Source organism: Cornus florida, unplaced genomic scaffold (genome assembly GCF_030987335.1).
Source record: "Cornus florida cultivar Cherokee Brave unplaced genomic scaffold, ASM3098733v1 CherokeeBrave_3.0.0_Hap2_Chr05, whole genome shotgun sequence".
In the NCBI taxonomy this organism is placed as follows: domain Eukaryota; kingdom Viridiplantae; phylum Streptophyta; class Magnoliopsida; order Cornales; family Cornaceae; genus Cornus; species Cornus florida.
In genome coordinates, this window is record NW_026775575.1 from 95,880,932 (window position 1) to 95,988,212 (window position 107,281).

Below are 107,281 nucleotides of genomic sequence, written 5' to 3' on the forward strand. Positions count from 1 at the left end.
TGGGGATTATACTGGACATAGTTAAGACTCTTAGGAATAGTTTAAAACCAAATAGAAAGGGTTGGAAGTGGCTGGTGTTGAAGAAAAAGGTCGCAGAAAGTGCAGACGCAAGAGACGGCTCTTAAAGAGGGAGAGAGCCGGCTCCAGGAGGAGGGAGCCGACTCCCACCCCCCCCCCCATTGTAGAGCCAGCTCTAGGAGAAGTAGAGCTAGCTCTACCTACCTAGAGAAGGCTTCAAGAATTTGGAGCCTGCTCTTTTGTTTTCTGGAGCCTACTCTACAAGTTTTAGAGCAGGCTCTCCTACGAAAGTTGTTTTCTGAAGTTTTCTGGGCAGTGTTTGGAAGGGTTAATGTTTCCTAAACTGCTTTGTGAGTGTACTGGGGTTCCTAAGTGAAGTTTTAAGGGTTATTAAAATCTCTTACTGCGTGTTTTATGTCCTACACAAAAGAATGGAACAGTATAAAAGTAAACAATTTAACATACGGTTAATGGATGGGAGGAACTGAATTGTTTAATTTAATTTTAACAATTTGTTGGATTATAGCATGAATATAAATCTTGTTTAAAATGCATGATTTTTATATTTGACTTTTGACTATCTCTTATCTGTGAAAACGTATTTGCAATAGCTCTGTCATGTGTGTTTTTCTCGTCTCTATTTCGGCATAAAACATCTCACTGTTTTAAGTTTGTTTTGAAGCTCACTGAAACAAACCAAGGTCTGAATTAATACTAGATGTAATTTAAGATCTTTAAGATCAATTTAGAGGAAGAACAGTAAGGCCGGATGTTGCCAGAGCTGAAACAGAAGACGTGTAGTAAGGAAAAGAGAAGGCTCTAGAATTAGAAAAAGAAGGCTCTATGAAAAGGAGAAGGTTCTAGAATTAGAAAGAGAAGGCTCTATGAAAAGGAGAAGGCTCTAGATTTAGAAAGATAAGGCTCCATGTCAAAAGAGAGGGCTCTTTGTTTTAAAAGAGAAGGCTCTCTTTTCAATTTTGATATTCTGTGTTTTTTTGTTACGAGCTGTTGTTACTGTTGGAGCATGGGAATTATTCTGATTATTCTGGGACTTTACAGAGTGATTAAGAATTAATGTAGGGTGTTAATAGGACCTTTAATTGTTTAAATTTTACCTCTGAATTAACGGAACAAACTGTATAAAATCTACGCATCTTGTATACGGTTAACGGATGAAAGAAAATTTAAATTGCCTAAGCTTAATTTCTGCAATCCAGTGGAATCTAAAATATTTATAACACTTATTTTAAATGCATGTAGGGTCATCTATGTATTTGTTTTGATCTATTCATGTTTTGGGACGCTAATTGTCGAAATATTAAACATTTTCTGCAATTACTTGGATTACCATTGGATTGAAATTATTAGAATAATGAAACATTTTCTGCAATTATTTGGATAATGGTTTGGACTATAAATTACTAAATTATGATTTATATATTGTAATTTACATGGATATGGAGGATTGTATGCACCGGTATGGGACGGTGGCATACTAGGGACCGTTTAGCTTCAAAATTGCTAAGACCTAACCTATCGGATTAACGGAATGGATTGTAAACTGTTGAATCCTAAATTTGTGTTTAAGTCAAATCAACTGACTAAGTTGAGTGACTTCCTAAATTGGTTGGTTGTAGTTAAGTCATATCAGCTGAATAAGTTGAGTGACTATCTAGACTGCATTTTGTATGTCTCCTCAATGAATAATTGAATGACATACTCTGGTTTTGGACAGACTTTAGATATATGACTATGGTACCACGAGATGAGCTTGAGTCTCAGACTCGTTGGTTAGGGTGTGTATATGCAGTAGATGCGTAGCTGGATATAGTAGGTAGGTGTACCCTGATAGATCTAGGTACTCATGCCCACCTTTGGGTGCGTTTTCGCATGATGCCTTCTATTCAGGTTGAGACTCCTATTGTAGTCCAGCAAATGTCCTTAGTGTGGATATATATATACTTATGGACTAAATAGATATTGTGAGGTATCGAGGGTGCATCTGCGTATCGAGTCTCTGTATGGATTGCAGTTAGATTAGAACTTGTTCATGGGCTGGACCCACTATTATTTTTTAGGTAACGGACGTTTCCAGGTTATAGAGCTTGTTCGTGCTGAGCAGAGACGGTTACTCATTCTTCCAACGATGTAGGAGTTTTCTTCATGGTTTAGCATTGGAATTCTTCAGTTGTTATTTTCAAGTGTTGGAGTTTATTAGGGGTCCACCAGATGGATTCCCGAGTTGTATTAAAAATGGAAAAGTTGGATGTATCAGAATAATTCTTTATTAATAAAATTTTATTCTGAGGTTTCAGTTTTTGGATTATCATTCGAGTTTCTTTTCAGCAATTTTATTTATTCCTGTTTATCTTAATTGTATTATGTGTTCATTTATTGCTAATTGGTTTGATATCCTTGGGTAATCGGGCGTGGGCTTGGCCAACCTGCATCCGGAAATCTGGGGGTATCACAGTTGGTATCAGAGCACTCCAGGTTCTAGTGTCCTTAGGAGTGTCTTTAGTTATAGGACTTCCACGTTGCGTCTCTTAAAACTTAGAGCCATATTAGGATTCGTTGTACTCTTTTTACGGTTCGTTAGGAGGAGCTGATGTCAATTATATTCTGTAGATATAGAATGGTTGACACTAGGAGGAGGATGGGGTCCAAGGCGAAAGCAATAAAGACCCTAAGGAGTAAAGGAGTATGTAGTCGAGTTCTTTGCCAGAAATAGAACTTGGGATTGAAGGTTTAGTTATGGGATTAGCATTACTTAGAAAGTATAAGCCAAGAAAGAATTAAGGAGTAGCTGTTAGGTTAATGCATATCAGGACCAACACAACTTCAGTTGTTCTCGAAAAGGAGACAAGCGAAGAGTAGGAGTCCGAAGAGGATCCGAAGGGAAGAGATTTCAGCGTCTCCAAGAAAGAGGATACTGAATCTTGAAGATGAAGGATCGCACGAGGGTGATTTCATTCACTAGTGGTATAGTGAATGATACTGGTAGAGTTAGTGTGAACTAATCTACATATAGTTAAAGTTTCGTATCATCTCTCTGGGAGTTATTTGGGAAGTACTCTTCTAGAGGGTCAGAATTTGATAGAGTTCTTGTCTGAACGAAGACGTGATTTTATATCATATTCCGGAGCATATGGGGATTAGGTTGTGACACTTTGGTTGCTTTATAAAGCCGTGATGGATGGTTTGCATTTCACGTATAAGGAGGATGAGGGTTAAGCCTTTGGGTATTTGCTTAGGCAAATGATTGTGCAATTAAGCCATGTTTAATGGATAGGTTTCAAGGTTGGACGATTACCAACAAAACTATGGAACGAACTTTTGTGAACTTGAGTTCAAAGGAGGTTTTCTTCTCTGGAATGGAGGATGTCCTAAGTTGAATTATATTTTGAATTATAATGTGTGTATCTACGTGTTTCATTTGTGTTATTATGTGTTTCATTTTGTTATTATGTGTTTAATTTTGTGATTACGTGTTTGATTTTTGTTACTTAGTCTGAATTGGGAGTATGGATTGGTTGGGGACACAACTAGGTGATCAGCCAACTATTATTGTGATGACATGGGTAATAGCGCTATGTACGCTAGGATTTGTTAGTATATGGTCATAGGATTAGGTAGAAATATAAACTCCTAACCAATCTATTGGACTTGGATGTGCCTCAATATGGTATGCTACTTGGGAAGGGATAGTTAACTACCAATACGCGTCAAATAATCTACAATGATTAGTTTGATATGCTCTATGCTAAGTAGGGATTAGTTTTTACAACCCTATAGGAATAGTGGTTGTTAATGTTTTGGGGATTCATAGAGGTTGTGGTAGTTAAAGATCACTGTAATGCCACTATGGTTCGGACGGAGGATTTTGTGCTGGTAGGTACTTGTTATTTTGAGGGGTTGTTGGAGTTGTACTTGGAGGAGGAACCACAGGTTCTACACTGTATAAAATGTGAATTTTTTTTTTTTTAGGGTCATCATTCGTAATAATTAGCTGTTGCTACGACATTGATGACTATATGGAGGAAGGAAAAGTTTCATATTCGTCTGAAGCGAGACAAGGAGTCAAGTTAACACTTACGTATATTAAAGAAATAAGGTGTATCAAGGACGAGAAGGAGAGACCAAACGCCTATATAAAGAAGCGGTGTACGGTGTGTGTGAAAAAGTTATAGTAAGTTGACTTTCAATGAATGAAATTACCGGTTAATTTTATTACCAGTAAGTTTGGATGAGGGGTTGCTAACTTTTACAAAGGGTCAAGATTTTGGTTGGGATATTGGTTAGTTTCTATATTACATCAGCTTAATTCTTGTTTATTTTCAGACTAGTGGGACATCAGTTCATCTGAATAGAGGGGAATACAAGACGACTTAGATGCATCAAAGTGGTGATTCACACTTTGCATTAAGTTCTGTCTGGTGGAAGGGAATAGGGAAGTGAATGTTCTCAACAACTGCTAGAATATTCATATCTTTCTATTCTTTGTTGAGTTCGCAGTTCAAGGTTAGCCTGTATAATAATGACACAGGCTATTATCACGGAAATTACGGAAGTCAACTGCAAATATTGGGGTTAATCTTTGTGGAGTTGTTACCTTACTCAACTAGAGCTTAAGGTACTACTGGAGGATTAGTAATTGTTATTAGTGTTGTCAGAATGCATTATGATTTAACATCGGCACTTCTTTTCAATGCACTCGGACGATTATAAGGTACATCAGGACGTCGAATGTCTGGTCAAGTGAACCGGATGATGTAGGACATGTTTAATTTGTCTATCTGGATAGGTTGGTTTTAAATTAATGTGATGTGTATGAGGTGCATGGTGGGACTATGGGTGAGTTAGTTCTTTGTTAAGTTTAAAATCGGTATATGGTTGAACTAAAGCATGGTTGATTTGCTAAAGTCTAACTCAATAGGCTTAAGATGGCATGGTTTATTTGCCAAAGGCATGGTTAAATTGTCGGTATGGTTGATTTGTCAAGTATAACTAAATATACTTAAGGCGGCATGGGTGATTTGCCACAGACATGGTTGAATTGTCGGCATGGTTGATTTGCAAAGGTTTCACACAAGATACAAAAAGGGGACATGGTTTATTTGCCAAAGTATAAATAACTATACTTAGGGAGGCATGGGTTAGTTGCCCAGTTAGGAATAAAAATTTATTTATACTGATAGAACTGAATCCACACGAGAACGAAATTGAATTTTAAAAGCAAATAATTCAAAGTTTTGTGAATTCCGAGGATAGAATTCCGTTTGTTAGGGGGGGAGAATGTAATATCCCTAATTTTAAAAGGATATTCATGGTATTTATTTTATTATTTATTTGCATCTTGTTTGATTTATTTGTATTTATTTGCATTAATAGTTATTATTTGATTTATTTGATAATTATTTGGATTAATTTTGTAGTTTAGTTTTCGGTGAATTAACAATTTTAAATAATTAATTTTGTAGCAGACTTAGTTGGTAACATATATAGTTTCATGGGCTGACTAGGATTGGAATTAGGGCATAGTCTTTAATTATTCATGGACTAGGGTTATTGATTTACACCTATAAATATAAGCTATACGGTGGTTTAGGGTTTTAGTAAAATAAGCAAACTTCTGAAGGAAACAGAGAACGTGAGATACAGAGTGAGGTTGGAGAGAAACAGAGTAAGTTTGCGAGGTTTCCGACTGAGGCTTCAAGGTCAGACCTAGGAGAAGGGAAAAACAGAAGTAAGAGAAGGCTAGACAGTAACTCAGTGTTGCCGGAACAGTGGACACGACGCCGGGATTTCATAACTGAAATCACAAGCAAGTTCTTTTCTTCCTCCTTCCCTTTGGCTTGTGTTTTGTGCACCTAGGTAGCCTCTAGGGTTTAATTAATCATGAACTGGGTTTTACAGTTATATTAGATGTTATATTGATGCTCTGTATGTGTTGAAATTTGTTTAAATATAGTTCTTGCATGTCTGATTTAAATTGTGTTCATAAAGCATGTTTAGTTTGTAGAACTTGTAATCTCTGTATTGGATTTCAACTGCTGTAGACACACCATGGGGATTGTACTGGACACAGTTAAGACTCTTAGGAATACTTTAAAACCAGATAGAAAGGGTTGGAAGTGGCCGGCGTTGAAGAAGAAGGTCGCAGAAAGCGCAGACACAAGAGACGGCTCTCAGAGAGGGAGAGAGCCAGCTCTAGGAGGAGGGAGCCGGCTCCCCCCCCCTCCCCATTGTAGAGCCGGCTCTAGGAGAGGTAGAGCTGACTCTACCTACCTAAAGAAGGCTCCAAGAATTTGGAGCTTGCTCTTTTGTTTTCTGGAGCCTGCTCTACAAGTTTTAGAGCAGGCTCTCCCACGAGAGTTGTTTTCTGAAGTTTTCTGGGCAGTGTTTGGATGGTTTAGTGTTTCCTAAACTATTTTGTGAGTGTACTGGGGTTCCTAAATGAAGTTTTAAGAGTTATTAAAATCTCTTATTGCATGGTTTATGTCTTACGCAAAAGAATGGAATAGTATAAAAGTAAACAATTTATCATATGGTTAATGGATGGGAAGAACTGAATTGTTTAATTTAATTTTAACAATTTGTTGGATTATAGCATGAATATAAATCTTGTTTAAAATGCATGTTTTTTATATTTGACTTTGATCATCTCTTATCTGTGAAAACGTATTTGCAATAGCTCTGTCATGTGTGTTTTTCTCGTCTCTATTTCGGCATAAAACATCTCACTGTTTTAAGTTTGTTTTGAAACTCACTGAAACAAACCAAGGTTTGAATTAATACTAAATGTAATTTAAGATCTTTAAGATCAATTTAGAGGAAGAACAATAAGGTTGGATGTTGCCGAAGATGAAGCAGAAGACGTGTAGTAAGGAAAAGAGAAGGCTCTAGAATTAGAAAGAGAAGGCTCTATGAAAAGGAGAAGGCTCTAGAATTAGAAAGAGAAGGCTCTATGAAAAGGAAAAGGCTCTGGATTTAGAAAGAGAAGGCACCATGTGAAAAGAGAGGGCTCTTTGTTTTAAAAGAGAAGGCTCTCTTTTTAATTTTGATATTCTGTGTTTTTTTGTTACGAGTTGTTGTTACTGTTGGAGCATGGGAATTATTCTGATTATTCTGGGAATTTACAGAGTGATTAAGAATTAATGTAGGGTGTTAATAGGACCTTTAATTGGTTAAAATTTTCCTCTGAATTAACAGAACAAACCGTATAAAATCTACGCATCTTGTATACGGTTAACGGATGGAAGAAAATTTAAATTACCTAAGCTTAATTTTGGCAATCCAGTGGGATTTAATATGTTTATAACACTTATTTCAAATGCATGATAGGGTCATCTATGTATTTGTTTTGATCTATTCATGTTTTGGGACTCTAATTGTCGAAATATTAAACCTTTTCTGCAATTACTTGGATTACTGTTGGATTGAAATTGCTAGAATAATGAAACATTTTTTGCAATTATTTGGATAATGGTTTGGACTGTAAATTACTAAATTATAATTTATATATTGTAATTTACATGGATATGGAGAATTGTATGCACCAGTATGGGACGGTGGTATACTAGGGACAGTTTAGCTTCCAAATTGCTAAGACCTAACCTATCGGATTAACGGAATGGATTGTAAACTATTGAATCCTAAATTTGTGTTTAAGTTAGATCAACTAACTAAGTTGAGTGACTTCCTGGATTGGTTGGTTGTAGTTAAGTCATATCTGTTGGCCTAAGGATTTTGTCTAAAGGTCAATCTTATGTTTGGATGATTACAAACCATTAATGATGTTTAAGAACTAATATTTTCATTGAGTGAAGTATAGATGATTAATATCCAATACTCAGTGATAAGCTAAAAGATCAATTCAAGCATTTCAAGTACTCAGGCTATGGATTCAATGAAGCGTCAAAGTGGCAGGAAATCAAAGAAAATCTCGGGCTTCAAATATCACTCAAGCACTTCAAAGGAAGACAGCAAGTCTTTATCAAGCCTAGTTCAAGAAATGAAGAAAAGGGTAGATAGGATGGTGAGAGCTTTAGACTTAATGTTAAAGTTTATTTGAATATATTTTGAAGCTCAAGACTTTAGGTTCATGCATACTCTTTCTAAATTCAGTTTTTTAAAATACCTAAAATCTATTCCTAAACCTTATATATGCAAGCTACATATCAATAGGAAGTGCACAAGACTCGGTTAATTTTATTTTTAGTCTTGCACAGCATTGGAGCCGACTCCACTCAAGGTAGAGCCTGCTCTTTTCACTCTAGTAGCTTAAATTGGCTCGTAGAACAAATTTTCTTGGAAAGTGCCGCCTCCCAAATATTTGATCATGATCTACTAATATTGGAGCCTCCTCTACTTAATATTGGAGCCTCCTCTACTTAATATTGGAGCCTCCTCCACTTTTACAAAGAGCCGGCTCCTTTAAGAAGATCTGAAATTCTAACGGCAATTTCTGCATTTAATTCCTCCAACCACTTCTAACAGATATATTGAGTAACGGATTTCTTTAAATTCAGAGGGCTTCTCTGCTGAACATACACCACTTGAAAGAACATTCAATAAGAGTATTCAAGAGCATTTAATAGCCCCAAAAATTCTTTCTCTAAGCTTTTATTCATCTATCTTTACATTCTCTCATCCTAGAACTTGAGCTTCATTAATATTCTAATTAACTCTAGTTGTGAGCTTACATTTGTACATCTATTGAGAGAGATTCAATCTTGTATTTCATTTACAAACTTTGCTATAATCTTGTAAGGGTTGGTGTGACCCAAAAGAAGCCTAGGAGAAAGGTATTCTCCTAGCAAGGAAGAAGAAGCAAGGTTTTGCTTCAAATTGAAGGTTTGCTCTCCACCATTAAGGAGAAGCTCTAGTGAATTTGGGAAGTCTCAAGGGAAACCTTGAGCCGAGGAGTAGGAGTTTCCGAACCTCGCTAAATCACCGGGTCATAGTTTGCAATCTCTCATCTCTATCTCTCTTATACTTGTGCCATATACTGCTTGAATGTTTCAATTCCTCTGTGCTTAACAGTTTGCTAGATTTAATATTTTATAAATTGCAAAAATTGGCCATTGACTCTATTCACCCCCCCTCTAGAGTCAATTAGTGACTAACAATTGGTATCAGAGCCTAATCTCTAGAAAAAGATTTAACCATCTCAGAGAACGACCATGGTCAATACAAATTTTCATCAAGAAGGTCAATCTAATAATAGACCTCCTTGGTTTGATGGAAATAACTATAACTATTGGAAGATCAAAATGAGAGCATTCCTAAGAGGTGTGGATATAGATGTCTGGAAAGCCACAGAAAAAGGAGACCATGTTCCAACCAAAATAGTAAATGGTGAAACTGTTCCAACACCTGATATTGAATGGACCTTCAATGACCATAGGCTTGTACAATGTAATGTCAAGGCTATCACTAATCTCTATTGTGCCTTAAGCAAAGACGAATTCAATAGAATTTCGGATTGCGAGACGGCCAAAGAAATTTGGGATAAACTTTAAGTTACCTATGTAGGGACTAGTCATGTTAAGGAATCCAAAATGAATATGCTTGTCCATAAATATGAACTTTTCACCATGAGCAACAGAGAAACTATTAGTGAAATGTATTCTCGTTTTACTAACATTATGAATCCTTTGAAGGCTCTTGGAAGATCATATACATCATCCGACAATGTGAGAAAAATTCTTAGGTCTTTGCCTAAAAATTGGGAAGCCAAGAAGACCGCCATCCAAGAGGCCAAAGATCTCAATACACTCCCCATAGATGAACTCATTGGTTCATTAATGGCCTATGAGTTAGAGATGAATGATAGAGATGAAGACAAAGAAGCTCAAAAGAAGGATATAGCTCTTCAAGCTACTACCAAAGAAGTCACAATTGATAAAGCTTCCAATGATGATGAAGAAGAAGAAGTTGCTCTCATTACCAAGACCGTAAGAAGAGTCCTTCAAATGAAAAAGTTCCAAAAGAGTAACAACTTCAAAAGAAATGGTTCATCAAGTGAGCAAGGAAAAAGATAAGCACCTACATGTTTTCATTGTGGAAAACCGGGGCATTTCAAATCCGATTGCTATGCCTACAAAAATGAAAAGGAAAGGAAAAAGAAAGGCAAAGCCATGCGAGCTACATGGGAAGATGATGATTCAAATGGATCCAAAAGTGACGATGAACTCAATGAATTGGTCAATCTTTGTCTCATGGCCGCTGAAGATGAGGTAAATTCTAATCATGACTCATTTGATTTAGAAACTTCATATGATGATTTAGTTGATGCACATAACTATTTGTTAGATGCTTTTAAAGAATTACATGAAGAATTAGGCAAAATGGTTCAAAAGTGTGCTAGCTTTAGAAGAGAAAAGCGTATCATCTCTCAAAACCTTGAAAAAACTCAACTTGAAAATGAAACCTTGAAAAAGGAAAAAGAATTAGCTAAAGAAGCGGCCTTAATTGAGTTAATTTCTGAAAATGAATCATTGAAAGTCATTATTGAGGATCAAGTTGAAACCTTAGCCAAATTTATAAAAGATAGAGAGAATTTAGGCATCATTCTTGGAAAGCAACGAAATGCTTATGCTAAGGATGGGCTTGGATTTGATCCTCACAATAAAGACTCTTGTTTATTGAAAAAGAGAAAACCCTTGAACAATTACTTTGTTAAAAATTCCTCCTTTAGTCCAACATGCAATTATTGTAAAAAGGTAGGACACAAGATCAATCACTGTCCTATTAGGCCATGTAGGACAAAAGAAGTTTGGGTTGTTAAAGGGTCTTATGTGCTTCTTCCTAACTCTCATGGACCCAAAAGAATGTGGGTACCAAAAGAAGATTACTCAAATTCATTTTGTAGGTTTGCGTGAAGTCTTCATATTCATCCAAGGACAAATGGTTCCTTGATAGTGGATGCTCAAGGCATATGACGGGAGATCAATCAAAATTTCTCTCCATCAAACCTCACAAAGGAAGAAATGTTACATTCGGCGACAATTCAAAAGGCAAGGTTATTGGCATTGGAACTATTGGTATCTCCTCTTCCTTATCTATTGATGACGTTTTACTTGTTAAAGGCTTGAAACACAACTTATTTAGTATTAGCCAACTATGTGATAAAGGATATGATGTTTTATTTAAATCGGATAAATGCATTGTCAAAAAGGATAATAATGAAGTTTTTCATGCTCTAAGAAATGGTAATGTGTACACTTTGCTTTTGTGTGAATTACATGATCAAGATGTCAAGTGCCTTGTATCCTCAAATGAAAATTGTTGGTTGTGGCATAGAAGGCTAGGCCATGCTAGTATGGATTTGATTTCAAAACTATCTAGAAATAAATTAGTCAAAGGCCTCCCAAAGACTAATTTTTCTAAAGATAAATCTTGTAGCGCATGCCAAATAGGCAAGCAAATCAAGACGTCATTTAAAAGGAAAAAGGACATAACAACTTCAAGACCTCTTGAATTAATTCATATGGACTTATTCGGTCCGGAGAGAATTGTTAGTCTTGGTGGAAAACTCTATGCATTTGTCATTGTTGATGATTACTCTAGATTCTCTTGGGTATTTTTCCTTACACATAAAAATGAGGCTCATGCAATCTTTGCTAAATTTTGTAAGAGAGTCGAGAACGAGAAAGAGTATAAGATTAAGTCCATTAGAAGTGATAGAGGAAGAGAGTTTGATAACCAAGATGTAGAAAGATTTTGTGATGAAAATGGATACAATCATAATCTTTCGGCTCCTAGAACTCCTCAACAAAATGGAGTTGTTGAAAGGAAAAATAGGTCTCTCCAAGAAATGGCTAGGACTATGTTAAATGAACATAAATCTCCTAGAACTCTTTGGGCCGAAGCCGTTAGTACCTCATGCTATGTCATAAACAGGGTCATCATTAGAAAACTTCTTAATAAAACTACTTATGAAATTTGGAACAAAAGAAAGCCAAATATTGGATACTTTAAAGTTTTTGGGTGTAAATGGTTCGTGTTGAATGACAAAGATAGTCTAGGAAAATTTGAACCTAAATCAGATGAAGGTATTTTTCTAAGATATTCATCTCGTAGTAAAGCATTTAGAGTGTTCAACAAAAGAACACTAGTGGTTGTGGAATCCATACACATTGTATTTGATGAATCACCATTACCCCCTCTTAGGTGCTCATTGGATGATAATGATGATGTGATTGAGATTGAAAAGAACATTGAAAATCTTGATTTAAATGGTTCGTCTATTGAAGATCACTCCAAAGATGTTCCAAAAGATTGTCACTCTCATGAAGATACTCTTCCTAAGGCTTGGAAGCAAGTGTCTAATCATCCAATAAATCAAATTATTGGCGATCCATCTAAAGGAGTAAGCACTAGATCTCAAACAAGTAATGTTTGCAACTATGTAGCTTTTGTTTCCCAACTTGAACCAAAAATATTCTTGAAGCCGAAAATGATGAATCTTGGCTCTTGGCCATGCAAGAAGAACTTAATCAATTTGAAAGAAATGAAGTTAAGCATTTGGTTCCAAGACCTAAAGATAAAACTGTCATTGGCACAAAGTGGGTGTTTAGAAATAAAAAGGATGAATCGGGAACAATTGTGAGAAATAAGGCAAGACTTGTTGCTCAAGGTTATAATCAAGAAGAAGGAATTGACTATGAGGAAACCTTTACCCCCGTAGCTCGACTTGAAGCTATAAGAATGCTCCTTGCATTTGCATCTCATAAAAACTTCAAGTTATATCAAATGGATGTAAAAAGTGCTTTCTTAAATGGCTTCATTGAAGAAGAAGTGTATGTTGAACAACCACCTGGCTTTGAAAGCTATAATTGTCCAAACCATGTTTTCAAATTGACAAAAGCATTGTATGGTTTGAAACAAGCTCCAAGAGCTTGGTATGAAAGACTTAGTGGTTTTCTGCTTGCTAAAGGGTTCAGTCGAGGAAAAATTGACAACACTCTTTTCACTAAAACCATAGATTGCAACTTGTTGGTCATTCAAATTTATGTTGATGATATTATCTTTGGATCAACCGATAGTGTTCTATATGAAAAGTTTGCCTCTAGTATGCAAAATGAATTTGAAATGAGCATGATGGGTGAACTAACCTTCTTCCTAGGGTTGCAAATCAAGCAAACACTTGATGGCATTTTTGTTTGCCAATCTAAGTATGTTAACGATTTGCTAAAGAAATTTGGCTTAGAGGAAGTCAAACATGCCAATACTCCAATGAGCTCATTTGTGAAACTTGACAAAGATGAAAAGGGCACCAATGTAGATATTAAAAAATATAGAGGTATGATTAGGAGTCTCTTATATTTAACCGTAAGTAGACCGGATATCATGTTTAGTGTATGCTTATGTGCTCGTTTTCAATCCTGTCCTAAAGAATCTCATCTATGTGCCGTTAAACGGATCTTTCGTTATTTAAGTTATACTACATTCCTGGGACTTTGGTATCCTAAACATACATCATTTGATCTTGTTGGTTACTCGGATACTGATTTTGGAGGATGCAAAGTTGATAGAAAAAGTACTAGCGGGACTTGTCACTTCATTGGACAATCATTAGTATCTTGGTCTTGCAAGAAACAAAATTCCGTAGCTCTATCAACGGCGGAAGCCGAGTATATTGCAGCCGGTAGTTGTTGCGCTCAAACACTTTACATTAAGCAACAACTTGAAGATTTTGATCTATACTTTGATCACATTCCTATTATGTGTGATAATACAAGTGCAATATGCATTTCTAAAAATCCTATTTAGCATTCAAGAACAAAGCATATTGAAATAAGGTACCATTTTCTTAGGGATCATGTTTCTAAGGGCGACATTAAACTTATATTTATAAATACGGAAAAACAATTGGCTGATATTTTCACTAAACCACTCCAAGAGGATAGATTTTGTCTGCTTAGAAGAGAAATTGGAATGATCACAGAGCAGAATGTCATGTAGTGAAGTAGCAGCAGCAGAGCCGGCTCTATCAAAATAAGAGCCGCCTCTATAGAGAATGAGAGCCGGATTAACTCACACAAGAGCCGGCTCCCCAACCTGCATACAAAATACTCAAAACTTCATGCTCTCGGTATCTCAAGAGCTGGCTCAACAAAAAGGTAGAGCCGCCTCTAGAAATAGGAAGAGCCGCCTCTAGAAATAGGTAGAGCCGGCTCCTATACTGCCTTCAAACATTAGCTCTCGGGATCTCACAAAAGCTCATAAGAGCTGGCTCCAAAACTACTTGAGCCGGCTCCAAAAAATTTAAGAGCCGGCTCCAAAACTACTTGAGCCGGCTCCAAAAAATATATAAGAGCCGGCTCCACAAACACTTGAGCCGGCTCCAATCCTGTATCCCCTCTTTTATTTTCGGCAGTAAGCAATCTGGGCATAAGAATTGCCTTCCAGAGAGCTTATTCCATAGGAGCACCATTCTTCAAGTTATTTCCTTCATGCACTGAATCCTTCATCTCCAAGAGCACTGAAGATTGTTGTTTGTATTCTTCAATCTCGGCACTTCACTATTGGGCATAACAAAACTACCTCTAGAAAGTATTTCAGCTACTGCCTCCTGAGAATATTTCAGCTAGGAAACTCCTTCATTTTCATTGGGGATCTTCGCATGTAAGTTTCCTTCATCAAATTCTCTTCAAATTTCTTATGTTCTAGCCTTTTAGATAAATCTTTAGTAATTAATTTATTTTAAATCCTCACTTTTAATTCTTCGTCCATGAAACCCTTGAAAACACTGTATCCATTTCACTCTCACAAATAATTTACTTGCTTATTCACTCTCTCAAATTTCTTTGAATTTGTTGATGCAATTTTACTATAATGACTAAACAAAAAGAATCAATTTATTTAGAACTATTTTTCATGAAACTAAGTTTGTAATTCTATCCAAATGGAAGCATCCGAATCATATGCTTTTAAGTTGAACTGTGAAATTTTTTTTTGGTTCTTGGAAGATTACATCACCTTCTATAATTCCATTTTGTTCAACAATCATCTCAAGAGGTTTCAAGTATGCATTTTCTTTGCTCTCAAAATTATGACTGGATATGCAACTTAATTTAGGCTTTTTTATTGGTTCAATTTATTTTCAAACTGACTCTAAATATTCAGTCAAATTAATTTGGTTTTGGAATTCTTATTGTGTTTTCATTAGGTTTCTACTCTGAGTATCCATGGCTTCATCCTCACGTAGAAAGAATCCTCCTCGTAGCCAAACTAGGAATACTCAACTTACCCATGATCATGGATCCGGCCCTAGTGAACCAAATCCTCCTCCAAGACCAATTCAAATCTCTGCAACAATGTTGTATAGAAATCCTACATACAAGAAGTTATATGATAAAGATTTTCTTCTTAGGAAAGTGGCCAAAGGAAAAGTTTTATCACACACAATTTGTGACGACCTCAACCTCAACACCTATAAACTCTTTGATGCTATTGGTCTTCGTTCATTTGTTGGGATGAACAACAAGTATTATCCCAGACTTGTGCAATTATTCTACACCCACCTTGAGAAAATGCCCGGTGTAGAGAAATTCCAATGCTATGTGGCTGGAATGGATTTCCATCTTGATGTTAGCAGCATTGCCAGAATTTTTCATCTTATGGATGGTATTAAATTCTACTCACCCCAAAGATGGTTTAATGGGAAAGGTTTTGACAAACTGGAAGCAATTCGTCAAATGAGCTATGATTCCTACTCCAAATTGCACCAATCGTGATCTTTTATTGGATATTCTCAAAGGCACTTGTCAAAACCAAGCCACTTTTGAAAAACAACAAACTCAACTTGACGAAATGCACATGGCAATCGCTCATCTTAATGAGGATTTTACAGAATTTCGAAACAAATATGGACCTTCCTCTCCTTAGATCAGTATCCCTCTGCTTCAAACTTTTTTTTTGTGTGCACTTATTTACTATATTTGCTTTGGAGAAGCATTTTTTTTGCTATGCTTTATTTACTTATGTCATTTACTTTTAAAGTCCTTATCATAAACTATACTTTTGTCTAACATATGGTAGTTGTGTCCTAACTCTCCTTATGTATTAACTTCTGTCATCTGTAAAATGTCATATTTGCTATTTATTTGCCCTTGATAGATGAAATTTTTTTTGAGGTGACAAAGGGGGAGACAGATGTGTTATGTGTTACTATGCTATGTGTCTATTCTGTTGTAATATCTTGATAGATGCATATTGATAGGGGGAGACCTCTAAAAAGGTCTATCAAATTTAAATACTTTCAAATTGTCCAAAATAACTGTTGTAGAATCAAGCATGATATGATTTTCAAGATATGCTCATTGATAGGGGGAGCATTCTTTTAAATGCAACTCCACTTTGTCAATAAACACATCAATGTTTTGTCATCATCAAAAAGGGGGAGATTGTTGGCCTAAGGATTTGTCTAAAGGTCAATCTTATGTTTTGATGATTACAAACCATTAATGATGTTTAAGAACTAATATTTTCATTGAGTGAAGTATAGATGATTAATATCCAATCCTCAGTGATAAGCTAAAAGATCAATTCAAGCATTTCAAGTACTCAGGCTATGGATTCAACGAAGCGTTAAAGTGGCAAAAAATCAAAGAAAATCTCGGGCTTCAAATATCACTCAAGCACTTCAAAGGAAGACAGCAAGTCTTCATCAAGCCTAGTTCAAGAAATGAAGAAAAGGGTAGATAGGATGGTGAGAGCTTTAGACTTAATGTTAAAGTTTATTTGAATATATTTTGAAGCTCAAGACTTTAGGTTCATGCATACTCTTTCTAAATTCAGTTTTTTAAAATACCTAAAATCTATTCCTAAACCTTATATATGCAAGCTACATATCAATAGGAAGTGCACAGGACTCGGTTAATTTTATTTTTAGTCTTGCACAGCATTGGAGCCGGCTCCACTCAAGGTAGAGCCTGCTCTTTTCACTCTAGTAGCTTAAATTGGCTCGTAGAACAAATTTTTCTTGGAAAGAGCTGCCTCCCAAATATTGGAGCCTACTCTACTAATATTGGAGCCTCCTCTACTTAATATTGGAGCCTCCTCTACTCAATATTGGAGCCTTCTCCACTTTTACAAAGAGCCGGCTCCTTTAAGAAAATCTGAAATTCTAACTGCAATTTCTGCATTTAATTCCTCCAACCACTTCTAACAGATATATTGAGTTACGGATTTCTTTAAATTCAGAGGGCTTCTCTGCTGAACATACACCACTTGAAAGAACATTCAATAAGAGTATTCAAGAGCATTTAATAGCCCCAAAAATTCTTTCTCTGAGCTTTCATTCATTTATCTCTACATTCTCTCATCCTAGAACTTGAGCTTCATTAATATTCTAATTAACTCTAGTTGGGAGCTTACATTTGTACATCTATTAAGAGAGATTCAATCTTGTATTTCATTTACAAACTTTGCTATAATCTTGCAAGGGTTAGTGTGACCCAAAAGAAGCCTAGGAGAATGGTGTTCTCCTAACAAGGAAGAAGAAGCAAGGTTTTGCTTCAAATTGAAGGTTTGCTCTCCACCATTAAGGAGAAGCTCTAGTGAATTTGGGAAGTCTCAAGGGGGACCTTGAGCCGAGGAGTAGGAGTTTCCGAACCTCGCTAAATCGTCGGGTCATAGTTTGCAATCTCTCATCTCTATCTCTCTTATACTTGTGCCATATACTGCTTGAATGTTTCAATTCCTCTGTGCTTAACAGTTTGTTAGATTTAATATTTTATAAATTGCAAAAATTGGCCATTGACTCTATTCACCCCCCCTCTAGAGTTAATTAGTGACTAACAATATCAGCTGAATAAGTTGAGTGACTATCTGGATTGCATTTTGTATGTCTCCTCAATGAATAATTGAATGACATACTCTGGTTTGGGACAGACTTTAGATATATGACTATGGTACCACGGGATGAGCTTGAGTCTCAGACTCGTTGGTTAAGGTGCATATATGCAGTGGATGCGTAGCTGGATATAGTAAGCAAGTGTACCCTGATAAGTCTAAGTACTCATGCCCACCTTTGGGTACGTTTTCGCATGATGCCTTCTATTCAGGTTAAGGCCCCTATTGTAGTCCAGTGAATGTCCTTAGTATGGATTGATCGGTTGGTCAATCATACATCAACCTTCGCAATAGCACGAATCATTGTAAAATAGGGCTATTGGTCGGGTAAGTCGAACCACAGGGACTACGCTAGTCTAATACAACCTAAATGTCTAGAATCATTCTTAGAATGATGAAGGGTGTATAGAGGTTTTGTTGGATGTCACTTAAGCTAGGAAATTAAAAGTGCATAAAACAGTAAATTGCAAGAATTTAAGGGAGTGAGTACAAGTAAAGAAGGCTAGGGAAATGAATCCACCTCCATCCCTATACACATGCTAGGTTAAGATTAATTTAAGGGGAAAACAACATATATGATAGTCATGATACATAACAATACTAGGTTGCTATAATATCCTTAAGAAGTTCATTTAATTAGAAAGGCAAGAATAAACCATCAAAGGTTCACATGATCAACTACCTAAACTAAAATGTAGCTTAGAACATGCTTACTAAGCCAAGGATTATCAAGCCCTAATTTAAATGGTGAATGCACATAAAGCTAAGAATCAAGTATAGCCCATCAAAGGGAAACCCTAAGCCATGAACTATCTAGGTTCTCCAACTCCATGCCATTAAAACCATTCCATGATCTAACTTCCATTGTCACCATGGAAGTGCAAGCAATATGATTAAGAAAGGCAACCATCCAAGACAAGATGAGTAACTCACAATAATCATTTAAAACATTCAACATTCATTACAACAAAAGTGAGGCTCTTGACCATGGAAAGACTATCAGAAATACATTGTAATCCCCAAAAATAAACTATACTAACACATGCTTACAAGGGAGGGGTTTCATCACCTCCCTAGATGAGGTTTAGTTACCCATTGGTGAGCTAGAAGAAGGAAGAAGCATCATCCTCATCTCCATTTTTGTGCTCCTACTGTAGCACTCAAGAACACCCTCTCCTTCTCTCTTCTCTCTCCTTTCTCTTGCTCAAGATAAAGCTTAATGATATATGTGGCCTTTGGGTAGCCTTTTATGCTCCAACCATACCCTCTCTCCTCCAAGGGACACCTCCAACCACTTCATAAAGAGGGAAGATGGCATTAAGGAATCCAATGTGCAAGTGGGCTGAAATGATCCATTTCCGAAGGGCATTCTGCTTGATTTTCGAGCGCACGCTTGGTGACTTCGAGCACTCTAACTTAGTGCAATGTGCAACATGCTCCTCTTGCTCAGTGCTGACCTATTTTGGGAAAACTGCTATAACTTTGTGCCCCGAACTCCGAATGACGATCTGTTTGAAGCTTTGGAGAGCTGATTCAGTGCTTTAAAAACTTCATGTTTTGATGAAGACCCAAATCTCCAGTCTGGTTGGTCGAAAATGGGGAGAAAGGCAGTACATCAGTGCTGCCAGGCAGTTCTGCGCACCTCTGTTGTGAAGATCATAACTCTCTGCTCCGAACTCCGAATGATGAACCACTTGAAGATTTGGAAAGCTGATTCAGAGCTCTAAATCTTTCATGTTATGAGGGAAGTCCAGTTCTCGAGTTTGGAAGGTCAAAATGGCAAGCAAAGACCAGGCTCTACTGCTGCCAGAATTCAGCATTGGCACCCTTTTGTTGCTCAAGACTCCACAAGGCCTTATTCTTGTTCCATTTTGGCCAATGAACCTGAAAATGCATAAAAACATAGAATTGGAGTTAATCTACATAAAATAATTAATAACTGGACTTTGTTAATGTAATTTAGGGCGCTTGAATATACATTATTCGGCGCTCATCACACCCCCAAACTTACATTTTGCTAGTCCCTTAGCAAAACTACAATGAAAAACATAAAGAAAAGACAACCATGGGCATGCTACTACAAAAAATATCCTCCATGGTAAAATGAGATAGATACATAGCTCAAATACAACTTGAAACAGACAAAAACTAGAGATGGGGTCATTGGGAAAACTACCTTGCATATATGAAGCATTGAGACAAAAATTGGCTAAATACATTTCCACATACATGCATCAACATCAAAGTCTATATAAATAACTCAATTATCATCTCTTGAATGGAAATCAACTCTAGCTTCAGTGAAAGTGAATTGGATTCTCAACATGCGGCTTTTACTTTCTTTTCCAATTCCAAGGTACAAGTTTTCAAGTCAATGAATTCCCTTTTACATGAAGTCCCTAAGGCATGATTTTATTTTCAAGACAACTTTTGTTGCTTGTTAACAATTTATTTCAACACATAAGCGAAACATAGAATGGTTGTGCAATGCTGAAGTCCCTTAAGCTTTCTAACCAACCCTTGTAGCAAGCGTTAGGCCAACAACTCCCAAACCAGATGGCTTTAGGGTGCTAAGTGTAGAGACACTCCTAGGGCTTAATAGCTCGAGCTGGAAAGGCTACGAACTCCAACGAACCATGTTTATTACTAGTTTAATTTTTTTTTGAATGACCGTGCAATGTTTAAGTCCCTTAAGCTTTCTAACCAACCCTTGTAGCAAGCGTTAGGCCAACAACTCCCAAACCAGATGGCTTTAGGGTGCTAAGTGTAGAGACACTCCTAGGGCTTAATAGCTCGAGCTGGAAAGGCTACGAACGTCAACTGGTCATTATTATTATTATTATTATTTTTTTTTATTTTTATTTTATTTTTATTTTTTTATTATTATTTTTTTTTGAATAAACATGCCAAAGGTATCCATCTATCAGGTTCATCAAATCAGATTAACTAGGCCAAGGTCAAGGTCAATCAAGTTGCATGCCTCACAGTTAAGTTTCCAATGTGCATCTGTGCATTGTGAAGCTTATAAGAGTGTAAATCCAGCAAGAATCTAATTGAGGCATTTATACAGACTACATTGTATTTACATGATCATTTCAACTCAAATTTTTCTTTATTTTCAAAATTTTTCAATTGCTTCTATACACAAGGTATTAAACATATGTTTCATCTCCGACAAGTGTCAAGTTATACTATCATTGCTTAGCAAAAATTATAGAACCAAAAATATGCCAAGAATGCTTGATGCACCCCCAAACTTAAACGACACAGTGTCCTCAATGTGGACATGGATGCAAGTGAGAGACAAAAATGACAACGAGTATAAAAGGAACAACAATACCCGGGGGAGGGAATGGCATTTGGAGACAAAAACCCCCAAACTTGAACCGGACTGCGCAACCTGGAAAGCAATATGAAGAACCAAAAGAAACAACCACAAACATATTAATAGCACAAGCATAAAGACAGAAAACGAATGTATCGAAAGTTAACAGAACATAAAGAACTTGCATTGCAAAAAGAGTTTACATGATGACAAAAAGAACTGTACAGGGATCATGTCGACCAGAGTAACCTATACATAGCAAATTCTTACAGTTTAAAAGGAAAACAAAATATACAAGAGAAATAGGTACAGATGAAACAAAAGAGAAGGTCCACACGCGCAACAAGCTACTGGCCAGAAGGTAAACGGGCGAGGATGGAATGGAGGAGAGATTGAGTCTTACGCCGTTCAGCGGAAGCCAAACGACGGTCCTCAGCGGCGACACGGCGGTCTTCAGCAGCAAGACGACGATCTTCCTCAGCACGTGAAGAAGACTCACACAGAGCCTGAGTGCACGCGGACAAAGAATGCTCAAAACGATCTAGTCGCGCATGAATACCGGCAATGGAAGCCCGGATGAAAGCCTGGTCCTGGTGAGAGTCGACCGAAGGCTCTATCCTCGCAGTGGCTGCGGCGGTGGAAACTGCCTCAGAAGGAGGAGGAGGTGGAACGTGGATGAACAGGGGGGCAGGAGGCGGAGGGGTACTAGAATGGCTCAGAACATTGATCCACCGGCGCTGGGTAAAAATTTTGATTTTGTCGCCTCTTGGTTCGTGGGGAGGAACAACGAAACCCTTGTGCTGAAGGAGTCGAGTGATGAAAAACGGCAAAGGCAATTTCCGATTTTCAACTCGCGGAGCCCGTGCATTATGAGCATCATGCCAAAACTTCATAAAGGTGGACCAAATGAGCTCTAGGATGGAGAACCATTGGCCTTGGTCCATGGCATATAAGGCTTGCAGAAAGAGGCCCCGACGCTCGGTGCTGTGCACCAAAGGGCAAACATTGTGCTTGAAGACAGTGTCAATGAACCATAGGCGTTCCGGAAGATTGGTTTTGCGGATAAAAGACTGGGGCCGAGTAGGATCGTCAATAGGGCAAATGGCAGCAGCAATCTGCGCCACAGTTAATGTATCCGGCTCCTCATATAAAGGGAGATTCTTACGATTGACAATGTCATCGGGGCACTCAATGGGGCAACCAGAAACCTGAATGATGTCGGTCATAGTGAAAGCATAGGCGGTGCCGTCAATGGATGTAGTGAGAGAAATGGGTGGCTCTTCAGGGCACTGGAGATTCTGGTAGAAGAGGCGCACTACACGGGGGTAGGCAACCCTGGCAAGGGGTGCGCAAATGTGTTGCAGACGCCGGTTAGTCAATTCGGCGACAGCCCACGAAGTTGTGGGTAGAATGTCAAAGGCATCCGTGAGCGGAAATGAGAGTTCGTAGTTGAGTTGTTTGCGATCCCAAGGATCACGTGGTCGCTCACGAGTGACAGCACGGGCACCTGAAGAGGGTCGAGGAGGGCGAGAAGGACCGGCACGAGACATTTAGAGAGGTGGACTTGGTTGAGGAATTTCAGCGAACACCTGGCGTGCACCACAAAAAGGAGAAGAGGAAAGTGAGTGGGATGGAGGAGCAAACCCAAAATTTTTAACAAGGAAACAAGCACTAGCATTGACAAAGCAACAACAAATCATCAACAAAACCAAACTCCAACATTACTAGCCCATCCTCCGTGTAAAACACCATGAATGAACAAAGGAAAAGAAAAACTAAGGAAGAGGACACAAACCTGAATGTCAGGGTATCCGAGAGCAAGAAGGAAGGCAGGAAGAGGGAGGTGAGAGGATGGGGTGGTGAGGTATGGAGGTGGGTTGGTTATGCAAGTGGATGCTGAAGGTGGTGGGTGGAGGAGTTGGCTGCGAGGATGATGGGTGTTGGATGTTCATGCAAGCAAGGTGTGGTGCATGCTGGTGGTTGTGCACTTGGTTGTGAGTGGGAGGGAGAGAAAAGCTGGTGTGGTGTGTGAGAGGGTCGAGCAGGTGGTTGGGGAAGGTAGAGAGAGAGAGAGGTGAAAAGTGGGTGCAATAAGGGTGGGGAAGTTGGAGCCAAGAGAGGGGGAGGAAAGTGAGGTGGTAGCTTCGGGGTTTAAAAGAGGGAGAGTGAGAGCTTGGTTCGAGCACTCGAAGGCCCACTTCGAGTGCTCGAAATGGGGGCAGAGAGTTTGGTGAGGGGCTCGGGTGTGTGAAGGGGAGTTCGAGCACTCGAGGCTGGGTCTTTGAGTGCTCGAAGTTTGAGCAGTGTGAGGGTTTGAGGTTGGTTGTGAAGGTTGGTTGGGATGGTTGGTAGGAGGGTGGTGAGGGGAGTGGTGAGGGGTGGAGGGGTGGCATGCATGCATGGGCCTGCATGCATGCATGGCCGAGAGGGTGGATGCAGGAAGGTGGAGGGTGTGTTGTTGAGAGAGAGAGAATGTGGGTTTGAGAGGTGGCATGCATGCATGGACGTGCATGCATGCATGCATGGTGGGGATGATGTTGGTTTGGGAAGAGAGAGAGAGGAAGGTTGGTGTGCATGGTGTGAGATAGAGTTGAGGGTTTGCATGCAGGGTGTGGTTTGCATGGGATGGCTGCGAGGGCTTGGGATTGAGTGAGCTGAAAGCTGAACAATGGTTGGTGGGTTTTGAATGGTGGTGAGTTGAGGGAGCTTGAAGTTGCCGAGAGAGAGAGAATGTGGGTTTGAGAGGTGGCATGCATGCATGGACGTGCATGCATGCATGCATGGTGGGGATGATGTTGGTTAGGGTGGGAAGGGTGGTTGTGCATGGTGTTGCACATGCATGGGGGTAAGCTGAGAGGATGAGGGTGTGGGAGGGGGGATGAGGTGAGAGGGGTGGCATGCACGCATGGGCGTGCATGCAAGCAGGCAGGGTGGTGGAGGTTGAGAGGTTTGCTGAGTGGGATGGAGTCTTCGAGCACTCGCAAGGGGGAGGGCGAGTGCTCTGCATGGAGACAGCAGGCTCGAGTGGGTTGTATGGGGATTTCGAGCACTCGGAAGAGGAAGCTCGAGTGCTCGAAATGAGAGCAGTGAGTTGGCCAAGCAAATGGTGAAGCTTCGAGCACTCGAAGCTTGGGCTACGAGTGCTCGATTCTGAGGCAGTAGCATGCAGCTGCGGAAGATGGGCTAAAAAGCTTAGAGCACTCCAACTGGGAGCTAGAATGCTCTAAATGAAGGCAGCAGGCTCATGATTTGTGGTGCTTGAACCTTGAATGGAGCTTGAATGCTGTTGCATGGCCATGCATGAGCTTGCATGGATGGAAACAATTGCATGGAAAAAATTTTTCTGGAAATTTTGCATGGAAATGTTTTTCTTTACTGATGCATGCATGAATTTAAATTGCATGGAAAAATTTACAACTTTTACAACATCACACAAAGCTTGAATGCAATTTCTGAAGAAAATTTTTTTTAAACGTTGCAAATTCATTCCATTCCAATGCATGGATGAAATTTTTTTTTTTTTTTTTTTTTTTTTTTTTTTTTTTTTTACTTTGCACTGCACACAATGCATGGATGAGTTTAAGAAAATTTTCAAGCTTTTGGCAACATGATGCAAAAGGGATAGAATTCTCAAAAATGAAAATTTCAAACTTAAAACATTTCAACATGATGCAAAAGGGATAGAATTCTCAAAAATGAAAATTTTAAGCATAGAGAATTTTTGAAAATTTGCATGTCAGTCCTAAATTCAAGGCATGCATGGAAAATTTGAAACTTGACACATTATTCCAATCCAATGCATGGATGGATTTTTAGAAAAAGTTGGAAAACTTTTCAACTTCTTTCTAATGCATGGATCAAATTGGAAATTTTTTCAAAATGTAACACCTCTCCAATGCATGGATAGAAAATTTGTGGAAAAATTGTCAAATTGCTCAACATTTCTAATGCCTGGATGAAAATTTTTCAAACTTTGCATTTCATCTCCAATGCCTGGAAAGTTTTGAGAAAATTTTCAAACCTTGCAGCTTCTCTCTAATGCATGAAATTTTTTTGAGGAACCATGATTCAACAATGCATTGAAAAGGAGAGGTTGTGCACATGAGTTGCATGCCAAAGGTCCTATGAAATTGCTCAAAAGCGATAGAAATTTCCGGGAATGAAAATTAGAGCTAAGAAGGTCTAAGAGGCCAGTCTAAAATTGCGAAACACAACTGAAGACCATTTTAGAAAAATCAAATTTTTGGCTTATCGAAACCATTTCCCAGAAAATTTCAAGGCACGAGCAATTTAAGAAGGTAGAGAAGCTTGGAACATCGAAAGAATTTATTCCCTTGCTTTGCTAAATTTAATGTCGATAGCTAGACGAAGTTAGAGCAGGCACTATTCCTCATAAATGGGATCCGTCAAGGGGACTTCCTCAACTTTTCGGGTTAGAATTGTGCTGTCAATGCAAGGCTTAAGCCTTTGGCCATTTACCTTGAAGAGTGATCCACTTGCAGGATCATGAAGTTCGATTGCTCCATGAGGAAAGACGGTAGTGACAATGTATGGACCATCCCATCTTGACCGGAGTTTACCGGGAAAGAGTTTCAAGCGGGAATTGAAAAGCCAGACCTTTTGTCCCGGGGCAAAAGACTTTTTGACGATGTGTTTGTCATGGAAAGCTTTAGTCTTTGCCTTGTAAATTTTTGCATTTTCATACGCGTCATTACGCAATTCCTCAAGTTCATTCAATTGCAACGCACGATTAGAGCCGGCTTGTTTGAGATCAAAATTGAACCTTTTTACGGCCCAATAAGCACGGTGCTCTAATTCCACCGGGAGATGACATGCTTTGCCAAAGACAAGTCGATATGGTGACATGCCAATGGGTGTCTTATAAGCTGTCCGGTAAGCCCAAAGTGCATCGTTTAGCCGTAATGACCAATCTTTGCGATCCGGTCTAACCGTTTTTTCTAGAATGTGCTTAATCTCCCGGTTAGAAATCTCTACTTGACCACTCGTTTGAGGGTGGTAAGGTGTAGCAACCTTATGAATGACTGAATACTTAGCAAGGACGGATTTGAGATAACGATTTCGGAAATGAGATCCGCCATCACTAATGATTGCTCGGGGTGTACCAAAACGACTAAAGATGTGAGATTGAATGAAATGGATCACGACTTTATGATCATCGGTTTTGGTAGCCGCGGCTTCAACCCATTTAGACACATAATCCACCGCTACAAGGATGTACTCATAGCCATAAGAAGATGGAAATGGTCCCATGAAGTCAATCCCCCACACATCAAAAATTTCAACAATTAAAATGTTGGTGAGGGGCATCATGTCTCTTCGGGACATGGATCCAAGTTTTTGACATCGTTCACACGATTTGCAAAAATTGTATGCATCCCGGAACAAGGTAGACCAAAAGAATCCGCTTTGAAGGATTTTGTTAGCGGTCTTTTTGGCACTGAAATGGCCTCCACAAGCAAGAGTATGGCAAAAATTTAAAATGCTTGTGGCCTCGGTTTTAGGAATACATCGCCGGATGATTTGGTCCGGGCAATACTTGAATAATTCCGGATCTTCCCAAAAGAAATGCTTGACTTGGGAGAAAAACCGGTCCCTCTCTTGTTTGGACCAATGAGCTGGAATTTTGCCAACCGCAAGATAATTGACAATATCCGCAAACCACGGAAGAGTAGAATGTGAAACTTGAAGAAGTTGCTCATCCGGAAAGGAATCACGGATGGCTGCAAATTCCGAAGATTTCTCAATAAGTAAACGAGAGAGATGATCGGCGACAACATTGTCGGTCCCTTTTTTGTCCCGGATGTCAATGTCAAACTCTTGAAGTAAGAGGATCCATCGAATTAAGCGGGGTTTTGTCTCTTTTTTCGCTAACAAATGCCTAAGGGCGGCATGATCTGAAAAGACGATGACCTTGGAGCCAAGAAGATAGGAGCGAAATTTATCCAAGGCGTACACCACAGCTAGCAATTCTTTTTCAGTGGTGGTGTAGTTCAATTGGGCATCACAGAGAGTTTTGCTAGCATAATAAATGACATGCGGAAGTTTATCCACACGTTGGCCCAAAACCGCCCCTAATGCATAATCGGATGCATCACACATGATCTCAAAGGGAAGAGACCAATTAGGGGGTTTCATGATCGGGGCAGAGGAGAGGAGAATGCGAAGTTTGATGAAAGCTTCCATGCAAGCGTCATCAAAATTGAACGGAACATCCTTGGCTAAGAGATTACACAAGGGCCGTGAGATTTTGCTAAAATCTTTGATGAAGCGACGATAGAATCCGGCATGGCCAAGAAAAGAACGGATTTGACGGACGGAATTCGGAGGAGGAAGATTAGAGATTAACTCAACTTTTGCCTTGTCTACCTCGATTCCCCGCTTAGAAATGACATGTCCTAAAACAATGCCTTCTTGGACCATAAAGTGGCTTTTCTCCCAACTTAGAATGAGATTCGTCTCTTTGCATCTTTGGAGCACAAGAGATAAATTTTTGAGACACGAGTCAAAGGAGGAGCCAAATACGGAAAAGTCATCCATGAAAACTTCCAAGAACCTTTCAACCATATCGGAGAATATGGACATCATGCACCTTTGGAACGTTGCCGGTGCATTGCATAGACCAAAAGGCATGCGTCGATAGGCAAAAGTACCAAAGGGACATGTGAATGTTGTTTTCTCTTGATCTTGGGGGGCGATGGCCACTTGGTTATAGCCGGAATAACCATCAAGAAAACAATAGAAGCTTTGGCCGGCTAACCTTTCTAGGATTTGATCAATAAATGGGAGCGGGAAATGATCCTTCCTAGTTGATGAGTTGAGTTTACAATAGTCAATGCACACACGCCACCCGGTGGTGGTTCGTTGTGGCACGAGCTCGCCCGCTGAATTTTCAACAACGGTGAGCCCGGATTTCTTGGGGACAACTTGTGTGGGGCTCACCCACTTGCTATCAGAGATAGGATAGATGATTCCCGCATCTAGCAATTTGATCACCTCTTTCATGACCACTTCCTTCATGTTTGGATTTAACCGGCGCTGGACCTCTCTAGTAGGCTTTGCGTCATCCTCCATCTGAATGCGGTGCATACAAATGGAGGGGTCAATTCCTTTCAAATCTGCCACTGTCCAACCAATAGCTTCTTTATGCTCTTGGAGCACTGCTAAAAGGTTGGTCTCTTGGTCTTTTTGAAGGTCCGAGGCAATAATGACCGGAAGGGTTTGCTTTGGACCAAGGAACACATACTTGAGATGGACCGGGAGCGGCTTAAGCTCAAGTTGTGGCGGAGATAACAATGATGGGACCGGAGGAGTGGTGGAAAGTTGGGGAAGTGGTTCTTTTGGAATTTTCCAAGGAGGTACATCCATGATAGCATTAATATCAAGCAAGGAATTGACTTCTTGAATGGCTTGATCAACATCAAAGTTTGAGAAGTCAAAATGAGACATGCAAGTTTCAAGGGGATCTTTGCTTAGGATGAAGGGGAGAGATTCTTCGACCACTTCATCAATGACATCCACAAGAAAACAATCATCCTCATTGGAGGGATGTTGAGTTGCATGAAAGATGTGGAGTTTGACTTGCATGTTTCCAAAAGCAATGTCCATCACCCCGGTTCTGCAATTAATTGATGCATTAGCCGTAGCCAAAAATGGTCTACCAAGGATCACGGGAATGTGCTTTTTTGGGTCATGGACTGGTTCCGTATCAAGAACCACAAAATCTACCGGGAAGTAGAATTTGTCCACTTTGATGATGACGTCCTCAAGAATACCTCGTGGATGCTTGACCGATCTATCGGCAAGTTGCAAAACCACGGAAGTCGGCTTAAGATCGCCCAAACCAAGTTGTAGGTAGACCGAGTATGGAATTAAATTCACACTAGCTCCTAAGTCAAGGAGGGCCCTCTCGATTTTGCTGTCACCAATGACGCACGAGATTGTGGGGGCACCCGGATCCTTATACTTCGGGGGAGTGCTGTGCTGAATAATAGCACTAACATTTTCAGTCAACCTCACTTTTTTTGGCAAATGATTTTTAGAAGTGCGCTTTTGAGTGCACAAATCTTTGAGAAATTTTGCATAGGGAGGGATTTGCTTGATAGCATCCAACAGGGGCAAGTTAATCTTCACTTGCTTGAAGACTTCCCACATGTCTTGAATTTTACAATTCTTGTTCCCAAAGTGTGTCGACTCTTGAAGACGTTGAGGAAACGGAGCTTTTGGCTCATAAGTAGTTTCCACATTTGGGGAGACATGTGTGGGATATCCGTGAATGGTATTGGGACAAGAATTTGGATTAGAAGAGCTTGAATTTGGATTTTTCAACGGCGAAACTTCTTCACTTTTGTCTCCATCGACCTTGTTGTCCACCACTCTACCACTCCGAAGGGTGGTGATAGCTTGAACTTGTTCATGAGTCGGCCCACTCGGAGGAGGGGTTTCGTCAATCACATGCATTCCTCTAGGATTTTCAAAAGGTTGAGAGGGAAGCTTGCCCTTGTCCTTTTGAAGCAATTGATTCACCGAGTTAGCTATTTGGCCCACTTGATTTTCGAGATTAGCTATGGATTAAGTATGAGAGTAGACCATTTGGAGAGTAGGCTGCAAGGATGTCAAGAGTTGCTTGTTGGCATCCATTATTTGCTTATTTAATGATTCCATCATTTGCTTGTTTGCAGCTACTATCTCGTCAGTTGGACACACAGGAAGTTGATTGGAGACATTTGGATTGTAAGGAGGACGGTAGCTTGAAGAGGCTTGGAAAGGTCTACCTTGATATTGAGAAGAGGGCTGATTTTGCCGCCCTTGGTTTTGGAATTGGGAATTCTGTGGGGCTTGTTGCCGCCATGAGAAATTCGGATGATCACGCCAACCCGGATTGTAGGTGTTGGAATATGGATTGTTCCCGGGCCGCGAGAACATGGCATTAGCTTGCTCTTGGTTGGGACTAGGAAATTGCTCCGTTGTGGGGCAATCTTCCGAGAGATGGAATGGACTAGTACATGAAGCACAAACTGAACTTGCCGAATTTTGAGACAATGAAGGAGGAAGATGTGGTGCCATCAATTGATAGAATTTATGAGCGATGGCATCCACTTGAGATGATTCCTCCCTTATTGACTTTGGTTGACAAGGGTTGGTGTTGCTTGGAGTGGTTGGGGTCGGAGCCCTACGAGAATTGTGTTGAAGTGAATTTTCACTCAAATTCTCAAGTAAGGTCCAAGCCTCATCCGCATTCTTGGACATGAACATCCCACCACAAGAAGAATCAACCATGAATCTATGGGTTTCGGTCAAGCCGGCATAGAAAGCTTGCACTAATTGCCATTTTGGGATCAAATGATGAGGACACTTCCGAAGAAGATCTTGTAACCTTTCCCAAGTCTCGTGGAGTTGTTCTCCATCAACTTGAGAAAAGCTTAGAATGGAACGCCTCATTTGGTTGGTTTTACTCACCGGATAATACTTCTTAAGAAATTCTTGTTGCAATTGACCCCAAGAAGTAATAGAGTTGGGAGCGAGGGAGTTCAACCAATATTTTGCCCTATCTTTTAGGGAGAATGGGAAGAGATGGAGATGAAGTGCATTGTCCGGAAAACCTCTCAACCGGATGGTTGAACAGATTTCAAGGAACTCATCAAGATGCTTGTATGGATCTTCATTATCAAAGCCATGAAATGATGGAAGCATTTGAATGGTACTAGACTTGATCTCATATTGAGCTGCATCGATGTTTGGCATCACTATGCAAGATGGAGAAGCATAGGTGGTAGGGATGAAATGATCTCTAAGAGTCATTGGCTCGATATTAGGAATTTCAGCCCTTTTATTCCCCGGATTTCCTACGTTATCCCCCATTATATTGAATTCAGTTTCAAGGTCCCTTGTAAGAGTGGGTTCCCTAAGGTTCCGTCTAAGAGTTCTTTCAAGAGAATTGATATCAATGGGCGAATCGATTGTGGGTAAGGAAAGTGACCTACGACCGAACATCAACAATAAAGCATATACTCAATCAAAGCAATTCATCAACCACAACTCCACATACGATGTTCCCTTTCTCCTCAATTATCAAGACGGAAAATGTAAATGGCCACGACAAGGACCGATGCTTTAACACAAAATTTAAACAGGATAAGAGCCTCAACAAGGGCTTCACAACTAAACTAAAACTAAATTTAACACATGCACAATATTCACAACTCGAAACTAGAAGTCACGAGACTTACCTGGGGTCCTCTAGACTTACAATTTGCTAGCATTCCCACGGCGAGCTTCGAGTCCCTAGAATCTTACAACACTTAAAACACAAAGGTGGTCAAAACACACAAGGAATATTCACAAGACACAATATTCACAATCAAACTAAATTTAACCCTAAACTTTGGTTGCTAAACCGTTTGCAGTCCCCGGCAACGGCGCCAAAAATTGATCGGTTGGTCAATCATACATCAACCTTCGCAATAGCACGAATCATTGTAAAATAGGGCTATTGGTCGGGTAAGTCGAACCACAGGGACTACGCTAGTCTAATACAACCTAAATGTCTAGAATCATTCTTAGAATGATGAAGGGTGTATAGAGGTTTTGTTGGATGTCACTTAAGCTAGGAAATTAAAAGTGCATAAAACAGTAAATTGCAAGAATTTAAGGGAGTGAGTACAAGTAAAGAAGGCTAGGGAAATGAATCCACCTCCATCCCTATACACATGCTAGGTTAAGATTAATTTAAGGGGAAAACAACATATATGATAGTCATGATACATAACAATACTAGGTTGCTATAATATCCTTAAGAAGTTCATTTAATTAGAAAGGCAAGAATAAACCATCAAAGGTTCACATGATCAACTACCTAAACTAAAATGTAGCTTAGAACATGCTTACTAAGCCAAGGATTATCAAGCCCTAATTTAAATGGTGAATGCACATAAAGCTAAGAATCAAGTATAGCCCATCAAAGGGAAACCCTAAGCCATGAACTATCTAGGTTCTCCAACTCCATGCCATTAAAACCATTCCATGATCTAACTTCCATTGTCACCATGGAAGTGCAAGCAATATGATTAAGAAAGGCAACCATCCAAGACAAGATGAGTAACTCACAATAATCATTTAAAACATTCAACATTCATTACAACAAAAGTGAGGCTCTTGACCATGGAAAGACTATCAGAAATACATTGTAATCCCCAAAAATAAACTATACTAACACATGCTTACAAGGGAGGGGTTTCATCACCTCCCTAGATGAGGTTTAGTTACCCATTGGTGAGCTAGAAGAAGGAAGAAGCATCATCCTCATCTCCATTTTCGTGCTCCTACTGTAGCACTCAAGAACACCCTCTCCTTCTCTCTTCTCTCTCCTTTCTCTTGCTCAAGATAAAGCTTAATGATATATGTGGCCTTTGGGTAGCCTTTTATGCTCCAACCATACCCTCTCTCCTCCAAGGGACACCTCCAACCACTTCATAAAGAGGGAAGATGGCATTGAGGAATCCAATGTGCAAGTGGGCTGAAATGATCCATTTCCGAAGGGCATTCTGCCTGATTTTCGAGCGCACGCTTGGTGACTTCGAGCACTCTAACTTAGTGCAATGTGCAACATGCTCCTCTTGCTCAGTGCTGACCTATTTTGGGAAAACTGCTATAACTTTGTGCCCCGAACTCCGAATGACGATCTGTTTGAAGCTTTGGAGAGCTGATTCAGTGCTTTAAAAACTTCATGTTTTGATGAAGACCCAAATCTCCAGTCTGGTTGGTCGAAAATGGGGAGAAAGGCAGTACATCAGTGCTGCCAGGCAGTTCTGCGCACCTCTGTTGTGAAGATCATAACTCTCTGCTCCGAACTCCGAATGATGAACCACTTGAAGATTTGGAAAGCTGATTCAGAGCTCTAAATCTTTCATGTTATGAGGGAAGTCCAGTTCTCGAGTTTGGAAGGTCAAAATGGCAAGCAAAGACCAGGCTCTACTGCTGCCAGAATTCAGCATTGGCACCCTTTTGTTGCTCAAGACTCCACAAGGCCTTATTCTTGTTCCATTTTGGCCAATGAACCTGAAAATGCATAAAAACATAGAATTGGAGTTAATCTACATAAAATAATTAATAACTGGACTTTGTTAATGTAATTTAGGGCGCTTGAATATACATTATTCGGCGCTCATCATGGATATATATATACTTATGAACTAAATAGATATTGTGAGGTATCTTGGGTGTATCTGCGTATCGGGTCTCTGTATGGATTGTAGTTAGATTAGAACTTGTTCGTGGACCTGACCCACTATTATGTTTCAGGTAACGAACGGTTCCAGGTTGTAGAGCTTGTTCGTGCTGAGCAGAGACGGTTACTCATTCTTCTGACGATATAGGAGTTTTCTTCATGGTTTAGCATTGGAGTTCTTCAGTTGTTATTTTCCAGTGTTGGAGTTTATTAGGGGTCCACCAGATGGATTCCCGAGTTGTACTAAAAATGGAAAAGTTGGATGTATCAGAATAATTCTTTATTTATAAAATTTTATTATGAGGTTTCAGTTTTTGGATTATCATTCGAGTTTCTTTTCAGTAATTTTATTTATTCCTGTTTATCTTAATTGTATTATGTGTTCATTTATTGCTAATTGGTTTGATATCCTCGGGTAATCGGGCGTGGGCTTGTCCAACCCGTATCCGGAAATCTGGGGGTATCGCAATTTCCCGGCCTCCAATAGGTGGGAGTTAAAGAATCAGTTTTTTGGCCATATCTAAGGCAATATGTCAGTGACAGAATACGAGAACAGGTTCACCTCATTCTCTCGCTTTGCTCTAGAGATGGTGAGTAATGAAGTTGATAAGGTTCTAAAGTTTATCTCCGGACTTGACTACGAGGCCGTTGTTAATAGCACAGGGCATTAGGGTTTATTTGAGGCAGTGGAAAGGGCATTAATGCTAGAGGCGGAGGCCAAAGATAAATATTCAAGATGGGAACAGTGGAAGCAAAAGAGGAATGCAGGGTCATTTTCAGAGGGACCTTCAGGGAAGAGGAACAGGGGTGGTTCATCTCAGTTTCAGGGGCAGCAGTTAGCACGATCCGCTCCTACCACTCCTATGCCAGCAGGGTCTGCTAGGAGTGGTGTCATTTGTTATCGTTGTAATCAGCCAGGTCACTACAAGTCAGAGTGTCCACAGACATTGGTTAATTCTGGGGCTTGTTTTGGTTATGGCCAACAGGGCCATAAGGTTACGAATTGTCCTAATCAAGGAGCAGGCACCGGTAGTGGCACAAAGTCACAACAGAGGCCGTCACAGTCGGCTACGATTTAGTCAGGTTTCAGACCACCACCATCACAGCCTGCCATGTCCTCTCAGGGTTCACGGCCAGTTAGGAGGGATACTCCTACTATGTCAGTGCAGAAGTTAGGTGTTTAGGTTGGCAGTTCTCAGGCATAGGCACCACAGGGACGTGTCTTTGCACTTGCACCGACTGATACATCTTTTGGATCGTCAGTTCTCCGAGGTATATTTCCAGTGTTTGGTTCTTGGGTCCGTGTTTTGTTTGACTCTGGTGCATCTCATTCTTTCATTTCATCATCATTTGCACTTGCATCGGGGTTAGAGGTCAGTTTCATGGATCGGGCGTTACGTGTTGATACGCCAGTTGGGGTTTCAGTGTCTTTGAGTCAAGTTGTATGATATTTGTTGCATTGTGATAGCCTAGCGGACCTTTGTGTTTGACCTCATCCTCTTGGAGATGACTAGCTTTGATGTCATTCTCAGGATGGATTGGTTAGTTTCCTTTCATGCCACGATAGACTGTTTTAGAGGTAGAGTCACAGTTTGCACTCCCGAGGGAGACTGTTTTTTTTCGTGGGAGATCGGAGTGATTCCCACATTTCATCATTTTATGGAGTTCATGGTGATTACTTCTTGGCTAGCCTTATAGCCGAAAAAGATAATGTTGTGGAAGGAGATTATCCTGCAGTTGTTCATGATTTCTTGGATGTGTTTCCGGAGGATTTAACAGAGTTGCCGCCACACTGAGAAGTGGAGTTCACTATTGATTTAATGCCAGGTACTGCGCTGATTTCTATGGCATTGTATTGTATGGCACCAGTTGAATTGGAAGAATTAAAGAGGCAGCTTAATGATTTGAGGATGAAAGGTTTCATCCGACCAAGTATGTTACCGTGGGGTGCACCGATTTTGTTTGCTAAGAAGAAATATGGTTCTTTGAGGTTTTGCATTGATTACCGGAAGTTGAATCGTGCCACCATCAAGAATAAGTATCCTTTGCCAAGGATAGATGATTTGTTTGATCAGTTGAGAGGAGCTAGTTATTTTTCGAAGATTGACTTAAGGTCAAGCTACTATTAGTTACGGGTTAGGGATGAGGATATCCCAAAGACAGCATTCCATACATAGTATGGACACTATGAGTTCCTTGTTATGCCTTTTGGCTTGACTAATACGCCAGCGGCATTCATGGACTTGATGAACCGCGTCTTTCACGATTACTTGGACCAGTTTGTGGTACTTTTGGTGGATGACATTCTCATGTATTCACAATCTCAGGAGGAGCACGAGGTTCATTTGAGTATTATTTTACAGATTTTGCGGGAGCATCGATTGTATGCCAAACATAAGAAATGTGAGTTTTGGCTACAGGAGGTGAAATGTTTGGGGCATGTTGTTTCAGAAGGTAGAGTGTCAGTAGATCCATCAAAGGTTGAAGTAGTTTTGAATTTGGAGCAACCCAAGAATGTTTTTGAGATTCGGAGTTTCCTTGGCCTAGCGGGTTACTATTGGAGATTTGTGAAAGATTTCTCCCGTTTGGCATCTCCTATGACCCGTTTGACCCAGAAAGGGATTAAGTTTGTGTGGAATGAAGCCTGTGAGTCATCTTTTCAGGAGTTGAAGACAAGATTGACTACAGCTCCAGTGTTGGTGATACTTGAGCGTGGCTTGGGTTATGTGATTTATTGTGACACTTCACGTGATGGTTTGGGATGTGTGTTGATGCAAGATGGTAGAGTAGTGGCTTATGGGTCTCGATAGTTAAAGACTCACAAGCTTAACTACCCTACTCATGATTTGGAGTTAGCGGCAATTGTATTTGCCTTAAAGTGTTGGAGACATTACTTGTATGGTGAGAGATTCGAGGTGCACTCGGATCATAAAAGTCTCAAGTATTTTTTCTCCTAAAAGGACTTGAACAACAGATAGAGAAGATAGGTTGAGTTCTTGGAAGATTACAATTTTGACTTGCAGTATCATCCGGGGAAGGCAAATGTGGTAGCAGATGCCTTAAGTCGGAAATCTCGTGGAACTTTGGCTAGTTTGGCCATCTGAAAATAGAAGATGGTTGAAGATCTGGCAGAAATGGGATTGCAGTGTTTTGATGACAATGTTGACAGTGAGCCAGCATTCTTATTTAGTCTTGTGGCTCAGTCTACTCTTGTTGTACAAGTGATTGAGTCATAGAGACAGGACCCGGATTTAGATGTCATTCACGCTTAGATCTCCATTGGTGAGACAGTGAAAGATTGGGCCTTGCATGCAGATGGGGGTCTATGGTTCAGAGGTTTATTGGTGGTTCCCATGGTTTGTCGTAAGGACGTCTTACGGGAGTTTCACACGTCCCACTTTGCAGTTCATCTAGGTGGTACCAAGATGTATCACAATTTGAGACGTCAGTATTGGTGGGACGGGATGAAAAAAGATGTTGCATAGTTTGTGGCTAAGTGCCTTACCTGTCAACAGGTGAAGGCCGAGCATCAGAGACCAACTGGTTTGTTGCAACCATTGCCTGTAGCGCAGTGGAAATGGGAACATATTGCTATGGATTTTATGACAGGTCTTCCAAGGTCATGGAGGGGCAATGAAGCCGTATGAGTCATCATTGACAGGTTGACCAAGACGGCTTACTTTTTTCCTATTAAGGCAACAGATGATACAGAGAAGCTTGGTGTACTTTATATGAAAGAGATTGTAAGGTTGCATGGAGTTCCAATAACTATTGTCTCAGATAGGGATGTTAAGTTCACTTTGAAGTTCTGGGAAGGACTTCAAGCAGTATTTGGTTCAGCGTTGCATCTTAGTACGGCATTCCATCCATAGACAGATGGCCAGTCGGAGCGTACTATCCAGATTTTGGAGGATATGCTACGGGCATGTGAACTTAATTTGGGAGGTAGTTAGGAGGATCACCTTTCGCTTATTGAGTTTGCCTATAACAACGGTTATCAGGTAAGCATTGAGATGGCTCCATTTGAGGCCTTGTATGGTAGACCATGTAAATCTCCAGTTTGTTGGACTGAGGTAGGCGAGACCGCCGCCTTAGGACCCGACATAGTACTTGAGACTACCAAGAAGATTAAGCTGATCAGACAGAGGTTACTTATAGCTCAGAGCCGACAGAAGAGTTATGCGGATAAGTGGAGACGGCCATTATCCTTTAAGGTAGGAGACCACATTTTTCTTAGGGTTTTTTCACGGAAGGGTTTGATGAGATTCGGGAAGAATGGTAAGTTGTCGCCACGATTCATTGGACCGTTTGAGATTTTGGATCGGGTAGGAGAGGTTGCCAACAGATTTGCTTTACCACCACAGATGGACAGAGTCCACAATGTCTTTCATGTATCGATACTATGGAAGTACGAGCCGAATCCATCTTACATTTTGAGTTGGGTTAATATAAACATTGATGAGGATGTTTCCTACGAGGAGGGATCAGTTCATATCTTTGACACACAACAGAAGGTGTTGAGAAATAAGACGATACCAATGGTGAAAGTTCTTTGGAGGCACCACGGAGTTGAGGAGGCTACTTGGGAGCTCGAACAGAAGGTTCTCTCCAAGTACCCAACGTTGTTTTTAAGTTGGGGATAATGTAATGTTTAAGTTTTTCTGTTATATATATTTATGTGTGTGTTAGGAGAAGTTTTTTTATTTTACCTGCGGGACCTACATGATATTATATCAATTGTGAAGGCTTTATAGCCATTACCTTCGCCAGACTTCTCATTTCTCACGGCCAACTCTCTCTCTTTCACTGGATTTCTTTTCTTCTTTTTTCTTTTACAACTTCAAATCTTGATTTCTCTTTCATCCCTTGGTAATTTTGAGTGCCATTTGAGGCAAAACGGAGAGCACGGCGAGCTCTACACGTGTGTACCAGCAATTCCAGTTTTGAGCAACCTAGGGAGTCCGAAAATCTTGACCCATTTTGAGGGTTTGAGATGAAAATTAGGGGTTTTGCAAAAAATAGAGATAGGGGTTCCTAATTCACTTTTTCTTGCTCCTTTGTGAATCATCTTATTTGATTTGTTGTCAAGCATGTTAATTTGTGTTAGTTTTTCCTTGAAATGATCATATTGTTGTAATGAGATATGTGTTTATGTGTTTTAATTGGAGTTACATGAAATATATGCTTATATGAATTTAATTCCATGCCTTCCTTGCTTACCATGCTAGAATTTTGTTGAAGGAAGTATGTTATTTTTTTTTAAACTTCTTGTGAAGCATGCTAAGTAATTAAATCTTAAAATTGGCGTGTGATGATAAATGTTGCTATGACCAAAAAGGCATGAAGCATCTATGTACTTCATTGGGAACGAGATGGGATCATGAATTTGATAAATAAATACATATATATTTTTAGGAAAGATTTTTGAAAATGATTTTGTGAAAAACCCGACCGCTTAGGAGTTGCCTAGGGACCGCGGCATTAGTGAGGCCTAGTGGGGACTAGGGAGACCGCCATAGTGTAGTTGAGTTACGTGGGCCCTAAATGACGCCATGGAGTTACCATGGGTCAGGGATAGTGGCCAATCCTCCTTTCGTGCCGCCATGGAGTTGTCACGGGACGGGTTCACTAATGGTTTGGAAATGATAATGGAAATGGTTTTGGGAAAATGGGGAGTGACATTGCATGGCACAGCATCTCAATGCATGGCATATTTATTTGTGGTATTGGATTAATGATGTGGTATCGTAGTTATACTTTTACTCCCGGCATGGTATGATCCCAATTTCCTTATTCCTATTCATTGTGTGGATTCACGGGGTCTCAAGAGGTGTGCCTTAGGCACTACCAACAGAGCAATTTCGCTAACCCCTATTATTTAACATTTTTCAGGGCTCGGAAAAGAAGTGGCGGATGACAATCCCCCGCAAGCTTGAAGAAGATTAGGAGTTGTATTTTGTTATCTTTTGTATTTTAGCCCTTTTTTTTTTTTGTATTTTCTCAAACTATGTAAAAGAGTATTTATTTTTGCAAATCATGACCCTATAACATAACTAAGATACTTGATTATTTTTGTTATAAACTGAGACCATGTAAATGCTTAAGTTGAAGGGGATGACGATGGTGGGCTAATTTGGGAAGGTTGTTGATGTTATGGTATTGGGGAATACATTATATTTCTTTTGTATTGTGTGTTGGGGCAGGTTGAATTGGTCTTGAAAGGCTGTTGTTTTTTTTTTTTTTTTTTTTCATTTGAACAGGTTGTTGTAGAACCATTTTTAGCAGAGATCATGCCAAAATTTTTTATTTTTATTTTCGGTATTCAGTTTAGGGTCGTTACAACTTCATCGTGGCTGTATATAATACAAATATATACACACACACACACACACACACACACACATAAATATATATATATATATATATATATATATATATATCCATAAATACGTGTCATCCCATAGTCCTTCTCTTCTACAAACCACGTCTCCTTGATTTGCTGCAACTTCATTGACTTAACTGAAATGGTTTGTAGAAGCCTCTTTAAAATAAGGAGAAATTCCAACCCACATCTTGCTTGGTCAACTTTAGCCTTATCATATTTTGGCCCTAAACAATAGTTTTTAATACATATGTAATTATTTTATTCAACCAAAATGAAATATAAACTTTTAAAATAGATCAATTTGTAATTTAGAACTCCTAACTCGACCAAAATATGATTTCCCAATAATAAAACTCGATTTTGTGGCATTGATACGTTCTATTTTGTGTCTTTTAACTTATCAAGTTGTAGATATTGCTTACAGTGCCTTGACAATTGCTTGAGTTTTCCAACATTACAATACACTCTTTATTCTACTTAATCATTCACCTAGATATAAAGTATTTTTTCTGTAGAAGTTGACATGGTTTGACAAGATCTTAGCTAAGTCAACTGTCAATTGCCAATATGACTAATCAAAGCGTCCTCTAAGTAGGTGAATTATGCATAATAAACCCAAACCCTAATAATATCTATAATATTTATATAAAGCATATTAGCAGAATAATAGAAATGCTTTTGCAGAAATAGAACTATTTTATAAATTTTCTGATGTATTATCCCAATTTAACTAAGATAAATGGCCTTATGGATCAAAAATGGTTTGCATTTCACAAATTAAAGAACAAACAAAACACAAATACATTGTGTTTTTTTTTATTTTTTTATTTTTTATTTTTTATCGAGCCTCTAATATTGTCATGGTGATTTCATTGACTGAACTTGTTGTATGCTTGCTTGACAAATAATAATCGATTTCAGGAAAAGTTCTTTCAGTGTAAAAACCAGGTTGTTTAGGCTGAAGCAATGCACCCTCGCTACCCAGCATCATAACCACAAATGACATGTTTGGCCTATCTTCTAGAGATTGTTGCACACATAATAAAGCAATATGGATCGATCGTAGAACTTGGGATAAACAGCATGAGTCTTCTCCTAGAGGTGCATCTATCAGTTCCAAGGACCTGCCTTCCTTGAAAAGTCTCCATGACTACAAGTAATTCACACCTCATCAGTAAAAGTGTCAGTTTTTAACATATAGATTACAAGTAATTCACGAATCATTAGTATGAGTGTTAGTTTTAACATATAGATATAAGATAAGATTCTAAACAGGAGACTTTCATGCCCAAGAAGGTTAAGGTGGTGTTTAGGATGAAAAAAACCTCTGTTCCTCTTTCCACTCACTATCTCCAGCACCAAAATTCCGAAACTAAATATATCTGATTTTATAGAAAAAATCCCATCTATTGCATACTCCGGGGACATGTAGCCGCTGCAGGGAATAGTGAACTAAGAAACAGATGTAGGCTATGTAGCAACAATAGGATGGTTTATATAAACATGTTTAAAGATTCTTACTGTGTTCCAACCACTCTTTTTGTAGTTGCTCCAGTCTCATTTTCTCCAAAACTTCTAGCCACACCAAAGTCCGATATTTTAGGGATCATGTTAACATCTAGCAAAATATTGCTAGCTTTGAGATCTCTATGGATGATTCTCAGTCGGGAATCTTGATGAAGATAAAGAAGTCCCCGGGCAATGCCATTGATAATTTCAAAGCGCTTAGGCCAATCAAGTAATTTGCTTCGGGTTTGATCTGTCAAAACTTTTCATATTAGTCTACACTGCTGCTAATTAAATGAATGCTTGTATAACTAGAAAACGGTTCCAAAATATCAAATCACAGAGTTTTTATGAGAGAAGTTCATGTAGCACATGTGACAAGCAACCAGCAAACTTTGATCCCCCACCCCAAACACACACACACACACAAAAAAAATAAAATAAAGAGGAAGGTGGAGGGGGTTGCTTGCTACATTTGCATTTCTCTGCATATAAGTGCTGCCACTTGAACTTGGTTGGAACAATTTATGGCGACACCATGTCAAAAAAACAATGCTGGATCAAATATAATTAACATAGTCAGATGCTTTTACTGAGTTAAATTTATCATGGTAAAGAGCCAAACCAAAAATAAATAAATCCAAGCTTTTGTTAGGCATGTATTCATAGATCAATATCGTTTCTTCTCCTTGAAAGCAGCAACCTAGAAGCTTCACAAGATTTCGATGTTGGAGCTTTGCTATAAAGATAATTTCATTCTTGAACTCATCAATTCCTTGTGTGGAATATTTTGACAGCCGCTTCACTGCTATTTCCTTTCCCTCTTCCAGCATACCCTGAAACACTTAAACATTTGTGTTTGGTAGAATATTATTTTAAAAAGAAAAGAAAAACTCATGTTTATATTGCTTCCTTTTTCTTTTTATCTTTTACTTACTGCCTTGTGTTGTATTTTCACTGATTTGATTATTGATTTGTTTCACAACGGATATATATACCCAAAAGAGTTTGCCTCACTCTACTAAAAATTTCTTCAATAAATCGTATTTCCTATAATTTTTTGCACAACATACTAACATCTAAAAGGATAGCAGGACCTACTACAAATCAAAGTGATTCTAATTTAGCAAAATCAAATATTTTCCCCTTCTTTTACTTTTTATTTTTCAAAAGAAGAGAAAAACAGATTTTGAATGGCTGGGAAAATTTAATAAAAATTAAAATGTTGAAACTTGTCTAATAGTATGTGATTCATCACTGAACATTCTGATCTTCCTATTAATTCTGACATAGCACAATGTCAAGAAATTGAGAACTAATAGAATAAATTTACAAATATATATGCATGAGGAAAGATACACACTCGCATAAAGAGTTTCTTTTGAAAAAAAGGGTCATTTGTTCTTCTGCAAAAATAGAACAACAAACATTTTGCTCCATTGCTAACTTGCCCTTTATCAGGTATATAAATACACCAAAAAGCCAAGCAAGTTTTATTTCGTGTGTGTGTGTGTTTAGGAAGGGGGATTGTTACAACTCTACAACTTCTTAGGAACCCAAAAAAACATAAAAATTGAAAGTAGACTTTTGTGCACACCGTATTAGCTGTAGCTCGTTGGTCATAATTTTTTAAATAGTTACCATTATACTGCTGATGTTCGTTTCAGACATTTTCATTCGGAAAAGTTCACCAGCTTTTAATATACTCTTTTTGAAGGCTTGCTGATTGTAATTTCAAATTCAGAATAATAGAGACATACAATTATTTTAGAGTATTTGCCTAGTATCAGTATCAATTGAGCCTCAGCTATATCGGACTTAGGAATTCATGCAAGTGTATCCAAATTATTACTTTCAGAAAAGTACAGCATCTTTTAATATCCCCTTTTTGAAGGCTTGCTGATTGTAATTTTAAGTTCAGAATTTTTTTCTTAAATGAGAGATGAAAACCTTGAAGATAAGTAATAATAGAGAAATACAGTGATTTTAGTGCATTTGCCTAGTATCAATATCAATTGAGCATAAGATATATCGGTCTTAGGAATTCATGTAAGTGTATCCATATTATTACCTTGTAAACAGGTCCAAATCCAACCTCTCCAAGTTTATTGTTGATTGAGAAGTTATTGGTAGCATCAGCTATTGTTGATAAGTCAAACATTGGTAACTCTAGATCTTCCTTGTGGCTTTCATTAGTGTGGCATTGTTCCAAGCCGCGATCCAAACTTTCTGTAAACAGGGGAAAAAGTGAAATTAGATGAAACCAACTTTAATTTTCAAAACAATTGCACACATTTCCTTCCAGAGAGATAAGAGCACATAAATAGAACAGTACCAGTAAACCAAACAAGCTACTTGACCATAAAATGACTAATTTAGTTACCTCTATTTAATTTTTGCTCTTGATGCTTCTTCCGTACATAAAAGGCAAAGGTTAGGCCCAGCAATAACACTCCTGCTAGTAACGCCAAGATGACTGTGACTTTCTTTCGCATCTTCCTATTGGATTTGGAGTCAACTTCGGAGACTGTCAAGTTCATCATCCAAAAAAAAAAAAAAATTAAGATTGAGTTTCCAAAAATAGTATAGGTTTCCAACCCATGAAAGTTTCTATTTTCTAAGATAAAGCCTCTTCAAATTCTCTTCTCTTTTACTTGGTAATTAGATTTAGAAATTTAAACATATTCACAAATATTTTGGAAATTGTTTGCTTGATACTATGACCAGTAGTTTCTAACATTATATGATTTCAGTCACTATATAAATATTGAAAAAAAAATCAATAAAATACAATTAAAACCAAGTGCAAGAGAATGTGTGTGAGAGCTTCCATGTGCCTCCTGATTTATGCCTCCTTTCTACAACTCTGCTTGCAAAGCTGTTGAAAATATTGGCAACTTTCTTTTTATTTCCACAACAGAATTTAAAAGCTACTTATCTACATGTTTGGGAATATATATCATACCTAACTCAGATGAGGCCATTCTTATATAAATATCTTGTCCAGTTTCAGTGAGCACCCTAATATTAATCAGGGCTTCAAACCAGAGAAAGCAGCCAGTTCCTCCTCCTCTTATGTCTATATTTGCATAAGCCATACAAGAACAGTTTTTCAAAGCATACTGTCTCACATTCCTTGAGGGTCATGCTTTTATTAAACCAGGAATTCTGCGTGTCAGGCAATTTAAGACCGGAATACTTGATAAATCCATTTGATGATTCATTGTGGCAATCCAAGGCTGTTTTTCGAACACACCCACTTGACCAATCTGCTGTGTCCCAATCTTTTGGGTACCTTGGAACAAATTTATCAAGACACCCACACACCGGGGAGTTAGCAATGCCGCAGATACCATAGGCCTGACATAGCCCATAAAAATGAGAGTTACCTGCTGGTGTATTCATGTAAACTGTCCATACCTGTGTTTTATAATTCCATGTCAAGCGCTGTAGTATTCCATTCTGATTCAAAACCCGCCGTGAGAAAACCGAGCTATTAATAAGCTCATATTCATAATACACTTCCTACTGATCAAAAACAAAATGGTATGTGTTCGGCTCCTAAAAACCGTGGACCTTTCCAAGTGTGGAAAGGAGGGTGAATGGGTGTCCCAAGAATTGTTGTCATTCCAAAGTGTGTATGCGAACAATTATCCAGTAGTAGATTGCAGGGATTAGACGACTGTACGAAGGACTGGAATTACCACCTTCGGAGGTTCTTTTTCTTTTGAAAAAGGACTTCTGGACTACTCTATGGCTAGTGGAATGGAAAGCGGTATTGAAGGTGTAGGACTTCAAAGTAAGGTGCTGGAAAGTAAAAAAAATAAGTGCGGGACTTGAATTAAACATATTGGAGGTGCATTACATGAATGTAAAGTAATTGAAGTGTTGTATTGCTGTGTGATTTGAACAAGATTTGCAAACTAGCTCTAAGTGCTCTATTTATAGAGATTTCCATGCTTGCAGCTTGGTAAATAGCAGCCTTAGAAACTTCCACTTGTATTGATTTCAAACTGCCAAGTGTCCCATGTTCTCTTGGCAGTTGTAACTTCTTCCTTCCATCTTCTTCAATCATATCTTCCACTCTGTCTTCCACGACTTCCTATTCCCTTTCTTCTGCCGTAAATACTTTCTTCTTCAAACATGATTTAATTAACCTCGTCACCCATATTCCCTGACAACTGCTTCAGTTAGTGGTAGCAGTTACATGAAATACCACCACTTTCAGCTGATGTACCCTTGTTTGGCCAAGTGTCCCATGATTTTTATAATCTCTTCCATCTATAGACTCCTTCTTTCCCTATACTACTCCATATATATCATGAATATATAAGGAAGTTACTTGCACACCCACATTACCTTTAACCTGGGTAACCTTCTTCTGTTGGACTTTCTATTTTAATCTTGGCTTTCATGGCATTGTAGCCCCTTCTTTATAGCGACTACTTCTGTAATGTTTAAGTTTTTCTTATATATATATTTATGTGTGTGTTAGGAGAAGTTTTTTTATTTTACCTACGGGACCCACATGATATTATATCAATTGTGAAGGCTTTATAGCCATTACCTTCATTAGACTTCTCATTTCTCACGGCCAGCTCTCTCTCTCTCTCTCACTGGATTTCTTTTCTTTTTTCTTTTTTCTTTTCTTCTTCTTTTTTTTTTTTTTTTTTTTTTTTTTTTTTTTTTTTAATGACTTTAAATCTTGATTTCTTTTTCATCCCTTGGTAATTTTGATTGCCGTTTGCGGCAAAACAGAGAGCACAGCGAGCTCTACACATGTGTACCAACAATTTCAGTTTCAAGCAACCTAGGGAGTCCGAAAATCTTGACCCATTTTGAGGGTTTGAGGTGAAAATTGGGAGTTTTGCATAAAATAGAGGTAGGGGTTCCTAATTCACTTTTTCTTGCTCCTTTGTGAATCATCTTATTTGATTTGTTGTCAAGCATGTTAAATTGTGTTAGTTTTTCCTTGAAATGATCATATTGTTGTAATGAGATGTGTGTCTATGTGTTTTAATTGGTGTTACATGAAATATATGCTTATATGAATTTAATTCCATGCCTTACTTGCTTACCATGCTAGAATTTTGTTGAAGGAAGTATGTTATTTTTTTTGAAACTTCTTGTGAAGCATGCTAAATAATTAAATCTTAAAATTGGCGTGTGATGATAAATGTTGCTATGATAAAAAAGGCATGATGCATCTATGTACTTCATTGGGAAAGAGATGGGAACATGAATTTGACAAAAAAAAATAATAATAATAAATAAATAAATAAAAATATATACATATATATTTTTGGGAAAGAATTTTGAAAATGATTTTGTAAAAAACCCGGCCACCCAGGAGTTGCCTAGGGACCGCGGCGTTAGTGAGGCCTAGAGGGGACTAGGGAGACCGCCCTAGTAAGGTTGAGTTACCTGGGCCTCCAATGACGCCATGGAATTGCCATGGGTTAGGGATAGTGTCCAATCCTCCTCTCGTGCCGCCATGGAGTTGCCATGGGACGGGTTCACTAACGGTTTGGAAATGATAATGGAAATGGTTTTGGGAAAATGGGGAGTGACATTGCATGGCACGGCATCTCAGTGCATGTCATATTTATTTGTGGTATTGGATTAATGATGTGGTATCGTAGTTATACTTTTACTCCCAGCATGGTATGATCCCAATTTCCTTATTCTTATTCATTGTGTGGATTCATAGGGTCTCAAGAGATGTGTCTTAGGCACTACCTACTGTGTAATTTTGCTCACCCCTATTATTTAACATTTTTCAGGGCTCGGAAAAAAAATGGTGGATGACAATCCCCCGCAAGCTTGAAGAAGATTAGAAGTTGTATTTTGTTATCTTTTGTATCTTAGCCCTTTTTTTTTGTATTGTCTCAAACTATGTAAAAGAGTATTTATTTTTGCAAATCATGACCCTGTAACATAACTAAGATACTTGATTATTTTTGTTGTAAACTAAGACCATGTAAATGCTTAAGTTGAAGGGGATGACGATGATGGGCTAATTTGGGAAGGTTGTTGATGTTGTTGTATTGGGGAATGCATTATATTTCTTTTGTATTGTGTGTTGGGGTAGGTTGGATAGGTCTTGAAAGGCTGTTGTTTTTTTTCTTCATTTGAACAGGTTGTTGTAGGACCATTTTTAGTAGAGGTCATGCCGAAATTTTTAAAATTTTTTATTTTTATTTTCGGTATTCAGTTTAAGGTTGTTACAAATTTGGTATCAGAGCGAAGGTTCAAAAACCATTAGGACGACGGGTAGAGGCCTACCTAGGGTTGTCTGTGAAGTCATTTGCATTGTAAATTCCTTATTTGCAAAAGTGTTTTGCTATGTGAAAAAACATGCTTAACTGTTTACTTGCTTACGTGCTTATGTGATTATATGCTTATATTAATTTGTTCATTACACAGTATTGCATGCTAAGTGTTAGTATAACATCCTTTTATGTTGAGTTGTTCACGATTGGACCTTAGTGTTATTGTTATTGAACCGTTATTTTTGTTTTATAGAACGATGTCACGGCGTGAATAACTAAGGGAAGTTGGCCTTTGGCTAACAAGGGGTAATGTTGGCGAGAGCTTGAGCTCCAATCCGGCGGAGACAGCTGATGAGGACACACTTCTTCGGGATTTGATTGCCCCAAGAGTTGTTCCTATAAGGAGGGATAATATGGAAGCACCTGTTGAAGAGGGTGAAAGTCCGGCGGAACTAGTATTGAATCGCTTATTGCAGAAGGTCTTGAGGGCCACCATTGCTACTCAACCGTAGCCAATACCGCAGCTGGTACCACAACCGGTAGTGCAAGTAGAGGAGACGCTAGCATAGAAGCGTCTCAAGATTATTAAAGGGTTTTCTCAGTTGATGCCAGTGATGTTTGAAGGCGGTGTAGATCCCATGGTATCGGATGACTACATAGAGCAAGTTGAAACTCAATTGACTTCTATGGATGTGATAGAGAATCACTTGAAAATCATCCTAGCTACTTACATGTTTTCAAAGGATGCCAAGTTTTGGTGGAAATCGATCACAAATCAATATAAGATTGAAAAGATGAGTTGAGATAGATTCATGGAGCTGTTCTATGAGAAGTATTTCCCTGCCTCCAATAGGTGGGAGTTAAAGAATCAGTTTATTGGCCATATCCAAGGCAATATGTCGGTGACGGAGTACGAGAACAGGTTCACCTCATTCTCTCGCTTTGCTCCATAGATAGTGAGTAATGAATGTTGATAAGGTTCGGAAGTTTATCTCCGGACTTGACTACAAGTTGATACCGTTGTTAATAGCACAGGGCATTAAGGTTTATTCTGAGGCAGTGGAAAGGGCATTAATGCCAGAGGCAGAGGCCAAAGATAAAGATGTAAGAAGGGGACAGTGGAAGTAAAAGAGGAATGCAAGGTCATTTTCAGAGGGACCTTCAGGGAAGAGGAACAGGGTTGGTTCATCTCAGTTTCAGGGGCAGTAGTTAGCACAATCTACTAATACCACTCCTATGCCAGCAGGGTCTGCCAGGAGTGGTGTCATTTGTTATCGTTGTAATCAGCCGGGTCACTATAAGTCAGAGTATCCACAAACATTGGTTAATTCTGGGGCTTGTTTTGGTTGTGACCAACAGGGCCATAAGGTTACGAATTGTCCTAATCAGGGAGTAGGCACCGGTAGTGGCACAAGGTCATAGCAGAGGCCGTCACAGTCGGCTACGGTTCAGTCAGGTTTCAGACCACCACCATCACAGCCTGCCATGTCCTCTCAGGGTTCACGGCCAGTTAGGAGGGATACTCCTACTATGTCAGTGCAGCAGTCAGGTGTTCAGGTTGGCAATTCTCAGGCACAAGCACTACAGGGATGTGTCTTTGCACTTGCACCGACTGATACATCTTTTGGATTGTCAGTTCTCCGAGGTATATTTCCAGTGTTTGGTTCTTGGGTCCATGTTTTGTTTGACTCTGGTGTATCTCATTCTTTCATTTCATCATCATTTGCACTTACATCAGGGTTAGAGGTCAGTTTCATGGATCAAGCGTTGTGTGTTGATACGCCAGTTGCGGTTTCAGTGTCTTTGAGTCGAGTTGTGTGGTATTGTTGCATTGTGATAGCCGGGTGGACCTTTGTGTTTGACCTTATCCTCCTAGAGATGACTAGCTTTGATGTCATTCTCAGGATGGATTGGTTAGCTTCCTTTCGTGCCACGATCGACTGTTTTAGAGGTAGATTCACTGTTTACACTCCCGAGGGAGACTGTTTCTTTTTCGTGGGAGATCGGAGTGATTCCTACATTTCATCATTTTATGGAGTTCGTGGTGATTACTTCTTTACTAGCCTTATAGCCGAAGAAGATAATGTTATGGAAGAGATTATCCTGGAATTGTTCATGATTTTCTGGATGTGTTTCCAGAGGATTTGACAGAGTTGCCTTCGCACCGAGAAGTGGAGTTCACTATTGATTTAATGCCAGGTACCGCACCGATTTCTATGGCACTGTATCGTATGGCACCAGTTAAATTGGAAGAATTAAAGAGGTGGCTTGATGATTTAAGGATGAAAGGTTTCATCCGACCGAATGTGTCACCGTGGGGCGCACCGGTCTTGTTTGCTAAGAAGAAAGATGGTTCTTTGAGGTTGTGCATTGATTATCGGAAGTTGAATCGTGCCACTATCAAGAATAAGTATCCTTTGCCAATGATAGATGATTTATTTGATTAATTGAGAGGAGCTAGTTATTTTTCGAAGATTGACTTGAGGTCAGGCTACTATTAGTTACGGGTTAGGGATAAGGATATCCCAAAGACAGCATTTCGTACACGGTATGGACACTATGAGTTCCTTGTTATACCTTTTGGCTTGACTAATGCGCCAGCGGTATTCATGAACTTGATGAACCGCGTCTTTCACGATTACTTGGACCAGTTTGTGGTACTTTTCGTGGATGGCATTCTCGTGTATTCATGATCTCGGGAGGAGCACGAGGTTCATTTGAGTATTGTTTTATAGATTTTGTGGGAGCATCGATTGTATGCCAAATATGAGAAATGTGAGTTTTGGCTACAGGAGGTGAAATTTTTGGGGCATGTTGTTTCAGAAGGTGGAGTGTTAGTAGATCCATCAAAGGTTGAAGTAGTTTTGAATTGGGAGCAACCCAAGAATGTTTTTGAGATTCGGAGTTTCCTTAGCCTAGTGGGTTACTATCGGAGATTTGTGAAGGATTTCTCCCGTTTGGCAGCTCCTATGACCCGGAAATGGATTAAGTTTGTGTGGAATGAAGCCTATGAGTCATCTTTTCAGGAGTTGAAGACAAGATTGACTATAGCTCCAGTGTTGGTGATACTTGAGCGTGGCTTGGGTTATGTGATTTTTTGTGACGCTTCATGTGATGGTTTGGGATATGTGTTGATGCAGGATGGTAGAGTAGTGGCTTATGGGTCTCGACAGTTGAAGACTCACGAGCTTAACTACCCTTACTCATGATTTGGAGTTAGCGACAGTTGTATTTGCCTTGAAGTGTTAAAGACATTACTTATATGGTGAGAGATTCGAGGTGTACTTGGATCATAAAAGTCTCAAGTACCTTTTCTCCCAAAAGGACTTGAACAACAGATAGAGAAGATGGGTTGAGTTCTTGGAAGATTACAATTTTGACTTACAGTATCATCCGGGCAAGGTAAATGTGGTACCAGATGCCTTAAGCCGAAAATCTCGTGGAACTTTGGCTAGTTTGGCCATCCGAAAATGGAAGATGGTTGAAGATCTGGCAGAAATGGGATTGCAGTGTTTTGATGATGATGTTGACAGTGAGCCAGCATTCTTGTTTAGTCTTGTGGCTCAGCCTACTCTTGTTGTATGAGTGATTGAGTCACAGAGACAGGACCCGGATTTAGATGCCATTCACGCTTTCATCTCCAATGGTGAGACAGTGAAAGATTGGGCCTTGCATGCAGATGGGGGTCTACGTTTCAGGGGTTTATTGGTGGTTCCCACGGTTTATCGTGAGGACGTCTTATGGGAGTTTTACACTTCCCGCTTTGCAGTTCATCCAGGTGGTACCAAAATGTATCACAATTTGAGACGTCAATATTGGTGGAACGGGATGAAAAAAGATGTTGCACAGTTTGTGGCTAAGTGCCTTACCTGTCAATAGGTGAAGGCCGAGCATCAGAGACCAGCTGGTTTGTTACAACCATTGCCTGTAGCGCAGTGGAAATGGGAACATATTGCTATGGATTTTGTGACAGGTATTCCAAGGTCACGGAAAGGCAATGAAGCCGTATGAGTCATCATTGATAGGCTAACCAAGACGGCTCACTTTTTGCCTATTAAGGCAACAGATGATGTAGAGAAGCTTGGTGTACTTTATGTGAAGGAGATTGTAAGGTTGCATGGAGTTCCAGTAACTATTGTCTCAGATAGGGATGTCAAGTTCACTTCGAAGTTCTGGGAAGGACTTCAAGCAGCGTTTGGCTCAGCGTTGCATCTTAGTATGGCATTCCATCCATAGACAGACGACCAGTCGTAGCGTACTATCCAGATTTTGGAGGATATGCTTCGGGCATGTGTACTTAATTTGGGAGGTAGTTGGGAGGATCACCTTCCGCTTATTGAGTTTGCCTACAACAACAGTTATCAGACGACTATTGAGATGGCTCCATTTGAGGCCTTGTATGGCAAACCATGTAGATCTCCAGTTTGTTGGACTGAGGTAGGTGAGACCGTCGCCTTAGGACCCGACATAGTACTTGAGACTACCGAGAAGATTAAACTGATCAGACAGAGGTTACTTACAGCTCAGAGCCGACAGAAGAGTTATGCGGATAAGCGAAGACGGCTGTAATCCTTTGAAGTGGGAGACCACGTTTTTCTTCGGGTTTCTCCACGGAAGGGTTTGATGAGATTCGGGAAGAGTGACAAGTTGTCGCCACGATTCATTGGACCGTTTGAGATTTTGGACCGTGTAGGAGAAGTCGCTTATAGATTTGCTTTACCACCACAGATGGATAGAGTCCACAATGTCTTTTATGTATCGATGCTACGGAAGTATGAGCCGGATCCGTCTTACATTTTGAGTTGGGTTGATGTAAACATTGGTGAGGATGTTTCCTACGAGAAGGGACCAGTTCATATCTTTGACACACAATAGATGGTGTTGAGAAATAAGATGATACCAATGGTGAAAGTTCTTTGGAGACACCACGAAGTTGAGGAGGCTTCTTGGGAGCTCGAACAGGAGGTTCGCTCTAAGTACCCAGCGTTGTTTTCTTCCTCAGATATGTCTTGATTTCGGGGACGAAATCTTTTTAAGTTGGGGAGAATGTAATGTTTAAGTTTTTCTTTAATATATATTTATGTGTGTGTTAGGAGAAGTTTTTTTATTTTACCTGCGGGACCCATATGATATTATATCAATTGTGAAAGCTTTCTAGCCATTACCTTCGCCAAACTTCTCATTTCTCACGGCCAACTCTCTCTCTCTCACTGGATTTCTTTTCTTCTTTTTTCTTTTACAACTTCAAATCTTGATTTCTCTTTCATCCCTTAGTAATTTTGAGTGTCGTTTGCGGCAAAACGGAGAGCACGGCGAGCTTTACACTTGTGTACCAGCAATTTCAGTTTTGAGCAACCTAGGGAGTCCGAAAATCTTGACCCATTTTGAGGGTTTGAGGTGAAAATTGGGGGTTTTGCATAAAATAGAGGTAGGGGTTCCTAATTCACTTTTTCTTGCTCCTTTATGAATCATTTTATTTGATTTGTTGTTAAGCATGTTAAATTGTGTTAGTTTTTCCTTGAAATGATCAGATTGTTGTAATGAGATATGTGTCTATGTGTTTTAATTAGGGTTACATGAAATATATGCTTATATGAATTTAATTCCATGCCTTACTTGCTTACCATGCTAGAATTTTGTTGAAGGAAGTATGTTATTTTTTTTGAAACTTCTTGTGAAGCATGCTAAGTAATTAAATCTTAAAATTGGCATGTGATAATAAATGTTGCTATGACCAAAAAGGTATGAAGCATCTATGTACTTCATTGGGAAAGAGAAGGGATCATGAATTTGACCAAAAAATAAATAAATAAATAAATAAATAAAAAATATATACATATATATTTTTGGGAAAGAATTTTGAAAATGATTTTGTGAAAAACCCGGCTGTCTAGGAGTTGTCTAGGGACCGCGGCGTTAGTGAGGCCTAGAGGGGACTAGGGAGACCGCCCTAGTGTGGTTGAGTTACCTGGGCCCTAAATGACGCCATGGAGTTGCCATGGGTCAGGGATAGTGGCCAATCCTTCTCTCGTGCCACCATGGAGTTGCTATGGGACGGGTTCACTAACGGTTTGGAAATGATAATGGAAATGGTTTTGGGAAAATGAGGAGTGACATTGCATGGCACGGCATCTCAGTGCAGGGCATATTTATTTGTGGTATTGGATTAATGATGTGGTATTGTAGTTATATTTTTACTCCCGGCATGGTATGATCCCAATTTCCTTATTCCTATTCATTGTGTGGATTCACGGGGTCTCAAGAGGTGTGCCTTAGGCACTACCTACTGAGCAATTTTGCTCACCCCTATTATTTAACATTTTTCAGGGCTCAGAAAATAAGTGGCGGATGACAATCCCCCGCAAGCTTAAAGAAGATTAAGAGTTGTATTTTGTTATCTTTTGTATCTTAGCCCATTTTTTTTGTATTGTCTCAAACTATGTAAAAGAGTATTTATTTTTGCAAATCATGACCCTGTAACATAACTAAGATACTTGATTATTTTTGTTATAAACTGAGACCATGTAAATGCTTAAGTTGAAGGGGATGACGATGATGGGCTAATTTGGGAAAGTTGTTTATGTTGTGGTATTGGGGAATGCATTATATTGTTTTTGTATTGTGTGTTGGGGCAGGTTGGATAGGTCTTGAAAGGCCGTTTTTTTTTTTTTTTTTTTTTTTTTTGAACAGGTTGTTGTAGGACCATTTTTAGAGGAGGTCATGCCGAATTTTTATTTTTATTTTCGGTATTCAGTTTAGGGTCGTTACAACTTCATCGTGGCTGTATATAATACAAATATACACACACACACACACACACACACACACACACACACACACATATATATATATATATATATATATATATATATATCCATAAATACGTGTCATCCCACATTCATTCTCTTCTACAAACCACGTCTCCATGATTTGCTGCAACTTCGTTGACTTAACTGAAATGGCTTGTAGAAGCCTCTTAAAAATAAGGAGAAAATCCAACCCACATCTTGCTTGGTCAACTTTAGCCTTATCATATTTTGGCCCTAAACAATAGTTTTTAATACATATCTAATTATTTTATTCAACCAAAATAAAATATAAACTTCTAAAATAGATCAATTTGTAATTTAAAACTCCTAACTCGACCAAAATATGATTTCCCAATAATAAAACTCGATTTTGTGGCATTGATACGTTCTATTTTGTGTCTTTTAACTTATCAAGTTGTAGATATTGCTTACAGTGCCTTGACAATTGGGAAACCCCCTTGAGTTTTCCAACATTACAATACACTCTTTATTCTACTTAATCAATCAACTAGATATAAAGTATTTTTTCTGCAGAAGTTGACATGGTTTGACAAGATCTTAGTTAAGTCAACTGTCAATTGTCAATATGACTAATCAAAGCTTCCACTAAGTAGGTGAATTATGCATAATAAACCCAAACCCTAATAATATCTATAATATTTATATAAAGCATATTAGCAGAATAATAGAAATGCTCTTGCAGAAACATAACTATTTAATAAATTTTCTGATGTATTATCCCAATTTAACTAAGATAAATGGCCTTATGGATCAAAAATGGTTTGCATTTCACAAATTAAAGAACATACAAAACACAAATACATTTTTTTTTTTTTTATCGAGCCTCTAATATTGTCATGGTGATTTCATTGACTGAACTTGTTGTATGCTTGCTTGACGAATAATAATCGATTTCAGGAAAAGTTCTTTCAGTGTAAAAACCAGGTTGTTTAGGCTGAACCAATGCACCCTCACTACCCTGCATCAGAACCACAGATGACATGTTTGGCCTATCTTCTGGAGATTGTTGCACACATAATAAAGCAATATGGATCGTTCGTAGAACTTGGGATAAACAGCATGAGTCTTCTCCTAGAGGTGCATCTATCAGTTCCAAGGACCTGCCTTCCTTGAAAAGTCTCCATGACTACAAGTAATTCACACCTCATCAGTAAAAGTGTCAGTTTTTAACATATAGATTACAAGTAATTCACGAATCATTAGTACGAGTGTTAGTTTTAACATATAGATATATGATAAGATTCTAAACAGGAGACTTACATGCCCAAGAAGGTTAAGGTGGTGTTTAGGATGAAAAAAACCTCTGTTCCTCTTTCCACTCACTATCTCTAGCACCAAAACTCCGAAACTAAATACATCTGATTTTATAGAAAAAATCCCATCTATTGCATACTCCGGGGACATGTAGCCACTGCAGGGAATAGTGAACTAAGAAACAGATGTAGGCTATGTAGCAACAGTAGGATGGATTATATAAAACATGTTTAAAGATTCTTACTGTGTTCCAACCACTCTTTTTGTAATTGCTCCAGTCTCATTTTCTCCAAAACTTCTAGCCACACCAAAGTCCGATATTTTAGGGATCATGTTAACATCTAGCAAAATATTGCTAGCTTTGAGATCTCTATGGATGATTCTCAGTCGGGAATCTTGATGAAGATAAAGAAGTCCCCGGGCAATGCCATTGATAATGTCAAAGCGCTTAGGCCAATCAAGTAATTTGCTTCGGGTTTGATCTGTCAAAACTTTTCATATTAGTCTATACTGCTGCTAATTAAATGAATGCTTGTATAACTAGAAAACGGTTCCAAAATATCAAATCACAGATTTTTTATGAGTGAAGTTCATGTAGCACAAGTGACAAGCAACCAGCAAACTTTGATCTCCCACCCCAAACACACACACACACACACACACACACACACACAAAAAAGAGGAAGGTGGAGGGGGTTGCTTGCTACATTTGCATTTCTCTGCATATAAGTGCTGCCACTTGAACTTGGTTGGAACAATTTATGGCGACACCATGTTAAAAAAAACAATGCTGGATCAATTATAATTAACATAGTCAGATGCTTTAACTGAGTTAAATTTATCATGGTAAAGAGCCAAACCAAAAATAAATAAATCCAAGCTTTTGTTAGGCATGTATTCATAGATCAATATCGTTTCTTCTCCTTGAAAGCAGCAACCTAGTAGCTTCACGAGATTTCGATGTTGGAGCTTTGCTATAAAGATAATTTCATTCTTGAACTCATCAATTCCTTGTGTGGAATATTTTGACAGCCGCTTCACTGCTATTTCCTTTCCCTCTTCCAGCATACCCTGAAACACTTAAACATTTGTGTTTGGTAGAATATTATTTAAAAAAGAAAAGAAAAACTCATGTTTATATTGCTTCCTTTTTCTTTTTATCTTTTACTTACTGCCTTGTGTTGTATTTTCACTGATTTGATTATTGATTTGTTTCACAACGGATATATATACCCAAAAGAGTTGCCTCACTCTACTAAAAATTGCTTCAATAAATTGTATTTCCTATAATTTTTTACCCAACATCCTAACATCTAAAAGGATAGCAGGACCTACTACAAATCAAAGTGATTCTAATTTAGCAAAATCAAATATTTTCCCCTTCTTTTATTTTTTATTTTTCAAAAAAGAGAAAAACAGATTTTGAATGGCAGGGAAAATTTAATAAAAATTAAAATGTTGAAACTTGTCTAATAGTATGTGATTCATCACTGAACATTCTGATCTTCCTATTAATTCTGACATAGCACAATGTCAAGAAATTGAGAACTAATGGAACAAATTTACAAATATTTACGCATGAGGAAAGATACACACTCGCATAAAGAGTTTCTTTTGAAAAAGAGGGTCATTTGTTCTTCTGCGAAAATAGAACAACAAACATTTTGCTCCATTGCTAACTTGCCCTTTATCAGGTATATAAATACACCAAAAAGCCAAGCAAGTTTTATTTCGTGTGTGTGTGTGTTTAGGAGGGGGGATTGTTACAACTCTACAACTTCTTAGGAACCCAAAAAAACATAAAAATTGAAAGTAGACTTTTGTTCACACCGTATTAGCTGTAGCTTGTTGGTCATAATTTTTTAAATAGTTACCATTATACTGCTGATGTTGGTTTCCGACATTTTCATTCGGAAAAGTTCACCAGCTTTTAATATCGTCTTTTTGAAGGCTTGCCGATTGTAATTTCAAATTCAGAATAATAGAGACATACAATTATTGTAGAGTATTGGCCTAGTATCAGTATCAATTGAGCCTCAGCTATATCGGACTTAGGAAGGAATTCATGCAAGTGTATCCAAATTATTACTTTCAGAAAAGTACAGCATCTTTTAATATCCCCTTTTTGAAGGCTTGCTGATTGTAATTTTAAGTTCAGAATTTTTTTCTTAAATGAGAGATGAAAACCTTTAAGATAAGTAATAATAGAGAAATACAGTGATTTTAGTGCATTTGCCTAGTATCAGTATCAATTGAGCATAAGATATATCGGTCTTAGGAACTCATGTAAGTGTATCCATATTATTACCTTGTAAACAGGTCCAAATCCACCCTCTCCAAGTTTATTGTTGATTGAGAAGTTATTGGTAGCATCAGCTATTGTTGATAAGTCAAACATTGGCAACTCTAGATCTTCCTTGTGGCTTTCATTAGTGTGGCATTGTTCCAAGCCGCGATCCAAACTTTCTGTAAATAGGGGAAAAAGTGAAATTAGACGAAACCAACTTTAATTTTCAAAACAATTGAACACATTTCCTTTCAAAGAGAAAAGAGCACATAAATAGAACAGTACCAGTAAACCAAACAAGCTACTTGACGATAAAATGACTAATTTAATTACCTCCTCTATTTAACTTTTGCTCCTGATGCTTCTTCTTCCATACATAAAAGGCCAAGGTTAGGCCCACCACTAACACTCCTGCTAGTAACGCCAAGATGGCTATGACTTTCTTTCGAATCTTCCTATTGGATTTGGAGCCAACTTCGGAGACTGTCAAGTTTATCATCCAAATAAAGCCGTCAATTAATCCAAAAATATTTTTTTTAAAAATTAAGATTGATTTTCCCCCATAGTATAGGTTTCCAACCCATGAAAGTTTCTATTTTCTAAGACAAAGCCTCTTCAAATTCTCTTCTCTTTTACTTGGTAAATAGATTTAGAAATTTAAACAAATTCACAAATATTTAGGAAATTGTTTGCTTGATACTATGACCAGTAGTTCCTAACATTATATGATTTCAGTCACTATATAAATATTGAGAAAAAAAAAAAATCAATAAAATACAATTAAAACCAAGTGCAAGAGAATGTATGAGAGCTTCCATGTGCCACTTGATTTATGCCTCCTTTCTACCACTCTGCTTGCAAAGCTGTTGGAAAGATTGGCAACTTTGTTTTTATTTCCACAACAGAATTTAAAAGCTACTCATCTACATGTTTGGGAATATATATCATACCTAACTCAGAGGAGGCCATTCTTATGTAAATATCTTGTCCAATTTCAGTGAGCTCCCTAATATCAATCAGGTCTTCAAACCAGAGCAAGCAGCCACTTCCTCCTTCTCTTATGTCTATATTTGCATAAGCCATACAAGAACAGTTTTTCAAGCATACTGTCTCGCATTCCTTGAGGGTCATGCTCCTATTAAACCAGGAATTCCGCGTGTCAGGCAATTTAACACCGGAATACTTGATAAATCCATTTGATGATTCATTGTGGCAATCCAAGGCTGTTTTTCGAACACACCCACTTGACCAATCTGCTGTGTCCCAATCTTTTGGGTACCTTGGAACAAATTTATCAAGACACCCACACACCGGGGAGTCAGCAATTCTGCAGATACCATAGCCCTGACACAGCCCATAAAAATCACAGTTATCTGCTGGTGTATTAACATAAACTGTCCAATCCTGTGTTTTATAATTCCATGTCAAGCGCTGCACAATTCCATTCTGGTTCAAAACCCGCCGTGAGAGAACTGAGCTATTAATAAGCTCATATTCATAATACACTTCCTGCTGATCGAAAACGAAATGGTATTTGTAGATGCTGTTTGGTTGTAAACCCACGGAGCCACTAAACTTGAGACCATTCCATGGTCCAGAACGGTATTGCTCAACCGAACCTTTCAGGAGGACTAATTGTGGGAATCCACGAAGATCAAATCCATAAGAATACTCACCTTTAGAAGGGTCATCACTGGACTTCCATGACCATAGATGCCGATCAATTCCGGTTACTAGGTTCTTTCCAAGCTTCATGCCCGGCAACAAAGTGTCACATGGATAATCAAAACTCTGCCACAAGAAATTCTCATCATTTGCATCTCTGACAACAAGATTACCCGAGTCCAAAAGCTGTGCAACTGGGTTCACTATGTTGTTATTTGATGATGAATTTGAAGAAGACCAGAAGCTGGTGTTTGTACTATTGACAAGCACGAGAATTCCTCCATCAGTGAGCTTCAAGACACCTCCTCCTGATGCATCAGTAAGTGGAGTATCTCTGTTGGCAACCCATACCACAGTCCCATTAGATATTTTCTTGTACCATATTCCCATGTATCGATTCCTTGAAGTACTACCCGAGGGGCTGAAAAATCCCAGTTCAAATGTTCTATCTGAAGAGACCAAGGTTTGTCCATCTGTAAGAAATTGAGTTGTAGTTATGGTGTGTAATTCTACCGCATTGGAGATTATTGTAAAAGTGGAAAACATAAAAGAAAAGAAAAGAACTATGGAAAAAACCATAATTCTTTGATGATATACTCAGAGGGTGTTTGTGTGTGTTTCTCTGTTTTTTATTCAATATTAATTCAGGAAACCCATAGGATAGTATTTGATTTACTACTGGGTTGGCAGTTGACAAACAAGAAAAATGAAAACCAAATCAGAAAGTCTTCTTCAAAGTCTTCCTTTCGCAATCTTTACAGCACTAAATTAAATATACATCCCGGACAAAGAAGATTACAGGTGAGCCGGGCATACATGTCTTTGTTAATGCCTGCCGATGAAAATCCACCGTCCATCCACAATACAATGGAATTGGTCTCAACATTTGATAAAAACTCCTCGATTTGTTAGATTTTCATTTGTCGGATACACAAATGGCATGATATGCCGAGCTCACCTCATACCTAACATGACTAACGTGTTAGTGAAATAACCCCATAAATAACCATTGTACCTTTGACTTTCACACTTGGACTTGAGTGGTGGTAATACTTTCTCCTCTACCTATTCACAGAACAGGTGGTCTGGTTGCATGACTTGGGGGTATCGTGCCATTATGACATCCTTGACCTTGGATAGTTGCACAAAGGAGATTTATATATCAACTTTATCATTATCCTTGACTTGGGTGGTGATATCGTTGAAATCGTTAGCAAGGGAAAGATGCATCTAGAAGGCATATACGATATATGACTAGGATTGGTGACAATCACCTCTCAATGCCAATTTTATTAATATCATCATTTATTTTCTGTGAATATTTTATGAAAACAAAATGAAACAAATTACCTTCTTTATCATTTCCAACTGTCGTTTACATAGTTTTCAAATAATCAACCCATACTAAACTAGAAAAACAATGTCATCTCAAAATGAAGGGGATGAAGGTTCCAGTGGAGGTCCACAAACTATAAAGCAAATAGCACATCCACAACACGCAACGATTTACAAAGGTCATTAATTCTCAAATTATGTTTGGTAATATGTAGTTGGTGATTTATAATTGGAACTAGAGTTGAAAGAAAATTACTTTACGCAATTCTATATTTTAAAACACAATGTCAATATCAAATCAATAAAATCTATAATGTACGTAGCACAATTCAAAAAAACACATAATATTGGTGATGATGTCATTGAAAGTTGAGAAAATTGTGAACTAAAGACAAAATAAAAGAGGGAAATTCAAACCTGAAATGACACAAGGGAAGAAAAAGGAAAAAGTAATCACTTAATTTGTTACATTAGTAAATCAAACTGAATCCCATTACTTGGAAAGTACAGTGTCCACAAGAACAATAAACATAGAATTTCAAAATTTAATTTAATTTTAAATAATCCTCCTTCGGCAGCCTAAAATAAAATAAAATGGCAGCAATCAATTGAAAAAGAGAAACATAAGGAAATGAAGAATGAGAGAAGAAAAGAACCGGGCGATGATGCATCATTGGCAGAAGAAGAAGAGGGTGGGTTGGGGTGAGGAAGTCTTGCAGCGAGAACATCACAGTGGAATATAATTAATTGAACTTGTTCTTCTTTGTCTTTGTCGTCGCAAGTCGTTGGTGGGATTTTGGCTTCGGAATCATTTGGATTGGATGGTTCTGACTTCTGAGTGATCTCCGAGAGTGAGAAGTCATCACAATTATAACGACCCTAACGGATGCCAAGAATTTTATAAAAAATTCGGCATAATTTTCCCTAAAAATAGGCCTACCATACCCTGTTTAAATTCATTTTTAACCTATCATGGCTCAATTTCCGAATTCACGGCAACAGTATATGATCATACAAAATCAAATAACACCGATAATTATTTTAACTAAAATTATCCTTCCCATACATCAACAAGGTTATATGACAAAGTTTTGCAAAATATACATATATACCTTTATACTTTTAGTGCTTTGCAAAAATAATGGGAAATATACAAAAGACACAAAAGTGAGCTTCTAGTATCGCTCAAGCTTGAGGTGGGTTGTCGTTCACCGGTTCTTTTCTAAGACTTGAAAAAAATGTATAAATAGTAGGGTGAGCTATATGCTCAGTAGGTGACACTTAAGACACAAATCTTGTGTCCTTGTGAATTCAAGCAAAGCATAGGCCAATGGGAGATAGGGATCATACAATGTAGGAGATCAAATACAACATACAATTCAATTCCAATTATAAACAATGCAATGCAATGCAATGAAATGCAATGCATGTCAATGACACTCCCCATTTTTATTCTCAAAACCATCATTTTCAAACGTTAATACAGCCCGCCCTTTGGTAACACCGCCGCGACACGAGAGGAGGATTGGCTAGTGTCCCTAACCCTTGGTAACCCCGCGGCGTCATTATGGGGCCCAGCTAGCTCAACCACACTAGGGCGACTCCCTAGTCCCCTCTAGGCTATATTAACCTCCGGCCCGTTGGTAACCCCGCAGCAACCGGGTTTCGCATAAAACCATTTTATCAAAAACACTTCCCTGAAATTCCCCATATTTATTTCAAGAACAATTTCTCCCATTTCATGCAAACCCAATGGTATGTGCATGTATATATGTTCCATACATTCAATGTCATGGCATTTAAAATTTTTCACCATAAAATTAAACATTCAACATGTTCAACATCTCTCAAGTAATTATTAACACATTAAGATACAACAAAATACATTTAAGCATGTGCATGTATATATATATGAGCTCAACATCATGAATTGATAAATTTGGCGCAATTTAAATAAGCATATTCTCATACATCAATTTCAGCATGCTAGCACATAGTAAACATAGGAAATCAACAACTAAATATAATTTGCACATGAACCAACCATATTCAAGATCGTGAAAACCCTCTAGACATCATTAATACCATCATAGATATAATTAACTCTAAATTAAGCATATTTAATACAACATGGAGGTAAAATTCACAATAGAACAAGACTAGAGTGGATTAAGATGCCCCTACCTCAAAATAGGCAAAACCCTAGAAATTAGGTCTCTAAATTCGAAGCCCCTAGGAAGACCAAAAACTGAAATTGCTTGTATGAGCGCGTAGAGCTCGTCGCGGGCTTTGTTTTGCCTCAAACGATACTTAAAAACACAAAGAAATAAGAGAGCAATCAAGGATTGAAACCTTAAAGTGGAAAAAGGAAAAAGAAAATAGAGAGGAAGGTGGAAGCGGGCAGCTGGGAAAGAGAGAGTGAGGTGCAGAAAACAAAAAACACAAATGTGGTCTTAATGACCACTTTAAAACAAAATTGTGGGTCCCTCCACTAACACACATATATATAAAATAAAAATAAAAACTTAAACATTACATTCTCCCCAACTTTAAAAGATTTCGTCCCCGAAATCAAGACATACCTGAGGAAGAAAACAACGCTGGATACTTGGACCGAACTTCCTGTTCGAGCTCCCAAGTAGCTTCCTCGACTCCGTGGTGTCTCCAAAGGACTTTCACCATTGGTATCGTCTTGTTCCTCAACACCTTCTGTTGTGTGTCAAGAATCTGAACTGGTCCTTCCTCGTAAGAAACATCCTCATCAATGTCCACATCAACCCAACTCAAAATGTGAGATGGATCTGGCTCGTACTTCCGTAACATCGATACATAGAAAACATTGTGGACCCTATCCAACTGTGGTGGCAAAGCAAGCCTGTAGGCAACCTCTCCTACTCGGTCCAAAATCTCAAACGGTCCAATAAATCGTGGCGACAACTTGCCACTTTTCCCGAATCTCATCAATCCCTTCCGTGGGGAAACCCGTAGAAAAACATGGTCTCCCACCTCAAAGGATAACGGTCGTCTCCGCTTATCCACATAGCTCTTCTGTCGGCTCTGAGCTGTAAGTAACCTCTGTCTTATCAACTTAATCTTCTCGGTAGTCTCGAGTACAATGTCGGGTCCTAAGGCGGCTGTCTCACCTACCTCAGTCCAACAAACAGGAGACCTACAAGGTCTACCATACAACGCCTCAAATGGAGCCATCTGGATGCTCGCCTGATAACTGTTGTTGTAGGCAAACTCAATAAGTGGAAGGTGATCCTCCCAACTACCTCCCAAATCAAGTACACATGCCCGAAGCATATCCTCCAAAATCTGGATAGTACGCTCCGACTGACCGTCCGTCTGTGGATGGAATGCCGTACTAAGATGCAACGCTGAACCAAACGCTGCTTGAAGTCCTTTCCAGAACTTCGAAGTGAACTTGGCATCCCTATCTGACACAATGGTTACAGGAACTCCATGCAACCTTACAATCTCCTTCACATAAAGAACACCAAGCTTCTCTCCATCATCTGTTGCCTTAATAGGCAAAAAGTGAGCCGTCTTGGTCAATCTGTCAATGATGACCCATACGGCCTCATTGCCCTTCCTTGACCTTGGAAAACCTGTCACAAAATCCATAGCAATATGCTCCCATTTCCATTGCGCTACAGGTAATGGTTGCAACAAACCAGCTGGCCTCTGATGCTTGGCCTTCACCTACTGACAGGTAAGGCATCTAGCCACAAACTGTGCAACATCATTCTTCATCCCGCTCCACCAATACTGACGTCTCAAATTATGATACATTTTAGTACCACCTGGATGAACTGAAAAACGGGAAGTGTGAAACTCCCGTAGGACATCCTCACGACAAACTGTGGGAACCACCAACAAACCCCTGAACCGTAGACCCCCATCTACATGCAAGGCCCAATCTTTCACTGTCTCACCACTAGAGATCAAAGCGTGGATGGCATCTAAGTCCGGGTCCTGTCTCTGTGACTCAATCACTCGTACAACAAGAGTAGGCTGAGCCACAAGACTAAATAAGAATGCCGACTCACTGCAACCATCATCATCACAACACTGTAATCCTATCTCTGCCAGATCTTCAAGCATCTTCCACTTCCGAATAGCTAAACTGGCCAAAATTCCACGAGATTTTCGGCTTAAGGCATCAGCTACAACATTTGCCTTGCCCGGATGATACTGCAAATCAAAGTTGTAATCTTCCAAGTACTCAACACATCGTCTCTGTCTGTTGTTCAAGTCCTTTTGGGAGAAAAGGTACTTGAGACTTTTGTGATCTGAAAATACCTCGAATCTCTCACTATACAAATAATGTCTCCAACACTTCAAGGCAAATACAACTGCCGCTAACTCCAGGTCATGAGTAGGGTAGTTGTACTCGTGAGTCTTCAACTGTCGAGACCCATAAGCCACTACTCTACCATCCTGCATCAACACACATCCCAACTCATCACGTGAAGCATCACAATAGATCACATAACCCAAGCCACGCTCAGGTATCACCAACACTGGAGCTGTAGTCAATCTCGTCTTCAACTCCTGAAAAGATGAATCACAGGCCTCATTCCAGACAAACTTGACCCCTTTCCGGGTCAAACGGGTCATAGGAGCTGCCAAATGGGAGAAATCCTTCACAAATCTCCGATAGTAACCCGCTAAACCAAGAAAACTGCGGATCTCAAACACATTCTTGGGTCACTCCGAAGTCAAAACTGCTTCAACCTTTGATGGATCAACTGATACTCCACCTTCTGAAACAACATGCCCCAAAAACTTCACCTCCTGTAGCCAAAACTCACATTTCTCGTATTTGGCATACAATCGGTGTTCCCGCAAAATCTGTAAAACAATACTCAAATGGACCTCGTGATCTTCTCGAGTCCGTAAGTACACAAGAATGTCATCCACGAAAACTACCACAAACTGGTCAAAGTAATCGTGAAAGACGCGGTTCATCAAGTCCATGAATGCCGCTGGCGCATTAGTCAAGCCAAAAGGCATAACAAGGAACTCATAGTGTCCATACCGTGTACGGAATGCTGTCTTCGGGATATCCTCATCCCTAACCCGCAACTGATAATAGCCAGACCACAAGTCAATCTTCGAGAAACAACTGGCTCCCCTCAACTGATCAAATAAATCAACTATCCTTGACAAAGGATACTTGTTCTTGATGATGGCATGATTCAACTTCCGATAATCAATGCACAACCTCAACGAACCATCTTTCTTCTTAGCAAACAAGACCGGTGCGCCCCACGGTGACACACTCGGTCGGATGAAACCTTTCATCCTCAAATCATCAAGCTGCCTCTTCAATTCTTCCAGTTCAACTGGTGCCATACGATACGGTGCCATAGAAATCGGCGCGGTACCATGCATCAAATCAATAGTGAACTCCACTTCTCAGTGTGGAGGCAACTCTGTCAAATCTTCTGGAAAAACATCCAAGAAGTCACAAACAATCACCGGATAAACTTCTCCTACGACATCATCTTCTTCGGTTAGAAGACTAGCTAAGAAATAATCACCATGACTTCGTCCACGAACTCCATAAAACGATGAAATGTGGGAATCACTCCGATCTCCCACGAAAAAGAAACAGTCTCCCTCGGGAGTGCAAACTGTAACCCTTCCTCTATAACAGTCGATCGTGGCATGAAATGAAGCCAACCAATCCATCCCGAGAATGACATCAAAGCTAGTCATCTCCAGGAGGATAAGGTCAAACACAAAGGTCCGCCCGGCTATCACAATGGAGCAATCCCGCACAACTCAGCTCAATGACACTGAAACCCCAACTGGCGTATCAACACTCAACGCCCGTTCCAAGAAACTAACTTCCAACCCCGATGCAAGTGCAAATGATGATGAAATGAAAGAATGAGATGCACCAGAGTCAAATAAAACATGGGCCCAACAACCAAACACTGGAAATATACCTCGAAGGACTGACGGTCCAGAAGATGCATCAGTCTGTGCTAGTGCAAAAACACGTCCCTGTGGTACCTGTGCCTGAGGACTGCCAACCTGAACACCTGACTGTTGCACTGACATAGTAGGAGTATCCCTCCTAACTGATCGTGAACCCTGTGAAGACTTAGTAGGCTGTGGTGGTGGTCTGAAACCTGACTGAACTATAGCCGATTGTGACGGCCTCTGCTGTGACCCTCTGCCAGTAATGGTGCCTGCTCTCTGACTCGGACAATCACGAATCAAGTGACCCTGCTGGCCACACCCATAACAAGCCTTCGGAGCTGACGAAACTGAAGACGATCTCATCGGACAACTGGACTTGTAATGTCCGGGCTGCTGACACTGATAACAAACAACTGCACTCCTGTCAGATCCAGCTGGCATAGGAGTGGTAGGAGCAGATCTTGTAGACTGTTGCCCCTGAAACTGAGATGGACTGATTCCAAGAAGATCCCTCTGAGGATGGCCCTGCACCCCTCTTTTGCTTCAATTGCTCTCTTCTTGCATCCTTCTCTCTATTATCAGCCTCCAGCATCAAAGCCCTTTCCACTGCTTCAGAGTAAACATTAATAAACTGTGCCGTAATCAACGGCCTCATTCAATCATTAAGACCCGAGACAAACTTCCGAGTCTTGTTAGCTTCATCTCTCACCACTTCTGGAGTAAAACGGGAGAGTGAGGTAAACTTGTTCTCATACTCCGCCACTGACATGTTCCCTTGAATAAGATTATGAAACTGGTCTTGTAACTCCCATCTTTTGGAAAGCGGAAAGTACTTCTCATAAAACAGTTCCTTGAACCTGTCCCAACTCATCTCTTCAATCTTGTACTGGTTGGTGACTGACTTCCACCAAACCTTAGCATCCATAGTAAACTTGTAAGTTGCTAGGATGATCTTCAAGTGATCCTCTGTCACATCCATTGAGGTCAACTGAGTTTCGACTTGATCCATGTAGTTGTCGGCTACCATTGGATCCGCACCGCCCTCAAACATAACCGGCATCAGCTGAGAAAACCCCTTAATGATCTTGAGACGCTTCTGAGCTGGAGTCTCCTCAACTCGAATTGTAGGTTGTGGTACCAACTGCGGCTGAGCAACAATCGTTGCCCTCACGACATTTTGCAACAAACGATTAAACTCCAGTGCCACAGAACCTTCACCCACTTCAATGGGTACGGGTGTTTCAACATTCTCTCTTCTTGGGGGAACAGCTCTTGGGGGAATCAAGTCCCTAAGAAGCATGTTCTCATCATTTAGCTCCTCCGGATTAGAGCTGGAGCTCTCACCAACATCGCCCCTTGTTGGTCTAGGGCCAACTTCTCTAGGTTCCTCACGCCGTGACATCGTGCTATAAAACGAGAAAATGATTCAGAAACATGACACTAAGGTCCACTGTGGACGACTCAACAAGAATTAATACCGTACAACACTTAGCATGCAAGACTATGCAAGAAACATTTTAACATAAACAAGTAAGCAAGTAAGCACATAGGCAGTTAAGCATGCTCATTTAAATAAGATACCAAGTAGCAAGTAATCAAGTAAGCAACACAAACAACATTCCATGCGACTCTATGTAGACCTCTACCCGTCGTCCTAAAGGTTTTTGAACCTTTGCTCTGATACCAAATTTTGTAACGACCCTAACTGATGCCAAGAATTTTACAAAAAATTTGGCATAACCTCCCCTAAAAATAGGCCTACCATACTCTTTTTAAATTCATTTTTAACCTATCATGGCTTAATTTCCGAATTCACGGCAACAGTATATGATCATACACAATCAAATAACACCGATAATTACGTTAACTAAAATTATCCTTCCTCTTCATCAACAAGGTTACATGACAAAGTTTTGCAAAATATACATATATACCTTTATACTTTTAGTGCTTTGCAAAAATAATGGGAAATATACAAAAGACACAAAAGTAAGCTTCTAGTATCGCTCAAGCTTGAGGTGGGTTGTCGTTCACCGGTTCTTTTCCAAAACCTGAAAAAAATGTATAAATAGTAGGGTGAGCTATATGCTCAGTAGGTGACACTTAAGACACAAATGTTGTGTCCTTGTGAATTCAAGCAAAGCATAGGCCAATGGGAGATAGGGATCATACAATGTAGGGGATCAAATACAACATACAATTCAATTCCAATTATAAACAATGCAATGCAATGCAATGAAATGCAATGCATGTCAATGACACTCCCCATTTTTATTCTCAAAACCATCATTTTCAAACGTTAATACAGCCGGCCCTTTGGTAACCCCGCCGCGACACGAGAGGAGGATTGGCTAGTGTCCCTAACCCTTGGTAACCCCGCGGCGTCATTATGGGGCCCAGCTAGCTCAACCACACTAGGGCGACTCCCTAGTCCCCTCTTGCTATATTAACCTCCGGCCCGTTGGTAACCCCGCAGCAACCGGGTTTCGCATAAAACCATTTTATCAAAAACACTTCCCTGAAATTCCCCATATTTATTTCAAGAACAATTTCTCCCATTTCATGCAAACCCAATGGTATGTGCATGTATATATGTTCCATACATTCAATGTCATGGCATTTAAAATTTTCCACCATAAAATTAAACATTCAACATGTTCAACATCTCCCAAGTAATTATTAACACATTAAGATATAACAAAATACATTTAAGCATGTGCATGTATATATATATGAGCTCAACATCATGAATTGGGAAATTTGGCGCAATTTAAATAAGCATACTCTCATACATCAATTTCAGCATGCTAGCACATAGTAAACATAGGAAATCAACAACTAAATATAATTTGCACATGAACCAACCATATTCAAGATCGTGAAAACCCTCTAGACATCATTAATACCATCATAGATATAATTAACTCTAAATTAAGCATATTTAATACAACATGGAGGTAAAATTCACAATAGAACAAGACTAGAGTGGATTAAGATGCCCCTACCTCAAAATAGGCAAAACCCTAGAAATTGGGTCTCTAAATTCGAAGCCCCTAGGAAGACCAAAAACTGAAATTGCTTGTATGAGCGCGTAGAGCTCGTCGCGGGCTTTGTTTTGCCTCAAACGATACTTAAAAACACAAAGAAATGAGGGAGCAATCAAGGATTGAAACCTTGAAGTGGAAAAAAGGAAAAAGAAAACAGAGAGGAAGGTGGAAGCGGGCAGCTGGGAAAGAGAGAGTGAGATGCAGAAAACAAAAACACAAATGTGGTCTTAATGACCACTTTAAAACAAAATTGTGGGTCCCTCCACTAACACACATATATATAAAAATAAAAATAAAAACTTAAACATTACAACAATGACATATAATTACATCAAAAAATGAAACTCTAGTTTGCCACTGCTCGGGTTGACATGAAATATTTTTCTTTTCCGATATATATATATATTATTCTTTTGTATTTGGCAAAGGTTGAGAAGAGGTGGAGTCCTGGAGTGTTTTAAAAAAACGAGTTAAAAAAAAAAAAAAAAAAACTTGTAGAAGTTTAATAGGTAAGTTATTATTATTATTATTATATATTTTTTTTGGTTAAATTTTAATATTTTTTCTTTATTAATATTTTACTACAACCAAATATAAAAAATATATATATATTTTAATGGAGTAGATTTCATTTGGATAGTCATGTCTTTTGTTATGCTCCTTTACTCACTTTATTATTTTTTAATTAAATTATGCAAAGAAATATGTATAAATTGACATTTAAAATATATATATATAGTATTGAAAATTTTGTACTGATTTAAAAATAACAAAGTGGTCAATTTTAAAATTTTATTTTTCACTTTAATTAAATTTTAAAAAATAATTACATATACATTGAGAATTATTATTAGGTCTAAAGTACTTTCTAAATTTTATTTCAAAATATCAAATTACCTTTTTAGATCAAATAATTATTTCATTCAAAAAGGGTTAAGAAACCATCTGTATAATAGTATAAAACAACGTTGGGAGGGGTGAAATGCAATCTATCATTTTTCTCATTAATTAAGGTTGCTGGGCGGGGCCTATATATTAAAATGAATATGGCTAAGGGTTCACCAACATAACCCATGCTTCTACAAATTTGAAGATGGGAACAGAAATAATGATGTGGGCCCCGCCGTGTAGAGTTGCCCACAGTGTTGCATTTTCCCCTCCGCTTCAAATGGTTGCAGCGTTACGGATGCTCTAAATTAAAATTTTAACATAGTAATTGCTCTCCTGAAATTTTTTATTTTTAGCATTGAGTAGTTGTAGTTTTTCTTATTTTTAATTATATTATCTTTGAAATTTTATCATTACTCTCCTGAAATTATAAAAAAAATTAACTTTTATAATATTCATATTTTTCATCATTTTCTATTTTTTTTTTTCAGAATTTTTGTTATTGCAAGGACATTTTTATCTTTTACCGTTTTACGTACCTGGCACTGCGGAGTGTGCCGGTTGTGTCCGAAAATTGTTTCGAGTATTTCATTGAGTTTCGGACTCTTTGAAATGTAAGGGTAACCATTTTTGTATTTTTCTGTTTTTCGAGCCGGACGATTCCGGGTAAGACATGCTACTGGAATTGTTGCATACAGGAATTTTAGTTGGGTCCATTTGCATCTTATGCATTTTATTTTATGTGATTTATGTGGTATTTATATGGTGGTGCATATATAATTGTGTGGTGTAAAAAATAAATAAATAAATAAATAAATAAATAAATAAATAAATTTAAAGTGGTGGACCCCACCACTACCATATTAGTGGTCTAGAGACCACAATTGGTCTCTCTTCTCTCTCTCACCCGTAAGCTTGTCTCTCACTCTCTTGTTCTTTAATTTTTCTTTTTCTTTTTGTTGTGAACTTTAAACTTTGATTCCTCTCTCAATACTTGGAATTTTTGGAAGTCGTTTGCGGCAATTCAAAGAGCACGGCGAGATCTTCACATCCATATAAGCAATTTCAGTTTTAGTATACTCTAACGATTCCGGTTTTGAGACCCATTTAGGGGTTTTTGGCTTAATTTGAGGTAGGGGTCTCTAATTCCCTTGTGAATTATCCCTTAATATTTGTTGCAAAACATGTTTAATTTTGTGTTAATTGCCTTAGAATGATGTAAATATTGTACATGAAGTCTATGATCATATGTGTTAATTGAATTGTATGAAAAATAAGCCTACGTGTTAATTTTCATGCCTAAGTGTGTGTTTATTTATTTATTTATTTTTCCTAGAGATGGATATGTGGAAGCATGTTAAATTATGTGGTAGAAATATTTAATTTGAGTTAATTGCTTTAGAAATGATATTAATGTTGTAGATGAAAAATATGATTATGTGTAGTAATTAAATTGTATGAAAAGCATGCCTAAATGTTAATTTCCATACTATGGTGTTTATTATTTTGCTAGAAATTTGCTATATAGAAGCATGTTAAATTGTGTAGTAGAAATTCATTTATTTTCATAGTAATGTCAAAGTATGTGACATGCATTCATAACATTGGGTATGGAAAAAGGGCAAAATGATTTGAAGTGAATAAAAAAGGGATTTTTTGGACAAAGTTTTTATTAATGTGATTTTTATAAAAACCCGGTCGCCGCGGAGTCACCAAAGAGCCGTGGTTTTAATATAACCTAGAGGGAACTAGGGAAACACCCTAGCGTGGTTGAGCTATCTGGGTCCCAAATGACGCCGCGGGAGTACCAAGGGTCAGAGACAGTAGCCAATCCTTTTCTCTTGTCGCTGCGAAGTCACCAAAGGATAGGCTATATTAACAGTTTGAAAAACGATGGATTTGAGTCTTGAAAATGGGGAGCGACATACATGACATTGCATATCATGGCATGGCATTGTTTATTTGAAATTGGAATTTATGTTGTATTCTTTTCCAGCATAGCATGACCCCTATCATCCATCCCTATTCATTATTTGGATTCACGGGGCCACAAGAGATGTGTCTTAGGCACCACCTACTGAACAATTTGCTCACCCCATTACATTTAACATTTTTTTAGGACTCGAGAAGGAAGTAGGAGACACAAACCCTTCACAAACTTAAGGAGGACTAGGAATATATTTTACGCTATCTTTTGTATATTTGCTACACTTTTGTAAAGTCTCAAAACCATAGTGAAGTGTATGCATTTTGCAAGCCATGGTTATGTATTGTAAACTGTAACTCTTGTCGGTATTTTTAGGGGAAGTGAGACTATGTAAATATTTTGTGTTGAATGGAATGATGATGATGATGGGTTATCTTGAGGAGATTGTTGATGTGGTTGTTTTGGGAATGTATTATATATATATTTTTTACAGGTTGGATAAGTTTTGAGGGGTCAAGAAAGGCCATTACATTTATTTTTTATTTTTTATTTTTTATATATTTTTTTAAAGTGTTGTAAGCCCTTTTTTAGTAGAGGTCATGCCGAATTTTTTTGATAGGTATTCAGTTTAGGGTCGTTACAAATTTGGTATTAGAGCAATGGTTCGAAAACTATTAGGACGACGGGTAGAGGCTTACCTACGACTATGTGGAAAGTCATTTGCATTATTTGTGTGACTACTTGCTAAAATGTTTTGTTATTTGAAAAACAAGCTTAACTGTCTACTTGTTTACATATTTATATGCTCTCGATTTTGAAAGACATGTTTCCTTGCTATATGTTTGCATGTTTATATGTTTATATGTTAAGGTTTATGTTACATGACCATGTACGAGGAATAGTTAGATGATCTAATCGTGTAAATGAAATGTGAAATAAAAGAGAAACATATTGATTGTGTATGAGGAGTATGGTAACATAAGTGGTAGACACGGTGTGTGCAGTTCTAATTTAAATGCTAATGTGACAAGTAACGAGCATGTATTTGCCAACATGTTTCATGTAGTATCATGGGTTTCATTTATTTTGTATACGCATATGACTTTGTTCTTATGTGGTTATTATGCTGTTTCTGAATTTTACCAGTTTCCAATTTTTTGAAATTTTTGTCGTTACAAAGGCATTCTCGTCTTTTGCCGTTTTACGTACCGAACACTGTGGAGTGTGCCGATTGTGTCCTAGAGTTGTTTGGGGCATTTCATTGAGTTCAGGACTCTTTGAAATGTAAGGGTGACCATTTTCGCATTTTTCTGTTTTTTAGACCGGACAGTTCCGTGTGGAACCCGCTATCGGAATTGTTACATCCGAGGATCTTGGTTGGATTCACTTGCATCATATTTATTTTATTAAATGTGTTTTAAGTGATTGTGAATTAATGTGTATAAGTATATATGTGGTGTATAATGAAACTAAAAATAAAAAGGGAAAATAAATTTAATTTTTGGTAGGGCCCACACATCATGTTTTAGATTGAACCATGAGGCATTTAGGCCTCATTTCTTGCTTCCCTTTCTCTCACCCCCTTTATTTTGATTTTTCTTTTTCTTTTTGAATAAAAACTTTGGAACTTGATTTCCCCTTCAATACTTGGAATTTTTGGAATCCGTTTGCGGCAATTTGAAGAGCTCGGTGAGGACTTCACACTGATGTGAACAATTTCTTGTTTGGCTAAACTTGCAATTTCAAAAATTCTAGGGTATAAATTGGGAATTTTCTTTTAGCTTGAGGTAGGGGTTTCTAATCCATGTTTTCTTGTTCTTTTGTGAGTTTTTCCACTTTAATTGTTGTCAAGCATAATTAATTTGATTTGATTATCACCTAATTGTGTATTATGGAGCATGTTGTCATATGTATTTGTTGGTTTGTATAAAAAAACATGCTTAAATGTTGGTTTCCTATGTTCATTGTGTTGATAAATTGTTAGAGATGATATATGAAGGCATGAGTAAAATTTCTTAGAATTCTTGTAAAGTTTGCTTTATGGTGTTGAATGGAAATTCCTTATTGCCCTAATATTGCATACATGAGACATACATGCATATTATGGGGCATGGATGAAGGGAAGTGGTTTTGAACAAATGAAAAGGGATTTTGGGAAAAATGTTTGGACCGGTGTGTTAATGTAACCTAGAAAGAACTAGGGAGATTGCCCTAGCGTGGTTGAGCTATCTGGCCCCAAATGACTCCGCAGAGGTACCAAGGGTCAGGGACAGTAGCCAATCCTTCTCTCGTGTCGCTGCGGAGTCACCAAAGGGCGGGTTATATTAACAGTTTGTAAAGTAATGATGTTTTTTGAAAATGGGGAGTGACATGCATGACATTGCATTCATGGCACGACATTCATTTGTTTTGAATTTGAAAATGTATATCGTATTTTCCCCGACTTAGCATGTTCCCCTCCCTTATTGTCCTATTCTTTGTTTGGATTCACGGGGCTACAAGAGGTGTGTCTTAGGCACCACCTACTGAGCAACTACTCACCCCTTTTTATTTAACAATTTTCAGGACACGGAAAAGAAATAGCGGAAGACAATCCACCCTTGCTTTAGCTTGGAGGAGAAAAATGTTTCTTTTTGTTATCTTTTGTAATTGGGCCTAATTTTGTAAAGTGTTGACTTAAAAATGTATTATTTTGTAACATGTGTTGTATTTAGGTCCATTTTGGGAAATGTAATTAAGTTTTTGTCACACCAAATCCTTTAGCGTATTTTCTATAATGTGTTGTAAATTACGTTATCAATGTGGTTGTTATTATTGTATTAGGTGTTGAAATGTATTTAAATATGTATGTGAGTGTAGTGATATGGGTGGTTGGCTTCCAAAGTTGGTGTATCTCGGTTTCTTTTAGACAATGGTATTTTGGGTGAGGATAACCCAACCGGTCGACGTGAAATCCCATAAGTCGACCGGATGACCTAAACCAGTCGACGTCAACTTCCCCACACATCGACCGGTATCTTGGCTGTAATGTTTTGACTATATATATATATATATATATTAAAGTAAAATGTATATTTATTTACCTGTGGGGCCCACATGAATTACAAGTCAATGTAAATGGCTTAAGAGTCATTACAGACTCATTGTTCTCTCTCTCTGCATATCTCTCGCTCTCGTCCAGTAGCTCCCTTCTCTTTTCTTTTTTTCTTTTTTCTTTTACAATTTCATGCTTTGATTCTTCCTTCCATTCTTGAAATTTTTTAGTGCCATTTGCGGCAAATCAAAGAGCACGGCGAGATCTACATGTGAGTACCAACAATTTCAGTTTTGGTGCACTCTAAGGAGTTCGAAATTCTAGGGTTCTTGGGCTCAAATTGGGGTTTTTCTCAAATTTGAGGTAGGGGTGTTCTAATCTACAACTTCTTAGTTTTTTTATGAATTTTCCCCTTAAATTTGATCCCAAGCATGCTAATTTTAGTTTGTGGTTGTTGTAAGTATGATTAACTAAAATGATAGATGTGCTCCATGTTGGTGTAGTCTATAAGAGAATGTAGTTGAGTTAACTAGGCCGAATGCGATGCCTTGGAGGTGCCTTGTGGTCGTGGATAGTTAACCAACCTTCCTTTCGTGACACCATGGAGGTGACTTGGGTCGGACTACACTAACGATTTAATTGTTGAAACGGAATTGTTTCAGAAATAGGGAGTGACATTTGCATAACATTGCACTTCATGACATCGTGGTAAATTTGTGATTGGTTGATATTTGTTACATACTTGTTATTGTGGTTGAGAATGTGTGTTTCCCAATGGTATGATCCCGTTCACTTTTTATCTATTCATTGTATGGATTCATGGGGACATAAGAAGTGTGTCTTAGACACTTCCTACTGAGCTTATGCTCACCCCATTATTTTTAACATTTTTCAGGATATGGAAAAGAGGTAGCGGACGACGATCCACCACAAGTTTAGATGAGCTTGGGGATCTATTTTATTTTTGCTATCTTTTGTATTAGAACTCTAATATTTTGTAAATGTAATATTAACTACCTTGTGAAACTTTAGTTTAATTAGTATAATGTTATAAGCTATGGAATTTTAAATTCTTACTACATTTTGGACTGTAAATTGATGTAACTAAAGTGTATCCCTTGTTTGGATGAGATGGAGGAATGGGACTTCTGTATGTATGTAGCTATTTTGGGAATGTAATATAATATCTATATTGTGCGTTGGGACATGATATGTTAGATTTAAGGCCCAGTTAAGCCATTGCATTTATGTTTTTTGTATTTCAACTGGTCGTAGAGGGACTTTTTCTGCGGAGGTCATGCTGAAATTATATATATATATATTTATTATTATTTTGGTATCCTTTTGGGGCGTTACAAATTTGGTATTAGAGCGATGGTTCGAATACCATTAGGACGACAGGTAGAGGCCTACCTAGGATTGCATAGGGAGTTAAGTTATTTGTTTACTTGCTTAATTGCTTACGTGATTACATGCTTATATGCCTATGTGTTAAGGTGCTTAATTATTTGAAAGCCATGCTTAATTGTTTAACTGCTTACATGATTACGTGCTAAATACTTAGTGTTGTTGTATATTATTAGCATGATTATGTTTATCATTAGTTGGGTATTCTGGGAGTATGAAAGGTGTTTATGCGTTTCCATTCTTGTCAAGTCATTCGTGTGAGGACTTCGTTCTCGTGCGTATTTTAGTGTCATCGTAATTGATCCGTTTCATTTTTCTTATAACATCATGCCACCAAGAAGGGATCCCAGGGAAAGTTCTAGCTCTAATCCCGTGGAAAGAGATTAGGAGCGCGCAAGTTGAGGAGGATATCTTATTGCGTGATTTAGTCCCACCGAGAGGGGGACAAGCGAGGGGGACCGTTGATCCACCTTTTCAGATAAATGAGGCACAATTGCAGTTGGCTGTTGAGGCAGCTCTTTTCAAAGCATTTCGACCAGCAGGTGTGTCATCGTTACAATTTGTGCCACCACCGGCACCGCCACCACCACCACCTCTAAAGACAAATGAGTTGAATGATACTATTTATCACATTGCAAAGTTTGTGAAATTGATGCCAACTCTGTTTGAGGGCGGCCCAGATCCGCTTGTTGCGGATAGTTTCATGGATAGGGTGGAGAAGCATATTAATGCTATGAATTTGGCAACGAATATATTGAAGATTACATTGGCTATTTACAATTTTGTGGGCGATGCTGAGATTTGGTGGAAGACCGTTTCTCACACCCATAATCTGGATACAATGACATATGATACTTTTAAGAAATTGTACTATGAGAAGTACTTTCCGGCGCCTAAGCAGAGGGAACTAAAGAAGGAGTTTGATGGGTTAAAGCAAGGAAACATGACAGTTACAGAGTATGAGAACAAGTTTACATCGTTTTTGAGGTTTGCACGGGGGATTGCTAATAATGAGGAAGGAAATATAGAGAAGTTTGTTGATGGTCTTAATCTCACCATCAGGCCAATTGTAGCTGCCTCAGAACCGACAGAGTATGCAAAAGCAGTGCGAAAGGCCTTAGTAGTTGAGGCTGAAAGCAGGGACAGTAAGGCTATCAAGGAATTCTACAAGCACAACAGGGGTATGAGTGCTTTCTCCGAGGGTCAATCAAGTAAGAAGCAGAAGCATGAGCAGTCAGGGTTCAGAGGACAGCAGCCAGTTAGATCCTCACCCACAGCTTCAGTGTCCACGGGGTCTTCTATATCGAATGTTACTTATTTTAGATGCGGACAGCTGGGACATTATAAGTCCCAATGCACTCAGGCTTAGGTCACTCAAGTGATTTGTTTCAAGTGTGGGCATTCAGGGCATCACAGGTCCCAGTGTACTCAGATTCAGGTGACGTTTGGTGGATGTTTCGGGTGTGGCCAGCAGGGCCATAGGGTGAAAGATTGTCCACAGCGGGGCAGTAGTTTGGGCAGAGGTGAAGGTTCACAGCAGAGGCAGATGTAGTCTGCCATAGTTCAGTCAGGGTTTCGACCGCCACCACCACCTCAGCCGTTTCAGCCAGTCATGTCAGCCCAAAGTTCTCGACCGGGTAAGGGAGCTTCTTCGAGTGCACCCACTTAGCAGTCTGGCTATTAGGCAAGCAGTTCTCAGGGGCAGAGGACCCAAGGTCGCGTGTTTGCACTCACTCTAGCCGAGTCACCATCTAGTCCTTCAGTTGTCAGGGGTATATTTCTTGTGTCCCATTCTTGGGCACGTGTATTGTTTGATTTCGGTGCTTCTTATTCATTCATTGCTTCATCATTTACACGGGTATTGGGTTTGGAGGTCAGTCAGTTAGACAGATCACTCTGTGTTGACACACCTATTGGGGATTCAGTCACTATTGGTAGAGTTTGTAGGAGTTGTTCCATCACGATTGCCGGACGTGTTATTGAGTTCGATTTCATCCTTCTCGAGATGACAGGATTTGACGTCATTCTTGGGATGGACTGGTTGTCATCCTTCAGAGCTGTCATTGATTGCTTTAGGGGCAGAGTTTCAATGTGTACCCCAGATAGGGATTGCTTCTGTTTTGTGGAAGATCAGTGTGATTCTCTCACATCTTCATTCTATGGTACTAGGGGTTGGGATCGGCAGACGTTCTTCTTGGCTAGTCTGTTCGCTGATGATGATGTGGAGTTTTGTGGGGTTGATTATCCAGAAGTTGTACGCGATTTTCTGGATGTGTTTTCGGAGGACTTGATTGAGTTGCCTCCACACCGAGAGATGCAATTTGCTATTGATTTGATGCCTAGTAACGCGCCAATCTCTATGGCACCGTATCGTATGGCACCAATTAAAATTAGAAGAATTGAAGAAGCAACTTGACGATTTGAGAGTGAAAGGCTTCATACGACCGAGTGTGTCACCGTGGGGTGTACCGGTCTTGTTTGCTAAGAAGAAAGATGGTTCTTTGAGGTTGTGCATTGATTACCGGAAGTTGAATCATGCCACCATCAAGAACAAGTATCATTTGCCAAGGATAGATGATTTATTTGATCAGTTGAGGGGAGCCAATTGTTTTTCAAAGATTGACTTGAGGTCAGGTTATTATCAATTACGGATTAGAGAGGAGGATATTTCGAAGACTGCTTTCCGTACGCGGTATGGACACTATGAGTTTCTTGTTATGCCTTTAGGTTTAACTAATGCACCGGCGACATTCATGGATTTAATGAACCGTGTCTTCCACGATTATTTGGATCAGTTTGTGGTAGTTTTCGTGTATGATATTCTTGTGTATTCACGGACTCGAGAGGAGCACGAGGTCCATTAGAGTATAGTGTTGTAGATTTTACGGGAGCACCGTCTGTACACTAAGTATGAAAAGTGTGAGTTTTGGCTACAAGAGGTGAAATTTTTGGGACATGTTGTCTCGGAAGGTGGGGTTTTAGTTGATCCTTCAAAGATAGAGGCAGTTTTAAGTTGGGAGCAACCCAAGAATGTCTTTGAGATCCGGAGTTTCCTTGGCCTAGCAGGTTATTATCGGAGATTTGTAAAGGATTTTTCCCGTTTGGCAGCTCCTATGACCAGATTGACCCAGAAAGGGATCAAGTTTGCATGGAATGAGGCCTGTGAGTCATCTTTTCAAGAGTTGAAAACAAGGTTGACTACGGCTCCGGTGTTAGTGATACTTGAGCGTGGCTTGGGTTATGTGATCTATTGTGATGCCTCACATGATGGTTTGGGTTGTGTACTGATGCAAGATGATAGAGTAGTGGCTTATGGGTCTCGACAGTTAAAGACTCACGAGCTTAACTACCCTACTCATGACTTAGAGTTAGCGGCAGTTGTGTTTGCTTTGAAGTGTTAGAGACACTATTTGTATGGTGAGAGATTTGAGGTGTTCTCGGATCACAAGAGTCTCAAGTACCTTTTCTCTCAAAAGGACTTGAACAACAGATAGAGGCGATGGGTTGAATTCTTAGAGGACTACAACTTTGATTTGTAGTATCATCCTGGCAAGACAAATGTGGTAGTTGATGGTTTAAGCTGGAAATCTCGTGGAACTTTGGCTAGTTTAGCCATTCAAAAATGGAAGATGCTTGAAGATTTGGCAGAGATGGGACTGTATTGCTTTGATGATGATGATGGCAGTGAGTCAGCATTCTTGTTTAGTCTCGTGGCTCAGCCCACCCTTGTCAGATGGGTGATTGAGTCACAGAGACAGGATTCGGATTTGGATGCCATTTATACCTTGATCTCCAGTGGTGAGATCGTGAAGGATTGGACCTTATATACAGATAAAGGTTTACGGTTCAGGGGTTTGTTGGTTGGTCCCACAGTTTGTCGTGAGGACGTTTTACTGGAATTTCACACTTCCCGCTTTGCAGTTCATCCAGGTGGTACCAAAATGTATCACAATCTGAGATGTCAGTATTGGTGGAATGGAATGAAGAAGGACATTGCACAGTTTGTGGCTAAGTGTCTTACCTGTCAGCAGGTGAAGGCCGAGCACCAGAGACCAGCTGGTTTATTGCAGCCATTGCCGGAAGCGCAGTGGAAATGGGAGGAGATTGCAATGGATTTTATGACGGGTCTTCCTAGGTCATGAAGGGGAAGTGAAGCTGTATGGGTCATTATCGATAGATTGACCAAGACGGTTCACTTCTTGCCTATTAAGGCAACAGATGATGCAGAGGCGCTTGGTGTGCTTTATGTGAAAGAGATTGTAAAATTGCACTGAGTTCCAGTAGCTATTGTTTCAGATAGGGATGCCAAGTTCACCTCGAAGTTTTGGGAAAGACTTCAAGCAGTGTTTGGCTCAGTGTTGCACCTTAGTACGACATTCCATCCGCAGACGGACGGCCAGTCGGGGTGTACCATCCAGATCTTGGAGGATATGCTTCGGGCCTGTGCACTTGACTTGGGTGGTAGTTAGGAAGATCACCTTCCACTTATTGAGTTTGCCTACAACAACAGTTATCAGACGAGTATTCAGATGGCTCCATTTAAGGCGTTGTATGGTAGACCTTGTAGGTCTCCTGTCTGTTGGACTGAGGTGGGCGAGACAGCCGCCTTAGGACCCGATATTGTACTCGAGACTACCGGGAAGATTAAGCTAATCAGGCAGAGATTACTTACAGCTTAGAGCTGATAAAAGAGTTATGCAGATAGGCAGAGACGACCACTGTCCTTTGAGGTGGGAGACCACGTTTTTCTTCGGGTTTCTCCACGGAAGGGGTTAATGAGGTTCGGAAAGAGTGGCAAGTTGTCTCCACGATTCATTGGACCTTTTGAGATCTTGGACAGTATAGGAGAGGTTGCCTACAGACTAGCATTGCCACCATAGATGGACAGGGTCCATAATGTTTTCCATGTATCAATGCTACGGAAGTACGAACCGGATCCATCACACGTTTTGAGTTGGTTTAAGGTTGACAATGATAAGGATGTTTCCTACGAGGAGGGACCAGTTCAGATCCTTGACATACAGCAGAAGGTGTTAAGGAAAAACACGATACCATTAGTAAAGGTTTTTTGGAGGCATCACGGAGTTGAGGAGGCTACTTGGGAACTCGAACGGGAGGTTCGCTCCAAGTATCCAGAGTTGTTTTCTCCCTCAGCTTTGGCTTGATTTCGGGAACAAAATCTTTTAAAGTTAGGGAGAATGTAATGTTTTGACTATATATATATATATATTAAAGTAAAATGTATATTTATTTACCTATGGGGCCCACATGAATTATAAGTCAATTTAAATGACTTAAGAGTCATTACAGACTCATTGTTCTCTCTCTCTGTATATCTCTCGCTCTCGTACAGTAGCTCCCTTCTCTTTTCTTTTTCTTTTTTTTTTCTTTTACAATTTCAAGCTTTGATTCCTCCTTCCATTCTTGAAATTTTTGAGTGCCATTTGCGGCAAATCGAAGAGTATGGCGAGATCTACGTGTGACTACCAACAATTTCAATTTTGGTGCACTCTAGGGAGTTCGAAATTCTAGGGTTCTTGGGCTCAAATTGGGGTTTTTTTCTTAAATTTGAGGTAGGGGTGTTCTAATCTATAACTTCTTAGTTTGTTTGTGAATTTTCCCCTTAAATTTGATCCTAAGCATGCTAATTTTGATTACCTAGTTTGTGGTTGTTGTAAGTATGATTAACTAAAATGATAGATGTGTTCCATATGTTATTTGACATCATATATATGACTAGATTTATTATGGTGAATGAGCATGCTTAGTGTTGACATATTGTATGCCCTAAGATTATCTATTTATTTATTTATTGCTTTGAAAAATTGATGCTATGGTCAATAAATAAATAAATAAATAAAATAAATGAATGTTTAGAAATTTTCATTTAATTGTGATGATGATGTAAATGGAAATGTGTGAAATCATATAGTTAAATTGATGATTTGAAGCATGAAGCATGAAGCATTCACGCATCCATTAGGAAAGAGAAAGGGGGAAAAATATTTGTTAGAACAAATAAAATTGTTTTGGGGAAAATATTTTCTAAAAGTGTTGCGAAAACCGAACGCCTATGAGGCACCTAGTGGTTCGTGATGTTGGTGTATTCTAGAAGGGAATGTAGTTGAGTTAACTAAGCCAGATGCGACGCCTTGGAGGTGCCTTGTGGTCGTGGATAGTTAACCAACCTTTCTTTCATGACGCCATGGAGGTGCCTTGGGTCGGACTACACTAAAGGTTTGATTGTTGAAACGGAATTATTTTGTAAATGGGGAGTGACATTTGCATAACATTGCACTTCATAACATCATGGTAAATTTGTGATTGGTTGATATTTGTTACATACTTGTTATTGTGGTTGAGAATGTGTGTTTCCCGATGGCATGATCTCATTCACTTTTTATCTATTCATTGTATGGATTCACGGGGACATAAGAAGTGCGTCTTAGACACTTCCTACTGAGCTTATGCTCACCCCATTATTTTTAACATTTTTCAGGATATGGAAAAGAGGTGGCGGACAACGATCCACCACAAGTTTAGACGAGCTTAGGGATCTATTTTATTTTTGCTATCTTTTGTATTAGAACTCTAATATTTTGTAAATGTAATATTAACTACCTTGTGAAACTTTAGTTTAATTAGTATAATGTTATAAGTTATGGACTTTTAAATTCTTACTACATTTTGGACTGTAAATTGATGTAACTAAAGTGTATCCCTTGTTTGGATGAGATGGAGGAACGGGACTTCTGTATGTATGTAGCCATTTTGGGAATGTAATATAATATCTGTATTGTGCGTTAGGATAGGATATGTCAGATTTAAAGCCCAGTGAGGCCATTGCATTTATTTTTTTGTATTTCAACAGGTCGTAGGGGGACTTTTTCTGCGGAAGTCATGCCGAAATTATATATATATTTTTATTATTATTTTGGTATCCTTTTGGGGCGTTACATTGGCAGTGGACTTTTCCACTGTACACGTCTCTAACCAGTCGACGTGAACTTCCCCACACGTCAACCGGTATCCTGGCAGTGAACAATATCACTGTGCATGACCCAAACCAGTTGACGTGTAATGAATACACGTTGACCGGTTCCTGTTCCATATATTTTTCATTTAGTTTCCCAATTATAATTACTTTATGACCCAATAAAATACAATAATCATATTGAAAAGACTATATTGCCCCGGATTTTATTTGATTTATTATGTGATTTGAGTAAATGACATTTATGTCCTTTGAGTCTCAAACCATTTGAACTGTGGCAAATTACCATCTTGTCCTTTTTGGACTTTAATTTATAAAATTTAATATGAAAGGTCCGTATTACCTTTGGACGATCTAGGGTCAGGTATGGACCCGTTTAATAATTCAAATCTAGTGGATTTGGGTCGTTACAATTATACGGTTAAGCATTGGGATGGTTGCTAGTACGGTGAGGTACTTGTCACGACATTGAGGGTTGTGTAAGTTTTAACTTGAGTAGGCAAGGAGCTCGGTTGCTCCAGGGCTCTTTGGGTGCCAGTTCTTGTCAAACTAATGGCGTGGGCTTCTAGCTCATGGATTGAGCTATTTGGCATATAGTTATCCTGCTCTTCTTAATTGCATTTTGTGCGGTGCTTGGAGCATGACTTTAGAACAGATTCATATTTCATGGCAAGGTGCCCTTGTTGTGTGTGAGTTCATATATTGGTGTATGGTTCTGGTGACCGTGGAGGTCAAGTGTGTGAGTGAGGGTTTCAGTATGACTTTAGGAGGTCGGTGTTTGCGACTTAGGTTATGGTTTAGTATGGAGGTTCTCTTCGAACCAGTTGTGGTAGGTGTGATGAGGGTTGATTGAGTCACAAATGTAGTCTATGGATTGTAAAGGTGTATCTCGAGCATATTGGAACGGCTTAAGGAAGCGTGTTAGTCATGATTGTCAAGGGGACTTGTTGGACTCTGTGAGTCTAGGGTGGTGTAGGCATTGATTGGAATCATGCCAGTGCTGGGTGATCAATTATTTGATGTGATTCAGTTTGTGGGTTGTAAGAGTGTACCTTAGAGACTGGTTTGTCGAGGAGTGATTCTCATTTAGGATAGTTACCGGAGTGTGTTACGGGTGATCGACTCTCGGTGAGTTAATTCTATGGCTCAGTCGATGAGCGTGGTTTTGGGTTGGCACGGCTGTCTACAGGGTCTCGAGGAGAGGTATAATGGTCAGTTTTAGCTGTGTAGTGCAGGGTTGCACAATAAGGCAGGTAGTATAGGGTCCTTAGAGTGCTTAGTTGTTTATGGATGAAGTGATAGCTGGTGAGTATTATGTTATCAAATGAATTGTGTTCTAGAATTTGAAAGCTATGGATTTAGGTTGTATTTCAGATTACGTTTGGCGTATTTGGAGATAGTGCTTGTTATTTGAGGATTCGAAGAGATAGACTAATGATTGGAGTGATTGGGATGAGGTTGATCTTGTAAGTTAGTTGGTAGCCCGATTTGATTTTTGTCGGGGCCAAGTATGTTTTAAGGAACGGGAATGAGGAAAAGTAACAATGTTGAACTTAGGGTATGAAGTTTCCTTGTTTGGATGCGTAGATCGCTTAGAAAGAGTGGTTTGATGTTGTCGGTTAAGCGTTAATGATTGATGGCATCGTTGATGGTATTGAGATGACAATTGGGTGTTGAGTATTTTAGGTTTTATGCTCATTTTTGTTTTGAGGATTTATCGGTATTGAGGTTCTTTTCTAGTAATATGCCGTGATCATTATAGGGAATATCGAGAATAATGCTTGTTCTTTTGTTATGATGATATTGTCTTAAGGATATTCGAAGAGAGATCTTTTAGTAGTGGCTTGATGGTCCGGTGGGATGACAAGATAGAACTGTGGTTGGAATGAGTGGCAGTAGAGGTGTTATGGTGTGATGCTTAGTGGTGATGAGCAGAGTGGTTTAAGGTAGGATCCAAATGCAGTTTGGAAATTATGAGTTATTTGTTGTGTGTTGTTAGGTAGGTGATGAATTATGTGACAGTTGAAACAATTGTGGAACGGGTGATCATGCGTCATTGTATTGCATAGAGTTTCTCATTGGGAGATTATTGGGTAGGATGGGAAGCGGTGTCCAACGTACAGTGATGGTTCCTAGTGTTAGTATGTTGAGGGCGTTGGTGCTATTATCTGATTGGTTTTGGTTAGCATAGTGTTGCGGAGAAGTGTGTGCGAGGTTTCTGTGTTGATTGTGTAGGACAGTCCGTTAGTGGCGGGGTCGCCTAGAGTTCAAGTCGTGGTCCAGTATGTGTTCTAGTTGGTCCTTCTCCTTGTGTATAAGGAGTTCAGTTCATCTCAAGTGAGATTGGGTGTCTACGGTTGGACGATTGGTGGTTAGCGTGTGACAGGGTGTCGGGTGCATTTAAGTGCAAGTCATCAGTTTCTTGTGAAAGCGGGGTTTGTTACCCTTTCCGTTTGTTCTAGTCCTGGCAAGGACGTCGTTGTCGTGAGTCTCGTTCTCCATTTAGGAGTTGTGAACGTCCATGGGTGGACAGACCTATTAGTGGTTTATTATACTATTGGGGTTTATCGGTAAAGGTTCTGATTGAATGGGCCGACTCACTCCCACGAAGGGAGGTGGAGTCTTTGGGTTTTGTAGTGCTTGTTCTGAAAGTGGTTTTGACTGGTGGAATGTGAGGCACGGGTTGCTGAATAGGGATTGTGTTTCCAGTGTTTGGTACTAACGGTAATGGCTAAGGGATGTGTCATAAACGGCAGTTGAGTATGATTAGGTGATGTGATGTGAGTCATGTGTTCGGGTGTTTTTATTAATGGTTGATTTGATCGGTGTCTTGAGGACAAGTGTTGGTATTATTTGAGTGCTAAGCAGCTAAAAAGTGAATGTGTTATTTCATTGAGGAATAATAGGAATAATTGACTTTAGTTTAGAGGTTTCAGATATGAGATGGTTGTATTGTGTGTTTTGACGAGATCATAATTGGATCAAATGATGTTATGGAATTGTTTACCTGGTATGTGTATTATGAGAAGATTAGAAAGCTTTGATGCTGGTCGATGATTGAGACATTTGGTGCTGTGTTATTTTTGTTTGTTATGGTTATGTGATTGAGATATGATTTGGATTCTAAGAATAGGTATATGACTGTATAGTTGTTCAGGTCACGTAGAATGATGGATTGATAGTAAGTGGATCTCATTGTTGTTTTGTGGAAAGTGTGAAAGTGTATTTGAGGTGTGGACCTGAGGACAAGAACGACGTCTGTGCTGAGATCGGATCGAGGATGAGGATGGCCTGGCCAACCATCTCTCCTGAATCAATCCCTCTTTAGCACGATATCAGGTCAAAGGTTTGAATTGTCACGAATAGTGAGAGCAGCTTATTACGGGATGTGTCGACGTGATAGTGTGGATTTAGGTGATTTGTCTCGGGTGACGAGGTATGTTAGGTGGGACCAAGTGTCCAATCCATTTGATTATTAAAGATCTTATTTTGAGGATTTGTGCCCAGGTGCAAGATAGTGCGCTTTACTGATTTGGTGACTAATGTTTATGCAGTTATTGGGGTATTCATTGTTTAATCATCTTGAAGTTATGGGTGTAATGGTTGTTATATGGTGCGATTAGTAGTTGTTGGTGCGGTTATGTGATGGTGTAGTTACGTGTTAAATATTGAGTGCTTGGTTTGACGGGAATGTTTAGAATTGGGATTTTGTGTGTCCTTTGAATAATGAGTTGAGGTTGGATGTTGTCTTATTTGGTGGTCTGATGACTGTTCTTTTCTCGGGCTTTAGAGCCTTATGTGACTGTGTAGAGTAGACTGATGTTCCATTTTGAGTCAAGCGTGATGTCTAATTAATCTTATGTTATGACGAAGGGAGAGATGGGTAACCACATTGGGTTTTGGTGGCAGTGGCATGCGATTTCCTGGTGACGTACAATATCAAAAGCAATAATGTTGGTAAGTTCATGGTTTTGGGGTTTTGTGAGGTGTTCTCGGAAAGAGGTGTGTAGTTGTGGGCCTTTTTCATAAGGAGGGTAGATTTCGAGGATGAAATTTTTTTAAGGAGGGTAGATTATAATATTTCCATTTTTCATCATTTTCCATTTTTTTTGAAATTTTTGTTGTTGTAAGGGCATTTTTGTCTTTTACCATTTTACGTATCGGGCACTGTGGAGTGTGTCGGTTGTGTCCGAGAATTGTTTCGAGCATTTCATTGAGTTCCGGACTCTTTGAAATGTAAGGTTAACCATTTTGGTATTTTTCTATTTTTCAGATCGGACGGTTCCGGGTGGGACTCACTACCGGAATTGTTGCGTACGAGAATTTTAGTTGGGTTTATTTGCATCTTATGCATTTTATTTTATGTGATTTATGTGGTATTTATATGGTGGTGCATATATCATTTTGTGGTGTAAAAAAAAAAAAAAAAGATATTTTAAAGTGGTGGACCCCACCACTACCATATTAGTGGTCTAGAGACCACAATTGGTCTCTCATCCTCTCTCACCCGTAAGCTTCTCTCTCACTCTCTTGTTCTTCAATTTTTTCTTTCTTTTTTTTTTTTTTTTTTTTTCTGTTGTTGTTGTTGTGAACTTCAAGCTTTGATTCCTCTCTCAATACTTGGAATTTTTGGAAGCCGTTTGCGGCAATTCAAAGAGTACGACGAGATCTTCACATCCATATAAGCAATTTCAGTTTTAGTACACTCTAGGGATTCTGGTTTTGAGACCCATTTGGGGGTTTTTGGCTTAATTTGAGGTAGGAGTCTCTAATTCATATTTTTCTTATTCCCTTGTGAATTATCCCTTAATATTTGTTGCAAAACATGTTTAATTTTGAGTTAATTGCCTTAAGAATGATGTAAATATTGTACATGAAGTCTATGATCATATGTGTTAATTGAATTGTATGAAAAATATGCCTATGTGTTAATTTCCATGCCTAAGTGTATTTTATTTTATTTTATTTTTATCTTCCTAGAGATGGATATGTGGAAGAATGTTAAATTATGTGGTAGAAATATTTAATTTGAGTTGATTGCTTTAGAAATGATATTAATATTGTAGATGAAAAATATGATTATGTGTAGTAATTAAATTGTATGAAAAACATGTCTAAATGTTAATTTCTATGCCGTGGTATTTATTATTTTGCTAGAAATTTGCTATGTGGAAGCATGCTAAATTGTGTAGTAGAAATTCATTTATTTTCATAGTAATGTCAAAGTATGTGACATGCATTCATAACATTGGGCATGGAAAAATGGCAAAATGATTTGAAGTGAATGAAAAAGAGATTTTTGGGACAAAGTTTTGATTAATGTGATTTTATAAAAATTCGGTTGCTGTGGAGTCACCAAAGAGTCGTGGTGTTAATATAACCTAGAGGGAACTAGGGAAACACCCTAGCGTGGTTGAGCTATCTAGGCCCCAAATGATGCCACGGGGGTACCAAGGGTCAGGGACAATAGCCAATACTTCTCTTGTATCGCTGCGAAGTCACCAAAGGACGGGTTATATTAATAGTTTGAAAAGCGATGGATTTGAGTTTTGAAAATGGGGAGCGACATACATGACATTGCATATCATGGCATGGCATTGTTTATTTGAAATTGGAATTTATGTTGTATTTTTTTTCGGCATAGCATGACCCCTATCCTCTATCCCTATTCATTATTTGGATTCACGGGGCCACAAGAGGTGTGTCTTAGGTACCACCTACTGAGCAATTTGCTTACCCCATTACATTTAACATTTTTTCTGGACTCGAGAAGGAAGTAGGAGACGCAGACCCTTCACAAACTTAAGGAGGACTAGGAATATATTTTTTGCTATCTTTTGTATATTTGCTGCACTTTTGTAAAGTCTCAAAACCATAGTGAAGTGTATGCATTTTGCAAACCATGGTCATGTATTGTAAACTATAACTCTAGTCGGTATTTTGAGGGGAAGTGAGACTATGTAAATATTTTGTGTTGAATGGAATGATGATGATGATGGCCCATCTTGAGGAGATTGTTGATGTGGTTGTTTTGGGAATGTATTATATATATTTTTTTACAGGTTGGATAAGTTTTGAAGGCCAAGAAAGGCCATTGCATTTTTTTTTATTTAAACAGGTTGTTGTAGGTCCTTTTTTAGTAAAGGTTATGCCGAATTTTTTTGAGAATTGGTATTTAGTTTAGGGTCGTTACAACTTTTGTCCCGCCTCAATATTCTAGGTTCTCTAGTTGTAACAATGGAATTGATGAATGTCAAGAATTGGTAATTTTATTTCTTGAACTCACATTTTTCTTGAACTCTTGAACTCAAAATATAATGTACATAATTTATTTCTTGAACTCACATTTGGTATAATAATATAATTTTATTTCTTGAACTCACATTTTTCTGAAGAGTTTTAACTGTGACTGCTATTCATGCATTTCTAATTAAATTTATTTGAGAACTTCCACATTAAATTAACTATTCAACTGGAGGAATTTATCATTTGTTTTAAGATAAAGAATTCAAGTCCAGGCCTACGTATAAATACAGTAATAGAATTAACTTTAGGCATTGGGAACTGGTTGACAAATTGACTTCGGTAATTGAATTCTTTGGGCTCATGGTAGAAGCGTCATCAATTTCACTACATATGACTTTATGCACGCAGCTAGTTCAAGTAGCTTTCTTTCTACTAATTGTTATCTTCAGAGTGATTTTAGAAAAGCAATCCTTCTAAGGAGTAATTTTTACTGAAATAACTTATGAGACTATAGGGTAACACTATACATATATGACTAGGCTTACAAATTCAAAGAGATTAAAATACCAACTAGTAAAGTTTCTAGTAAACTTGGCAATTACAAATGAAATAATATAAAGACAACACATAATGGAGCTGGCCACCAAAATTAACAAATATTACATGACTCACCTTTCCACCAATACTGCAAATTAATGGAGGCCTTCTTCTAGGACTAAAGAAGTTTTTTTTTTTTTTCCTCAAATATGCCTCAGCCAGTCTTATTTTTTCCTGTTGAAAAAGAGCCTTATACAAAAGTTTTTGCCAGAGTGCGGAGGATCAAAATATTGACATGAAACATCTTCTAGCGAGGGGCCAAAATCGTTACAGTTAATTGATTGGATGAACACGATTCAGACTGGCTTGATGAAGACCCTACTTCAGCAAACTTTCTTCCAGTGTAAAACCCGGGCTCTTTCGGTTGAGGCAACGCAATCTCACTACCCAACATCATAACCACAGATGACATGTTTGGCCTGTCCTCTGGACATTGTTGCACGCACAATAAACCGATATGGATTGATCTAAATGCTTCAGTAAGATTACACGAGTGCACTACCGATGCGTCAATCAGTTCCAAAGGTTTGCCTTCTTTATGAAGTGTCCATGCCTAATTGCAACTTATTTTTGTTAGTAATTCTTGAATCAATGCATGAAATACTACATATTAGCGCTTGACACTTACATGTCCTAGGAGGTTGAGGCTGTGGTTTGGATGAGAAAACCCTCTATTTTTGCTCCCACTAACAATCTCAAGCACCAATACACCAAAGCTATACACATCAGATTTTACCGAGAAGAATCCATTCATTACATACTCGGGGGACATGTAACCGCTGCAGGAAGTCAACAAAAAAGAAATCAATTTCTGAGCAATAGAAGTAGCACATCCAACATATTTAAAGTTCTTACAGTGTTCCAACCACTCTATTTGTATTTGCTTCCATTTCATCACCGCCAAAACATCTAGCCATGCCGAAGTCTGAAATTTTGGGGTTCATATCGTTATCTAGTAAAATATTGTTGGCCTTGAGATCTCTGTGGATGATTCTCAGTCTAGAATCTTGATGAAGATAGTTAAGTCCCCGAGCAATCCCGTTGATAATGTTGTAGCACTTAGGCCAGTCCAGTAACATGCTTTGTTTTTTATCTGCCCAATTTTTCAATCCAATTAATTCATGCTGCGGTTTAGTTGGATTCATGGGGCAAAATGAGAACTACTTTTATAAATTCACAACCATGGATAATCCTTGGGAGCAAGTTCAAGCAGCAGCACTTGTTAGGATGAAGTTAAGTATCCTGTTTCCCATCTTCAACTGGGAAGGATGTGGCACTTGACCTTTCTCCCAAGGCTTTTGATAAAAGCATCATCCTAAACATCACTCAGGAAGTGGGGAATTTAGAGCACGCACAATAAAATTAACTTGACAGGACTAAGTTTGGAATATTAAGACTACCAAAAATTACAAAAGGTTAAATAGATCAAGGTTTCGAGTGAGACAAACCGAAGATGAAGCAATCCATGCTTTTGTTGGGCAAGTATTCATAGATCAACATCCTTTCGTCATCTTGAATGCAACAACCTAGAATCTTCACGAGGTTTCGGTGCTGAAGTTTGGAAATACATAGAACTTCATTCTTGAACTCATCGATTCCTTGTCTTGAATTCTTTGAAAGCCTTTTCACAGCTATTTCTTGTCCCTCTTCTAACACACCCTGAAAATTATCATTCTGAGCAAGTTTGTTTTCCCTTTTTTCTTCCCTTGACATTCATTGTGCTAGTCTATATGGAGATTGTCTCCATTAGGTATATTAACACAATTAGTTCATATCATAACATCAGACTCACAGGCAAGGAACACTCCAAACCATGTGACCAAAAAAGTGTCTTTTTCTTTTTTTTCTTAGTTGGTATACTCACACACCCATGCTTTCACTGAGACTCGAATCTCTGACCTCCCGTTGGGAAATAAGGACCTGGTACCGCTAGACCATTGGCCTGTTGGTGACCAGAGTGGTGTCTTTGCAGTACTATTTTGTGTATAACCAGAAGGTAAATAATTTGTGCAATTCGGCACACCTTTTTTGAATATGCTATAGCCCAAGAAAGCATCTTTTTTGAATCATTACCATTCAAAGAGGCAAACACAGTCCTTGACTGGGAAAACGATTAGATTGATTATCTTTGAAAAGAATAGCACTGATTAATATTGGTCAGCATTCAGAATGAAGATTTTAAAGTTGAGAATATTTCAGAAAAAATTAGTGACTGGAAACTATGTATGCAAATACTTGTTTGGTGCATAGAGATGGTACCATAACAGAGTTGGTAGCAGAATTATTTTTCCCAGATGCTGCATGGTTATATATAAATATTGATCATTACCTTGTACACAGGTCCAAAGCCACCCTCTCCAAGCTTATTGTAAAATGAAAAGTTATTTGTGGCATTTGCTATCCTCTCAAAGTCAAGTAACGGCAACTCTATATCTCTCCTCTCGTTTTCATTCGCATAATCTCTATCATGATTGAGTCTAATTGGTCCTGCAGTGTAGAAAATGAACTTCATATGAATAAAAACAAGTTGTACATATTCCTTGAAGTAACATGTATGGCAATTTGGCATGGATCCAGAAGTAGGATAAACCATTCAATAAGACCCCAAATTTAAATCTCTAAAATTATGCTTCCTAGTGGATCATGCTTACTCTCTTTCCAGATTGGTATGGCATGGCACTCTTAAGTACAGTGGCATCATGATAATTATTTGTTTAACAAGAAAGAAAAAGAAATTGTTAAGCAACATCAGTGGGTAGAATAAGAGTTGAGATGTCCAGCTGGTGTCCTTTATTTTATCAACAGAAAAAAAAAAACCGAAATAGTCTTAAACTTTAGTAATGACACCCTGGATGTATTTTTAGCAGTATTTATTTGTCTCTTTAATCATTTGTCTACTTCAGTAAATGTCATCTATAGCGGTATTGCTGTCACTCCTAGTGCAAAAACCATATCAGTTCCTAATGGTAAATTTCTAGGCAGCCAGGTTAACTTCTTGTTTATTTGTTATAAGACCCTTATGGTGAAAATTGATGTCCTCAGGGCAGGCAAATACACACCCTTCTTGTCAAACAACTCTCACTATCATCAGCCTGAAAAAGTCATGTAAGCCTAAGAGAGGATTATGATTAAGACCCAAAATCTGATAGGTCCATTTTAGTGGATTATTTGCAAAAATAAAAATAAATCACTTTGGTTGAATGACTTTATCAATTTGTTTCACTAAGAATAAGGAAAATGAAAGTCAGAAATTAATAGCAATCAGAAAGCCTGATTTTGGTACACTTCACTGTACATGAGCCATCAGGTTTTAACAACCTGCCCTTTTGTAAAAGCTGAAGTGGCTCAATTAACATGAGGAGATACAGAATTAGACCAAAATAAAGTGGCAAAGGAAATAAAAATTAAAAATCTTGATCTTCAAGCAAGACATGAGAAAGGCATAAAATAGAAACTTCGAATCTAACTACAAAATGGGGTTGGATTCGCCTCGGTAAGAATTCAAAGATTTAATTGCTAATTAGGAAAGAAAAGTAATATGAGTCTTTAAGATATGTTACCTCCTCTCTTCAGCTTCCTCCTCCTCAAGAAATGCAAGAGCAGCAATAGACCTAGGAGTGCCACTGCTGTAAGTAATATATGAATGACTATAATCCTCACTCGTCGCTCTACATTGGAGCTGCCATGTGTCTCTGCACAGTCAAAATTTACCATAGTTTAAATGAGCTACAATTTAAGGCAGGAAAAGAATGAACTAAAGCAGCAGTAAAAGAAGGCACTTTTTCTGTAAATGATCGCCTTTAGGAGACTCTTTCTTTCACCGGTGTAATTCACCCTTAAGGCACGATCATGAAGCATGCATTTTAGGAAGAGTAATTACAGCAAATTTGCTGTAATTGGACTAATCTTAAATAACTTGATATCATTTTTCTGGTTTAGGAACACTAATCTTAAATAACTTAATATTATTTTCTTTTCTTTTTTTTTTTTTTTGGTTTAGGACTCACCAACATAAAAAATGTCAATTTCAATTTCCTTCAAGTTTCAGCAATATGGAAATCTTTTTTTTTTTTTTTTTTTTTTTTTTTTTTTTTCCTGAATACATTATGGAAAATTCCCATCTCCTTGAACCAAAACTGAGCAATTTTTGTGGCACTGATTGATGAGGGAAGCAACGAGGTGCTTTTGCAGACTTAATGGTGGTAGGGAGGCTTAAAGCCATCACCGTAACTGAATTGGAAGAGAAGAAAAGGTGTAAACATAAAAACTAAATCCATTACTCACAGTTTTCAATAATCTAGTTCACTGAGTAGTAAGTTAATACCTAATTCTGAGGTTGCCATTCTCAGATACAGATCTAATAAGATAATCCATACCTAAGTACCGTAAGAAGTGCAAGAAAAATTTGTGAGTGCTTCTCAATGCCTCTTTATTTATGCCTCCTTTCTACAACTCTGCTTGCAAAGTTGTTGAAAGGATGGCAACTTTCTTTTTATTTCCACAAAAGAATGTAAAAGCTACTCATGTTTGGGGATATATATATATATATATATATATATATATAAGTATCTTGTGTAAATATCATACATACCTAACTCAGAGGAAGCCATTCTTATGTAAATATCTTGTCCAAATTCAGTGACGTCCCTAATATCAATCAGGTCTTGAAACCAGAGCAAGCAGCCACTTCCTCCTGCTGTTACGTCTATATTTGCATAAGCCATACAAGAACAGTTTTTCAAGCATACTGTCTCGCATTCCTTGAGGTTCATGCTCCTATTAAACCAAGAATACCGTGTGTCAGGCAATTTAACACCGGAATACTTGAGAAATCCATTTGATGATCCATTGTGGCAATCCAAGGGCGTTCTTCGAACACACCCACCTGACCAGTCTGCTGTGTCCCAATCTTTTGGGTACCTTGGCATAAATTTATCAAGACACCCACATTCGGGGGAGTTAGCAACGCTGCAGATACCATAGGCATGACACAGTCCATAAAAATCACAGTTATCTGATGGTGTATTCAGGTAGACTGTCCAATCCTGTATTTTATAATTCCATGTCAAGCGCTGTACAATTCCATTTTGATTCATAACCCGCCGTGAGAAAACTGAGCTATTAATAAGCTCAAAATCATAAAACACCTCCTGCTGATTAAAAACAAAACGGTATGTGTAGATGCTGTTTGGTTTTAAACCCACCGTGCCACTAAAGCTGATACCATTCCATGGTCCATTACGGTATTGCTCAACCGAACCTTTCAGGAGGACTATTTGTGGGAATCCACGAAGATCAAATCCATAAGAATACTCACCTTTAGAAGGGTCATCACTGGACTTCCATGACCATAGACGCCTATCGATTCCAGTTACTAGGTTCTTTCCAAGCTTCATGCCCGGCAACAAAGTGTCTCCAGGATAATCAAAACTCTGCCACAGGAAATTCTCATCATTTGCTGCATCTTTGACAACAAGATTACCCGAATCCAAAAGCTGTGCAACTGGAGCTGAATTCAGTGTGTTGTTATATGAGGATGACTTTGAAGAAGACCAGAAGATGGTGTTTGTACTATTGACAAGCACGAGAATTCCTCCGTCTGTGAGCTTTAAGACACCTCCTCCTGAGGTATCAGTAAGTGGAGTATCTCTGTTGGCAACCCATACCACAGTCCCATCAGATATTTTCTTGTACCATATTCCCAAGTATCGATTCCTGGAAATACCGCCCGACCGGTTGAAAAATCCCAGTTCGAATGTTCTGTCTGAAGAGACCATGGTTTGCCCATCCGTAAGAGAACGAGTTGTAGTTATGGTGTTCAATTCTACTGCATAGGAGGTTATTGTTAACATGGAAAAAATAGAATGCAAGTAAAGAATTATGGTAAAGCCAAAATTCTTTGATGATTTACTTATGCTTCCCATAATGGTGTTGTCTACCTTTCACACTCTTTGAAGCCAAGTTAATCATCCAAATCTCTGAAACCCAAATGAATCGGTTTTGATTTTACAACAAATTTAATCATAAAAATGGATTTTGGAGTGGACTCTGTTTTCGTATTGCTACTTGAATTGAGCCCATGTTCAAAATCATGAGATAGAGAGAGAGAGAGAGAGAGAGAGAGAGAGAGAGCAGACATCAGTGTATATAATATGTATTTGCTTAACCCTAAGCCTACATAGGCTTATATAAAGATAGAAGACTAACCTAATAACACAAGGGCCCTATCAGCTATATATAATTACATAATAGCCCAACATAAGTGTGTATATATATATATAAACACAGTGGCGTTCAATTGCTCCTTGGTGAGCAGAGAGTAATATACTATTTTTAATCCTCACCTTAGAGTCTAATCATATGGTAATTAATTAATCAATGTTTCCTTTTTATATTTACAGCAATTGCTTTTTTCTTTTAATTACCATTATATATTATTAATAAAAAATGACAAAACTAGACATGTTTTTAATGGAAATAAACTATAACCAAATTGGTTAGGATTTTCTTTTATACGAATTTCTTTCTATCCAAATACTAAAAGCATACCAATTAAAGGTTTATTCCCTTTGTTTCTATCCATTCAGCCACAGAATTCTCAAAACATATCAATTAAAAAAAAAAAAATTGGAAATAAAGATTTTTTTTTTATTTCATTTGTAGGCCAAAATTATCATTCTTTTAATTAATATTAATTGTAAATTACTATAAGTAATAATTCTTAAAACAAAAAAAAAATAATATTCTATTTTAATTAATGCACAATCGTCCCCTTCTTAATCTTGCAATTAATTTATGTCTGTGAAACAACTACTTACTGAATAATCCAATAACAAAGGAATGTTGTTCTCTCAAAATATATTTATTTGTATGTGTGTGCATAAAAATGAATTCAAAGACAAGCAAAATCATCAAATCATGTAACCCAATATAAAAAAGAACAATACTTGCCTACTCAACGGTGAGTAGGAAACGTATACTCACCACGTATTTGGTGCATTACTAAACTGACAAGTGTCCTTACATTTTAAAAAATAAAAAATTTAATAACTATCTGATTAAACCCAAATAAATCCGAATCAAATTATAATTCTCTCCCCTCTTCCTCTTTTTCACGTTTGATTGTAATTACTATATCTCTTCTGTGGGTGGCAATCAACCCCCCATTAAGTAATTCTCAAATTGGAGGGTCATTCCAGTTCTCCTCATCCATGCATAGATAGAGTCCTATTTAATTTCAAGTTTCAACTGTCTTTTTTCTCCAGCAACTTTATAGAAAGATGGACAAGGGCCTTGAGTGGTAGATGAATTCATTTCTTTGTGTGTTGGTATTGACCATGTCAAAGGAGCAAATCATATGATAGATTTTTAAGTGTCCTTAGATTTGTTTATTTTTTATTTTTTTTTTTAAATGTAAGCACACTTGTCAGTTTAGCAATGCGCTACATTAATGGTGAGTATAAGTTTTCCACTCACCGGTGAATAGGCAAGTATTGTTCTATAAAAAATATGAAAGATAAAGAGAATGGACCACCTCCATCACTTACCTTGGCATTGTCGCCACCTCCATCACCAGAATGGACCACTTCCATCACTTACCTTGGCATTGTCGCCACCTCCATCACCACACCGCCACCTCCGCCGTCGCCGCCACAGCCACCACCTACCCCACCACCTCCATCACTTACCTTGGTATTGTCGCCACCTCCACAACCGCTGGCGGCAGTGGCAAGGTAGGTGGTGGTGGTGGTGGTGGTGGTGGTGGTGGCGGTGGAGGTGGAGGTGATGAAGGTAGAATTCGCCGTGACAATTCAAAGTTAATGAGATTGGAAATTTCATTATTTTTATATTTTTCAGATTTGGTTGTCTTGTATATGTCAACCTTCTATCTCGAACGAATTGGAAATAATTAATTTTTTTCTTTTTAATTGGTAAACTTTGAGAATTCGGATAGGATGGAATTCGTATAAAAGAAAATCCTAACTGGTTTTAGTTTATTTCCATTAAATACATGTCTAGTTTTGTCATTTCCTATTAATTTATAATAAAAAAAAAGAAGCAATTGCCTTAAATATAAAAAGAAAATTGATTAATTAATTATCGTAGGATTAAATTTTAAAGTCAAAATTAAAAGTGAATATACTATCTTTGCTTATCAGGAAGCAATTGAATTTCACTATATATAAACATTCTAATATCTATAAATTAATAATGATGGGCATGTTTTTCCATGGTCATCAAAGGCTTCTAAAACGGTTCACAATTTTTCCTTCTTTGACCCACTTGAAACAGATCTGTGACAGTGATGGCTTCCTCTGTTACGAAGAATTTGCAATGCGTGACATGTTGAATAACGAGAAAGGCCAACCAGCCAGACCTAGACGTCCCTTTCCATTCTTTTGGTCTTTACAATTGTGCCACGAGTATAAATTAAAGGACCGTGCTATTAGAATCAAAAACTTCAGCGGAAGTCTTTAGCAGGCATCCACAGAGTGGGTCCCATCACTTTGCATACCATGGGCCATGGATGCAAAGGCTTTGCTTGGATTACATTTATAAAAACAATTCACAAGAACAGTTTTTCCAGAATCAGAACAGAAAATAGTTTTCAATTTTTTCAGTTTCTCAACCTAGTTGGTTGGAAAAATTACCAAAGGACAACCGAAACTCATAAAACTGATTGGTAAAATAGTTTTATGAAAATAAAGAATATTTCCTATCACTCATTTATTTTTTATTTATTTCTTAGATTTATTATAAAAATTAAATGTGAATTACTCTTAAATATCTTCAAATTAACAAAAAAAATGCACTAAAAATGAAAAAAGACTTGTATTATGGAGCTTCTTTCATTCATAAGATTACATGAATTCAATGTCTACATACATAAACCATCTCATCATAGGAATTGTGTAGCAAAGAACTGCTCTTGTATTATGGGTTTCTTTCATTCATGACATTACATGAATTTCAATGTCTACATACATAAACCATCTCACTTCTCATCTAAACTTAAAAGACATGAAAAAAAATGAAATATGTGATTCTATTTGGATGAACATCACTTGTAAAGGTATGTGATTCTATCCCATGAGACTTTGCTTCATAGAAGTTAACTGCATTCGGTCCTTGACTTGTGCTAGCATTCCCCACACCGACAACATCATCTTCTTCTTCGTACTCCAAAAAAAAGCAACCAACTAATGCATTTTGACGAAAAAAATTATGAATCGTGCAACAAGCGTTACCTACAATTATAAAAATAAATGAATCAGTTAATTTCATTAGACAAAATAAATCAAAGACAATAATGTATAAATACTTTCTATACTTTTTACAAGACTTAGAAGAGTTTATGTAGAAGTAGAGAATTAAGGTTCACATAGGAAAAATAAAGAGAGGGCATCTAGAATTATCTAGATAAATTAATTTAATTCAAACCCCATTACAATTATTGGTAAGAATGTCAAGAAAAAAAAGAATGCTATAATTAGCTATTTAATATACAGTCTAAAATAAAGTAAATCTATTTAATATTCAATCTAAATTAGCTATTTGAAAACAAAATAGGGCAGCAATCCACTCATCAATGGTCTTACTTTTTTTTCCACATCAATGGTCTTACGGTCCAAATCCAGAGATAGGTTGTGAAGGGGATGGTGTATATGACCCAATGCAGGATGAACCTCTTGCAAGCAAATATCACATATACATCTAACACATGTATGTATATATATATATATATATATATATAGATAGTCATAGCATTCTCCAAGAGTTCTTTATTCACAAGAAAAAAAAAATTCATAGTTATCTGTTTATAGGTTTTCCAAACAGGGAACAAAAAAAAAAAAAAAAAAAACAAAAATTTAAAGACCGATCCCTAATTCATTTTTTGAATGGACTGCATCAATTTTACAAGAAAAGGAAAAACAGAAAAGGAATGGAAGAATTTTGAGAGAAAATAGAAGGATTGACTAGCCATTTTTAATAAAACTTTATTAATACCAAATTTATCCTAATTTTTATAAATTAAAAAAAAAAAAAAAACACAAAATCTATGAAATAGAGTATTATTGTAAATTCATTAGAATAGTTTATTTTCTATTATTTTTCTCAAACAAGATTACTATTCTTTAATTGAATTCTTGGAATGGCATTAAGCTATCTCTTGTTGGAAGTAGGGTTGCAAGTTAGGCTGGCCCAATCCAGCTCAGTCCCAATCCAGCCTCAACCCGAATGGGGTTGGGTTGGGTCAGCCTGAATTGTACTCAACATGGGTTATGGTCAAAACCCAACTCGAATATTTTCGGGCAGTCCGGGTCGGGTTGATTTTTTTTTTTTACTTTAACAATTTTTTTTTTTTTCGGAATTTATATACTACGTATATTATATATATATATGATTATATTATTATTAAAAAAACAAAATTAGGGCAAATCATTTCAACCTCCCAATCGCCTCCATCTCTATTCTCTCTTAACTTGCCCCCCTCTCTCTTTGTGCAACTGCAAACTACAAAATCTACAAGAATCAAAAATTCAAAATCCATATATTTTAGTTTTATCTATCTGTCTGCAAGAATCAAAAGTTCAAAACCCATATCGGCATATCATTTCAGATTGTTCAAAAAATCAAAACTCATATCTTTCAATTTCCATCGCCCGCTGTTCCAGTTCGGGTTCGCCGTTCGCAAGCTTCAACCGCTGTCTCTCAACTCTCAAGCTTGCCCCCCTCTCTCTCTACAACTGCTAACTTGTATGTATTGTATGGCTTTTGTTTTAATTTTTTTCTTTTCTAAATCAATTAATCAGGGTCTGTAAGATTGTAATTATTTTTTTACAAATCAATTAATCTTGGTCTGTAAGAGGGGCGGTGACGGCGACGGCAACAGAGGGGGTGGCGGCAGAGAGAGAGAAAGAAGGAAAAAAATTTTTAAAAAAAATTCTTTTTAATTTGGGTTTTGGGTTGGGTTCGGTTTGAGCCCAGCCCAACCCAAATATGTCTGGGTTTTGACAAAACCCAACCCGACTTGAACCCGCTTTGTAAATTTAAAGTTCTAATTTCAAAATTTCTAGTTGGGCTTGGGCTTGGGCTAAGTTAGCCCGCCCAAGTTCCAGCCCTAGATGGAAGGGTGGAATTGGTGAGGACTGTCCTAACTTCTTTCACCTATTTTTGGTGCTCAGTCTTTAAAAGTCCTTCATTTGTTATTATGCTTATTAAAAAGAAGAAGACAGACTTCTTATGGGGTTCCTCTAGCAACACAAAGAAGATTCATAATTTCTTTCTTTTCCTTCATTAATCAACCAAATACTTAACTAATGATATTATTTCCTTTCTTTTCCACCTACCAGCTTGAAAGATACCATGTAATCAAAATATTCAGTTTTGATTACTGAAATATTATAAATTTTCTTCTTCCCCATTGTTTTACACTTCTCAACCCTATTTCAAATCTCATAACCGTGACAACTCTTTTGATTTAGCTCTAAAACTTCCATATGGTTTTCTTCGTTGCTTGCATATGGTTTTCTGCTTTGCTTATTGAAATTGCATGCGAATACTTGAAAAAATGGGGTCAATACAGACATTAATGATAATTACCTATACTTATTTATCATCACCTGCGGATAAATTCGCCGCCAATCCCATATATCAAATTATCGTGTTGTTAGACCATCCAAAAGACCTATACCACACTGTTTGTGGACATTATTGATACATAATATATATTGTTGAGGTTGAAATTCGCCGCGGTCTAGTACGACACCGTTTCCTGCAAAATAAGGATGGCAAAGTTAAACACCGGTGTGGTGCCGGCCGTTGACCCTTCGACGATCAAGTTAGTAAGGGTTCTCGATAGAGAATTTTAATCGTAATTCACTTAGTAGGAGTTTTTTTGTGTGTACCTTATTCCCGAGTCGTCTTTGTATTTATAGTCACTTCCCTTATTCTTGATAAAGGAATTTCATCGTCCTTAGCCCATGGAGCCTACCTCGTGGAAATCTTATCCTTGATAAGATTTGAACTTACCCCATGACAAATCCTATCTTAGATACGATTTGTCATCATTCTTATCTAATAGAAATGGTTATCCTTAATAACGAGATATTATCGTCTGAGAATTGGAGAAATCTGGTGGCCTGTCAATATTTAATTACCTTTTTCGTTAAGTCAAGATAGGCTAGGGTTATTTTTCCCTATTAGTTGCCCCCTATTTCCGGGTACGTGGTGGACCAAGGAAATACTTTCTATATTCGATTTGTTTCCTTTTTACTACAGGCCCCTTCCATATTGTAGTAGGACTCCTTTACAAGAACTTCACTGTTACTTGAAAAAGAATTTTCTTTCCTATAAATAAATAAATATATATATATATCTATTTATTTACCTTCCTTTTCTTTTTGGTCTGAAATCCTCCAAACTGGATCCTAACTGTGAGTTTATTGTGGATCATTGTAGATACGTAATTGGGTCAAGTTGTCTCTACCGGGTTATCGGTGTAATTCCAAAGTGGTTTCGCTATTTTCGCGATATCCGATACCTCATCATGTTCGTGCAGAAAAATAACTTGAATACTGAATCTCAATCCGAGGACTCAACCTCTGAAAGTGTTGAAGAACTCGATCCTGACTATGCTGATGAATCTGGTGTTGATTACTCCTCAAGACCAAGGACTGCTTTTTCCAAGCAACCTCCTCGTGAAGGAGAATCCTTAATTAAGGATGAGAATTTACAGAATTGTAGAGTTAAATATTCCATTCCTTCATCTATTCATCTTCACAAACCCAAACCAAAAGATAGATGTTCTTCTATTCATTTGGGTGAGGTATGTTTTTTCGAGTCGACTTTTGCTGCGGACTTGCGTTTTCCGATTCATCCATTTGTAGAAGAAATTCTTTCTCATCTGAAGATAGCTCCTTCTCAAATTGCTCCTAATTCATGGAGAATTATTATAGGCTGTTTGATTGTTTAGGGAAAGTGTGGCAATGGCCGTCTAACAGTAAATCAATTCCTGCATTTTTATTATCCCAAGAAGAAAAAAGACAATTTTTGGTACTTCCAGTGTAGATCAAAGAAGACATTCCTCCTTGTTGCAACCCCTGAAAATAATAAAGGTTGGAAGAGTCGTTTCTTTTTTATTTCTGGTGCATACGGGAAATTTCCAACTGTTTGGAATAATTCAGATCCAACAGGTAAGATTTATATGTATATAGTTTCCAAATTATTATTATTATTTTTTATTTATTTTTTATTATTATTTTTTTTTTGGCACCCGAGGGAATAGTACCCTCAGGAACTATTTATGAACAGTACCCGCGGGTACTATTCATGAATAGGATTTTTTTTTTTTTTTTTTTTTTTGCACCCGAGGGAACAGTACCTGCGGGTATTATTCATGAATAGGAATTTTTTTTTTTTTTTTTTTTTTTTTTTTTTTTTTTTAGTGCAATTTATTATTCATTTTCCCAGAATTTAAGGACAAACCAACCCTCTCCATTCCAGAAGCCGAGCATGTTGGTAATGCCTCTTCTTACCCAGTGAAGACCTTTAGCGATCTCATAACTGACGAGGCTTTAGATTTGTACGTACGAGCTCATAGCTCAAAGGAAACCTCCACCCACTTAGAGAAAGGTAAGAAAAACAAAGATACTTATATGTGAACTTACTGATTTTAGTTAATATCTCATTAAGTATTTCCCTTATTACTTTTTATGCAGGCAAGAAGCTCAGTAAAAGGCTCCTAGCCCAAGTCCGGTCAAGTAATCTCCCTTCTACCCCTGCTTCCAAAAAATTACGAAGGGTAGGAGAAGGGAATCATGGTACATCCGCAAGCCCTGGAGTGTTATCAGGTCCTACTCCTGTACCTCTAGGTTTCAGCGGATTTGGTGGGGTTCCTACTAGTTTCGAAAGTTTTGGTTCGGTATCAACCAACCAAGCCTTTTCCCACGGGGAATCGGTTCTCGATGACACTAATGTCGCGAATGACAGGTTACATAAAATGGTAGTAAAAGACGACACTACCAGATTGCAGAGTCTGCCAGCATCTGAGCTTTCAAAGAAATTTGTTCATCTAATCAGCCAGGTGAGATTTTACCCTTATTATGTGCATCTCTTTTTTTCGTTTATTTATTTATTTTTAACTGTTCGCCACTATTTATTTATTTATAGGGCACTACATACTCTGTTGTTATCGCTAAAGAATACGAGAAGCTTTCCCTAGAGATGGCTTCCCTCAAGGCTAAATATGAAGATGTTACTTCTACACTTAAAATAAAAGAAGATGACTTGACTAATGCAAAATTAAACTTTCAAGATGAGAAAGTGAAACTTACCAAAGAATACTCTGATAAGCTAGAACTCGAGAAGCTAGCTGCCGTGGAGAGTTTTAAAAATTCTAATGAATTCAAGGTGCTCATAGGCAAGGCTTGCTGTGATGGTTTTGACCGGTTCAAAGCTCTTGTCGGCAAAGATTATCCAGAGATAGACTTTTCTATGTATGACGTTCTAAGTGAGAGCGAAGAGGAAGATTGAATTCCATAGTATTAGTCATATATATATATATATATTAGGTTTTTTGATTTCTCAGTATGTTGTTCCTTTAAAACTTTTCAGAATATCTCTGAATCCAGAGAATAGTTGCTCTACTTTTGTCTTTCATGGTATTGTTTCATACTTGTTGTTTCCTTATACAGAACTCATTTTACTTTCCCAAGCTTCACTCAGCCCGTCTTTCTTTCGAAGGAACATATTTTTACGAGCTTCACCCAACTCGTCCCTTTAGTAAGGGAAAGTCACTTATTTCTTTTAATAAAGAAGTGGACTTAATGTGTCACTAGTCCTTATGTGACTTATAAAATTCAGTAGAAACACGTGCAATAAATACGAATAACCATTTTATTAAAGACCTATCGAAAATAATAATCGATAGTCGAATATTAGCATCCGTTACACACTGGTCTGCTTTATTGAAGCTAAAAACATTCTATCACTTTTAAAAGTGAGATAATAAAATAAAACATAGCCTTGCATGAGTACCTACTGGTAATATTTCCTCAAATGTTCTGCATTCCACGGGTGGGGAAGCTGGCTCCCACCAAGTGACTTTAACTAGTATGCCCCCGGTCTGTTGCTTTTGGTTACTCGATAAGGGCCCTCCCAATTGGGAGCTAACTTTCCTTCCCCCTTTTCCTTAGTAGCCGGGGTAACCTCGCGAAGCACCAGGTCTCCTGGCTCGAACCTCCTTGGCTTGACCCGGGCATTGTAGTACTTGGATATCATCCGCTGGTAAGCCACAACCTTGACCTGGGCCTGCTCCCTTTTCTCTTCTACCAGGTCTAGGTTTAATCATAGTTCCACCCCATTCTGTTGAGGTTCAAAATACTTGGTTCTGAAGGTAGCAACCTTTGTTTCTACCGGGATCACAGCTTCACTTCCAAAAGCTAACCCAAAAGGGGTCTCCCCAGTGGGGGTTCTTACGGTAGTGCGATAGGCCCATAAAACTCCGGGTAGTTGTTCAGGCCACAAGCCCTTGGCCTTTTCTAGGCGTGTCTTGATCATCTTCAATATTGTCCTATTCGTGACCTCAACTTGCCCATTGGCTTGGGGATGGGCAGGAGAGGAGAAATGAATTTTGATCCCAAGTTCATTACAAAAATCGAGGAACTGCTCACTTTCAAACTGCTTCCCATTATCGGTCATAATTACCCTTGGTGTTCCGAACCTGCAGATTATTGTCTTCCAGAAAAACTTTTTTACTTCATTCGCTCCAATATGAGCTAATGGCTCAACTTCTACCCACTTGGTGAAATAATCGATAGCCACAATTGCGTATTTAGTTTGTCCCTTCCATTGGGGTAAGGGGCCGATGAGGTCTGTCCCCCATTAGGCAAAAGGCCACGGCCCTATAAGAGGGGTTAACTTTTCTGCTGGTTGTTTTGGGACATTAGCGAATCTCTGACACTTGTCACATTTCTTCATAAACTCAAGTGCATCTGTCCTCATAGTAGGCCAAAAATATCCTTGTCGGATAGCTTTATGCACTAGTGATCTGCCCCCAACATGATTTCCACAAAGGCCTTCATGTATGTCTTTTAGAATGTAATTTGCCTCATCAATGGAGACACAACGCAAGTAGGGTAAAGAAAATCCCTTCTTGTAGAGAACCCCATCAATGAGGGAATATTTTGCCACACGCATCCTAATATTTCGTGCTTC

General features: G+C 38.4%; 4 protein-coding genes across 4 annotated transcripts; 1 reads left to right on the top strand and 3 right to left on the bottom strand.

Annotated features, from left to right (window-relative positions):
* Nucleotides 1-40,641: 40,641 nt before the first annotated feature.
* On the bottom strand, nt 40,642-48,111 carry LOC132309780 (G-type lectin S-receptor-like serine/threonine-protein kinase At4g27290). The gene is made up of 9 exons (XM_059808059.1): nt 47,917-48,111; nt 44,504-44,703; nt 44,309-44,364; nt 43,727-43,870; nt 43,415-43,572; nt 41,969-42,179; nt 41,359-41,596; nt 41,121-41,272; nt 40,642-40,986 (listed from the first exon to the last, which is right to left on the bottom strand). The coding sequence occupies exons 1-9, from the start codon at nt 48,109-48,111 to the stop codon at nt 40,676-40,678; spliced, it is 1,665 nt and encodes a 554-aa protein (XP_059664042.1). The 3' UTR covers nt 40,642-40,675.
* Nucleotides 48,112-55,148: 7,037 nt separating this feature from the next.
* Nucleotides 55,149-60,373, bottom strand: LOC132307762 (G-type lectin S-receptor-like serine/threonine-protein kinase At4g27290). The gene is made up of 7 exons (XM_059805612.1): nt 58,937-60,373; nt 58,320-58,469; nt 58,008-58,165; nt 56,560-56,770; nt 55,944-56,181; nt 55,706-55,856; nt 55,149-55,571 (listed from the first exon to the last, which is right to left on the bottom strand). Exons 1-7 carry the CDS (start codon nt 60,228-60,230, stop codon nt 55,260-55,262), a joined length of 2,514 nt encoding a protein of 837 aa, XP_059661595.1. The 5' UTR covers nt 60,231-60,373; the 3' UTR covers nt 55,149-55,259.
* A 16,577-nt stretch (nt 60,374-76,950) lies between these two features.
* Nucleotides 76,951-87,797, top strand: LOC132309782 (uncharacterized). The gene is made up of 4 exons (XM_059808060.1): nt 76,951-76,969; nt 77,568-78,535; nt 78,911-79,593; nt 87,728-87,797. The coding sequence occupies exons 1-4, from the start codon at nt 76,951-76,953 to the stop codon at nt 87,795-87,797; spliced, it is 1,740 nt and encodes a 579-aa protein (XP_059664043.1).
* Nucleotides 87,798-91,203: 3,406 nt separating this feature from the next.
* LOC132307765 (G-type lectin S-receptor-like serine/threonine-protein kinase At4g27290) lies at nt 91,204-97,003 on the bottom strand. Its single transcript, XM_059805618.1, has 6 exons — nt 95,655-97,003; nt 93,393-93,550; nt 92,512-92,722; nt 91,919-92,156; nt 91,692-91,842; nt 91,204-91,616 (listed from the first exon to the last, which is right to left on the bottom strand). Exons 1-6 carry the CDS (start codon nt 96,985-96,987, stop codon nt 91,311-91,313), a joined length of 2,397 nt encoding a protein of 798 aa, XP_059661601.1. The 5' UTR covers nt 96,988-97,003; the 3' UTR covers nt 91,204-91,310.
* Nucleotides 97,004-107,281: the final 10,278 nt, after the last annotated feature.

Excerpts from the sequence above, each read along its gene's own strand:
- LOC132309780 (XM_059808059.1), bottom strand. The coding sequence starts at position 48,111 with ATGGTGGCCCTCAAGACCTTCTGCAATAAGCGATTCAATACTAGTTCC. Across the intron at positions 43,573-43,726 it reads AGAGCAAAAATTAAATAGAG|AAAGTTTGGATCGCGGCTTG; the intron begins GTAACTAAATTA and ends CCCTGTTTACAG. Across the intron at positions 42,180-43,414 it reads GATTTGGACCTGTTTACAAG|GGTATGCTGGAAGAGGGAAA; the intron begins GTAATAATATGG and ends TAAGTGTTTCAG.
- LOC132307762 (XM_059805612.1), bottom strand. The coding sequence starts at position 60,230 with ATGGTTTTTTCCATAGTTCTTTTCTTTTCTTTTATGTTTTCCACTTTT. Across the intron at positions 58,166-58,319 it reads GCAAAAGTTAAATAGAGGAG|AAAGTTTGGATCGCGGCTTG; the intron begins GTAATTAAATTA and ends CCCTATTTACAG. Across the intron at positions 56,182-56,559 it reads CTTGGATTTATTTATTTTTG|ATCAAACCCGAAGCAAATTA; the intron begins GTTTGGCTCTTT and ends AAGTTTTGACAG.
- LOC132309782 (XM_059808060.1), top strand. Across the intron at positions 78,536-78,910 it reads CGGGGTCTTCTATATCGAAT|GCAAGCAGTTCTCAGGGGCA; the intron begins GTTACTTATTTT and ends TCTGGCTATTAG. Across the intron at positions 79,594-87,727 it reads GCGCCAATCTCTATGGCACC|GTGCAAGATAGTGCGCTTTA; the intron begins GTATCGTATGGC and ends ATTTGTGCCCAG.
- LOC132307765 (XM_059805618.1), bottom strand. The coding sequence starts at position 96,987 with ATGGGAAGCATAAGTAAATCATCAAAGAATTTTGGCTTTACCATAATT. Across the intron at positions 93,551-95,654 it reads AATGGCTTCCTCTGAGTTAG|GACCAATTAGACTCAATCAT; the intron begins GTATGTATGATA and ends TCTACACTGCAG. Across the intron at positions 92,157-92,511 it reads CATGGATTGCTTCATCTTCG|ATAAAAAACAAAGCATGTTA; the intron begins GTTTGTCTCACT and ends AAAATTGGGCAG.